This window comes from Mustela erminea, chromosome 20 (assembly GCF_009829155.1).
Source record: "Mustela erminea isolate mMusErm1 chromosome 20, mMusErm1.Pri, whole genome shotgun sequence".
Lineage (NCBI taxonomy): Eukaryota > Metazoa > Chordata > Mammalia > Carnivora > Mustelidae > Mustela > Mustela erminea.
The window spans coordinates 31,767,686-31,904,932 of record NC_045633.1 but is presented as its reverse complement, the minus strand read 5'-3'; the positions used below and the strand labels follow the sequence as shown (position 1 = coordinate 31,904,932).

Here is a 137,247-nt window from a genome sequence, read left to right as displayed (position 1 = left end):
CGATGTGGGGATCAATCCCAGGACCCTGAGATCATGACCTGAGCTGAAGGCAGAGGCTTAACCCACTGAGCCACCCAGGCACCCCCAGAAATATGATTTTAAAACTTACATTGTGCATGCATCAGTGGCCAATAGCCAATTGTTAACAAAAAATAATGCAGACTTGAAGTGCTAGCAAGTGACGAAGCGTAAGAAGTCTTACGGGTACACGCAAAAACAAAAACGCAGACTTGTGGGTGGGATAAAGCCGTTAGGTTTTACAGTAGGAATTTCAAGGTAGCATGGTCAATTTTATATATTTTTAAGTAAGCTCAACACTCAACATGAGTCTTGAATCCAAGACCCTAAGATGGAGAGTCACATGCTCTACGGACTGAGCTAGCCAGGCTCCCACATCAAAGAAAGTACCACGTGCACAGTTTTTTTTTTTTTAAAGATTTTATTTATTTATTTGACAGACAGAGATCACAAGTAGGCAGAGAAGCAGGCTGACAGAGAGGAGGAAGCAGGCTCCCTGCTGAGCAGAGAGCCCGATGCAGGGCTCGATCCCAGGATCCTGGGATCAGGACCTGAGCCGAAGACAGAGGCTTTAACCCACTGCACCACCCAGGCGCCCCCCATGTGCAAAGTATTAAATACGCTCACTCAAACCTTCTTGGCCTCAACCCTCAAGGTTGATCAACCTCAGTGCTAGTGACATTTCAGATCCCTTTATCGTTGGGGGAGGGGACTGTCCTGTGCATTGCGGGATGTCTAGCAGCATCTATGGCCTCTGCCTGCGAGATGCCAGGAGAAAAAAACCAACCCCGGGTTTTGAAAACGAGTAATATGGCCAGATGTTCCCTGGGGGGAGCAAAATCACCAGGTGGAGAGCCATGCTCTAAGTACTGATTAGCATGTCACCTGAGCGGTAGGATTTTCTCTTGGGCTACAATACCACGGCTTGGATGTAAACTCATGTCTACTGGGCCCACCCAGCACCAAGCATCCCTAGGTCACTTTCAAGCCACCTAGGCTCATCCCACTCACCCTTCTGGGAGGGATCACCACTTGCTTCCCCAGCGGGGCGCCTCCATCACTGTGCCCTCTCCACCCTCTCCCTGAGCCTGGTCTGGTGGTTCTGTGCTGTGTCCTCATCTGCACCTCTGGGAGCAATGGCTGGCCTCCAGAGCGGCTGTCCTCTTGGACCCTCCCCACCCCACACTGTCAATCCAGAATGGCCTCTCCCTCCAAGGTATAAAGACAAGTGGTCTGTTGGTGGACAGGGCAATACCCCTCCCCTCCTTTAGAATGGCAAAGGAAGTGAAATCATCTACAATCAACCACCCCAGAAAAGGGGGGCTGGGGGCAAGTCTCTTTCAGAGCAAAGATTGACCTCGACAAGGTTAGGTGGGAACGACATAGATAATCCACGCTCACACCCTAGGAGGGAATTCTAGACACTAACTGTCCCTCGCAGGTCTGTTTTGTTGTCAGGGTACCCTCCCACCATGGGTGTGTGGGTTTGCCTCCGGGAAAAGTTCCTGTTAGGACCATCTTTATTCCCTTATTTTAGGGCCTCCGGGGTGGGAAAGGTAGACCAAAACAGGGTGAGGGAGGGGCAAACTTTTCCCCGTGACTTTCTCACTCACTCAGCCCCAACCTCCAAATGAGGGAAATGTTCTCCATTTTAAGATTTCCGTATCTCTAAGTAGATCAACCATGACAGTTTTATGACCCATATACAGGGATATATTTTATGTTACTAAATGAACAAAATAACTTCAGATGTCCATGGGCAGGGCAATAAATACTACATATAATTAAAAACTTCCCTGTAGTTTCTAATTTTCCAGAAGGTTTCCCCTCATTACTCTGAAATTTCTGGAATGTGTACATCTCACTTTCCCACCCATCCCTGGGCTTTAAGGCAGGAATGTCAAACACAATCAGCATAAGGTCACCACTGGTCAGTGGAAATTTTTTTTTTAGATGGTGGTGACACCATTTCTGGTGCTTCCAGCCTAGGGTTTCTGACTCACAGCCATTTCTGGTGGTGAAAGATTGCCCTGGGGTTGTGGCAGAGGCCAGTGGCTGGCTTGGATGAGTCCCCAGCCACACATGTTCCTCATGCCATCTGGACCCCCAGAATGGGCTGCCACTCTGAGGGCTCAGGCATCAGAGGCACCTGGGTCTGAACAGCAAGTGACAAGAAGCTCCAACTTGCTGGTACCTGTAAACTGTAGAGGTACCTTGAGGAGGCAACCAAGCATAGGTGGAGAGTGTGACATTCCTTAAGACGAACGGCCCAGGCTATTCCACAAGTCAGAGTTCTGGGAGTAAAAGAAGCAAAGACCATGTGCCACATTAGAAGGGACAAGAAACATACCAACCAGAGGCCACTCCTAGTTCCAGATAAAATCTCGGTCGGTAATTCACATTGTTGATGCCTTCACCTCCAAAGTGATAGTATTTGGAAGCCAGACTAGGAGAGGTGATTAGGTATAGGTGAGGTCATGATGGTGGGGTCCTAATGATGGGATTAGTGTTCTTCTAAGAAAAGGAAGACCAGACCCTCCCCCCCCAACCTTCTCTTTCCCTCATTCTAGTACTTTCTCTCTCTGCTAAGTAAGGATTTAATAAAGCAAGAAGGTACCTGTCTGTGAGCCAGGAAGAAGGTTTTAACCAGGAACACACATTGGCCACCATGCTATTTTAAATTTCCCGGTCTCTGGCACTGTGAGAAATTAATGTCTGTTGTTTGAGCCACCTGGTCTGTGGTATTTTGTTATGGCAGCTGAGCTAAGATGCCAGAACACTTTGGGACACAATTAAGGAAATGTATGTATGGCCTGGATATTAGATAAGATGAAAATCTATTGATACGGGGCAGTGGAGCCCATCAATGGAGAAAAGCACCTCTCAAAACAGCATGCGCAGGATGATCTTGTTTTGTTAAAAAACATACGCAAAGAAAAAGTCCTGTGATGTTATACAGTAAGTTTTTAAATGGTAACCTCTAGGTGGTGGAAATACAGTGTTTTATTTTTGCTTTTCAGTATTTGATAGCTTTCTACAATGAATGTATATTGCTTCATAAAAATAAAAGGTTATTTTTAATTGGAGAGAAAGTATGTTCTGGGAGGGGTTTCCTAGAACATTTGCTCCCAACCGTCATTTTTTTTCAAAGGAGGAAATTTTTTGATTCATCACAGTGACTTAAAAAGAAACAACCCACCACTTTTTATTGTGGAAAATTTCAGATAGACCCAAGCTCAGACAGAACATTCATCCAGCCTAACAATGATCAACACATGGCCATTCTTGTTTTTGTCTTTTCTGGCATGTTCTTTCTCCTTCTCTGTTTTATTTTAAAGCAAGTCCCAGACCTCAAGTGATTTATCCCATTAATATTTCAGTATCCTCTCTCTAAGGGCTCTAAAAATATATAACCGCAATACACTATCACACCTTAAAAGTTAATAATAATTCCTCAAATATCCTCAAATATCCAGTCAGTGATTATATTCCCAATTGTCTCATAAACGCAAGAAGCAAGGTTTTTTTGTTTTGTTTTGTTTTGTTTTGTTTTAAGTTTCTTTGATTAGGGGTGTCTGGGTGATTCAGACATCCACCTTTGGCTCAGGTCATGATCCCAGCTCAGAGTCAGACTCCCTGTTCAGTGGGGAGCCTGCTCTCTCTCTCTCCAGCTCCCCGCTATTGTGGTCCCTCTCTTGCTGTCTCTGTCAAATAGATAAATAAAATCTTTTAAAAACAGTCAAGTTTGATTGAGTCAAGATCCAAATATGGTCCATGGATTGCAGTGGGCAATATGTCTTTTTTAATTTCTTTTAATCTATAGCTTGCCTCTCCATCTCTTTGTTTCCCCGGGCAATATTTGCTGAAGAACCCAGGGAGCTTGCCTTGAGGTGTTTGCCAGCGTTTGGATTTTGCTGTCCGCCTTCGCTGGTATTCCGTGCAATCCTGTCTCCTCTATTTCCTGTAACTGGCGGCAGCATCTACAGGCTTGATCCCATTCCTAGGTTCAATGGGGGAGCAGGGGTGAGAACACTTCATAGATGATGGTACATTCTTTCATCAGGCGACCCATAAGATCTGGTTGTCTCTTACCATGTGCTATAGGATGTTGCGCGGTTGTTGGTACTCAGTACTTGGACTCATTACTTCATGGTGATATTCTAAGTCTAAAATTCCATCGTCATTTATTAGCCGGAATGTTTCTTTGTAGAGAAGCTTTATAATTCAAAATAATGAATTGATTCTCTAACATCCTCCAAAGGTGAGAAAATTTTTTTTGTCAATATAAACTAATGAATTGAACTACATTTGCCTTTCAATCCATGATGGTTCTTACCCTTCCTGATGATCAAATTATCCCATCCTTGGGTTATTGGGAATCTCTTGAAGTTTGCTCCCAAGACTTTGACTTGACCCTAGTTACCTTTGATTGAAATCTCTCTTCAGAGGTGAAATATCTCAAAGGTGATATGGGCCATGAGACATAAGGCGGAGCATTATTTCTGAAGTATTTCTTTTCTCTGTAGTTTGAATGCATTACCTCCCCAAGGAGGGTCTCTCTATGAAGCTCCTGTCTCCCTCTTGACTTGAGTGCTCCCAGTCCCTCTTACGTCTAGCTGTACTGTCCTAGAGTCCTCTGCTGTACTGGGGTCTAGAAAGGCAGAAAGTGTTGAAAATGCCCTTGTGACCCTAAGAGGGGACATGTAGTCCCAGGTGAGTCCAGGTGAGTTTTACCTGTGTCAGGCAGGAAGGGCTTGGTCTGGGCTCACCTCCCAGGGGTGCTCATCCTTCCATCCTTTATAAGAGGTTTATCAAGTTTGTAAAGTTGCAGCACATCGTAAGTTCTAGAAACTGCACACTATTCCCAGGACTCCAATCTTAGGTAGCCTGAGGGCTCACATGCACTCCAAGCACCAGCCTAACCTGAGACCTTTCTATCTGAACTCTGTTCATTTCTGACTTTTAACTCCATCGCTGCGGAGGTCCTAGTCTCCATCCCTACCTCCCAAAGGAGTCATTGTGTTATCTGAAAGTGAGAAACTTGGCTTTATGTGCCAATCTAGGATTTGAACCCTCACATGCCAGCAGCTTGGTGCTGACACTTACTTCATGCCTGCCTCTGCCTTTTTTTTTTCCTTAAAAGATTTTATTTATTTATTTGACAAACAGAGATCACAAGTAGGCAGAGAGGCAGGCAGAGACTGGGAGGGGGTGAAGCAGGCTCTGATGCGGGGCTCGATCCCAGGACCCTGAAATCATGACCTGAGCCAAAGGCAGAGGCTTAACCCATTGAGCCACCCAGGTGCCCCTCTGCCTCTGCTTTTTGTCACAGAGCACAACCCCTGTCTTCATCCTTCCTGAATATCGAACTACTGGTTTTTCTTTAAAAAATTTTTTTTTTCTGGGGCACTTGGGTGGCTTAGTTGGTTAGGCACTTGACTTCGGCTCAGGCCATGATCTCAGAATCCTGGGATTGAACCCTGAATGTCTGCTCACCCCCCTCCTCCCACTCCCCTCTAGCCACTCATGCTTCCTAGCACATGCCTTCTCTCTCAAATAAATTTTTTAAAGAAATAAAAAATATGGGGCGCCTGGGTGGCTCAGTGGGTTAAAGCCTCTGCCTTCAGTTCAGGTCATGATCTCAGGGTCCTGGGATCGAGCCCCGCATCAGGCTCTCTGCTTGGTGGGAAGCCTGCTTCCTCCTCCCTCTCTCTCTGCCTGCCTCTCTGCCTACTTGTGATCTCTATCTGTCAAATAAAATAAATAAAAATCTTAAAAAAATATATATATATGGGCATATATATATATATATATATAATTTCTGATGTCCGGGAAAGATCTACACAAAAATTCAAGCAATATACATTTGTAAAAAGATTTTATTTATTTATTTGACAGAGAGAGATCACAAGTAAGCAGAGAGGCAGGCAGAGAGAGAGAGAGGGAGAAGCAGGCTCCCTGTTGAGCAGAGAGCCTGATGTGGGGCTCGATCCTAGGACCCTGAGATCATGACCTGAGCCAAAGGCAGAGCCTCAACCCATTGAACCACCCAGATGCCCGCAATATACATTTAAAAAAAAATCAAATTAAGCCCGCTCTCTTCTGAGACCTCAAGTAATCACCATCAAATATTTGGTGTATTTTCTTCCGGACCTACATAAAAATTTATACATAAATGATTTTCTAAAAATGTGTTTTTTACGAGTTTTTTTTTCTAAAAATGTGCTTTTCCACACATTGCCTTATTCACTTATTGTGAACTTGTGTTTAGAACATCGATATCTTCTGTGTTCAATTTAACAGCTTCAGTGTTCCATTGTTACCATAAATTAGTGCCATACTAATGAAATTGGGGTTGTTTCCAATTTTTCATCATTTCAAACAGCCTAGCAATTAGCACATTTGTGCATCTAGCTTTGTGCACTGTGTAACCACCTCTGTAGGATAAATTCCTGGAAATGGAATTTGAGTCGAAACTATGTACATTTAAATTTTTAACAAAATTGTTAAAGGTTTTATTTATTCATTTTGAAAGAGAGAGACAGAGTAAGAGCATGAGAGGGGAGGTCAGAGGGAGAAGGAGACTCCCCATGTTGCTGGGAGCCTGATGTGGGACTCCATCCCAGGACTCCCAAGACCATAACCTGAGCCGAAGACAGTTGCTTAACCAACTGAGCCACCCAGGTGCCCAAATTTTTAACAAATATTATTAAACTGACTTCCAGAAAAGGTGTATTTACATTTACACAGTGAGTGCCTGTTTTCCATATATACTTGCCAGATTGATGCTATGAGTTTTTTTCAAGTTTGTCAGATAAAAAGTATTTTATTATTGCTGTATTTCATATCACTTGTGGTTGTGGTTGAACATGTTTGTTGGTAATTTCTGTTTCTTTGGTGAATTATCTGCTCATGTCCTTCCTTTGGGTTGTTTTTTCCTTTTCTTATCAACTCAGAAATCTGATACACTGTGTCAATCTTTTTCATGTGTTTGAAATCTTTTTCCATAGGGTGCCTAGCTCCTTCAGTCAGTGGAGTGTGTGCCTCTTAATCTCGGGATCGTGAGTTTGAGCCCCACCTTGGGTGTAGAGATCACTTAGAATCTAAAAAAATATTTTCCTAGTTTAATCTTCATAGTTTGAGTTTGCCATACAGACGTTTTAGTTGAGAACATGATAAAACTTAAAAAGTGTTTCAGTCTGTTTCTGGTTGGCATGCCATTTTAGAAAGACCTTCTCCAACCCAAGGTTAAAAGAATGTTCACCCATTTTTTGCTTTTAATGTTTTGTTTCTACATTTAAATCTTTTGGCATAATGAATGAAATAGAAATCCAGCTTCCCACACTCTCCCTTAAGTAGCTAATCAAGAAACCACCATTGAATAATTGTTTTCCCCTTAAAATAACCACCTTTATCATATCCATGCCAAATTCCCATGTGCATTGGAGCTATTTCTGGACTCTATTCTGATGGATGTGCCAGGCCTGTGCCAATCCCAGCACACTGTGCTTTTATTTCAACTTTTAATATTGGTAGGCTAGGTCCCCCTGTTACTCATCTGTTTCAGAATGTTCTGGTTTTTCTCATTATCATTCTGAATGAACTTTTGCATTATTTCGTCAAGTTTCCTAACTCATCCTTTTAGAATTTAGAGACTGCATCAAATTTATGGATTCAGGGAAAACATTATCTTTTATAGTATGGCCTTCTTATCTACAAACAAGTTATTACTCTGCTTATGGAAATATTCCTGGTTGAACTCAAAGGACTTTAGTTTTATTGATTGACCGAATATAAGTCCTATACATTATTAAAGTTACTTTGAGGTATGTTAGGATTCCTGTTGCTCTTATAAGCAGGATATTTGCTTCCACTAATTTTCTAATTATTAAAAAGGTTTCAGAAATTGTGCTATTTGTGACAACACTGAGGCGTTGTGCTAAGTGAAATAAGTCAGACAGAAAGGCAAATATTCTATGATCTCACTTCTATGCGGAACCTAAAACAACAAAAAACTCACAGACATGGAGAACAGGTTGGTAGTTGTCAGAGATGGGGCTGGGGCATGGGCAAAATTTGTGAAGGTGGTTCAAGGTACAAACTTCCAGTTATCAGATAAGTAAGTCCTAGAGTAGTAATGTATACCATAGTGACTATAGTTAACAATAACATTTGAAAGTTGCTAAGAGGATTGATCTTAAAAGTTCTCATCACAAGGAAAGAAACTGTAGCTATGTGTGGGGATGGATGTTAACTACACTTATTGTGACAATCATTTCACAATATATACATACATCAAATCATGTTGGACACCTGAAACTAATACAATTTTATATGTTGATATATCTCAATTAAAAAAATTAAAATGTAGAAAGCTATTTCTTGTTCATATTCTGTTCTTATAATCTCTTTATCCAATTCTCCTTTATACAATTCAGTCTAGGCCTGGAGTATTAGTTCTAGGTTGATGATTCCTAATGTCCACAGTCTTTTAATCTTTTCCCAACTTCTCATCTCTCCCAAACTCTCATTTCTAACTTGGTGTTTCCCAAATTCTAAAAACTGTCATATTGCTGTCATTATTTTCCATATTCTGTCTATCATACCTGCACCATTATTTAACACTTTTCTTTAAAATAACTAATTAAAAATAAATTTAGCTTTATCTTGTACAATAATATCCAAGGAATAATGAATACTTTGATATGCTGGTTTTAATTTATCTAATAGGAATGAAAATAAATAGAAAACTACTGAAACTTGAAAAAAAAAATTCTTCTTGGGGCACCTGGCTGGCTGGCTCAGTCTGTAGAGCATGCGAGTCTTGACCTCTGGGTTCTAAGTTTGAGCCCCATGTTGGATGTAGATAAAATCTTAAAAAAAACAACAACCCGTAAAATGTTCTTCAGATTGCTAGCAACATCTCTTCTATCCACCACACTTTCTGAAAGTCTGTTCTAGCTGGTAACAAACCTTTCAACCCAGGTATTAACCACTGCTTCCAATTCAGCGTTCTTCCCTCAAAATCCCTCTTACCCCACTAGCTTTGCTCTATCAAAGTGATCATTTCCCCCGTTCCCAGGAGTTCTAAAATTGGGCTTCTCGGATGCCCCATTCAGCTCCTTCATTCCCCGCCTAAGGATGTTCTTCCAGCTCCGTCTTGCCCTCCATTCTCCTAGACACTTTTTTATCCTCCTTGGTGATTCCTTCCTGAGGATCAGAATCTTGCTTTGAACCAGCATCCTTTGTGGTTGACTCATTGCCCTTTGCATTATTTAAACACATTTCCTGCCCTACCCTATCTTCTGTTCTGCAGACAATCATACTGTGTGTGACCTTGGTACTTTTCCTCTTCACCCTGCTCATCCAAACTTTACCTGTCCTTTTAGGCTCACTTTCTAGAAAGCCTTCTTAGATGATTCCTACAACCCCCTCTTACTGCTGTAGCAACATCTGGTGTTGTCCCAGGTGTCTCATCCCCGAGTGGACTACAGGCTGCCTAAGGGCAGGCTTCAGTCTGAATGCTCCTGCATGGGTGTGTTCCCAAGCACAAGGAAGCTCACTCAGTAGGCATTTCCAGACTTCCCTCCACCTCCACCTCTCCCCAGTACCTGCCACAGCCACTCACCCCTCCCTGCCCCCCCACCTCCAACTCCCACCAACCACCCGCCAAGAGGGAAAAGAAACAGGTGTAAGAAAAGCAGAGCACACTGAACTATAAGAAGCCAGTTCTAGGATCATTAGTCTTTTAATATATTATTCTGAAAAGAAAGGAATTAAAAAAAAGTTCCTGACATCTCTTCTGATTTTTTTTTAAAATTTAAATAAATACCCCGCCCACCCCCCACCCGCTAAAATTTCCCTCCTTCCCCATCACCCCGCCCATCCCTGGTGCTACCCCCTCACCCCAGAGCTAAGTAAGATGCCTGTTACACAGCAGGCCACACTCACTACCAAATTCTGGCTGTGGTAAAATACTGTAAATGAGTCTGCGGCCCTCAGCTCGCTGGGGCCCCTCCCTCCTCTTGCTTGGCTCCCCAATCCACACCAATCCCCACGGTCAGGGTGGGTGTGGCTGTGCCAGCTTCAGGCTTGGGGAGAGCGCCAACTTGGTTCCCTTTAATTGCCCCCCACTGCCTACTCCCTGCCCAGGAGTAGGTCAGAAGAGGCCAGAACTGCCCTCCCAACTAAAATAAATAACGAAATAAATACCCCCTCCCCACTCCTGGCTCTATAAAGAGCCCCTCTACCTCACACTCGCTAGCCCCGTCCTTCACCTGACCCGCCCCCCCCTTCCTCCCTTCCCTTTCCTCCTCCCCCATGCTGACCTCCAGGATTGGCCTTTGCCCTCTCAGGAGGAGTCTGCCTCGCCCAGCATGGAGAGCAGCGAAGGGCCTCACCCCCAACCTCAAACCCTCCTCCCCAAATTTCAGGGGATGCGGGTGGGGCGGGCGTGCCCGATGGGCCTGGCAGATACCCCCGTCTGCGGGGTGGGGGTTGTTAGGGTGCAAGGCTGGGGCTTCTCCCTGGCTTTCTCTCACCTGGTCCTTCAAGTGTCCCTCTTTCAAGGCAAGTCTCCCGGAGAGCCGGGCACCCCCGCCCCGCTCCCCAGTCCGGTGCCCGGGCCTCGCGGCCTCCTCAGATGGCAGTGTCCCAGAGGACGGTGTGCTGCCGGCGGCAGGGCGGGGTGCCGGACTTGCGGGGCTCCGGCCCCCGCCGCCAGCTGGGGAGGATGGGCATGCTTTCCTGCTTGCAGAGGCCTCGGTCGGGGCGGTGGCGGGCCTTGATCTCTTTGCACACGCAGCGCTTGCGCTCGATCACCTCCAGCAGCTTGCCGTCGCGCTCGCGGGCGGGCTGAGGCGGCAGGGGCAGCGGCAGCGGCAGCGCGGGCTGGGTCTGTGCCCCTTCCTCCCGCCCGCCGGCCCGCGACGAGGGGAGGAAGGCGAAAGGAGGGGGAGGTCAAGGACCTCAGAGCGACCAGGCCCTGTCCCCCACCGCAAAGACCAATGTCTTCCCCTAGAAGCAAGTCCTCTCTTGCCCCCCAAGGCCTGTGTCCTCTCCCCCTGGCTGGGAGTGTGTGTTCCGGTGTGTGTGTGTGTGGGGGGGGGGGGGAGACAGGGACAGAAACCCACCTCTTGCACCTAGTGGGTGCCCTAATGCCAGGCTGGACCCGTCTCACCCTAAGGAATGGGCACCCCTTTAAAGAACTGTCTTCCCAGGAGAACGCACTTTTCGAATTGGTACCCCCATTTTCTAAATGCACGAAGGCCCATGGCAAGCTAGTGGTAGCAGCTGTCTGGCTGTCCCCATGGAATACAGCCCCTCCCAGGATCAACCCCAGCTCCACCCCAGGGTGCCTACTGGGCTGTGCCAGCCCCCGCCCCAACCCTGCCCCGAGGTGGCCTCCTACTTTTCTTTCCACACCCAGACCTTCTTCCCCACCTGCTCCTTCTCAAATAACAGAAAACCCAACGTGGTCTTCCCCTCACCTGGCTTGGGGCATCCCTAGGCTGGCTGCAGGGTCGGGGGGTGCGGAGCGCGGCCTGCCGGACTCCAGATGTGGAGGCCGAGCGCCCCAGGCGGTAGCCTCCTGTGAAGTCTGAGGGGGACAGATGATAAGTGACAAGGATATAGAGGCCTCCAGGTTCCCCTCCCACAGCCCCCTCCAGGCTACCCCTGACTCAGCAGGGGAAGCAAGGGGATGGCGACGTCGTGTCAGAATGGAGGGCCCAGGACATGGACCCTGGGAGACCTCGCCCCTTCCAGCCCCATCTCTGTAAGGGCCCCGGGTGGGGTGTCACCTCCATTGCGGTGGCAAGCAGGAAACGTCTGGCAGGGTACAGGTAGCGCTGTGCGGCTCCCTCCTCGGTCCCCTCCGTGGTGGATCCTGGCCAGCAGGCCCTCTGCCCCCTGACTCCTCACTGGAATCCCTGACGCCATGGGGCCTCGCTCCTCACGCTCCGCCTTGCCTGGACCCTCACTGCCATTCCAGGCCCGGCCACCATCCTCGACCTCTGCTGGGATAACAAGAAGAGCTTAGTGCCTGCCCACGGGAAGGGTCTTGCTGTCCCCCTAGCTACACCCACTGCGACACGCGTGGACCAGAAGTGACTGCCCTTTCGCAAGTCACAGCAGAGAAGGGAGAGAACCTATTTCACACTCCCCCCCCCACACACACAGGAGGGACCCCAATAGTGCCACTTTCCTTTCCACCCATCGGTGCCATCCCTGGCCTGAGACAAGTATTTGCTACCCCCAAACCCTTCTCTGTGGTCACAGGAGGGTCTCCCCTACCCCAGCTTCAGCTCCACAGCCTCTCCCGCCTGAGAGGGCCGCAGTGACCACCCTCTGAAACACAGAGGGGGGAGATCCCAAATCCTGAGCTGGGAAGAGGGGGGGTGTTGGGGGCAGGGCTGCTAGGGAACTAAGCTCAGCTCCGAGAGGAGGCCTGGCACAGCATTGCGTTGCCAGGCAACGGTAGGGGCCTCCCTCTCCTCTCCCTCCTGTCTGGATGGGTTGCCATGGCAACAGCTGGGAGGCAGCTGTGTTTAGCTCCTAGTGTGCGTGCACTCACACACACACACGCACACACGCACACACAGACCCCTGCAGCCTAGCAAAGGGAAGGGCAGGGAGTAGAGCAGGACGGGGCAGGAGGTGGTTACCCCTGGGGCCAGATTCTAGCCTCTCCCCACTGTAGATCTTCCTGCCCGTCCAGCAGGCACACGGGGACCCTGGCCCCTCAGCCTGCTGCGTGCCCTTATTCTCCAGTCTCCTTGAAAACTTCCCACTTCAGGACAATGGGTTGTAGCTTCCAGACAAGCCCTCCAACGCTTCCTCGAGATCATCACACGCGTCCCCAGTTCCTCCACCCCCAATTCCCGCCCCTCACTCACTGTCCAGCTCTTTTGCTTTCCTCCCTCCGTACAGGACCTTCCTCTGCAGAGCCCAGCCTGCCCCAAATGTCGTGGCGCCCATCTCCTCTTCCTCCTCCTCTGGTGTCCCTGCACTGGCGATGACATGCGCGCAGGAGATGCTGGCAAAGGCACCCCCGTCGGTCCCTTGCTCCTGCAGCTGGATCTTGACCATGGGGGATGGGGCCCCCATTCCACAGCCCTTATTCAGCACCCCCCCGGCCTTGAGGCTCTCATAGGCAGGGGGTCTCTTGAGCCCAGCTGCTGCAGCCGGGTAGGTCCATAGGGGAGTCAGGGGGCCCGCAGTCGGGTCCGGAAGGCTGTGTGGGGAGGCCAGGCAGCCCCGATGGTGGAGGACCCCAGCTGCCGCGCCCATGGCCCCGCTGTGGGGGCTGGACTTCCCAGGCACTGGGGGCCTCGAGCTGGTGCACAGCATTCCATGGAGGACCGAGATCTCCTTCTCCGTCTTTGGTTCCCCAACACCTAGGGGTGGACCAGCTGGCAGGACAGAATGCGTGGTCACCTTGACTGCCGAGTACACCATGGTGTAAGACACAGCCTTGTCCTTGGGGGGGCCAGGGAGCAAGGCGGCCGGGGCAGGAGGGGCTGCCGGCACCCCTGCCGCCTTGGGGCAGATCATGCTGTGGGAGTTGGGGAGCTCCCGCTCCCCCCGGGGCTGGCCAGAGCCCTGGGGTGGCAACGGTGTTGAGTGGCTCCGGGCCCGGCCCGAGGGTCCCAGCAGCAGCAGGTTGGCAGCAGGAGGCGGAGGCGGTGGGGGAGGCGTCTCCCGCTCCCGGGCAGGCACTTGGGGAGCTGGGGTGGAGCCCGTTGGCTCCTTCGAGTGGCAGAGGACCGGTAGCCTCGAGACCCCATCGCCAGGGGTTCGGGAAGCAGCCTTGGCTTGGGGGAAGGCCAGGAGCGGAGGACGGTGCTGGAGGAGGTTGGGGAAGGGCGGGGGGATTTCACAAGGAGTGGCCTTGGTAGGTGTCCCATCCCTCCTGCTTGGGAGGGCTGACGCTGGCCGGCGGTGGGCGTGGGGCTGCAGGGCGGGAGGCTGGTGTGGCAAGGAGCTTGCGGTCAATGGGGGGGCCCCGTTGGGCCGGCCTTCTCCTGCCTCCTCGGGCAGCGGGTACTTCATCTCCTCATATATGGCCTCGCTCTCCTCTGAGTCCGAGTCAGCGCCCGCTGGAGGGGTTGGGCCCCTTCCCCCAAGAGGGGGCCCAGTCAGGCCCCCTCCACTTCGTCCTCCTCCCCTGAAGACATCCCCCACCATCTCAATGTACACGGGCTCCTCTTCCTGGGCACCCACCTCAGGGTCCCCAGCTATGCAGGACCCCCTACTGAGGCGCTGAAGGGGCAGATTCCCCCCACGAGGAGAGGGGGCTGGGGGACAGGACTCATCGAAGGAGACTGAGAGCTGGGTGTTCGGGCTTCTCCGGGGCTTCTGTGGCGGAACCTTCCGGCTGGACTCTCGGCCCTCTGGGGTTGGCTTCTGTGAGCCTGGCCAGAATGGGAAGGAGAAAAATAAACCGGGCTCTTAGTGGGGACAGGAGACGGGCAGACCCCTTCCGATCTCTTAACTCAGCTGCAAGGGCATATCTGTGTCTTTTATTTTCCCCACACCCCTCAACTTAAAGCACGGTGGTGGGTTCCCTCTCTACCAGCCTGCTCTCAGTCCTTCTGATGGAACTCCCCAGAATCCGCAGCTCCCACCGTGAATTCTGTCCCACCCTCGTGTCCCTTCAAGGCCACCCCTTCCCCTGGAATGGACTTTTCGGGGGAGCTTCCCCTGCCCTTGAATGGTTCATCTCAGGCCCTTCCAAAAAGAAACCACCCCCCCACCACTCCCACTGAGAATGGAACCTTCCATTTCCTTAGTTCTTCCCTGAATGAACCCTCCCCAGTAGGCCTCTCTAGGCCTGGAATGGATCATCCCAGCTCCTGGGGAGGGTTGGGGGTGTCTCACCTGCTTTCTTGCTGGGGGGCATCTCTACGCCCGACCCTGCCATGCTGAGCTTGGTGCTGGGATGTCTCCGGGGCTTGGCAGGGGGTCTTCGGGCACTGCTGTCCTCTGTGAGACCCCCGCCTCCCCCCGCAGGTCCACCCCCAACACTGTCCATGCTGCCCACTGAATGGCAGGAGAGTGACCGTGGGGCCATGGCGCTGCGGCAGGGGTGGGGGGTGTGCTCCTGGGAGGCTGGCATCGTCATGAAGCCCATCCTGAGGGAGCGGCGCAGCGAGGCGATGTCCCGCACCCGGACCCCAGGCCCCGGGCCGGCCCCGGACCCTGCGGGGCCTGCAGGAGCCACCTCCTTACTGGAGCTGGGGAGAGAAGGCCAGGATGGAACAGAGGCTGGGCCTTGGGCCTGGGCCTCCCCCTCTTCTACCCTCAGAGGGGTGCACAGCCCTGTGCCTTCCCAGGAGGAGGAGGAGGAGGAGGAGGAGGAAGGGGCCTGGGGTGGGGATGGGAGGCTGCCTGAAGGTCTAGGACAGCGAAGTAGAAACTTCTGGCAGAATCCCCAGGCTTTAGAACAGACAAGGAAATCGGGAAGGCACAGCGAGTAGGGATGAGCGAAGGGGTAAGTATGTGTGCAGGGGAGCGTCCCTGGAGCTGTCTGATCCCAGCCTGAGCATATCTGGCACAGGGCCCTTGTGTGGATGGCTTCATGCATAGGTAGAGAGACACAAACAGGCAGCACAGCCCCGCCGGGCACAGACACCTGCCGCCAGGGCTCTGCTCCTCACGCTCACCAGCCCACACCTGGCCTCTGGCCTCCCAGCATGTCCGGCTGCCGCGGCCTCCGCTCCCACACCGACCCGCGCCTCCCTTCCCCGCCGAGGGCTGTACAGCCGCATCGCCAGAGCGGCCTTCCTCTGGCTCTGCCTCTCCCTTGGTGCCGGTGCCATCCTTTCTCTGTCACCCTCCCAGGCTCACCCCCATTCCCTCTCACTGCCCCTGAGCTTCTGTGCGAGTGAAGGGAGGGGCGGCTGGCAGGGGAGAGGGGAGAGCCACTGCGGGGTGGGCTCTCATTAAGGCCCTGTCTGCTAACCCTTCATTAGGGAGAGATCACTGCAGTCATAGCTCTGATTAATCTAATTAACAACAAGAATTAAACTCCACAGTTTCGAGGAGAGAGAAGGGAGCAGGGAGGTGGCTCTGACTCAGGCTCCAAGAGGCTGTGCTGTCAATGGGAGTGAAGAGAGAGCCGAGCGAGCGGAGGAGGCCAGGATCCAGGTCCCTGGGAGAGCAAGGAGAGGCCAAGCAGGGAGAGGTCCCCGGGCCTGGCTCCTCGGCAGGGCCCAGCCTTCACGACTCCCACCACGACACTCACACGCACACACACACAACCCTGCCCCTTGGCCACTCGCCGCCCCCAGCCGCGGAGCTGGGGAGAGGGCCAGACGGATCTTCTCTGGTACCCCGCGAGTGACCCTGTCCCTGGACCAGGAGGGCAGTGGGGCCTGCCCCTTCCAAGGTCAGGTGACGGGGGAGCCTGGAACCAACCCCATACTGACAGAAAGGAGAAGACTACAGGCCAGAGGTGAGTCAGGAAGGAGTGACTCGGGCTTCCAGGGGTGGGGAAGAGCCAACAGGGTGCTCCTGAGCCGGAAGGCCACCCCCCCCCCCCACCAAGAGGCCAGGACAAGGGCTGGAACCAGGGGCCAGGAGCAGGGTGGGGACAGGGTGTATGCAATCCAGCTATTCTGTACTGAGCACAGACTCTCAGATCAGACTCCTGACCAGGCTGCTGGACCCAGGAAGGGCAGAGGGATGTGGCCCAGCCACCAAGGAAGCGGAGGTGGGACAGCCCACGGGGCAGATCTCTGGGACCACGGCCTTACCTCCTCTTGGCCTCCTCCTCCTTGTGCTGCCTCCACTCCAGCTTGGTTTTTCGGTAGAGGAGGTTCATGTCGTGGGGCAGGAGGTGGGGGCTGGGGGGCCCTGCTCAGCGCCACCAGGCCCGGGGGGCGGCCCTCCCTGGGTCCCGGATCCACTTGGTGGGGGAGAGGGGAAGGAAAAAAAGAAAGATGTGGGGTGGGTGGGGGCCAGGAATGAATGAGAAAGAGAAAGAGAGAGAGAAAGGAGTGGAGATGTGACTTGGGTCCTCAGAGAGTGGCAAACAGATGGAGGCAGAGAAAACCCAGCACCGCCTCTAGGACCCACAGACAGACAGACACAGGATATGTGTACAGAGTCACACACCCTGACAAAGGTGTTCAGAGCCACAAATACACCTCCCGGAGAGATCAGCTCGACACAGATTCCCATCCTGTAAATACACCCAGATCTACCACACAGACAGGCCCCGCAAATACACAGCAGCCTCACAGCCTCACAAATACACGTTCAGATACACAAACCACCAGGCCACAGACCCGTGTCTACACACAGAGGACCAGACACAGATCAGATGGGTAAACACAACCTAGGAACAGGCAGACACACACAGACATAAACACCCCCGACACACCCACAGCACACACAGACCTCCAGACACACACACACACCGGCTACGGGGAGCTGGACATACCTACAGACAAGGAGTTCTGCTACGGCCTACTTGCGTACATTGTACCCCACTGGGGAAGGGGGAGATGGTCAGAATCCCCACCCCCTCTCGGGCCCTGACGCTGGGGATGTCATGAGGGCAGGGTGAGGATTCTGGCAAAGGAGTGGGGGGCACTCGGAGTTGGGCGTCTACAATACTACCCAACCATCCATTTCCATTCCCTGCGGGCAGTTTTCCCTTCCAGTCCTCTGCCTGGGCCCCGGGCCTCCGTCCACCCCTATGCCTGCGTCCCGGCCCCTCAGTGACAGTCTCCACCTCCCTCGATGATGGCCCAGATCCCCTTCTTCCTCCTCCAGGATCTGGGAGGCTCCCGGCTTCCCTCTTCCAGTCTCTGCCCTCAATCCCACCCGGGGGGTCTCCCGTCTGGCCCCATAGCTACCTTCTGAGCAGCGGCCTCCAGACCTGCTCTGGTTTCCCTCCCCCCAAACACACTCTCCTTTCCGCCGTCGGCCTCACCTCTCCTCCTAGGCGCCCCTCCTCACTGCCGTCCTCTCCCTTCCCTGTTTGTTCCAAACCTGGCGGCTTCATCCCCCTCTCCATCCAAGGGCCCCAGGTTCCCGGGCACCCCTCCCCTTCTCCTTGTCCTGCTACCCTGGGTTTCTCCGTCTCTCGCCCCGCCAATCCTCACTACTCCCTGTCCCCCCCACCCCACCTCCCCGCACCAAGGCTCCCCAATTTCCACATCACCGTACCTGGCCTGCCGGGCGCCGGCCCCCCCATGCCGGGCTCCGCCCGGAGCAGGAGGAGGGAGGAGGAGAGACAGAGAGAGACCGGGGGGAGCCGAGCTGGGCCCTGCCGCAGAGACAGCCCCGCCTCCGGGTCCGCCCCCAGACCCGCCCCCGGCCCCAAACCCACCCTTCCACACCCTCCAAGGACGGAGTGGGAGCGGCCGCGCCGCGCTGCGCCGCCGGGTTGGGTTGGGAGGCGCGGGGGCCGCAGAGCCAGCCGAGCCAGCGGGGGTACTCGGAGAAAGGTCGCGGGGCGCGGGGGACCTGCCGCCGGCCCGCCCCCGCTTTGAGGCGGCCGCTCCTCGTCGCCCCTCGGCCTCTGCCCGGCCGGGCGGTGTTCGGTTCGGTGTCCGAGGCCCCGGCGGAGCGAAGCGGGGCGCAGCGCGTAGCGGCGCCCCCCAGTGGCAGCCCGGGACCTGCACCCCCGCGCGTACCCCGTGTGCGCCTGGCGCTCTCCGGGTGCGCACCCCGCGTCCGGCCGGGGCGAGGCTGCGGCTGCGGGGCCCCGAGTGCAGTGAGGCGGCGAGGCCGGCAGGGGGTGCCGCTTTCCGGGCGGAGGGGCTCGGAGAGTCGTGAGCCCTACCTTCCGAGTCTCTGCCCAGCAGGGGGCGTGTTCCCCTGGCTGCACCCCATCTTCCTGCAGCCCCCCAGGTGCGGGGAGGGCGCCAGAGCTGGCTCTTCTGCAGCTGGTCGCGTATCACTGGAGCCTCCCCGGCGCCCGGACCTTGTTTCATGGCATGGGCTCCAAGGCTTAACTCCAGTCCGCCCCAGCGGCTCAAGTCATCCTCTATTAACCTTTCACTCCGCGGCGGCGCCCACCAGGTCCTGGGTGCCCCGGGGATCGGCCTCTGACTGGGACCACCGTGGCAACGGCCCCGGGTGTGGTCGAGGCGGCCGCTAAGGGTCGCGACCTCGCACCTCCCTCCTCAATGCCTCTTCACCTTTGTCTTTAGTTCTGAGAAGTCCTCCCTCGGAAATCCCTTTGCCGAACATCAGCTGCGAGAGGAGCCGGGTTTTACCCTTAAGTGGCTGAAAAATGGATCCCCCACCCCTAATCCCCCGAACGTTACTTTACGTTACTTTACATGGCAAATCTCTGCAGATGTGCTGTGTGGCTTTGGGTAAATCATACCACCTCTCTGAGAGATGCTTCATCTCATACCTACCTCCATGAAGTTGTTGGGGGGCAGCAAAGGAATACAAGGAGATTTGTAAGCTGTAAAATACATTAAAGAGCTATTATTAGCCCCAGGAGAGGGAATACATTAAAATACATAACAGCCCTTTCACATTCACACCTTAGTGTGAATGAATTTTTATTTATTCATTCAATAAACATTTCTGCAGAGACCAGCAACGTCCCAGGGCCTGCAGACACGGAGGAGTCCCAAGTTGAGGCTGAGCGTCTGAGTTGGTGGGAAGGGGAGAGTCCAGAGATAAATTTTGAGTCGTTTGTAGCGAGTCAGCGCTGAAGGAAGGAGGATCTGGGGGCGGAGCAGCGGGGCTGTGTTCTGAGTATTGCCAGAGGGGAGAGAGGTGGGGGGGCTGTGGGGTGTGTGGGAGGCTGCTTCCTGGACCTCAGAACTTGGGAGGCCTTTAGGACCTGGCTGAGGTAGCCTCTGTTACCAGGAAGGGAGAGAGGCAGAGTACAGATGCATCTTAACAAAGAAATTCAGGATATGTAAACGTGGAGACAGGCGGCATCATTTTGTTTTCCCCCCAGCCCTAAAGAGTGGTTAAAAATTTCCGTGAGCTAGGGGTGCCTGGGTGGTTCAGTGGGTTGGGTCTCTGCCTTTATCTCAGGTCAGGATCTCAGGCTCCTGGGATCTGACCCAGCATCGGGCTGTCTGCTCAGCAGGGATCCTACTTCGCCCCCTGCTTCTCTGCCTACTTGTGATCTCTCTCTCGCTCGCTCTGTCAAATAAATAAAATCTTTAAAAATTTTTTTCCATGAGCTCAAGCTGAAGAAGGAGGGATGTGTCAGCCCAGTGCTAGCCTCAGTGCCATCAAACACTAACTGAGGCCTCGGGCAAATAAATAACTGAATGCCATCCAGCGTCTGTTTCCTTGGCAGAAACACGAGTTCAAAACCGACCCCATCCCTGCCCTGGATTGTTTGGAGAATCTGTGAGATCACTATATAAAGCAGACGAATGTGAGGAATTTCCAGTGTCCTCAGGAATAGTTCCATTTGACCAAAATTAATTAGAATCCATTTCCTTCTGAAGCTAGGAGTGAGGGCAGATGTGGCCGTTAGACCCCGCTTTTGCTCAGATGGCAGATTGAGGGTGCCAAAAGAGAGAAAAATGGACGTTGGAGGTTTATTTTTTCATGCCAAGCACACAGTGGGCCCTTCATGTATGTGTGAAGATCCTCCGAGAGCAAAGGGGGGTGGGATGGCAGAGGTGGGGTGCTTGGGGCCAGCCAGGTTTGTCCTGGCGTGCATCTGTGCGGGGGACTATGTGCCCCAGACATCTCTCCGTGTCTGTGACCAGGGCTGGAGAGAAAGTGCAAGTCAGCACGTTTCTGAGCAGCCCTCTTTGTCTCTCTCCATGGGGGCTAGACAAGGGCACACCTGAGTGTGTAGAATATTCCAGCTGTACCACGACAGCCTCTCTGAACCTTTCTGGTCTCGATATCCACATCTAAGAAGGCGGACAAAACGACGCCTGGGACGTGGTTCAAACTCTCCAGCACGACACACCCAAAGGTACTGGGAGGAGAGATGAACCGAGGCTGGTTGTGAGTTGATCGTGGCTGAAACTGCACGATGGGGACCCGGAAGTGCATCGTACTTTCTCTCTCTACTTGGGGGCCTGTTTGCGAACTGTCACCATGATCCACCTTTTCAAAATAAGGACAGGAGAGAGTAACGGTACCTTCCCCACAGAGTTACTGGGGAGACCGCTGGAGATACGACAATAACGGCGGAGCAGCACCGCAACGTGTACCGGGTGCTTACGGGGTGGCGGGGAGCCCAGCGGAGCCCCCCGAGCGGGTAAGTTCCTTCCCGCTCTCCTCCGTCTCGCTAGGCCAATGGCAGCAAGAGCCTGCAAGTAAGGGAATCCCGGGCCTCCGCAAACTCCTCCCCTTTGACTCCGCCCTCCACGGCCCCTCCCTCCGAGGAAGCGCCGGGCTGGGGCCCAGCAGGTGTGGGGTTAAGCCCGTTCGGGGGCCCCGGGAGCGGCGGCGGCAGCAGCAGCGGCAGCCGCAACTGCACCAGCCCCGGTGGCGGCAGCTCTGGCCCCGGGCCAGCTGGCCGGGAGCCCCAGGAGGCAGGGAGGGCGGAGGAAGGGGAGGAAGAGGGGAAGGAGGAGGAGGAGGACAGGAGCAGTCAGCAGGCCCGAGGAGGCAGGACTTCCTGGTGTGGGGGTTGTCAACAGCCCGGAGAGAGAAAGGCGGAGAGACCGGAGCGAGAGGCGCTGAGGAGCGGAGAGAGACCCAGCCGAGCCACGCGGGGGAGATCTGGGAGACCCACTCGCCCCAGCCACCCAGGCGGCTCCACCTGGAGGATCCGGTGGGGGGGGGGGGGGCAGAGCCGCCTCTTCCGCTCCGGTCCGGAGACCCTCGGGGCTTCAGAGGCCGCGCCGGGCTCCGCCGAGGAGCGGGGGTGCCGTCTTTTCCGGAGAGCAAACTTTTTACGGAGATGCCTTCCGGGGCGAAGTGCGGCCCCCGAAGAGAACCGGACAGCCTCTGATCGCCCGCTGCGCCCCCCACGCTGCTGGGGCCAAGAGGCCCCAGGGGAAGGACAGCCCGACGTCTTAGGCGGCCGGGACCCCCGGCCCAGCTCGGTGGCCGAGGCCGAGAGGTAGGGCTCTGGGCTGGGCGGGGCGCCGGGGCAGCGGGGCAGGGCCTGCCCCAGGGATGGGGGAGCTGGGGTACGGGGGCCGGGACACCCAGCAGAGGCCTCGGGGCGGCGGGGCCAGGCTGAGCAGCAGCTTCACCCCTGCTCAGCCGAGGCCCTGGAGCCCCCCTGCCTTTGGGCGACTCGGTCCTGTGAGTGTGAATGCCAGACTAGAAATGCCCAACCTTGGGTCTGGGCCGCCCCTTCCTACTCTCTGGGACCGCTGGGGTCTTCAGGTCTCTTCCGTCTCTGCCTGTCTCTTTGTCTCTGGGTCTCTGGTGGTTTCCCCTTCCTCCCCCATCCTGCTCCCCAGAGAGGAAGCCCCGGAGGTGGCCTGCCCACTGCTTTCTCACACACACACACACACACACACACACACTCTCTCTCTCTCTCTCTTTTTCCAGTTTGCAAACTCAGCTCTGGAGTTGGGCAGCACCAGCGGCAGGAAAAACCTGCCCCTGCCCCCACCTCCCGCCGCCTCCCCTGCCTTGTGCTCCCTTCACCAACCAGGCACCCCCAGTTCCTGCAAGGCCCTCCTGCCATGCCGGACTCGGATGTCCCCAGGGGCCCTGATGCCCCCGCCATGTGGCCCCCCTGTTCCAGGGGTGCCTGAGCCCTTTCGAGGAGCCCCAGCTGCACCCCCCGCCCACCTTGGCCGAATCCTGAGCCCCAGGGACCATGAGTGGGGGCAAGAAGAAGAGTAGTTTCCAAATCACCAGCGTCACCACGGACTATGAGGGCCCAGGGAGCCCAGGGGCTTCTGAACCCCCTGCCCTGCCGGCCCCCACCGGGGCCCCACCCCGTCTGCCTAACGGGGAGCCCAACCCCGAGCCAGGGGGCAAGAGCACCCCCCGGAACGGCTCCCCACCGCCTGGGGCCCCCGCCTCCCGTTTCCGGGTGGTAAAGCTGCCCCACGGCCTGGGAGAGCCTTATCGCCGAGGCCGTTGGACGTGTGTGGATGTTTACGAGAGAGACCTGGAGACCCCCGGCTTCAGCCGGCTCTTGGAGGGAGTTCGAGGGGCCTCGGGAGGCACTGGGGGCAGGTCTTTGGATTCCAGGTTGGAGCTGGCCAGCCTGGGCCTTGGTGCCCCGACCCCGCAGCCTGGCCTGTCCCAGGGCCCCACCTCCTGGCTCCGTCCGCCCCCCTCTTCCCCTGGACCTCAAGCCCGTTCCTTCACCGGGGGGCTGGGCCAGCTGGCCGTGCCTGGCAAGGCCAAGGGGGAGACACCCCCGCTGTCAGCCTCCCCACCCCAGCAGCGCCCCCCAGAGCCCAGGACTGGGGAGAGCGCGGGCACGTCCAGGGCTGCCACGCCCCTGCCCTCCCTGAGGGTGGAAGCGGAGGCGGGGGGCTCGGCGTCGGGGACCCCTCCACTGTCCCGATCAAAGGATGGCGCCCTGCGGCTGAGAATGGAGTTGGCTGCTCCAGAGGAGATGGGGCAGGTAAGAGCTGGGTTCTGGGGTTGGGGGAGACACCTGAGGGCCGGGGTGGGGGTGGGGGTGCTGGACCTGACCTTCAGCCTGGGCCTTCCTGCCTCCACCTCCACACCACCCTGTCCCCACTTGATTGACATCTGTCTGTCAGGTCTGGTAGCCCCTCTTTTCCTGCCCTCTCCCTGGGAAACCCATTCTACCTTTCATACAGCCTACTTCTCTTTCTCAGGCTCCCCCTGCCCCTACATTCTGCCATTTTTTTCTCTCTCTTTGGCCTTTGTTATCTTTGCCCCCCACAATCTCCATTTTCATGTAGCCCAGTGTTGTCCCCCCCATCACAAAGACGTGGCCTCCTCACTTGGGCCCTCACCTTCTGTCTTGGTTTCACAAACCCTTCTGGCTTCTGGCATGGAGGGTGGCGGTCCCAGGTGGGGCTGGGTGCTTGGGTCTCTCGGAGAGGAGCTGCCTAGGTTGGGGGGGGGGGGGCATTCCACTGAGTCTCCTGGCAGCGCCATTCCAAAGATGGGGGGTCTCTCTTCTCATTAGCTGCCCATTCCAGCCCCATCTGCAGCCCTGTCCAAGTCCGATGTCTCCAAGGACCTGAGGAATTGGGTGGGTTGTGGGCTTGGTGGTTTGGGTTTCCACCCCCCCTTGTCTGTCTCTGGTCCCTGCATCTAGGTCTCGCCACCACTGATAACAGGGGGGGGGGTGGTGGCCACCAGGGAGTGGGAGAGAGGCAGGAAGCAATGGAGAAAGAGTTAAATCCTCTGCTCTTTCTGCTTCCTGTCTCCAAAAGAGGAACAAGTCTGGGCTGGGGGGCAGGATGCCTGGGTCCCTGGGGTGGGCGTGGGCAGCCAGGGATGTGGGGGATGGATGTGTCTGTCCTGAAGGAGAAAATAACACCTTGGACTTCAGGAGGAGAGGCAGGGAGTGTGAGGATGAGAACTTTCCCCCCTTCCTGGCCTTGGGCACAAACCACAGTATAAAAATAACCTGGGACTGGATGTCTGGGCCCTGTCAGGACCGGTCAGGACCGGCTCCCCCCACCCCCTCCTGGCCTCAAGCTCACATCTCTCATGCTGCGCCCCCTACTTTTCTGGAGCTTTCATTCCGTTCCTACCCCAGGGGAGAAGATGCTCTTTCCTTTACTGGTCTCTGTCTCCAGGCTATTCCAGCGCAAGCCCCCTTTGCCCCAGTCTCTCTGTGTCCTTAAGCCCTGTCTGAGCTTCCCTTGGGCCTGCAGACCTTCCTCTCTGCTCAGCACCCCAGACCCCTGTCCTTTCCCCACATCCTGATCCCTCCCTGTGTGCACGCATCTGTGCGGCTGTTTCCTGGCCCCCGAGTCTGGCTACCTTCCACACTCCCCTATGTCTCTTCTCTCTCAAGGGAGACGCTGGGAGGAGGTGGGGGGAGGGGGACACCACCTGGGCCCCCTTCCTCTACTCTGTCCTTCTAACCACTCTGGACTCTCTGTTCTTGGCTTTTCCGAGAAGCCCGGACCTCCTGGGGCCTCACAGAGGCGGCTTGTTCCTGTGGCCCCCGCCCTTTGCAGCCACCCCCAGCGCCTGTTGGGCTGTGTGGGTCCATGCCCAGCCTCCGCCTCCCCCGCCCCCATCTCCGCCACCCAACTGCTCTCTCCCTGCCCCAGGGCCCAGCGCAGGAGCAGAACTTCACCTGAGTCGGAGAAGTTTGAGAGAAGAGGCTAGAATGGATAGCGTGGGTTTGCGGGGGGGGGGGGGGGGGGGGAGGACAAGTTTCTGAGGATTCATTCATTCTACAAATAGCTGTTGCACAAACCATAAACTCTGTTCTCTGGAGCTTACCTTCCAGCAGCAGGGAGGCAAAAATACTTTAATTTCAGATACTATTCTGTGCTCTTAAAAAAAAAAAAAAGAACAGTTCAATGGAATTCACTAGTCGAATGATGGGGAAATGGCCCTCTGAGGAAGTGACATTTGAGTCTCTTTATTAAGTCACGTGACAGGAGACAGACACCCTCTGACTAGCCTCTGACTGGGGTGGTCTTGGGTCAGCTGGTGGAAGGGTGCTGGGTGCAGACCAGAGCCCCTCTCTGGTACTCTGATTCCGCATGGGCCGCTTTCTGGAAGCTGCCCACCCAGTCCTCAGGATGGACACTGTTGCCCTTGGCTCTGATACCTGCTTGGTGCCTCCACCAGACCTGGGGGAGAGAAGGCCTTTGGGGCAGGACTCCTGGGTTCTCAGAAGAGAGTGGAGGTATGTGGAGAGAGCTAGGGAGGTGGACTGCTAGGCAGATTGTAAGGTGGCTGGTTTCTTTCTTGCCCTTGACGTGATCGTTCCTGTCTCTCTTGTCTTCAGGTGCCCCCGCTCGACTCCCGCCCTGGCTCCCCAGCCCTCTACTTGTTCTCTGACGCCAGTCTGGTTCGCAAGTCTCCAGACCCCTTTGGAGCAGCGGCAGCCCAGAGTCTCAGCCTGGCCCGTTCCATGCTGGCCATCAGTGGCCACCTGGACAGCGACGATGATAGGTAGGTGGTCTCTGGGTCCCTACCCAGCCTCTGGGTTGGCCGCATGAAACTGCCTGGTGGGTGTCCTTCCCCCGAGTTAAAATTTGGAGAGGACCTCTTCAACAGAGAAACCTGGCCTGGGCACAACCACTGGGCAGAGTTGATCTGGGACCCACTCCCTCTCTGTGGAGAGAGCTGGGTGGGACTCCCTGGCTTAGGATTGTCAAATCATGGGCTTTTTTTTTTTTTTTAAGAGTTTGAAGGGAGTCATTGTTGTCAAATTCCAGAACTCTTGCAGATTTAGCAATCGTTTGGTCAACCCTAAGAATTTACTGGCAGATGCGCTGGAGAGGAGAAGGGAGTGGGTCTCCTTCCGGTTCGAGCCTCCCTCTCCCTACTGTTGAGGGGACCCGAACTTCTGCCTTCGGAGTGACATCCTTAGGGACCACGTGCATTAGTTCAGGATCCTAGGACCTGTAGTACCAAGAAAGCGCGTCCCTGAGGTTCTGTGCCCTGTGCTAGGGAGACCAGGAGGGCCGAGCCCTTCCTGCGGCCAAGCCGAAGCTGGGAGAGGATGGTTGTGGGGCACAGGGGAGCCCCAGCACAGCAGGATCTGCAGGGGTTCGCGCATCAGGGGAGAATGTCCATTCAGGTCCGAGGCACGGTGGGCAGAACTTCCTGTTTCGAGGGCCAGGTTTCAACATAGCAATGTCAGCAAGCTGAAAAGGGAGGAACGAAATTGCGAGTCAGATAGGCGGGCTGCTCCCTTCTGGCTGTGGACTGATAGAAGGACTGGGGAGTCACCGCTTTCATTTTGGAGGGAGGAGTGGGACTTCCTGTTTGAGACTTGGGGGAGGGACTTCCTGTTTGGAAGGAACTAGGGGGTGGGGCTTAGCCCTGAGTTTTGTGGGTGATGGGGGCACCTGTTGCAGAAGGGAGTGTCTCCTGCCTGTCTGCCTGCGCAGGAGGCGTCCCCCCCACCCCCCGCCCCAGCCACCCCCTCTGCCCCGGAATGAGGGACTAAGTCTCGCCCTGGGAAGGGGCTTGTGGCCTTGCGGGGAGGCGGTGGCAGAGAGGAAAGGGGAGGGGTTGGGGGGGGCAGTGGGTTGGAGAGCCAGGGCCTGGTGGTGGCTGGTGGAGAATGAGGGACACAGCGGGGCAGGGCGGTGCTGTTTCTGGGCTCCCAGCTCTCAGGAATGTATGAGGTGTGAGGTTGGCCAGGGCCAGGCAAGTCACCTGCCCCCATTGCTATTCTCAGCGCTTCCCACCCTCACTCCCTCCCACTTGGGAGGTTCCCTGGCACAAGGGCTCCCTATCCCTCTCCACCCCTGTTGATTTCCGAGCCCAGCCTCCCTGCTTCTCCTTAGAGGGCTCGGCCTCCAGGAGCCTTCTCAGTCAGCTCTATTCTTTTGGCTCATCCCCTCTCTCTCTCCCTCCCTCCCTCTGTCCCACCCCCTCCCCACACCCCAGTCTGACCGGTCAGGCACCCAGCCTCAACTTTATCCTGCTCCACTCCGGAGCCTCTGGGGCTCTGGTTTAGCCCAGCCCCTCTCTTGCCCCACCCTGCTGGGCCAGGAGGTAGGACTGGGTTGGGCCACCCCCTTGGTCCCCCTGGAATGAGGCACGTAGCCCCCACCTCCTCTCTCTGGTGTGCCCAGAGCTGGCAGGAGAACAGGGTCTGAGTGGCATGGAATCTCCCTTTCAAGAGGGAAAGTGGGCTGGGCAGTTGAGTGCCTGGATCCCAGATGGGAAATTGGGGATGCCTGCCAATCTCAGAATCGGGGGTTGGGAGGACAGAGGGTGCCTGGTGAATGGTAAATGTTCACGTGCTCCTGGGTGGCAAGAACCTTGGTGTCCCCAGCAGGGCCTGGCAGTTGCAACGTAACTTCAATAAGTGGATGGATACACGAGTGGATGGGGTTGGGGGGTAGATGGCCAGGATGGGGGACCTAGGCATTATGTAGGGAATGAATCCCAAGGACTTGGGAAAGGAAAAGTACATTTATCCACTGCCTCCTTGGGGTCGGCTGCTACATTTTGTGTCACTGAAGCAGCCGCATGATCCCCACTTCCCAGATGAAGCAGCTAAAACTCAGGAAGAAGGTTTTAGAAACTTACCCAAGGTCCCCAAGCTAGTTAAGTGCCAGGACTGCCTTCAGGGCCTGGGTCTGACCCCAAAGCCGGATTCTCCATTCTCCTCCTGGGATGCCTGTGTCCCAAGAGAAGAGGAGGCCGTCATCTCCAGGGTGCCTTTTCTCTCCAGGACAGGGGCAGGGACAGCTCTCCTAAGCTGGGCAAGAAGCCACCCCCCCACACACAACACACACACTCTGGCCTGGCCCCACCCCAAGGCACCAGAGATCCGGGAGAGAGTAGTACAGTGAGGGCAGCCGGATGCCACTAGGTTGGCTTCTGGCCCATCCCCTGCAGGCTCCTTAGAGCATAGCTAGGGAGTGGGGCTGGCCCTTGTCCCCATGATCAGAACCTTTCCACCTCTCCAGATGTTCTGTTCTTCATCTGATCGCATTTTAAGGCTGTTTCATTTGACCTTCAAAAAGGAAGACCAGCCTCTAGGGCTGTCCTTGTCCCAGAACCCAAGAGTCCTCCTGACAGCCAGAGTCCTACGCTGTGCATATCAAGCAGGCCCAACCCCACTCACATTGGAAGTCATTGTCTTGGACCCTTAAAGTCATGATTTTCCCAGAAGGTGGCAACAGGTGTCTTGAAGGAGGGGGTGTTTTGTGCTAATGCAAACAGTCTTCTTTTGGGCTTGTCGTCTTTGGGGCTGATCCCACCCGGCCAGCTCCAAGCTTCAGGGTCCTGACTTTGCCTGGGAATCCCCGCACAGTGCCTCCTGCTTACCTACTGTGAGACGGGAGAGGCTCTGAAAGGGAGGGTTTGGGTTGCCAGCCAGAGTCCTGGTCCCTTGAAGTGTTCACGTTAGAATGTGACAGTGGAAAATGCTGTCAGAAACTCTCCAGCGCTAGACAAACGGGAGATAGTCATCTATCAGCCAACAAATGTTTATTGTTGTACTATTCCTTTATTTCTGGCAAGTACAAACAACTCACTTGGCATCTCTACCTGAGTGTCCGCCAAGCAAGGCCACTGTTCCTGTTCCTGTGAATCTTCCCCTTCTGTGTGTGTGTGTGTGTGTTGGGGGGTGGGTCCTGTGGTCGCCCAGTCTCCACCCAGGTGTCTCAGATGGAAATAGCTTAAAAAACTGCCCTGGCTCTCCAGCTGGCTGGCTCAGCCTCCACTTTTAAATTTGTCCCACTCGCCTCCCCGCCCCCCAGCCCGAGGAGCCCCAGTGTCCTTTCCTCACCCTGCCCTGTCCCACTCTCTCAGGCCTGGTCACCCCCTTGGTCCTCCACCTGTCAGCGCCTTCTGCACCCAGAGCTTGGACAGGAAATGGAAAATTCCCAGCTCCCTCCTGCTCCCCTTCCTGGCTCCAGGGCCGCCTCCAAGGGTCACCTTGAATGGAGCGCTCATTCCCCCCCTCGGGGAAGGGAGCTGGAGCCGACAATCAGGAGAAAGGGCTCCACGAGGGAGCACAAGAGTGGGGGGTGCTGCGTGTTGAGACCACCCACTCTGAGAGGGGCAAAGCTGGGGGCTTCAGGGCAGGATGGATCCTGCAGCACCGGGAGGCCTGGGTGTAGAGCTGGCCCCAGGGCCAAGGGAGAAGCTGGAGAGGGATGTTTCTTGAAGCTTGGGATGAGCCAGGAGCCAGAGACCTGGGTGGTGACAAGAGGGAAACTTGGGTAGGGCAAGCCAGAAAGGCTCCCCGGAGGCCCTTGGCTTCAGAGCATAAGACATGCTTGAGGGATCCCCAGGCTGGCCCTGGGAACCATTCCGCCGGGCCTGAGTCGACCTCTGCTGGCCATTCCACAAACTGCAGCCAGACCTGCTCTCCCCTGTCCTTGCTCCCAAGGATCAGCAGCCCCGGCTCCAGTTCCCACCTCCAGCCTCATCTTCCCACCTCTCCTCAAGCCTCTGTTCCCTCCAAGACCCCAGACTGCAGACCCGAGACCCAGGTTCCACACCCATAGCCTGTGCTCGTCTTTCAGTGCTGTTTTTGTTGCCCTGGTGACCCTTCCATTTCCCTTCTCCCTGACCGTGGGGTTGGAAGGGGGCGAGGAAGACCTTCTCTGGCCAGGCTGCAGGGGTCACCCACGATGTGGGCTTTGCATCTGGGATGGGCGTGTGGGTTGCTGACAGTCCAAGGAAGATGACCAGTATGTCAGAAATGTCCACCATCCCAGCTGAGTGCAGCTGAGAGCTTGAGGGAGGCCAGTATTGGCCCAGAGGGGCGGACGGGGTGAGGTTCAGGTAGGTCTCCCCAGGCCAGACTGTCCCTCACCCTTCACACCCCTCCGTGACCCAGGCCTCTGGCCCCAGAGCCCCTCCCCTGACCCGGCCCACCAGCTGACTTCCCTTTGCCTGCCCCTTTCCCTCTGCTCTGGGATTGGTGCCAGGGTGAGAAGGGGACACTGGCACTGACCGCGTCTGGGAATTCCCGCCCACCGTGGAGTCGGTGGGAGGGGGTCCCCGTGTCCCCGAGGAGCCAATAGCAGCCAGGCTTTGCCCTGGGGGGCGGTGTATATCTTTCAGACAAGCACCCCCTAGGCACTCTCTCCTCTCTGCCTGCCTGGCACCAGCCAGACCCCGCTCTGCCGCGGGGGGCTTTGAGCCCCCCAGGCGGTCCTTCTGATACAGCCCTCTCCTTTTGGGGGGGGAGGCCTAAAGCCCTTTTCCTTGGGGATGGCCCAGCCAGGCATCTCTGTCAAGTCCCTGGTGTCATCTTATGAGACCCGAGTGGTGGGGATGGCTCCAGGGCCTCCCCGGAAAAGGGGCTGTGTCTCCTCTCCTTGTTCCCCTCGGGGAGCATCCCCCATCCGGGGGGCATCTGCACCCCCACCCCACCGGGGCTTGGGGGGGCCTGGGCAGCGGCCCTCACCCCGCCGGGGGATGGACAAAACCCTCCTCTCCCTGATTCTCTACTGTCACAGGTACAGGCAGGGGTGTGGGCGGGAGGCTGCAGCGAGAGGGGTTTGTGCAGGAGGCCGGAGCCTGCTCGGAGAAGCACCTGGAAGGCAGCCGGCTGGGGTGTCCCGACACCTGTCTTGGCCCCCACTCTCCCTCCTCACCTCTCAACTCCCTGTGTCTCTCCAGCGGCTCCGGAAGCCTGGTTGGCATTGACAACAAGATCGAACAAGCCATGGTAAGAGAAGCCATCTTGGTTCCAGGAGGTTCCAGCTCCTGTCCTGCTGCCCCACCCCTGCTGTCCTCGTTAGGGAGGACGAACTCCTAGCTCCTCAGTGTGCTCCCAGCTGGGTTCCCTCCTGTGTCCAGCGCACCTCCTGCTCTCCTGCTCTCCCTTGGCCCCTGGCCCTGCCCCCATCTCTGTCTTCAGGCCCTGACCTTGTCTTTGTCCAGCATCCTTGTACTCCACAAACCTTCGCCACCCCCCGCCCCCGCCTCTTCCCTGCTTTTCTCCTCCTCCAGTGGTCCTTCATCCCTTGGGAACAGGGGCATCGGTCACACCCAGGCCCTTGAGGCATGGGGCAGGGATAGGGTTGGGGTAGCGGGACCCCTGACTGTTTGTCTGTCCCCGGGCCCCCAGGACTTGGTGAAGTCCCACCTCATGTTTGCGGTCCGGGAGGAGGTGGAGGTCCTGAAGGAGCAGATCCGCGACCTGGCCGAGCGGAATGCTGCGCTGGAGCAGGAGAACGGGCTGCTGCGTGCCCTGGCCAGCCCCGAGCAGCTGGCCCAGCTGCCCTCCTCGGGAGTCCCGCGGCTTGGGCCCCCTGCACCCAATGGGCCCTCCGTCTGAGCCTCCCTTCCCTCACAATGTGCCTTTGGGGGCTCCCACAGCTGCCAGGCCTTGGGCCAGCTGCCTGCCTGCCCCCTCTTCCTATGCAGCTTTAATTAATGCCTCCTGATTCCTGGGGATGGGAGTTGAAGGCTCAGAATTGGCCTGCCCCCCACCCCCACTCCTCCTCAATCTCCCCCTGGTGCCCAGGGACTGGGCTGTGGCATCCCCAGGCCTTGGAGGAGGGAGGGCGGCTTCGGGATGGGGTGTTAGATGGAGCCCTCCTCCTTGCTCCCGAGGTGTCCGTGTTCTGGGGCCCCTGGCCGTAGGGGGACTGGGGGAGTCAGGAGTCTCCCTGGCAGACACCCCATCCCCACCTTGTTCCCTCAGAGTACCCCCTTCTCCTCGGCCCAGGGGAGGGAGTGTGGACAGTCTGCAAGTTCTGGGATTCAGGTTGTTATTAAAATAATAATTATAATTAAAAAATCCGAAGAAACTTGAATCTGGAGGTTGGCATCTTGTTGCTTGTGGGGGAAAGACGGAGGCTGGGGGCTCCCTCGGAGAGCTTGTCCAGACTGGGGGGGGTTGAATGTGGCTTAGAGTGGTCAGGGGAGTTGGGGGTGGTGTGCCAAGGGCCCAAAGGGAGTCAGTGGCCTGGGTCCTGGGAAGGGGCAGGCAGGCCGGAGGGGGTGGGGGGGCGTCAGCCCACGTGCTGGTGGGGGGGCAGGGAAACAATGAGGCCTTTGGTGATTGTGAAGGATCCACCTCCAGCTTCCCAGTGTGTCCCCTCTGCGGGTTGGATCCCGGTGGCGGCTTGGGGGCGGGGCTGGGGGCCCTGAATGGGCCCCTTGTCTCAGCGCTGGGTGTGGGCCAGGCTCCCCCGGGCACACAGTGCCCTCGCCAGGCCTGGCCGGCCTCCGTGGCTTCCACCCTCCTCTGGCTGAGGACCGGCCCTGTGGGTGAAGGGGGGCCCCTCCTTGACAGCCTGGGCTGGGCTTCTGCCACAGGCAGCAGAGGCAGGTAGGGAGAAGGACCCCATCTAGCGGGGAAGGGGGGAAAGCAGCCTGTGTCTCAGAGCAGCTTGGCCCCAGACTAAAGGGGACCCGCGTGGACAGTGGGATACCGGAGGCCACCCCAGGTTGGACTTTCCACCCTATAGCTCCCTAGATTGATGCCCTTGGGCAGGTTTCTTGTGTTTTCTGCATCTTCGCTTCCTCTTGGGTAAAATACCTACCGGAGTGCTGCGGGGGTGATCACGTGACATCATATGTGGGGACAGTTCAGTGAGTACCAGGCGCTCGGCAAATGTTAATTTCCCTTGCCTGCACCTTTGGGAAGGAGGGCTGAGGGCACAGGGATTGGCTCCGTGGCTCCTGGAAGGGCCTCGGGGGTTGGGGTCAGGGCCAGGCAGGGTCACACAATGGGCTAGAACTCTGCCTTCCTCTGAGTTCTCATCCACTTTGACTCCTCTCCCTGTCTCAGGGAGGGGAGGTAGGACTCAGGATGAGTTGTCAGTGAAGGCTTTCCCCCTGGATTCTCTATTTCTTTCTTCTCGGCTGTGCCTGAAGGCCCCAAGAGACCCCTCAGGTGGTGGCCACTGGCCCGCAGCCTGTTCCCCTCCACCCTTGGTACCGCATGCTTGTCCTGCCCCCTACTTGGTGCTCTTGTATTGGGGGAAATGGCTGTGGTAATGAGGTTCTTCCGATGGATTTGGCGAAAGATTACTCGCTGGGTGAGTTTCAGAGAGTCTCCCTTCCTCGTGCCATGCTGGGGTGGGAGGCGCTGGACCGTGGCCTCTAGGTCACAGAAACCCATTTGGGGAGGAGGTGGGGACACTCGTGGCCCCTTCTCCCATCTGTGATCGCTTCTCTGCCAACCGTTGTGCCCCGCCCCCCTCCTCTCCCTGTCCTGGGTCTTAGGTTTTCTTCTGGAAACACAAAGCTAAGTCCACCGTCGTGGAACACTCTGACTCCCAGAAAAGTGTAGTGAAGGTGGAGAAGACTCCCAAAGGGACCGACACGTTCAAGTTGGTTGAGCTTTGCGAGGAGGCTAAGGTCTCCAAGACCGAGGAGCCCCCCAAGGCAGCTGATGCCGTCACGCTGGTCAAATCAGTGGATCACGTCGAGGTGGAGCAGAAACGGGGGCGCCGATCCCTGCTGCAGCTTCCCCGGACAGCTGTCAAGTCCGTCTCCACACTCATGGTCTCGGCCCTGCAGAGTGGCTGGCAGATGTGCAGCTGGAAGGTCAGTCGGCACCATATTCCCCTGGTTCCCAGGGGGCCTCCCCCCTCCCTGACCCCCCATGACTCCCTCCCCGCTCCAGCCACTTGGCGGACATTGGTTTTGTGAGCCTGCCAGGCACTGAGGTGGGCAGCCCAGGGTACAGGGTGAACAAGGTTTACCCCGACTAAGGGAGCTCCAGACAAGGTCACGGGCGTTGTTGGTTCAGTGTGTTAGGGGGTGTGACACGGGAGGTCAGGGGTCTGTGGGAGCATCTCATTCAGACTCGGGGCATCAAGGAAGACCGTCCTTAGCAGAAGAAGGGGGTGAAGCTGAGATCTGAAGGTTTTGGCCCCATCTTGGGGCGGAGTGGGGGAGGGAGTGACGGGGTGCATTCCATGAAGACAGACTAGCAGGTGGGCTGGGGTGGGGGTCTGGCCCAGCGGGGGATGGGTTTGGGCAGTCCTGGGGCCAAGGACCAGCTTGTACAAGGCAGAGTGGTTGGCCATCTGTGGAGTTTGGATTTGACCTTGAGAGCGATGGGAGCCCTGTAGACATTTGAGCAGAAGGGTGTATCTCAGCTTCTCAGATCTGAATTTAGAAAGCTTGCATGCTCTCATAGGTTGTGGTGTGGCCGCCCTGGAAACATTTTAATAGTTTCTTTTTTTTTTTTTTAAGATTTTATTTATTTATTTATTTTTAAAAAGATTTTATTTATTTGTCAGAGAGAGGGAGCACGCGTAAAGCAGGCAGAGTGGCAGGCAGAGGCAGAGAGAGAAGCAGGCTCCCCACTGAGCAAGGGGCCTGATGCGGAACTTGGTCCCAGGACCCTGGAATCATGACTTGAGCCGAAGGCAGCGGCTTAACTGACTGAGCCACCCAAGCGCCCCCCTGTTGGTGGTTTGTTTGTTTGTTTGTTTGTTTGTTTTGAAGATTTTAAAAAGCGAGCAAGAGAGAGAGGGAGCACAGAAAGAGAGGGAGAAGCAGATTCCCTGCTGAGCAGAGAGCCCGACACGGGACTTGATCTCAGGACTCTGCTCTTTCCCCTCTATATGTACTGTATGATTGTGTTTATATTCTATACCACTCTTGAAATAACAAAATTATATAAATGGAGACTTGATGAATGATTATGTGGTTGTCAGAGCCTAAGGTAAGGGTTGGGGAGGTTGGCAGGTAGGTTGGTTGTAAAAGGGCAACATGATGAATTCTTTTTAAGAGTTATTTATTTATTTGACAGAGATCATAAGTAGGCAGAGAGGTAGGCAGAGAGAGAGGGGGATGCAGGCTCCCCACTGAGCAGAGAACCCGATGCGGGGCTCGATCCCAGGACACTGAGATCATGACCTGAGCTGAAGGCAGAGGCTTTAACCCACTGAGCCACCCAGGTGCCCCAACATGATGAATTCTTGAGTTGATGAAAATGTTCTGTGGCAGTGGACGACATGAACTTGTGTTTGTGAGATAGAATTGGGTAGAATTTAATACACCCACAACGGAGTACAAGCAAAGGGGGAAATGTGGATAAGATCCGCGGTTGTGTCAATGTCAGTATCCTGACGGTGATCCCGTACTAGAGTTTCGCAAGATTTTACTATTGGGGGAGTTTGGGTGAAGAACATAGGAGGCATCTGGTATTTCACAATTTCATCGGACTACAAGTCTCTCAAAGTCAGAAATGTAATTTTAAAAAGGGAAGTGTCTGGATGACTACCAAGCCAACTTATTTTGGCCTTGAATGAAATATTACAGCACTAATAATAAAGTTCACTTGGCACCCTGTGATGGGTGGGTCAGAAAAGGACAGGAGGAGGGGCGCCTGGGTGGCTCAGTGGGTTAAAGCCTCTGCCTTCAGCTCAGGTCATGATCCTGGGATCGAGCCCCACATTGGGCTCTCTGCTCGGCGGGGAGCCTGCTTCCCCTACCCCCGTCTGCCTCTCTGCCTACTTGTGATCTCTGTCGGATAAATAAATAAAATCTTGAAAAGGTAAAAAAAGAAAAAAGAAAAAAAAAGGACAAGAAGAGAGGCAGGGTATTTAAGAGGTAGAATTGTTGTAGCATCGGGGCACCTGGGTGGCTCAGTGGACTAAGCCGCTGCCTTCGGCTCAGGTCATGATCTCAGGGTCCTGGGATCGAGTCCCGCATCGGGCTCTCTGCTCAGCAGGGAGCCTGCTTCCCTCTCTCTCTCTCTGCCCGCCTCTCCGTCTACTTGTGATTTCTCTCTGTCAAATAAATAAATAAAATCTTTAAAAAAAAAAAAGAATTGTTGTAGCATCTTGTTGGATGACGGTGAAGAGGGAGGGAGAGACAGAAGTCAGAGCAGGCTGGAGGCAGTCACTGGGACGGAGAATGAAGGAGCAAGAGCAGACTTAGGGGAACAAGTGATGAGTTCAGGGCATTGGGGCAAGATGAGCTGAGATGTCGGTGGGACATTTGCATGGAGATATCTAGAAGGCAGCGGGATATACAGGCCTGGAGGTGAGGAGGGGGCTCTGGACTGGAGTTGGAGGTCAGGGGGCCATTCTGTCCTTTTTTTTTTTTTTTTTTTTAAAGATTTATTTATTTGAGAGCACAAGCCGGGGTGCAGGGCAAAGGGGGAGAGACAAACCGACTCCCTGCTGAGCAGGGAGCCCCACACGGAGCTTGATCCCAGAACCATGGGACATGACCCGAGCTGAAGGCTTAACAGACTGAGCCACCCAGGTGCCCAAACCCGCCTTTCATATTAACACAGTCTCCAGCAACCATAGTGAGGACCCAAAGATGGGTGAGACATGGTGCCTGTCTTTCAGGAGCTCGAATCCTAGAGTTCAAAACGAACAGGTCTGCAGAACAAAGAGTGTATGACATGCCAGGTTTTGAGGGAAATCCAAGGGTAGAGACAAAGAACACCTAATGCAGCCTGGGAAGGCTTCCTGGAGGAGGCGGTGCCTGAGCTAGGCCTGATTTGGGGGGCGGGGGTAGCACTAAACAAGCCTTTGCTGTTCGTCACCAGTGATTTCTCCCTAGACCAAGCTATTGACATGTGCACATCTTCTCTCTTTCTCTCATAGTCCTCTGTGAGCTCTACCTCCATTTCCTCCCAGATGAGGTCTGGGTCTACTCTGGAGACGCCAGAGGCTGAGATGCTGCGGGAAGTCTACCTGGTGCTGTGGGCCATCCGGAAACAGCTGCGACAGCTGGCCCGCAGGCAGGAGAGGCGGAGGCGGCGCCACATCCGGGCCCACGGTGGCTCCCAACCTGAGGCAGTTCAGGGCCTGAAACAGGATGCCCGGAGTCCCCTCTAGGGGGGGACCCCACATCCTCCAAAAAGCCCCCACCTCACTGTTAGGTAAGGTTGATAGGAGAGGTTAGGGCAGCAGGCCGGGAGTTGTGGGTGAGGAGAAGTTTTCATACTGTCACCCCTCATCGGGAGCCCAAGTCCAGGCCTGGGGTCCCACTTATTCCCCTTCATTCCGTTTATTCGATTTGTAAAAAAAAAAAAAAAAAAAAAAAAAGTTATCAAAATATTGGGAAATAAATATCAAATATTTCTGAGTAAATGTAGAGTGTGTTTGTGGATGGCGAGAGGCAAAGAGGGGAACTCGGAGGGGCCGGGCGGGGCTCCTCAGGAACTGGCCCAAATATGTGCGGGAGTAACTTGGGGGTTTGAGGGGGGTTGGATCCCCATGTCCAGGCCCTGGGCCCAAACCCACTTCCAGGGGGCTGATTGCCTTTGGCAGCTCTGCCAGGCCAGCAACTCCGGGCACCTGTCACAGTAGCATCCCTTTACTGAAGATACGTGGCGTCCACCAGGTCCTGAGCCCAGGCTCTCCCTGGCAATCCTACCAAGACAGGTGTTTTACACAGGTTGAAGGACCTGCCCAGGATCCTGGAGCAGGCGAGACCTGCTGGAAACTGCCCGCTCGGGCAGCCAGGTCCGGGCCCCGGCCCCTCTGGCGCTCTGGGGTTCCCCCATGGCGAGGTCAGTGGGTCTGAAGACGCGGCAGCAGCTGGACACTCATCCGTACAGAAGGCTCTAAGATTCATCGGTACAGAAGGCTCGAAGGCCCTACTGGCCGCGCCCCCCCCCCAGAGGCCGAAAACTACAACTCCCAGGATTCCGGGAGGCGGCGGGGGCGGGAGCGGGGGCGGGGACGCCGGGGAGGTCGGGGGCGGGGCAGCTGCAGCGCGTCTGCGCCGGAGGGCCTAGCGTCCTGCTGCCGTTGAGGGTGTCAGCCTGGTTCCCGGGGATTGGGGAGGGGGAGGGGAGGTGCTCGGCAGGAGGCCGTGGCCTTTTGGAGGAGGCTAGGGAGCGGGAGGCAACACAGGGTGGAGCCGCAGGTCCCCTCTTGGATACTTAGTCTGCCCTCTTGCATGGCCACACGAAGACGCAGAGGTGGCTCCCCAAGGAAAAGCAGGGATATTTCACAAAGATTGCCAAATTAGGGTGTTCTGGGAGCTTGGGGGGTGCGGAGGGGAAGGTGGAAGGGATGCCGGCAGAGGTCCCGGAGAAGGGGGAGAGGGGGAGGAGGAGGGACGTTGCGGCTGGCTGTGCTGCTGGGTCTTGCTGGCGGAGCTGGTGTGAATAGCAGGCAGGTGGGAGGCGTGAGCAAAGCTGAGGTAGTGAGGAGCAAAGGGGACAGATTGGTGGGAGCACCCAATTCCCTAGAAAAGTCGGCAAGTGCTCTCCTCTCCCCAGGACCCCTCCCCACCCTCCACTGCCCCTTTGCTGGGAATTCGGGTTTGCATTTCCCCAAAGTCTGGAAACCGCACCAGGCTGCCCAGCCCTGGAGCTCTGCTACCCTGAACCTACCGCACCTCAACCTTGCCAGCCACAGGAGTACCAGCCACCACTTACTGAGCTCCTACTGTGACTCCTTTTAGGTCTGGTTTTAAGTAATTCTCACAATAGCTTTCATTTTTGGGGAGGAGAAAACCAAGGGACAGAAAGGTGGTGTTTAATAAGTCATGCGGCTTTCACTGATGTAACTGATGAGTCTAGCTTACTCCGGACTGCAACATACATGTTACACGCACACACACACACACACCTCACAGTGTAGGTCTTCACTACATGAAATGGCCTCTCTGGGAATGTGTCTTGGTTTAGCATGAAGTCAAAGCCTGTGTTCACGCGGGGCCTCAAAACGGGCTGATACACAGTGGCTCATCTCTGGGGCTTTCAGTCAACCAATTATTCCTCCCTTCTCCCTGTGTGCAGGGAACCATCCTGGGGCCCAATGGTGTTGGTGCAGCGTCTGTGTCCCCCCGGGTGCCCAGAGGCTGGAAGGTGCTTCGCTGTGTGAAATTCAGGATCAGCCCCTCCAAGTCCTTAGAGACAGGCTCCTCTACCTGAAGGTTTCAGTGAGAGGATGGTGAGGCAGGGTGAAGGGTGGCCCGGAGGGTCATAGGTAAGGAGCCTTGCAAGTAGCTACAGGCCCAGGAGCCAACCCAGGCTTGAGGCTGTGGGCTTGTGGGAAGGCATACTGCCTTCATTTTTCTTTGGCTTCTTCAGCATCTTGGGAGTGGGAGGGGAGGAAAGGAAGAAGGTTGAGTTCAGCCAGCAGCCAAGGGAGCTGTTAGCACCTCCCACCCCTCTCTCCCTCCCCAGACATGATGGAGTTCTGTCCGGGCTTGGCCAAGCAGGGGAATGGAGACTTGCGGGAGAGAAGGGGCCAGGATGGAAGAGAAGTCTGCAGAACTTGCTTTTCCTAGATGTCTCAGTGTGCGCGGGTGGCCGCCTGCCTCGCCTTCCTAGTAATCCAGCCCAGAACCCTGGGGAAGGCCTGTGGTGGGCCCTGGGGAGGAACTTTCCAACTGGGAGGGAAGCCTAAGGGATCTCCCGGGGTAGTGATGTGTGCAGGGAAGGATGCTTACCCCTGTCATACCCCTGCTGAAACCTTCCCATAGTTTTCCATCCCTCTTGGGAAAAAACCCCATACTGTCCCCTTTGTCTAAAAGGCCCTTCTCTCAGATCCCGACACCTGGGCTTCTTGCCGGTGTGGATTGTGTACAGATGTCACCACGTCTTCCCAAACCCTTTCCCTGATGACCTGACTTAGAGATCAGGAGTGACCCGCTGTCTTGGCCATCCTGTGTCTCTCGTCATGCTTTATCTTCGGTTAGTACTTCACAGGATCGGAAATTTTATCTACGTGTTGGCCAGTATACTTGGGAGGCAGCAGTGCCGTGTAGTAGTGAAGAGCACGGGAAGCGATTTGAACGGACGCTTTCTGGTTGTGTAGCCTTGGGTAAATCGGCTAACTTCTCTGGGCCTTGGTTTTCTCATCTGTAAAATGGGGAAAGTGGGAAGTAGTGCCTGTCTCTCAGGGCTGTCTTGAGGATGAAGGAAATGATGCTTAACACAAGACAAGGAGTCACAAATGTTAGCTGCCATGATGATGGTAATGGTTACGATTTGCAGTGTACGGCTGCTGTCCCCGTGGCCTAAAACAGTACTGAGTAAAAGAAAGCAAATGTGTCTTCAGCTCCCCTCAACTCTGCTTCCTGACAGCCCAGAGCTGCCACGAAGAGAGTCGAACTAGGTAAACATTCTTGGTTTAAGCCTTTGAGCCCAGAAACAAAGTCTCAGCCCTGGACACCGGGTCTTCTCTTGACCCATGTTGCTCCCTCCGCTTTGGCCCCATCTGCTCTGGTATCTGAGCGCTGGGTGGGGTGGGGGAAGCCAGCCCCTCCTGAGCCCCACAGGGGGCTGGCCCCGGGCATGGAGGCTTTGACCTCGGTTATTCTCGGCCGCCCAGACAGGGTGTGCACATGGCTGTGTGTGCACAGACACACTCCTGTATGTCCTGTGGCTGTCTGTGGCTATATTTTGACTTGTTCCCGTGTTCCCCCTCAGGAGTGGCAAGACCAAAAGACTGTGTACGTTGCAGGGCTGGTAATGCTGTCTTCCCCTTTGTGGGAGCTGCCTGTCTGCTCCTTGGGTCATTCTGGGGGTACTGGGCAGACAGCCTATTAAGATCTCCAAGGTGGGGGGCACCTGGGTGGCTCAGTGGGTAAGCCTCTGCCTTTGGCTTGGGTCGCGATCTCGGGGTCCTGGGATGGAGCCTCATATCGGGCTCTCTGCTGCTTCCTTCTGTCTCTCTGCCTGCCTCTCTGCCTACTTGTGATCTCTCTCTGTCAAATAAATTAATAAAATCTTTAAAAAAAAAAAAAAGATCTCCAAGGGGGAAATGGACCAAAGGTAGAGATTGCCTCTTCCCTTCTCCGTCCTCTTTGTTTCGAAAGCTGAGCCCACCCGCCCCGAACCTGTCTTCCCACCTCCCTGGGGGCTGCTCGGGTCTGTGTCCCTGTGATCGCTGAGGCATGGCCTTCTGCCCGTTTCCCTTTCCCTCAGTGCCTCCTGGGGGTGAGTGGCCGTAGACAGGCAGGTTTTGCAAGACAGGCTTGGTGTTTTGTGCTGAAGGAGGAGTGCACAGCTGAGGTGTGGCAGCGGCTGGCTCAGGCTGGGGCGGAGGAGGCCCTGAGAATCCTGGTCCCCAGGATGCAGGGCTGCATAGCACCCTTCGCTCGCTGGCTTTCTCTCTCCCCCTCCGAGTTTAAGACCCAGCTGTTTTTCCTTTATTGTTTATATGCTCTGCCAGTTTTTCAACTAGATTACAGGTCTTTTCTAGAGGCCCGCAGAGTTCAATACAGAGCGTAAGAGCCTGCCCTCCGGAGCCAGACTACCAGGTTTTTGAGTCCTGGCTCTACCACTTACTAGCTCTATGGCCTTGGGCAAGTTGCTTAAACCCTCTGGGCCTCAGTTACCTTAGTTGCAAAACGGAGGTAATGCGGGGATGTTGGGAGGATTGAATGCATTAATGCACAGAAAAATGCACAGAAAAGAACAGGACTTGCCAGGGATTGGGTGCTGTAGACATGCTTATTTTTATTATTATTTCTTAGCGATATCTAGAAGCTCTTTATATAGCAAGAGGGTTAACCCTCTCTGGAATACGAGTTGCAGATTTTTTTTTTTTGAAGATTTTATTTATTTATTTATTTATTTATTTATTAAAAGAGTTTATTTATTTATTTGACAGAGAGATCACATGTAGGCAGATAGAGAGAGGGAAGCGGACTCCCTGCGGGGCAGAGAGACCAATGTGGGGCTCGATCACAGGACCCTGGGATCATGACCTAAGCGGAAGGCAGAGGCTTTAAACCACTGAGCCACCCAGGCACCCTGCAAGTTGCAGATGTTTTAACAGTCCTCTTTTTTTTTTCTTCTAACGTTTTATTCTGGAACAGTGTGGATTCGCATGCAATCATCAGAAATAATATCCGGTTTTCCCATGTAGAAGTGAAATCTTTACAAAAAATATTTGGGTATATATACACTATATTTTTAAAAATTCATTCATTATTGAGGTGAGCTCTTCTGGTAATTGTCTTTCTCTGACCTTTTTTTTTTTTTAAAGATGTTATTTATTTATTTATTTATTTGATAGCGATCACAAGCCGGCAGAGAGAGAATCAGAGAAGGGAGGGAAGCAGGGTTCCTACTGAGCAGAGAGCCCAATGCAGGGGCTCGATCCCAGGACCCTGAGATCAGGACCTGAGCCAAAGGCAGTGGCTTAACCCACTGAGCCACCCAGGTGCCCCCTGAGTTAGTGTTTTTGTTTCCCCGTCCGATACATCCCCAGTAGTGGACTTGCTGGATGGTATGGTGGTTCTATTTTTAATTTTTCGAGAAGCCTCCACACCCATTTTCCACAGTGGCCGCACCAATTTGCATTGCCACCAACAGCGCACAAGGGTTCTCCTTTCTCCACATCCTCGCCAACACTTGTTAATTCTTGTCTTTTTGAAGCCAGACATCCTAACAAGTGTGAGATTATTTACTGTTTTTTTTTTTTTCCATACAGATAGAGTTTTGACTTTTTAAAAAATGTATTTGTTTGTCAGAAAGAGAGAGAGCCCACTAGCAGGGGGAGCGGTAGACAGCGGTAGAGAAGCAAGCTACCTGTTGAGCAGGGAGCCCGATGTGGGACTCGATCCCAGGACCCGGAGATCATGACCTGAGCTGCTTCACTGAATGATCTACCCAGGTGTCCCGAGTTTTGAAATTTTTTTATGGGATCTTTGTGGTGTAACTCAGAGCATGGCATCTCTCCACGTAAGACCTTTCTAGGGTGTCTTGTAGCAGTTAGGATGAAATCCAAGCTTCTTACCTCAGCTCCTGGCTGGGGTCCCTGCCCACCGGCCTGACCTAATCGCTCCAGGTTTGCCTGTGCTGTCATTTCCACAGCGCTTGGCTGGTTTCCATTTATTTCCTCTTCCCACCCTGGGCCTTTGCAAATGCTGATTCTTCAGTTTTGAAAGTTGTTCCCCCACATTCTTCGCCTGGCTTTCTCTCAGCTGCTGCTTCTCCAGCTACCTCGGACAGGCCTTCCGGAGTCCCTGCCCCCTCCCCCCGGTCCCCTGGGCTGTGTCCCAGGGCTTACTTCAGCACAGAGCCTGGAATGCAGAGGGGCTCAGTGGATGTTTGGGGTAGGGAAGGCTGACTCATTGGGATTGCACTGCTTGGTCCTGGCCTGTCTGCTCGATGAGTTCAGCATGGGCTTCGGGGTTCAGACTCACTCCCTTTGGTGTCCCTGACTGGGCTCCCCTTCCCAAGAAGATCTTTAAGACCCACAGGAGAGCAGGACGAAGCACAAAGAGGGGGGGCTGCAAAGGAGAGGCAGGGGAGAATAGGGCTGTCCAGAAGGGCGTGGTGTGAAATAGACAGGAGTAGGAAGTCCCCGGGGAGAGCGCTCCTCATCCCTAACAGCCCACCCAGACTCATTCTTTCCCTCGACACACACACACTGTCCTCTACCTGCTCGCCTCTCCAGCCCATCCTCAGCCTCTGATAACAGGGTGCTTGCTACTCAGGACCTGTTGGGGCAACAGCTCCAGGCAGCACTGACAGGTTCCCTGGGCACCTGTTTGGCACTTTCCCCTCTCGGGACCCAGCAGCCCTGCCTCCATTCTCTGTGCCCCCTCCTCCTGTTCCCTGGTGAATGTCCAGGAAACTGGGGCCAAGCAGGGGGAAGTCAGAGGGTCTTCCACTCCCAATGTGAATGCGAGCAAAGGAGGAGGGGTCAGCACACACCCCAAGTTGGCTTCTCTGTGCCTACTTCATGAGCTGTCTGGGCAGAGAACCTGGCGCCCAGCAAAGTCAGTCCCCTGAACCCAGGGCAGTGTGGGAGGGGGACTTCAAAGCCCTATCCTGTACCTTCTCAGGCTGCAAGGAGTGCCAGGTTGACTTCTAGAGACAGACCAAGCCCCCCCCCCCCCACCCCGAACAGATAATTAGCAGTGCGCAGGAGGCGGAGCCAACTCAGAAAGACCTGGGTTCCAATCCTGCCCTTCCTGGCTGTGTGACCTTGAACAAGTGAGTGAACCTGTCTGAACCTCACTTTCCTTATCCAGAAATTACGGTAAATATTTATTTCACGTGGCTGTAGGAATGTGAATTGCCTGGCACAGGCGTGGTACCTAGTGAATGGCAACAGGTGAACAGGGCTTCTAAATATATTAGAGAAGTGGTTCTCAGGGTGTGGTCCCAGACCAGCAGCACCCCGGAAGCTGGCAGAAATGCGGACTCTCAGACCCTACCCCAGCCCCACTGAATCGGAAGCTTCGAGGGCAGGGCCCAGCAATCTGTTTCAACCAGACAGATGAAGTTGGAGAATCACGTGCAGACCATCAGATTCTGAAGTCTAGGACACATCAAAATCACCTGGGAGCTTGTTAAAAATACAGATTCCTGGGCTCAAAGCCAGGGATTGAGGTGAGACCTGGGAACTATATTTTAACCTGAGATGAATTTGAAGAGGGAGGAGGCGTGTGCCCCAGAGGCCGTCTTGGGAGAACGTCATGGAAGGAATTCAGGTAGTTGAAGGTGGGGGTGGCTGAGGACCCCCTTGAGGTGAGAGGGTATATAAAGCTGGAAACTGAAGGAATTTGCACTTTACCCTGAAGTCACTGAGTAAGGGGGAGGACGGGCACACAATGAGGGCAGTGCGTGCCAGACCTGGCCACCCGCCCAACCCCGTGACGTCAGTCCCAAAGCCCGGGGGCCCTGGCCGCCCTGGGGTCTCTCCGGCCTCCTCCCTCGGTCCGGCGGCTGCAGGTGGGAGAGACCCGGCCCGAAGGCACCACGATCGGGGGTGAGGGGGGAGTGGGGGACGACAGCAGGGCGGTCGCCTAGCTGGGGGACCTGCGCGACCCGTCACTTCACGCTCCTGGGCTCCAGGTGGCGCTGCGGAGCGCGGACGCGGGTTCCGCCCGGGCCCCGCCACCGCCCTCTCGCCGCGCCTCCGTGGGCCGGGGGATTGGAGCTGGCAGCGACCTTAGCGGGGGCGGGGTCGGCGGCGGCGGAGGTGGCCGTGTCCGCGCACAGGGAGGGGACGCTGTGTGAGCCCGCCCCTCCTCCTTGCGGCCCCGACGGCGTTAGCCCACGGAGGAGCCTCTGTCTGGTGTCTGCAGGGTCCGCCCGCCGTGGCGACGTGGGTCGTGGCACACGGGTTCCACGGGACAGTTCATTTCTAGTAAAAACGACTACCCGGCCCCGCCCCGCCCCCCAGCTAGTGAGACCCGTACCCTGTCCGGGGACAGCCGGCCCCTGTCCCCCTCTTTTCCTCCCGAGTGTCAGCAGCTCCTGTCTTGTTGCCATGTCCACCACCACCGGCCCTTTACTTCAGGCCTAGCAGGGCTGTGTGCGTATCCATCATCTCATTTAGTCCTGAAGGCAGACCATCCCTTAGGTCCTAAAGCCATCACCGCCCTTTCCCAAATCAATAAATTGCGCTTTAGTGGGGGTTTAGTAACTCCTCTGAGAGCTCACAGTTAGTGATACAGGATAGGACACAGGTCTGCCGGGCTGGAGCCCATGTTACTCTCTCTCTCTCTCTCTCTCTCTCAGCCCCACTCTATCCTTCAGCGCCACGTGTTACTGTTGTGTAGGTGGTGCACTGCACAACTCTATAATCAAGGTAGATCTCTGGAAACATTAGGGCAATTTTCCATTGCATGTCAGTGAAGGGATTTACCGAGGGGGCACATTTTTCTAATTTGCCCAAAGTTGTCTTCTGGGCTGCCCTAGTGTTCCTGTGGCCGCCTCTCCAAGTTTGTTCCTCCTCTTCCCAGCAGGTACATCTGGCATCCAGATTCCACATCGCACTGGGCTTTCTGCAGGAGCAAGGAGGTCTTCATAGAGCCCAGCCCAAGGGATCTAATGTCAGGTGACAGGGCATGGCACTACTCCTCAGTGGGATCTGTGTGTGTTGGGGGGGGGGGGTGGTCACCTCATCTGCCAGGCCGTAACTACCCCTTAGAGGCGAGAGCGTCTTGTGAGCAAGATGAGATTTTCCTGGTGGGATTCCTGGGGGGTGGGGCCCAGGCCAGGGGGACGAGACCCATGAGCCAGGCCTGTTGAGCCTCTAAGCTGATACTATACGGGCTACAGGGAGGAATCCTCCCCTTCCCAGAGCCACACTGGGCACCCCGCAGATTTGAGGGTGGACACGGAGGAGATCTGAGAGGGGGGACATGGTCTCAGGACCACCGAGCTCATTGTATGGATGGTTCCAGCACCAAGTGGGGCAGAGGTGATGCTGCGAGTGGAGTGACAGAAGCTGGCCTGGGGTCTGGAAAAGAGGAGCAAAGGCTATGGAGGGCCAGTCTCCTGGAAGTGGGAAGGGAGGGATACTGAGGCTGCGTTGGGTGCGGGGGGACACCCTGGACTGGGACCCCTGGCCGGAGGGTGGGGAAGGAAGAGAGAGTTTGATGGGATTAGGGGACTCTGGTCTCCGAGCCCCGTGTGCCAGCTTAGCTTCGGGCTGTGGTGGGGCTCTCCTGGAAAGCTGGCTTCCTCTCTTCCTCCCTTTGAGCCTGCACCTTGTCTTACCTCAGTTCCTTGCTCACTGGATGGCTCCCAAAGCACAGAACCTGTTCCATGCCTCCGGCAATCCCTGCATCCACTTTGTGCTTCTAGGATTTTCTCTACTGCCAAGGAGCAGCCAGGACCTCAGGCTCAACTCTTTCAAGTTGCATCAGAGAACATGCTGCTTCCCGCGGTGCCTGGTGGGCCTGGCTGTTGTGGGCACATCTGTACAGACGTCCTGTGCTGCTGCTCAAGGCTGGGAGTGAGGCTTGGGAGGGCTGGATGGAGAGGCTGCCTTGGCCAGTGGGGCAGGGAGATGCTGGAATCCTGGGGAGAAGGGAGGAGGGTCCCAGGCAGGAGAGAGGAAGGGGCTGGTTGCAGGAGATGCCAAGAGGAGGAGACCAGGACTTGGGTGGAGGCAAAAGATTGAACTTTGTGAGTGTGTGTGTGTGTGTGTGTGTGTGTGTGTGTGTGTGGTTTGGGGGAGGGGATGTCCTGTCTGGAACATAGGCTGCTCAGAGATCAATTTATATAGCTCCCCCCCGCTTTAAAAATGAGAAGACTGAGGCCCAAAAGGAGACAGATGGTGTTGCTGGAGGGGACTCGGGTTGGGAGGCCTGTCCTTTGGCTTCTGGCCCCAGGCCCAGTCCTGTGTGGGATGTGAGTCCCTCCTACTCCTCTCTCTGTCCCCAAGAGCAGACTTTGGACCTGGGGCTGCAAATGTGGTATCTGTGCACACACACACTTCTTCAGCCGCCCCACATGGTGTGGAAGGTGTGGAAGGCCTCTTTCTCTGCCAAGTTCACTTCTTGCTGGGCTACCCAGTTCTTCCTCGCAGCCCGTCCATGCCCCCAGCCCAGCACCAACTCAACTCCGGCTCTCCGCTCAGCCCGCTGGCCCCAGAGCAACAAGCCTTTCTTCAGCCTAGTATGTGGATAGGGAAGGTACTGGGAATCTGGGGGTTTTCTTAGGTTGAGGGACTGACACTGCTGCGCATGGCAGAGACAAACTTGTGGGGGTCCGGTGCTGATTCCTAGGGCTCTGCTCGCACAGCCCAGGGTTTCACTCTCCTAAAACTCAGTGTCTAAGGCCGCGACTTCTCTTTCTTTCTTCCTTTCTTTTTCTTTCTTTCTTTCTTTCTCTTTAAATATTTATTTATTTATTTGACAGAGAGAGAGATCACAAGTAGGCAGAGAGGCAGGCACAGAAAGAGAGAGAGGAGGAAGCAGGCTCCCTACCAAGCAGAGAGCCTGATGTGGGGCTCGATCCCAGGACCCTGGGACCATGACCTGAGCCAAAGACAGAGCCTTAACCCACTGAGCCACCCAGGCGCCCCAAGGCCTCGGTTTCTTGAGCATGCTACCTGGTCACCACGGCTACCTGATACTGTGGATGTGATCAGACACCAGCTGCGTGACCACCCCCCACCCCAACCCCGGATCTTAAGATGTTGGAGACCACTGGACGGGCATGGCTAGACATAGACCCTCCCCATTAACTTCTTCCCATGGAGCTGATAGGGCTCCCTCATCTCTTACGCCACACAGAAGGACCCCCCGCACCCCGGTCAGTCATTCCTCTATCATGTCAACAGCAGGCTCCCCTCCCCAGTGCCTCCAGCACTCTGCCTGTTCTCCTACGTCCCACTCTTCGTCCTTCTGCCTTCAGCTGTTTGCTTTGACAACTCTCTGGAGCCTGGCGAACCCCTCTCAGGACAAAAATGGTCCTTCAAGACCAAATCCTTCCCACTATGGGGACGCTGCCAAGGTAAGAGTGTGGCTGAGATCCTGGGGAGCACGGTGTGGCTGGAGCCTGGGGTGCAACCCAGACCTTTCCCCCAGCTGAATTAGTTTTCTGGGGCTGCTGGAGAAGTTGCCACAAACTTAGTGGCATCAGACGCCAGAAATTCATCCTCCCACAGTGCTGGAGGCCAGAAGTCTGCGATCAGTTTCCCGGAGCTGAAATCAAGGTGTGAGGAGAGCTGGGCTCCCTCCCAAGGCTCCAGAAGAGAACGTGATTTTTGTTTCATCCAGCCTCTAGTGGCCACATCACCCGGATCTCTGTCCCACTGTCTCCTCCTCTTCTGTGTCACGTCTCCGGTTGCCTTCCTCTTTTAAGGGATGGGGCCTCATATCTCTGGGGGGTCATTATTCAGCCTCCTATACCAGCAAAGTCTGGAGGGGAACGACCACATTTCTCCCCAAGTTGTGCATCGCAAATGGTATTTGCCGAGAGCCCCCTTTCATGCCCCGCTGCCCCACCTGCAGGTTGGGAACCACTAGGGGTTGTGGCTAAGAACCCGGGTAGTCAGACAGACCCCTGGGGATGGGCTGGGGCATCTCAAAGTATCTTTTGAGCAGCTACCCGAAGATTTAGGGTATGTCCTTCTCAAAGTATGGGCCACGGCCAGCAGGATGACTCTGGGAGTTTATTAGAAATGTAATTTCTGGGGCACCTGGCTGGCTCAATGGGTTAAAGCCTCTGCCTTCGGCTCAGGTCATGATCCCAGGGTCCTGGGATCGAGCCCCACATTGGGCTCTCTGCACCGCAGGGAGCCTGCTCCCCACCCCCCCCGCCCTCTGCCCGCCTCTCTGCCTACTTGTGATCTCTGTCTGTCAAATAAATAAATAAATAAAACCTTAAAAAAATCAAAAAAAGAAATGTAATTTCTTAGGGGCGCCTGGGTGGCACAGTCAGTTAAGCCTCCGACTTTTGGTTTCAGCTCAGGTCATGATCTCAGGGTTGTGAGTTCGAGCCCTGTGTCCGGCTCCGTGCTTGGTGCAAAGTCTGCCTGTCCCTCTCCCTCCCCCTGCTTCCTCTTGGGCACGGGCTTGCTCTCTCTCTTAAATAAATAAAATCATTTTTAAAAATTAAAAAAAAATGTGAATAAGACCTCCAACAAACACACAGTGATTGGTAGAATGAAAAGAAGGCAGGCCGTACCGCGTGCCTAAATCTTCGGGTAGCTGCTCAAAAGATATTTGTAGCATAAATGAAGGAGCCATTCAATGAGTAATAATGGAATACGGATGGTGTGTTTTTCACTTACTTGACAAACACTTACTGAGTCCGTTTGGGGTCTGCCCGGTGCGAAAGGGAATTCCCCAGAGTCCCTGACATTGCTAGGTGGCAGCAGAGAGGGGGGTAAACGGATGTTTGCAATGCGGGGTGAGAAGGGCCCCAGCCAGGGGGTGTTTGGATGGGCTGTCCAGGAGCCCGCAGATGGAAAGGAGGAAATAGTTGTGGATTTTCGTGCTTTCATATGTGGGTTATCTTTTGCAACTCTGAAAAGAGCACGAGTGTATATGGTCTCTTACCTATGCTCACTTGCCGGATGCCCGGGAGCAGACAACTTGGCCTCTGTGCTGGAAGATCTATTTCCTCACCTGCAAAATGGGAATCAGGACACCCCCCGGGGTCTTGCTTTAAGCAGCATGCCTAGCTTAAAGGAGGTTCTGAAAGCTGTTCAATCGCTCCTTGTAGTTTCCCCAGCAATCCTGTGATGTAGGTATTAACATTCATTTGAAGTCTAGAAGGGAGAGAAATATGTTAGAGACCTAGGCCAAGCTTAGTTACTGCAATCCAGCCCAAAATGAGGCATTGAGCTCCCTGGCAGCAGGGGGGCAGAGGATGAAAGGGATGGTTACTATCTTGAGAGTTCCTTAATTTACATAACAAAAGGAGGCCACCGAGTTCCTACCGGGAACCCTTAGCACAGCTTTCCCCAGGCCGGCCCTCTCCTGCTCCAGCTCTCAGCTAGAGGCTTGGCGGCAGCACAGTTTCCACAGGGAAGCTGCAACTGAGTCACAAGCCTGCTTTGATTCAAGGGGAAGGGACCCAGACCCCACCTCTCAAGCGACGGAGCGGCAAAGAAATTTTGGTCATTTAAAAAAAAAATTAAATAAATCCCAAATTGTTGGAATCAGGGCTAGTGTTTACAACCTGAAAAGAGTACTTTACTCTTATTTGACAAACATTTATTTTCTCTCTGTGTGGCAGACCCTGTCCTGGGCTCTGGGGAACACGGGCCCCCACTGCCTTGTCTGAGCCTAAGTGGCAGACAGGTGCCCTGGGCCCTGGCCCTCTGGCCCTACCAGATGGAGACCAGGGGTCTTCTAAGCTCTGATGTCTCCTCTGCTTTGAGCCCCCAGGTTCTGAGAGAGAGCCCGTCTGTGCCTGGGCAACCCATGGGGGCAGCGTGGGGGAGGTGGGGACAGTGTGGGGGTGGAGACACAGGCCCGGAAGGGGAAGGCTTTGGAGGCTGGCTTCAGCTTTGAATGAGAGAGAATGGAGGTCTGTGGGGGCTGGGCCCGTTGTCCCAGTAGTTCTGGGGAGAAAAGTCCCTTTGCTCCCCAAGACTCCCCCAGGCTCAGCAGTGACGGACACCAGCGGGCTCTGGGCCCAGTTTCCTTCTCTGCCAGCCTGGACCCCTGCTGGAACCTCTGCCCCCAGACTTTGGGTCCCCTCAGCCTCCTCCTTTCCTCCCACCGCATCCCTCCTTAAGTTTCTGCATAGCTGTCCAAGCTGAGGTTACTACTGGGGACCACTTGATCCCTTTGTAGTGTCCCAAGCCCCCAGTACCTCACCTCTGCCCCCGTGACCTCCATCTCTCCTCTCTGCCTACAGCACCTCTGCCGCCCCCCTGTCATGTCCTGTTTGGTTGGCATGGGGCAGATGGTCCTGGAGCTACTACAGAGCGTGGGGTGGAGGGAATCTGATCCTTCTCTTGTACCAGCTGCCCTCGGGCTATGGGAGGGCCTCACACCAGCACCCTCCTTGTCTGATCTAGAGGTTTCTCTGAAATCACCCTTCGCCCTTGAGAACCCCCAACATCGCCTCAGTGTCCAGTCACGTTGAGTAACACACTGCCTCCAGCTCATTGTTTTGAGGTCCTGACTCCCTGCTAAGCAGAGATCTGTGTCCCAAGGTAAGGCCAGCAGCTTCCTGCATGTCCTTTTGCAAAAATTCCCCCTGACACGTGGTCCCATCTTCCCGGACTGTGGCTGCATCTTTCGTGGCTCTAACCCCATCTGCCCTGTTCATGGCCTCCATCCCTTTCTTGTAACTCCAGCCTCTCCCCGGGCTCTCTTAGGCCCTAAGTAGCCGGCATCCACTTTTTTTTTTTAATTAAAGATTTTGTTTATTTGACAGATCACAAGCAGACAAAGAGGCAGGCAGAGAGAGAGAGAGCGCGGGAGAAGCAGGCTCCCCGCTGAGCAGAGAGCCCTATGTGGGGCTCGATCCCAGGACCCTGAGATCATGACCTGAGCTGAAGGCAGAGGCTTTAACCCACTGAGCCACCCAGGTGCCCCTGGGTGGGGGCATTTTTTATTCCCTATGTTGACATTAAGGATATTTCCCTTCCCAGCCATCCCAGTCCCTCACTCCCAGTAGGCTCCGCCATGCTGAGCCCAGCTCCACTCAGTTCTGCACGCCCCAACCTTGCACATCTGCTTCTACTTTCCCAGCTTCCTCCAGTTTCCCCTTCTTCATTCTCCTTGACGCCGCCCAGCCTGTAGACAACTTCTGTTGCATGAGACCCTATTCCCCACCCTCAACTGCCCAACCCAGAAGCTGGCCTCACCTGCCTATCCCTGGAGACTCACATGTAAGGGGTCTCATCTTGGCTCCCTTGTTTCTTTCCCTGTTGCTGGGGGAGGGGAGGGGGCAGGTCAGAAGCTTGGGGTCAGTTCGCTGGCCTGCAGCTTGACCTTGCTCTCCTCCCTGGATCAGGAGAAAGCGGTGCGCTCAGGCCACGGTGTCTCAGACTTGACCTTCTTTTGGGAGTGGGAGGGTCTACCCTGTCAGCCCCGAGATGAGGCAGGATGGGAAAGGGGGCTCGGAATGGTGTGTGTGTGTGTGTGTGTGTGTGTGTGTGTGTGTGTGTGTATGTGTGTGTGTGTGGACGTGGATCACAGCCATTGGAAGTGCCAAGTCAGAGACTCACTCTTTACTACTCCTTGTGTGACAGGGGCACAGTGTGGACATGTCTCTGGGCTGACCCCCACCTGTAGGCAGCTCCCAGTTTGGGAGGTGGGAAGTGAGGGTCCTTGCGGGTGGGGTTTGCAGAAGGTGGGGGTGGAGGGCTGTTGCCTCATTTCTTTGACTTGGCTTGGCTGTACTAGAGAGTAGCTTCCTATGGGGACTTTGCCCTTCCCCTGCCCCCTCCTCCCTGGCAGGGCTCCTCAGCTGCCCTCTGCAACGGTCCCAGCCACTCTGTGGGTCACTGCATTAGAGACATCCCACTGCCCCTCAGCAGCCTGGTCCCTTGAAGGACCTCTGACTACTCCATCCTGTCTCCAGTCCTACCTACCCTCCCCCCCACCCCGCCATAGCACCTGGCCCAGCAGAAGCTCAGAATGACCTTGAATGACCCCTGCCAGCACTCAGACTCACTTTCCCCAAACGAGGATCCAGGTCTGGGATCACCCCTCCCAGATGACCAAAGGGAACCCCAATACCTGGCGGGGTCTAATCCATGAAGACAGAACCTAAGGGCCTCAAGCATGACCTCTTCCTGGGGCCCTTTCCTCTTCCTTCCGCATTCCCTCTTCCCTCCTCTCCTCACCCTTCCCTGGATGGGAGATGATGCAGAGGTGGGACCTTCGCAGCGTGGGTTTGCGGGAGGGCAGTAGAGGGAGGGGCCGGGCAATCTCAGGAGGTGGGTCAGGGAAGCTTCTCTCCTTCTCCCCTCTTTTGCTTGGAGTGTGGGGGGTGGGCAGTTCCTGGACCATATTTTAAATTTCTCTCCTAACTCCTTCCTCCGGGGTTCCCCCTTCCCACCTTCTGCCGTCCCCAGCAGGGCTTGGTTTGGTGTGACACGGCATCGAAATCCCTCTTTGCAGAAGAGGGTCTAGAACATGCCACCTTGAACAGCTCTAGAACATGCCACCTTGAGGACACTCTAGAGTTAAGAGTAGAGAAGGAGTCTCTCGTCAGAACCTTCTCAAAGGGGAGTGTTGTTGTTTTAAAGATTTTATTTATTTATTTGACAGAGAGAGATCACAAGTAGGCAGAGAGGCAGGCGGTGGGGGGGCGGCGGGGAAGTAGGCTCCCCGCTGAGCAGAGAGCCTGATGCAGGGCTTGATCCCAGGACCTTGGGATCATGACCTGAGCTGAAGGCAGACGCTTAACCCACTGAGCCACCCAGGCACCCCTGTTTTGTTTTGTTTTGTTTTTAAGATTTTACTTATTTGACAGAGATCACAAGTAGGCAAAGAGGTAGGCAGAGAGAGAGAGGGGGGAAGCAGGCTCCCCGCTGAGCAGAGAGCCCTATGCGGGGCCCGATCCCAGGACCCAGGGAGCATGACCTGAGCTGAAGGCAGAGGCTTTAACCCACTGAACCACCCAGGCGCCTGTTGTTGTTGTTTTTTTTTTTAAGAGGAAAAGCAATTCTAAGCCCCTCAGCTGGTCCAGCCAACAAAGTCTTAGGAAGAGTGGGGCAGGACTGGGACCCCTCGTTCGCTTCTCTCCCCCAACCCATTCTCACACTTGTATTGCTTCTTTAATGTCAGTTGCCGAGGAACTTTCTACTTCCTGGAGGCCTCCCATAGGCCGGCAGATCCAATGGCTTGTTCTTTTTTTTTTTTTTTTTTAAAGATTTTATTTATTTATTTGACAGAGAGAGATCACACGTAGGCAGAGAGGCAGGCAGAGAGAGAGAGAGGGAGAAGCAGGCTCCCTGTTGAGCAGAGAGCCTGATGCGGGACTCGATCCCAGGACCCTGAGATCATGACCTGAGCTGAAGGCAGCGGCTTAACCCACTGAGCTGCCCAGGCGCCCCCGAATGGCTTGTTCTTATTTCTGTGTCTGGGCCTAGGACGAGGTAGTGGCTACATTTTAAGGCTGAAATGGAGCACCCGGACATACCGAGTTCATGGCTAGGGCTCCTGTAGGGCCTCTACATCCCTCAGCTTGGCCCAGGCGTGCGGAGTACCTTCAAGTTTCAGCTCTGACACTTCCCATGTGCCAAAGCGACCTCAGCTTCCTTTAAACAAGCAAATGAAACTTTTTATCATCACAATGCTCAAATATATACAAAAGTAAGGGAAATATTATAGTAACTCCCCACATACCCATTACCCATCTTCAGCAATCATCCGCATTTGGCCAGTCCTGTTTCCCTACACAACTGCCCTCACACACTGCTCCTCTTCCCCAAACCAACATCGCCCTTAATTCACATTTTTATTGAGATCCTTGTAGATTCACATGCAGTTGTGAGAAATAACACAGAAGGATCCCTAGTACACTTTCCCCAGTTCTCCCCCACGGTAACTGCCGGAGACTGAAGATTTGTGTCTCCTCCCCCGCCCCCAAATCCATTTATTGAAACCTAATCCCCAGTGTGTTGGTCTTTGGAAGTGGGGACTTTGGGAGGTGATCAGGCGATTATTACTCTTATGAAAGAGACTCCAGAGAACTCCCTTCCCTTTCCGCCATGTGAGGACACAGTGAGCAAACCAGCCATAGACCAGGAAATGGTTCCTTCCTAGACATTGAATCTGCCAGCACCTTGATCTTGGACTTCCCAGCCTATAGGACTATGAAAAATAAATTTCTGGGGGTGCCTGGGTGGCTCAGTGGGTTAAGCATCTGCCTTCAGCTCAGGTCCTGATCCCAGTATCCTGGGATCAAGCCCCAAACTGGGCTCTCTGCTCAGCAGGGAGCCTGCTTCCCTTCCTCTCTCTCTCTGCCTGCCTCTCTGCCTACTTGTGATCTCTCTCTCTCTGTCAAATAAATAAATAAATCTTTAAAAAAAGAAAAGAAAAATAAATTTCTGTCGTTTATAGCCACCCAGTGTATAGTATTCTGTTAGGGAAGCCCGAGCAGACAAAGACAGTAACATTTTGCAAAACTATACTCTACCATCTCAAGGATACTGACATTCGTATAATCTACCAATCTTATTTGGATTTCCTACTTTTGTACTCTGTGTATATATTAATTCTATACAATTTTATCACCCATGTAGGTTTCTGAAGCTACCAGCACAGTAAAGAAAACGAACAGTTCCAACACCAAAGGATCTCTGGTATTACCCTTTTATGACCATGCCCACTTCCCTCCCTCCGCCTCCTCCACTTTATCCCTAACACTTGGCAATCACTAAATCTGTCTTCCGTTTCTGTATTTTGGTGACATAAGTGGAACCATGTGGCATGTGATATTTTGGGATTGGCATTGATAATAATAATAATTATTATTAATATAATAATACTATATTATAATATAATATCACATATCATTATATATAATAATGTAATAAATATTATTATTTTGCTCATCATAACCTACCCAATTCATCCAAGTTGTCATAAATCAATAGTTTGTTCCTTTTGATTGCTGCGTAGTATTCTGTGGAATGGATATACCATAATTTAACTCTTTACCTGGTGAAGGACATTTGGGTTGTTTCCAATTTTTGGCTATTATGAATAAAGCTGCTATAAAGATGTGTAAAGGGTTTGAAGTGCCAAGGGATATGAAATTAGCTACCACATTCTGGAGACCGCAGGTGCTTACTGGGTCCATCATTGTTTCTAATGGCTTTTCAGTGGACAGAATTAGAATATACTTTTTGGGACACCTGGGTGGCTCAGTTGGTTAAGTGTCTGTCCTCGGCTGGGGTCATGATCAGGGTCCTGGGACTCCTGAGCAGGGAGCCTGCTTCTCCTTTTCCCTCTGCCTGCTACTCCCCTTGCTTGTGCTCTGTCAAATAAATAAAATCCTTTAAAAAAAGAATTAGGATACTTTTCTTCCTTCCTTCCTTTTTTAAAGATCCCATTCATTACGTGTCAGATCACAAACAGGGGGAGCAGCAGACAGAGGGAGAAGCAGGCTCCCCACTGAGCAAGGAGCCTGATGTGAGACTTGGTCCTAGGACCCCGGGATCACAACCCCAAAGCCGAAGGCAGACGCCTAACCTACTGAGTCACCCCAGGCGTCCCTAGAATATACTTTTCAATTAAAAATACAACAGGAGTTCCTAAGCTACTTCCTAAATTCAAGACGAAAGGGAACTTGCATAACACCACTGATTTTGTCTGTGTATTTCCTTTTAACTATGCCATAATTCCATTTCTGATATATCAACATAATTATGCTCTACCCTACAAATTTTCACCAGTTCCTAATATGACTACTGAATACAATTTAAGATTTCGAAACAGGTTTGTTGTTGTTGTTAAGATTTTATTTATTTATTTGTCAGAGAGCGAGCGAGCAAGAGAGCACACGCATGCAGGCATACAAACACGGAGAGCGGCAGGCAGAGGGAGAAGCAGACTCCCCCCGGAGCAGGAACCCTGAAGTGGGACTCAATCCCCTGACCTTGGGTTCATGACCTGAGCAGAAGGCAGAGGCTTAACCCATGGGATCATGACCTGAGCAGAAGGCAGAGGTTTAACCCAGTGAGCCACCGAGGCACCCCCGTTCTCTCCTTCTCAATGTCAGCAACCATTAAAAGTAGTTGTCATACTTCCACTTCTAAACCGCCCCCCAAAAGTATTTACATTTGTGTCTCCCTACTCTCACAAATGAACAGTAGAGGGAATTTACATACTTTCTTATTCCTCTCTTCAGCAGGCAAGCCTGCAGTGCGTCACCCCAGAGATCCTCCGAAACATTCTGTGTGTGTAAAATGAGGGCAGCTGTGCTTTCCACCTGATTTTCCACAGCAGTTTCTAGTAAGATAAAACTTGTGAAAAACTGCAAAGTGGTACACAGAACGTGCCTGTTGACTGACTATTAACCCCTTTTGGGGAGAGCCTCAAGAGGCATGCGCCCGAGTTAGCACATTTTGCACAAGAGGAAACAGGCGCACAGAACTGAGAGGACCTGCCCCAAGGAACCCAGGAAGCGGACAAGCAGTTCAGTCTCCTGCCCTGTCTAGGAGTCCAGAATAAATCCACCGCAACTTTCTTTTTAAAAACTGTACTCCATCTACAGATGCCTATTTTAAAAAAAGATTTTATTTATTTATTTGACAGAGATCACGACAGAGATCACAAGTAGGCAGAGAGGCAGGCAGAGAGCAAGGAGGAAGCAGGCTCCCCGCCGAGCAGGGAGCCCGATGCGGGGCTTGATCCCAGGACTCTGGGATCATGACCTGAGCTGAAGGCAGAGGCTTTAACCCGCTGAGCCACCCAAGCGTCCCCAGATACCCATTTTTATAAAGACGAATATTTTAGGGAGCCCTCCACGGGGACAAAATCACAAAAGGCCCTAAGGCGCAATGAGGCAGTCCTCGCCCGGGCAACCACGAACGCCCAGAGTTCCTGTAAGGAGCCCGGGACTGGGCTTTGCGAGCCCCGCGCTCACTCATCCTGGGAAGCTCTACTGGTCCCACTTCGGTCCCAGTCCCGGAACGCCGGGAGACGCTGCGGAGGCACTGACGAGGGAGGGCCAACGCGGGGCCCCTTGACCTAAAGCTGTCCTGTCTGGCGCCTCGACAGAAGCGACTGACAGACACACTCTGGACTCGAGCAGGCAGAACTCAGGTAAACACCCCGCAGGATAAAGACGCCGCGTCCAGGTTTCAAAGGCGAAGTGGCCCTCGTGAGGACCCGTAGGGCCTCCACCCGTGGCTGTTCCGAAACTCTGGTTTAGGGGCGGGGCTGAGGTTTTGCGGGCGGAAGCTCGCGGGAGAAAGGGAGCCGAGCAACGGAAATGACGCTTAGTAGCGCCAATGGGGTGGCGCGGGGGCTGGTCTTCCCGCCCCATTGGGTAGGGGCAAGCGGTTTCCGGTAGCGGCGTTCGGGAGGGGTGGCGGAGGTGGGCTGGTGGTGGCGATTTCGTGTCCCGTGACCCCCGGCCTCCCGAGACCTTGCATCCCGGCAGCCACACCAAGATGATGGGCTGTGGGGAGGCACAGCAGGAGCTGGTCGAAGGGGAGGAGGCCGTAGCGGCTCCTGGGCCCCCCCCAGAACCCCGCGTCCCGGAGCCCAGAGCCCCAGTGCCCGAACCTGGCCTGGACTTGAGCCTGAGCTCGCGGTCCGAGACCCCCGAGCAGCCGAGCGGCTGCCCCGGCCGGCGGAAGGGGCGGGCGGACCGGCGGGGCGGGGCCCGCAAGGGGCGGCAGGTGAGCTGGGGGAAGGTCTGGCCGCCAGCCGGCAGACAAGCCCGCGCCCATCTCTTCACCGTCCCGCTCTCCGCTCCCAGGTCCGCTTTCGCTTGGCGCCGCTCTCCCCCGTGCGGTCCGACCCCACGCCGGCCGCCGCAGCACCTAGCGAGAAGCCCGCGGCACCGCAGGACCTGGGGGCGCCCGCGCAGCAGAGCAGCCTGGCATTGAGCCTCGAGTTGCAGGCCGCGCGGGCTGCAGCCGAGGGCCAGTTCGATGCGGCGAAGGCCGTGGAGGAACAGCTGAGAAAGTCGTTCCAGACCCGCTGCGGCCTGGAGGAGAGCGTGGCCGAGGGTGAGAGAGAGAGAGACGCCCGGCGGGGCGCGGGAAGTGGGGCTGAGAGGCGCCGCTCACCTCCGCTCTCCCTGCGGTCTCAGGGCTGAACGTGCCGCGCTCCAAGCGGCTCTTCCGAGACCTGGTGAGCCTGCAGGTGCCCGAGGAACAGGTTCTAAACGCTGCGCTGAGGGAGAAACTGGCGCTGCTGCCACCGCAGGCCCGAGCCCCGCCCCCAAAGGTGAGGGACCTGGGCTTGTTTCCGTGTGGTGCCCCTATCCCCTTCCCGAGTGTAACCTTGCTTTGGGCTCCACTTCCCAACAGGAGCCACCTGGGTCAGGGCCAGACATGACCATCCTTTGTGACCCAGAAACATTGTTTTATGAGTCTCCACACCTGACCCTGGATGGTCTGCCTCCTCTCCGTCTTCAACTCCGGCCCCGCCCTTCAGAGGATACCTTCCTCATGCACCGGACACTGAGGCGCTGGGAAGCGTAGACGTGGAGGCTCCCTGGATTGCTAGTTAATATTTTTGTGTTAAAACTATTTTTCAGAATAAAAAGGTTTTGCTAACAAATGGGACTCTTCTTGGGAGCCTTAAGATGGGGTCAGGCCTCAGGGTGGGAAGCTGTCCCGGAGTCAAGTTTTTGGCCTTTTCGGAACTTGGTAGTGACGGCAGGTTGAGCACACTGTCCCACCTCTTCTTCCCCTGACTTCTGTCTTAGAACCACGTTTGTTCCTTTGCAGTATTTTTTTTTTCTTTTTAAGGTAGTGAAAGCATGCCTGAGAGGGGTTGGGGGAGGAAAGTGGGGGGTAGGAGTGCATTGCAAGTGGGTTCCACACTCTGCTCAGCTGGGTCTGAATCTCAACCCACCGAGCCACTCAGGTGCCCCGCACTACTTAGTTCTGATCACTGGGACATGTGGGTGGGTCTCCTCTGTTGTATACTTCAGGGAGTCCTTCCCTAATTACCTGGCTCAAGGAGCCTGCAAGACAGCTAGCTATTTGCACCCAGTTATTGAAATTCCTTCCTTCCTTTTACCTCTAGGGGCTTTGCTTATTTCGTTTACACCAGATCCAAGAGGGCTCAGTATTTGGTGAATATTCACGGTTCCAGGAACACTTGAGCTGCTTTAGAGTTTCATGTTAATTGCCTATTCATCCAGTTGCACAGCACAAAAAAGGTGGGTGGGTGGTCCCATCAGTAGTGACTTTCTCTAGGTCCACTTCAGCGCCACTGTTAATTCTTCTAAAGGTAGCCTTCTGTCCAAAGCTCCCACCAAAAAATTGTCAGTGGTTTTTTGGGGGGAGGGGAGATGGACTCTTTGCTTCAAGTTTCACATAAAAATTCACTTTACACTTTTTCCTGATTAGAGCTCTCTTTGGTTGCGTGTAGATGTGAGTAGCATTCAACACTCAGTCTTTCCAACCACCGAAAAATCTGTCTTCTTGAGACTCCAGTTTGGGCAGAGGAAGCACAGTTTCTAACAGGAGGCACCATCCCTTCCCCACTAGATAGAAAGTGCCAGACACAAGTGTGGGGGCCGCTGCCCTAAACATCAAATTTATTGTGCTGTTCTTACATTCCAAACCCAACCCCCCCTCCCGGTGGGGGTCAGCAGAGGGAAGGATTTTTCACAGTACCTGCATGCCTCCCTGCCAGACTTCCCCCTCTTAACCCTCAGTCCATCTATCTGTGGTCCGCTGAAATGCAGCTAGGGACAAGGGCTGAGGAGAAACGGAAATCTCCTTTGGAGAACAGGAGGAAGAGGCCAGAGAACTTGATACCCTCCCACCTCCCATACCCTTAGGAGAACAGAGGTCAGCAAACAGTCCCTGCCATCCAGCCCGGTGAGCTGGGGGAGAGAGGAAGATGTTGGTGACTCCAGCACAGCTGGGCTTGCTGCTTAGGGTGCCAGACGTGTAGGGAGGAGGCTGGGGCAGCAACATAGGAAAAGCTTTCTTTGCAGATCCATGAAAAGGAAACTCTTTTTTTGGAGCCAAAAAGGAAAGACCCTGGGATACTTTCCCTTTCCCCCAGATCCTTAAGAACAGTGGGCAGCTTCTTCACACTTTCTGTTCAGGGGGCCACTTAGTGGCTGGGGGAACGGGCCTTGTGGAACAGGTACACAGAGCGCTGGAAGCCTAAGGAGAGAGTGTGCAATCAGTAGGGCTGGCGGGACTTCCGCACTCCACAGCATCTGCACCCTCTCTGCCGGGACCCACCACCTCACCGACCCTGGCCTCCCACCCTCCCCCAAGTCAGCCAGCCTTACCTCTGGAGGTGTTGTGGGGTGTAGCCACAAGCTCATAGCTGGAGAAGCCCACCTCTGGGGATGTCAGGTACGAACTGAACTGCTCCGGCCTCAGCTGGATTCGATAGTAGTTCTTATAGATTGTTTCCTGGGGAAGAAAGGCAGGGGACCGCTTCAGCTTGCTGGCTTCTCCCCTGGTGTAGAATGATACCCACCCAGGGGACCTTGTTCAGCAAGTACTTCTCTTTCTGCTTCCTCGAGGCCTTTCTTGCCCCAGCTAAAGGAAGGGTATCCCAATATCCACGCGAATCCCAACTCACCGTGAGCGTCTTTCTCTTGCCATAGGACGACCAAGGTTGGGGCTCTAAGACCAGGATGCCCCCCGGATGTAGATGCCGGTAGATGCGGCGGAACATGCGCTTCAGCCCCTCATCTCCCCAGTTCAGATGCACCCATTTGGTGAGGCTGAGGCAGAGCACCACGTCGTACTCGGGGGCTTGGGCCTCCACCAGCTCATCGCGATCCAGCACGTAGTTACCCTAAGGGCAAGAATGGGGGGCAAGGTCAAGAGAGGCAATGAAAGAACCACTGCCCACCCCCGCCCACCCGCCATCAACCTGCTCTGCAGCCTCTAAGACAGAAAGTCCTAACAGCCTTACCTCAGCCCTTGGCCACAACCTTCTCTGACACTTGTCAGACTAACTCCCAAACGGTGCCCTCTTGGGTCTCATTTTCTTGTTTACACCCTCTTGCCCCTGCTTTCTGTTGGTGGTAAGCCAAACGAAAAGGGAGCGTGGAGAATTTTAAATTGAGCAAACTACCCACGAGGTCTCCAAAACTGGGGTGAAACTTTTAGAAAAAGAACAGGGGTTCTCCGGAGACGCTGTCCCACCCCACAAACATTAAGCTGAGTGACTCAATGTTATGCAAAGGGACCTAACCCAGGTTTTGAAAGGGAACCAACCTGTGGTTCCTTCCCTGGAGTTGTGGCTGGCAGAGTTCCAGGCCCATTTCCTTTCTCAGGGAGAAGTAAAGAACCCCAGCCCTCAGGAAACCTTTTCTAGGTGATATGCTCTCAAAGTTCATTCTTGCAGGCTTAACCCAACCCGCCAGCACCAACCGTTCCGGCAGATGGCCGAACTAGAGTGTTCTATGGAGAGCTCTGTGTAGTCAGGGGACAGACACTCTGTGAAGACAGTACCCTCCCCTCCTGCAGAGCACTCTGACTCTTCCCTATCCCACCATCTAGGGTCAACATGAGATGGTCTCCGGCTAGGTCACTTGAGGTCCTGATCACCAAAACTCTTCAACCAACTCCGGATCTAAGTCCCTATCAAAATTAGTCAGCCACTACCCTATCCCTCCACCCACCCCAAGACATGCCACGTCTGACACCTGTCCCTTCATGCACCTTCATTCAGTGCATGGGAGGGCAGTTTTCCATCTGGATCAAATCTAGCAAGCAGCAGCAGCCAGCAAGGGAAGGTGGACTGGTCTGGGTTACAGTCCAGGCCGGGAGCAGAGCAAAAGGAGTCAAACCCCATCTTGGGGCCAGTAGTCATGACAAAGGGGCCCAAGTGAGAGGCCCCACCTTTCCAGGTTATAGAAATGGAGAACCTCAGCAGACAGACTCAGACCCTTAAGGATCCAGTTCTCCTAGCAGAGTGCATGCATAAATCCCTCTGGGTCTTAACTTTCCTCTGTCTTGTTCCCATTTAATCTCATCTTCACACCTGGCCCCTATCCCAAGAGCCTTTGGACCCTCTTACCGTGACGAAGACAACATTGTTGGGGAAAACTGATGTGTCCGCTCCATCCAAGGGCACTTGGGGTGCAGCAATGGGACCCCGGCTGGCTGTCAGTGAGGCTGGGAAGCAGCTTCTCTTTCGGACGGTTACGGTCCCTTCCTCACTCTCTGCCCCGGGGTCCCCCTCAGAAGTCTGGGATGGCAGACGCAGCTCCTCAGACAGGTAGTGTCGGATGTTTTGGCGGGCCGAGTGGATGAGGCGGGAATCAATATCCAGGCCCACCATGCGGGATGGACCCCACTTACAGGCAATGCTCAGGGTCAGATGGCCCACATTGCAGCCCAGATCTAGGACGTCCCGACCCCGAAACCACTCAGGCTTCAACACTCGAAGGCGCCCGTCCTCACAGGAAGGATTGCGGTAACCATAGTACTTGCAATAATTCCCATACTGGAACTTGAGCTGCTGCTTTTTGAAGCCCGCTGCAGGTAGTGGGTGGAGGTGGTGATGGTGGTGGTGGTGGTGGTGGCGGCCTCCCCCACTCCCTCGGCCCTTTTCCTTGGGACCCTGGCCTCCACCCCTAGCCCCTGCCTCTGACTTGCTGGAAGTCCTGCGACGTTTGCGATGTCGTGAGGAGGAAGACGGGGGTGCAGAGGTAACTGAGGCAGCTGGAGGGGCTGAAAGGGAGCCTGTGGGACCCTGTAGGGCAGATGGAAGGGGAGACACGACCTCATCCCTGCAGTTGATGGCGGTGTTGAGTTCATAGGGCTGGGGGGCATCCCGGTTCTGGCCCCTATGCCGCTGCTGCTGTGTGGTGCCCTCCCCATGGAGTGAGGGAGTGAGGGGGGCTGTGGGGAGCACAGAGTGGCTATCATTCCCTCCAGTTGCCTGCTGCTGCTGGTGGTGCTGTCCCCGGTGTCTATGCCGCTTCCGACCAGTCTTGAGTGGCGATGCCAGAACTACCTGAGCCTCATCAGTGCAAGTATTGAGACTGAGCGGGTCAGTAATATCTTTGGGGATGAGGATTTCCACTGGATCTCGCCCCTTGGCCGGAAGTGGAGATGACTTAGGGGTCTCTGCATTGAGTGCGCGGCTCACTTCCTCATCCAGGAGACTATTCAGGTTCAGTGGATCAAAGATATTACCCCCCAGGAGAAAGTTGGAGGGTAACACAGAATCACAGTCCGAATTAACCCGCCTGCGCCTCTTGAAGGCCGGATGTTTGAAGCCTCCACCACCCCCACCTACGTTACAACTATTTCTCCTCTTGCCCCCGCCTCCCCCAGGGGGCCGGTGGGGCTGATAGCCATTACGGGGTCGAGGAGGGGCAGGGGGGCCCAGTTCTGTTCCGCCCCCTCCCCGTCGCTCCTCCCCCACGTCAGGGAGAGCTGCTCGCCCGTGGGGATCCGACAAGCGGGCCTCCCCATGCGACTGTGCCTGGGGGCCGCCCCCTCGTTGCTGCTGCGACTGGCCTCCCCGAGTGGATGTAGCCCCAGGGTTCTCCTTGCCGGCCCCAGAAGCTGGGGCTCCCGCCGAGTGTGCGCGCGGGCCCGGCCCACGCTGCGTCCCGCCGCAGAGCTCCCCGGAGGCGGCCTCTCGGTGCGGTTGCACCGTGGGGCCGCCCCCTCCGCCCGACTCATCTTTGAGCGGCGGCGGCGGGGCCGGCACCAGAAACGGCTCCTTCTCCGCCGCCATCTCGATCATTTCCTCCCCTTATTCCGTCCCAGAAGAGGGCAACGGGGGGGGGGGAACTGGGGGCTTAACCCCCCCTCCCTAGAGCCCGCTCCCTTCCCCCCTTCCCTGGGTGCGCGCGCAGCCCTGCTCTTCTCGCCTAGTCTCGCGCCCAAGCACCTCCCCCGAAGCGCGCCCCACTCGCCCGCGAGACCAAAACAAGATGCCCGCGAGAACCGAACAACTCGAGGTAGCAACCGCGCGTGCGCCGACCCCTTTCTCCTCTACCACTACCGCTTCGCCGCGAGCGCGCACTGCTAGAGCGCGTTCCTTTCGCCCCTGAATCACGCATGCGCACTCCGCCACCACCCTGGTTGCGCGCGCATGAGTACGAACCAACTTAACGGCTCCGGGAGTTTAAATATAGCCCACCTCAGCCCCCCCAAAAGCCCACCACCCCAAACTGACACCCTACTTCCCTTCGCAGCTATGTCCGTCCCTACTGATATCCTTTGTCTCTGCCGCGCGATCCCACCCACCGTAGGCGGGGGACGGGGAGCTGGTGTGAAAAGGTCTCCTTGACACCCGACCCTTGTTCCTGAGGAATGAGTCTCAGCGGTCTCCGCCCGGCTCTAAACCCAGCAACCTCCCTACCCCGCCTCCTTCCTCCCCCTAGCGGGCAGCGCCTGCGCACACCCTTTTGGGCTTGCGCGGGTAGATGCAGCACGTGCTGGAGATGATGCCCCGCCCTCCACCTTAGGGGCGGGGACTGTTACGTCTCTTCCTCAGATTTGGTACACGCAACGTGCGTCAGCACGATCTGGAGGGGGCGTGGCCAAAGGATGGGGGTGGGCCTCATGAATTATTCATAATTCGATCGCCCCCCCCCCCCTTAGAAAGGCTTCCGAGGGAACGGAGGGGTGAACCTAAAAGTAGAGGAAGGGAAAGAGAGGAGCGTACAGATAGTTTTCCTACGAACTGTCCTCAGTAAAATACCATAAGTCATTGTAACTCACCCCCCTGGGAAATATTCTCTGCTGAACTGAAAAAAAAAAAAGGCACTAAAACAGCCGATGTTGTCCAACTTCCTCTTCCCCCGAAATGGCCGAGTCGTTTTCTTGCTCCTCCGCGTTACCCCAATCGCGATCACCTGGGGACACCACGCCCTCCTCTCCGCATCCACACCCACAGCCCTGGCACCAGCACCTCCTCCCACCGCCCGACGCCTGCGCGCGAGCCCCGAGCCCGCCGACTGCGACCAGACGCCCACCACGGCCACCAGCAGCGCTACATTCACTACCACCACCGCCACCTCGCACGCAGGCCCTCCCAAACACACGCTCCCTTCACGCAGCCTTATATAAAAAGGCGTGTGGGCGGGGAAGAGGGTTCGGCCTGCTTTGGGCCCCCTACTTCGGCCAATGGGGAAGAAGCTATTCGGCGCCCTTTCCACAGGGTGCTAAGGTGCCGCGTTCTCCCTGCCAACAGCGCCTGGGGAGTGGGTCCTGTGGCAGAGAAGAAGGCGGGAGAAGCGAGAGTGGGGTTGCGGATCGTCTCAACTAAAATATCAAGATAGGGCGCGAAGGATCTAAAAGGAAGAACAGGAATCAGGAAACGAAAAGAGGAAGGAAAAGGCCGTCTGGGGTAGAGAGAAAAGTTAGTAAAAGAAAGACGCGCTTCATGAGCGATCAGGCGCTGCTTCTGCCGCCTAAAAAAGTGAGGCCACTGAGGATTATGGGATTTGTAGTTTTACGGGGCATTCGGTTGGAAGATGGCGGAAGTAGCAGCTGCGCAAACGCAGAAGCAGCTTTAACTGCGCATGAGCCCCAGTCCTGGAAGCCTGCCGCCGGGGTGGCAACGCCGCTAGTGCGTGTCTTCACGCCTTTCCTTGGTGGTGGGGGTACTGGGTCGGGGTTGGAGGGTTTTGCAGAATTGCTGCAGTGGCTCATTCTGCTCCTTGCCTTTAGGTCCTCCTTGTTCCAGAAGGTAGCTGGCTCTTCTCCGGCGCTGCCAGTCCTCGCGCCAGTCGCCTGAGGAGTTTTCTCTTCAGGACGACAACGAGCTCTTACCCCTCGTTAGAATCCCTACCGCAAACCTGCCCTCAGCAAACAGACAAAAGTGACCCAATATTGTGGCGGGCGACGACGGGCTGAGCGGGAATGAGGATGCTGTTGGCTCCCCACAGGGTGTGGGGGTGCGGGCGGGCAGCTGAGGGGAAATGATCTCGTGGCGGGGGGTTCTTGAGGTGGAAGAGGGGCCAGCAAGCCACTGTTCTATCCACTGAGGGGAGTGAAGGACTTTTTTGACTCTGTGGCACCTTCGCTCGTTATTGCCGTCCTAGGAGCGAGTTGGTGAGAGAAAAGAGCGAGGAAAATGCGGATCCCCAGAAATTTTTCCCTCTGGGTTCAAAGGCGGAATTAGGGCTTTTACTGTTCCAGACCTCGGCCCCTTGTTGTGAGGGGAGATGGGACAGGGATCTGGCGGGGTTGGTGGCAATGTGCTCTTTTAAGTGAAAACAACCCAGAAAAGCGACTGAGAGGTCGGGAACGGGCACCTTGTGAAAGTGTTGCAGCCGGCAGGTAGCAAGAGCCCGCGTGAAATCAGCGCTCACGAAGGAAAACCAGTATTTTGGTGCTGAGTGGCCGTATCTTTGCCCTCTGAACGAATAAGCTTCAGTGCATCATTAATTTATCTTATTTATTTATTTTTAGGGAGAGAGAACTTTTTTTTAAGATTATTTATTTATTTGACAGAGATGAGGAGTAGGCAGAGAGGCAGGCAGAGAGCGAGAGAGCGCGCGCGCGAGAGAGAAGGAAGCAGGCTCCCCGCTGAGCAGAGAGCCCGATGTGGGGCTCGATCCCAGGACCTGAGATCATGACCTGAGCTGAAGGCAGAGGCTTTAACGTACTGAGCCACCCAGGCGCCCCTCATCCTTAATTTATTGAGAAGATTCTGTACAGGGTTTAGTTCAGGTAGTTACCACAGTAGGTGTCTTGTTACGTATGGGCAGTAAAGGTAGCCGGAATCTTGTTTTTATCTTCTTTCTTGAGAAATTATGCTTGCTGAGGGGGGGCGTGGGGAGGAGGAAAGAGTTAACTCCACTATGGTTGTTAATGGGAACATGAAAATAAGCAGGAGTCCAAATGCCATTAAACATTGATGCTAAACGACAACCAGACTCTAGCTTAAAGGAGATTTTAACGTTTTCCAGGCTCAGTGGAGCCTGTGCAGACTGTGCGTCTAAGGACCATTCTGCAGGGTTTACATGTATTCTCTTAGACCAAAGATTCCAGGAATGATAGAAAGAGGGAATAATTGATAGCTAGGAGAGAGGAATTTGTGAGTACTTTCTAAAAGGGGGGAAGAGGGTTAAGGGTTTCTGAAAAATACATGACTGAATTGTTACTTAGCTAGATCAGTTCTGAAGCTTATTGGTCTCAGAACCTTCCTATACTTTAGAAGTTATGAAGGATTCCAAAGATTGGTTTATAGCTACATGTATGTCTTTTACATATATTGGTATAAATATATTAGAACTTGAACTGAGAACATTTAAATTATTTAACTTTAAAATAACAGTATGTTATAATTAATAATCATGTGTTTACATAAATGACATTTTATAAAAAGATTTTATTTATTTGTTTGACACAGAGATCGCAAGTAGGCAGGGAGGCAGGCAGAGAGAGAGGAGGAAGCAGGCTCCCCGACGAGTAGGGAGCCTGATGCGGGGCTTGACCCCAGGACCCTGGGATCATGACCTGAGCTGAAGGCAGAGGCTTTAACCCACTAAGCCACCCAGGCGCCCCATAAATGACACTTTTATGAAAAACATATTTTCCCGAATGAAATTTAGTGTGAAGAAGGGTGGTGGTTTACATTTTTGCAAGTCTCTTTCATGTCTGGCTTAGTAGTAGACAGCTAGGTTTTTATTTGTTTCTGAATTCAATCTGTTATGATATCTTGTTTTGGTTGAAGTGTATGAGAAAATCCATCCTAACATGGATTAGTAGTTGGAAAGGGGAGGGGACCCCCAGGGGTCTTTGGATCACACTTTGAGAACTGCTGAAGGAGATGATTTCATCTTAAAATCACCATCATGATGTTTAGTGTTTTTTTAAAAAAAGATTTTATTTATGTATTTGACACACACACAGATCACAAGTAGGCAGACAGGCAGGCAGAGAGGTGTGGGGAAAGCTGGCTCCCCGCCAAGCAGAGAGCCTGAGGTGGGGCTCGATCCTAGGAGCCTGAGATCATGACCCGAGCCAAAGGCAGAGGCTCAACCCACTGAGCCACCCAGGCACCCCATGATGTTTAGTGTTTTAAGTGAAAGAAAACTTACTATTTTTGGGAACACTTCATTCACCATCTTTTGGTTCCCTTCATTTTTTATTTCCAAGTTCTATTCCACATTTTCACCCTTTTTTTTTTTTTTTTTTTTAAAGATTTTATTTATTTATTTGACAGAGAGAAATCACAAGTAGATGGAGAGGCAGGCAGAGAGAGAGAGAGAGGGAAGCAGGCTCCCTGCTGAGCAGAGAGCCCGATGCGGGCCTCGATCCCAGGACCCTGAGATCATGACCTGAGCCGAAGGCAGCGGCTTAACCCACTGAGCCACCCAGGCGCCCCATTTTCACCCTTCTTATGTTGAGTGGATAGTATCTGATTAGTGGAATTTTATTTTACTTCCATACTTAAAGCTCTATTGGATCCCTGCCCCCCAATCTGAGGTGAAAACAGAAACGAAACAAAACCCAAAAAGCCTTCAGATGTTATTCCTGGCTCCAGAGACCCTGGTCATTTAGTAGCTGGTCAGATGAAAGTTGGTGGTATTTTGTGTATTTTTTAACTATCTGGTTTTTTAAAAAATTTTCTCTCTCTCTGCACTACATTTTAATATTTCTTATTGTGGAAGAAGAAAATTCATCTGAAACAGAGGAACAGAGACTTGAGTTGTCTGAGAGGGACTTCTTGGCTTTCCCCTCTCTGTTGATCAGATTAGATATTTTCTTTAAAAGTAATGTTTTTTCATCAACCACACTCTAGATTAAGGGGAATTAACAACCCCAGGGCAGCAGCTCTTTCTGCCCATGGGTTCTGTCCCTGTGCTTTAATAAACCACCATTCTGCACCAAAAAAAAAAAAAAGATTAGGGAGAATTATTATATAATACTGCTTTTAAATTTACTGTATCTTATTAACAGTGATCCATGATTTTAGACAGTTGGTTGGGGCGCCAGTAACACACTTTGGCCTAGAGAGGGCAGTATAGGTTTAGGTAATGATTTGAACCTAAGTGCTGGAAAATTTTGCATTTTTAGGTGGATCAAAACACTCTATTTAAAGAATTTGGAAGTTAAAAAATTACTTTTGATGTGGTAACATCGGCATATAATAAAATGCTAGAAATACGCAAGGGGTACAGTAAAAATCTCTCTTCTACCCCCAGCCACTGAGTTCTGTTTCATAGAGACATTTTTGTCAGCTGCTTGTGTATTCTTCCAGACAGTTTATGCATATTATGTAAATGCACATTTTAAAAAATCAAATGTTGTCATCTCAAATACACTAATTTTCATTTTGCTTTCCCCATTTAGTATAGCTCACCTTGTAATTTATATTACCTTCATAGGGACTTTTCATGATCTTTTTTGGAATTCTGGAATCTGGGAGAAGTGTTTGTCATTTGTGGTCAAATTAATATTCATTTTACAGCCTATCAGTTTCTAGCTTCTATGTAGAATTATCAAGAAAGAAGACCAATTTTCTGTAGTACTTCTCCCCCGATTTCCCGCTTGCCTTTTTTTCCTAGAGTAAATAGACTTAGGGGCTGGTGGTGATGAGTTAAGATGGAAATAGTGAGGAAATGTGCTCCTTGATACAAAAGAAAAGTAGTTGCTACAGAACTGCACACCTGAATTATTCACATTTACGAAGTAAGACAAGGAACAAAAAAATAACCAAAGATAATTTGAAAATACACTTAGCCATGTTGTACACATACTAAGTCAGGCCCCTAATATCTTTTTTTTTTTAAGTTTTTACTTATTTATTTGATGGAGAGATCACAGGTAGGCAGAGAGGCAGACAGAGAGAGAGGGGGAAGCAGGCTCCCCGCTGAGCAAAGAGCCTGATGTGGGGCTCTATCCCAGGACCCAGGGACCATGACCAGAGCCTAAGGCAGAGGCTTAACCCATTGAGCCACCCAGGTGCCCCTACCCAATATCTTTTGAATTTATCTTGGGATCTAGGAGGAGGAACTCCATACCCTGATCAACTGATTGTTCACTATAATTTGGTCATTTGATGGTCTTAAAACAGTCAAATCCTTTAAAGGGTTGTGTATATATCTTTTATAGAAGATCCATTTAATGCTGCTTTTGGGTCTCTATATTGGGAGATGACATAGTTGGAAGATTGAGTTTTAGGTCCAGGGCCTTCAAGTTACTTAAAACCAACAGTGAGAAATGAGATCATTGAGCAGAATAGATGTGTTATTAGTAGAATTTAGAGGAAAAGGCCTGGGTTCATCTTGGCTCTACCATGTATTAACACTGAGGCTTTGGGCAAATCACTTAATTGCATTTTTCTTATTTCTTCCATCTGTAAAAAAGGGGAGCTGGCACTTTGTGACCTCTGTAAACCCTCCCAGAGCTACAATGCTTGTTATAAAAATAAGAATGGCTTACATGTGTTAAGCCTAAAGAAAACTGGGTGGAAGGGTTATAAGAAGTTTAGGCTGATAAAACTAAGGACATTTTTCTTCTAATTGCTGAGTAGAAATAGTCTCAATAGTGAAAAGCAAATTGGAAAATAATGTACAAATTACTGCAATGTTACAAGATGAGTCTTGGCACTCTGCTAGACAGCAAATGGCTTATGGCTGTGTGCAGATACTGATCTCTTTAGCCTTTGATATGGCTGGAGGTCCCCCTACTCCCAACCCTCAGTTGTCTACGGCTGTGAAAAGCCTGATCCTTTTACTCCAGAATATCTGAGATACAATTTTTGGGTTATTTCAGTGTGTATTTTTAATAGATGCTTTCTATGTGTGCTGTGATATTAAAATGGGTTTGAAGCACTGAATTAGACTGTTGGGATATAGCATGCTGTAGATAATAGTGCAAACTTTAACATCAGGTGGGTTCAAATCAATTATCACCTATCGATTACATATTATGTCTAAATCCCCCTAAGCCTCAATTTCTCAAGGGTAAAAAAGTACAGATTTCATAAATTTAAATTTATAAAATTTATATATGTCATCTCATTTAAGTAAGATTAAATCTTATTTATTAAATAAGATTAAATATTATTTAATTAAATAAATTAAATAAGACTAAATCTTATTTAAATAAGATGACATATGTTAAGGGTAAAGAATATAGCTGGTGCTCAGTAAGTGTCATCTATTATTATTAGTCACAATTTTGGTAGTGATAACGAAGCATACTGATGTAGTATAGAACACCTGAGAAGATGGCTGTAGGATATAGATTGAAGGTGTTAGATTCCTATTACTAGCTTCCCTGGGGACCTCTGCTGGTTGCCAAATATTTTTGAGCCATGAATCGAGAGAGATTGCTAGAATTCAGCACGATGGAAAACTTATTGGACTAGGAGATCTAAGTAAAGGGCATATAAAGAGTATAGTGATGTTAAAAAGGGGGGTTTCCTATGCATAGGGACCTCTGAATTAGGTCAGAGAATTGCCAGATTATTTGTGTGTTAAGTATTTAGGAGAACCTTGTGAGATGAGTTTATGCTTCTGAAGAAAACTCTAGCTAATTTTTTTTTCCCTTGGTGTCTAGTGTAACTTCCTTGTTCCTGCTTCTCCTGCCAGTACAAGTCTTTCATTTCGTACAGCTTCTTTGAGCTACTTTGTATCTTTTAGATCAGATGCTGCCTAATTCACGAAGTTGAATAAAGCCAATAAGATCTTCAAAATTTCCTCAGTAAATTTTTTTTAAAGATTTTATTTATTTATTTGACAGAGAGAGAGAGATCTATCACAAGTAGGCAGAGAGGCAGGCAGAGGGGGAGGGGGAAGCGGGCTCACTGCTGAGCAGAGAGCCTCATGCGGGGCTCGATCCCAGGAGTCTGAGATCATGACCTGAGCCGAAGGCAGAAGCTTAACCCACTGAGCCACCCAGGCACCCCTGAATTTTTTTTTTCTTTTTTTAATGCATCGCTACCATTATCATTTCCACTGTTGACTAGTGCCTGCCTTATGTTGGACATGACTCTAGGCACTTAAAACACTAGGGATCGTTGTTTATCTTTAAAACAGTAACTCTCATTATCCTCTGGCATGTGATTGGCACTGAAAAGGCAGAAGTATAGTCAAGAGGGCAGAAAATGTAGTTCAGGAGTCCCAGGCACAGAGCCTGAGCCCAAGAAGACAGAGAGAAGAACGTTGAAAATCATGTTCAATTGGAATTCTAGCAGTTGCTTTCCTTTTTCTAACAGAGGCACAAACAAAGCGTAGCTTCTGAGCTGAATAATGACATCATTGCAAAGCAAAGAAGGTGAGTCAAGAGTAGAGGAGGTTCACATTTAGTAGGTTTCTCTCAGTTTTCCCTTTATCCTCTGTCTTTGGTCGTCTCGAGGCCCTTCCCACCAAAGGGAAGCTCAGTCCATATATAGTTTGCATGCACTTTGTTAAAGTGCATGCAAACTATATATATATATATATATATATATATATATATATATATATATATATATATATATGACTTTTCTAGAAACTTTGAGTGAAATGTATGTGACTTAGAAGCAGTCCAGCTCAGGAAATGTAGGAGCTCATAGGAAAACAAAAGACATTTTAATATCTAGAACACAAATTTGAATGTGGTAAATGCCACCAGAGAGGCACGAAGTGTTGTGGAAACTCAGAAGATAAAGATATTACTTATACCTGGGAGGGTCAGTGTAATTTTCGCTGTAGTAGTTTGTTTTCTTTTTCTCCCAATCTTTCTAATCTCCCATAAAATTCTGTTTTAAGTTAAAATGAGCAAATTTTTAAAAATTCCTTTTGAATAACTCATCTTCTTGCATGTGGATATTTGTCGCCTTTGAACTACTCAGTAGTTCCTAAACTTGGCATCAGAATAATCTAGACGGTCTTGTAAAACAACAGATTCTGATGCCTCATTCCCAACTATTTCATCTGAATCTCGGGGTGGGGGCGGTGGTGGGGTGGGGTGGGAGAAGAGGGGCCTGGTAATCTGATTATGTTAAAAGCTCTCCTGATAATTAGGACAAGCCCAGTCAATGGGCAGTGCAAACACTTTCTGTGTTAGACTCTATATTTCATAAATCCCATTGGATAATCAAATTTCTTTCAGCATGTGGGAAGGGGCCAAAGAAAACCTTTGCCCCACCTGCGCCCAAATTGCATAGCCTGATGTGCTATAGCCCTAAACCACCCAAAGAGGACACTGTGGGGATCAGTTCCCCAAATGCCAGGTTAGAGAAGAAGGAAGAGAAAGCAACCACAGAAAATGGTCCAAGCAGTGGCCAGGAGAATAAAGGAAAACCTCAAGACAAGCAAGTAGAGAAGAAAGAAAAGGTATCAGTCTCATTGATGGGCTCTAGTAGGACAGTTTTGCCTAGATATGTAGGGGAACTTGCAGTTTCTTATTCCTTTCTTGGGGCTTCTATTTTCTTCTCAAAGAGGTAGAATAAGAAATCTTGATGAAAGCCTTTAGCTTGAAATAATGGTAGGGGTTGAGATGGGTTGGAGGTAAGAGTAGAAGTGGTCAGAGACTTTACAAACTTTTCCTTTTCTTTGACTCCTTTATTCTCAGGAAATCTGGGGTAGAGTTTATAGAATCCTTAGGGACATTGACTTCATGCTTGCAACCTTGCAAACTTACTGCCTCTTATAAAGGAGTCTTCCCTGACTTGCTGTCAGAGAGGAAGCCTGGGAAAGATGAGTGGGTTTCCTCCTCTGCCCTTGTCTCTGCAGGAAAGATCAAGTCTCACCAGTGCAGAATTTGAGGAGATTGTCCAGATTGTGCTACGGAAGTCCCTCCAGGAGTGCTTGGGTATGGCTTATAGTAAGAGAAGAATTTCAGTTAGACAGACTGTTATCTGAGGGGTAGAGTAAGTTGACAGCTTTTTGCCTTCCCTCCAGTTTCCTAAGTAAGGAAATACTAGATGAGCGTTGAAATATTTTTAAATAGTTCATCTCCTATCAACAGGACTATAGCTAAACCACCTTAGACAGGAGGTGTAGGCTCTTAGAAAAGTGAGCTACCTTGACTTGAATATAAATACAGTCTCAGATTTTTTAAAAAAATGTAACTTAAATTCCTTTTTACATGTTTACAATCTACTTAGAAAAGATAATTTGTATTTCTCAGATTGGAAGAATTTAGTTTCCATCTACTCTTGTATATTTCTGTTTCCAATACTGTTTTAACATATGCTCAGGGATTTGACTTTTGGAATAAAGAACTCTGTAGTAGGCCCTGAGCACTTCACCATATGACCTGAGGAGAAGGGGAAGGGGAATAGTCTGACATTTTTAGCTATTCCTAGATGTACTTCTTCTTCTTCTTCTTTTTTAAAGATTTTATTTATTTATATGACACAAAGAGAGATCACAAGTAGGCAGAGAGGCAGGCGGTGGGGGGGTGGGGTGGGTGGGGTGTGGGGTGGAGCAGGCTCCCTGCTGAGCAGAGAGCCTGATGCAGGGCTCTATCCCAGGAGCCTGAGATCATGACCCGAGCTGAAGGCAGAGGCTTAACCCATTGAGCCAACCAGATGCCCCAGATGTACTTCTATTCTTAGACAAAGTTTCAGGAACAAATTATATAAAACACAATATGTAAAATTTCTGGTCTGTACACAAAATAAAATTGACATTACCTGGCTATCCCTGGAAAGGCTTGCTGAAAGATACAGATTTGTAGTTTTTTCCCGAGAATTTAAAGGCTTAAAGTTCGTGATATGACAAAACCCCAGAGGTGGAGTCTTCCAGATATCAGTGGAAGACATTTTAGTGGAAGGCTGCTGTTTGGAAATAACGGAGTCAGTATTTTCTTAATTGCTTCTCTGCTTATAGAATTTTGTTTTGGGAGAGATGGGATCTAGCCTTGATTTTACAGAGACTTCCTGTGCCCAGCCCATAAGATGCACCCAGTTAGACAAGGAACCAGGAGTTGCTTCTTCTACTGAAAATGATAATGCTGATGGGTAAGTTTATCCCAGTGAGGCAAGTTGCTCACAGGGTGCACTTAGCATTGGTACATGGTTATCTGGCTGTCTAGTCATTCTCGTATCTCTATGGATTTCTCTCAGCTCAGAGGAGATACCTGTTTGAATTGGGAAAAATAGGCAAGTAGATGGGTAACATGACCTCAGGAGGCCTTAGAGAGCCTGGGATTCTTCTATCATCCTTTTACCCTTGGGTTCTTTTCAAAAGGAGGGTATGACAAATTCCTCCTTTTTTGCCTTTTCACTAAAGAAAAAAAATATTATTTTCAGAGAGAGGGTAATGGTACCTCATATTCTAGAGATTTCAGCCACTAAGGAAGCTGGAGTAAGCTCTGTGATAAAGACATCTAAGCCAGGCCAGCCAGATCCTGTCCCCTCTGAGAAGAAATTCAACAGAACTTCCCTAAGCAAAGGAAAGAAGGGAGCCCGTAAGTATAGTCAGATGTACTTTGACATCTGGCTCAAGAACCTATGGCATGGAATCAGGGAGTGGGATGGTGGGCAGGCAGAGAATCTTCAGCCCAGGACTTGAAACTATCAGGCTATGATTCCTTTTCCATTATTTCACCGGCCCTTACTATCTACAGAGATTGTCCTCATCTCCCTCCCCTACAATGTTTTGTTTTGTCTTCCCAGAAGATGACAAAATGGAAAAGGCCCAAAATACACACGAGCAGAGACAGAAGGACCAACTGAAAAAACCAGTTCAAGATGATTCTCAGACCAGGAACCAACAAAAGGGAGAAGGCAGTGGTTTTGGTGAGCTCAGCATGATTTGGAAAACGTACCTGGGCTTGAAAATCGAAGATAGAGATGGAGAGAGGCAAGGATTAGGTTGCTGCAGGAACTTCTGCAAAGACTGTAATTTATCTCTCCCAGCTACTTGTCAGGGATATCCACTGTGGAAGAGAAAGATTTCATTAATTCAGTTATTCATCCATATAATCTGTAGTTGTTGGGTGCTTACTGTATACCAGGAATTTGAGGAGGTGCTGAATGAACTCAGAAGAAATTGTTCTACGCCTGTCAGAAGGCAAACAAGAAAGCTGCAAGTCGGGAGTAGATCTGGAAAAGTTTCCATGAAAAGATACTGTTTGAGCCATATGTCAGAATTATAATTTAGTCAGGTGAACTGAGGTGGGGTTGGGAGTCAGAGTGATATTTATTGGCAGAGTTATGGAGGAGAGCTAATTGTTGTAGCTTTTGGGTGTGTGTGGGGGGGTAGGAAGTTGTAGGGGGAGATAAGGCTAGAGGCATGTAAGGGCCAGATCATAAAGGGTTTTACATATCAGGCTAAGGAATCTGAATTTTATTTTAAAAGTAAAGAGGAACCACTGGCATTAAATAGGGGAAACTTGGTAAGATTTAGTATTTTAGAAAGCTCACCCTGCCACACAACTAGACCCGTAGAAATAGTGATCCAAGTGAGGAAGATAGACAGTAGCAGTGAAGAAGAAGAGACAAAGTTGGGATTTTTAGGAGGAAAGATCAGTAGGATATGGTTACCAATTAGATCTGGGAGGTGAGGAAGAGTGAACTCTTCAGGATGGTCCTGTTTTCTGACCTGAGTGGCTGAAAGAACCATCATTTGAAATGGAGGCTATAGAAGAAAGAGCACATTTCAGATGGTGAATTCAGCTTTGGACAAGTTAGGGGGGTCTGTGATGAGCTTTAACATCCGAGAAAGAGGTCTGGGCCAGGAATACAGGTTTGGGAATCTGGATGAATTCTAAGATGAAGACATGGAGTGCAAAGAGAAAAGTGACGGGTAGAAACACCATAATTTTTAGGTGGAACATAACGTTTGGGCTTGAGCAGAGAATGAGCTGCATGGGGAGAAAACGAAGAACTAAGAGAAAACTTTTGGAGGTGGAAGGAAGTCTAGGAGAGTATGACATCACAGAAGCCAGGGGAGGAGAGAATTTCAAGAAAGAAGGAGTGTTTATCCTTGTCCAGTGCTGCTACAGAGACATCAAAGAAGATAAAGATTTGAAAATGCTCAGTGATATTATAATTAGGACGTTACTAGGGTCTTGACTAGACCACCCATATGGGTTGGTAAGGGTGAATTGCCAGTTTAGTTAGTTGAAGAATAAGTACTTTTTCAATTAGTTGAGATGTGAAAACCAGGATAAAGAAAATGGTAAATAGAGGGGAGTGGATAGAGTTGAGGGAAGGTTTTTCTTTTTCTTTTTCTTTTTTAAAAAACTTTCTTTTAAAAGCAAGAGACTTGACCTGTGTGTCCTTAGCGTATGTATATGCCAAAGGAAAATTGTTTATGAAGAAGGAGAGGTTGGGGTGACTGGGTGGCTCAGTGGATTAAGCATCCAACTCTTGATTTTAGCTCAGGTCTCGATCTCAGGGTTGTGAGTTGAAGCCCTGTGTTTGGCTCCACTCTGGGCATGGAGCCTACTTTAAAAAAAAAAAAAAAAAAAGGAAAGAAAAAGGAGAAATTGAAGGGAATGAGAAGAGCGCCACAGGCCTTACTCTTAGAAAGGACACTTTAGCCTTTGAGATAAGAAGGAAGGAAGATAAAGCATGGATATACATTTATTTATTCTTTTAACCATAGTTATTAATGCCTTATGTTCTATTCCAGGCAGCGTGCTAGGTATTAGAAATACAGTGGTGAACAAATTAGATAATCCTTTCTTTCATAGAACTCATGGTTTTAGTGTATTAGGTAATAAAGAACTATAAGTTATAACCATGGTAATTTGGGGAAGTTTTATTTTATTACTATTATTTTTTAAAAAATTTATTTATTTATTTATTTGACAGAGAGATAGAGAGCACAAGTAGGCAGAGCAGCAGGCAGAGGGAGAGGGAGAAGCAGGCTCTCCACTGAGCAGGGAGCCCGATGTGGAGCTCGATCCCATGACCCTGGGATCACGACCTGAGCTGAAGGCAGCCATTTAACCGACTGAGCCACCCAGGCGCCCCTATTAATTTATTTTTAAAAGATTTTATTTATTTGACAGACAGAGAAAGACAGAGAGAGAGGGAACACAAGCAGGAGGAGTGGGAGAGGGAGAAGCAGACTTCCTGCTGAGCAGGGAGCCCGATGCGGGGCTCGATCCCAGGACCCTGGGATCATGACCTGAGCCGAAGACAGATAACAACTGAACCACTCAGGAACCCCAATTTTGGGAAATTTTAGAATAAGAAATAAAAGAGATCAAATGATATGTTAGTATGTTTAAATTTTTGAAAATAAATACAGTTAACAATTGGAGAAAACAGGCTTGCATCAAAAACGGACTTGTACATACTTGAAAGAAAACTCTGAAAAAGAAAAAAGAAAGAAAACTGTAGGTATCACACAGGATAGCCCAAAGCAATAAACTGCTCTTGTTATAATGACATGGTAACATAAGGAGCTGGAGATGTAAGTCTCCTTTGGGCAGTTGGGTGGTCTGGGTGGTGGTGGTCCATCTCCCTCACCTCTTGGTATCAGGGAAGGATTGGATTTTCCCTGGGAAATGGAAAATCCACTCCTTTTAGGCAGTTGAGTTGAATTGTGATTGTCATGAATGTATAAGCCTCTGGCTATAAACGACTGGTCTTCCTGTTTCTGCCAGTTGCCAGGGACAGGCGAGTCCTCCTGAAGTAGGAAAGAGAAAGGGCAGTATCTAATAAATACAGTTCGTTTGTGTGAAGTGAGGGAAACGGATAGAGTGTCATCGCAGGAAATAAGGGAGACCTAATCGAGACTGGGCCAGTCAGGGAATGCAGCTGTAGGTAGATGGCCGTTGAGCTAAAATCTGAAGGAGGAGCAGGAGTAGGAGAAAGAGTTTAGGGAGAGTACAGTTTGGTATAATCCAGGCATTAAAAGGATCGTGATCGGAGTTCAGAGAGCGAGGGGAAGCAAGGCAGGAAAGTGGATCTGGATAAATGTACAAAGTGAAGATTTTATCCTCCGTGCAGTGGGAAGCCACAGACAAGTCCTCCCCAGGGGAGTGATGTCATCAAATTAATGTTTTAAAAGACTCCCTTTGGTGATTCATTGGAGAATGAAGTATGTAGGGACAAGAGTAGACGAGTGAGTCCTCGGATTAGTACTTCGGTGGCTCGGATGAGGATGATGAAACTGGAAACAAAAGCGGATGGTTTTACGATATGTTTTAGAGGTGAACTTGTCAGAACTTGGTAATGAATTGGATATCGTGTGAGAGAGAGGCGAGAGTATGTTAAAGATGATTGGTTTCTGGCTTGAGCAGTTACGTGAGAGAAGGTGGGGAAAAGTGGAGGAAGACCACATTTATGGGATAAGATCAAGCATTTGGGTTTGGGCCTGTTAGGTTTGAGATCTTTGGGAGACGTCCAAATGGTGATGTCGAAGAGCGAGGTGGCTGTGGGAATCTGGAGCTCAGAACAAAAGTCGGAAGTATTATACATCTGTGTATGGTCGGGTGTGGAGATGGGTCTCAAACCTGTAGGAATGGGTGAGCTTGTCTTAGGAGAAAGTGTAGCATAGGAGTGAAGGCCCATGACTGGGCTTTGGAACCCCAACATTTGGAGACTGAGTGGAGAAGGTGGAGGAAGCTGCCAGAAAGAGGGGCTGAGGGAGAAATGGAAGGAGGGAGAATCATAGAACCCAAGGAAACGGGTGTCCACTGAAATGCTCTTAGGGTATCTGTGAGTCTGCATTATCATAGAGCTGTGTCGTGAGCCTCAGCCTTCTGGAGCACATCATCCTCTCTTCTAAGTTGTTTGAAAGGAAACTCGAAAGAACTATGTGTTGCTGTCATTGGAAATTTTATCCCAAGCCACATAAACACCTAATTCTACATCATTAGGATGACTTTTCCCCCAATTCATTTGCTCATGAGTATTCATTATTTTCACACCAACCATTTATTTTATTGATCTGTGTTTATTTTTATGGTCCCCGGCCTCTTCTCCCCTTCTTTTTTGTAGTCTTGCTTGGTCTCCTCTGTAAACATAAAAAAACTATTATTGGCAGCTCTTTTTGTTTTGTTTTGGTTTGTTCTGGCTTTTTTGGATGGTATTGTTCTGTTTTTATGTATACAAAGTTTCCAGATTGTATATTATCATATCAAGGACACATGATGCCCAGTACATAGTGACCAGAAGAAAACCCTGGTAAGAAGCCAGTACAGGGTGCCTGGGTGGCTCAGTGGAATAGGCTGCTGCCTTCAGCTCAGGTCATGATCTCAGGGTCCTGGGATCAAGTCCCACATCGGGCTCTCTGCTCAGCAGGGAGCCTGCTTCCCTCTCTCTCTCTCTCTGCCTGCCTCTCTGCCTACTTGTGATCTCTCTCTCTGTCAAATAAATAAATAAAATCTTAAAAAAAAGAAGAAAAAAAAAAAGAAGCCAGTACAGAAGGTTCTAGCATACCTGGGCCCGCTGGGCCAGTGCAGAGTCCTGACACCATGTCCATCAGCCCAGAGGCAGGGCTGGCCTGGTGGGTACCTTCACAGGAGGTCTATGCCTGAGCCAGGTCCGCAGGGCCTCTCTGTGAATTGCCCAGCAGTATTCACCTCTAACTCCAAATCATAGTCTTTCTCTCTCGGTCCTTGTTCAACTCTCTCTGGTTGCTGAGGCAGAAGATAAATATCTGGGCTGGGTGTTCTCACCATCGTGGGTTGGGGGTGGTGGCAGCCATGGGCTGCCCAGGAGTTCAGCATGGAAGAAGGGAGGCCCCAGGTGACCTGCCTGCCTGTCACTCACTGCAGGCCTCACCTACCAGCAGCAGTGGAGGCATGGGTCTCAGAGGCCCACGGTGGCTGCTGTGGTGCCACACACACATGCGTGTTCCGGGCTCTACAGCTGTCTTTTCAGACTAATGTATCATTCCCAACCAGTACTTTTTTCTTCAAAATAAAATAATTCAGAATGTGATACATAGTATGAGCTACTTTGAAAGGACCCAAAGGTAAGTCAGCTGCTTCTCTGAGGGCTGATGGAAGGCATCCCTTATGCTTAGGCATGGAAGGTAAAACTTGACAGAGGGCAAGCGAACTTACTGGAGAGACTTATTGGTTGATATTATTAATTGTGATGGTATGGTGTAGACCCATGTGCCTGGTAATGTGACATTTCTCTAGCAATGCTCAGTTGAATGAATGTAGGCACAGGAAAGGTAGAATGTGTTCACTCAGGGTTGTGTTTGGCCAGCTGGGTGGGAAGAAGGACAGAGGACAAGGGAGTTGAACCTCAGGAGTCAGACCTGAGTAAGTATGGTGAAGAAAGGAGGTCACTACTAGACTGGGTAGAAATTAGGGGCCAGTGGACTAGTGATCTAGATAAAATGAAAGTTCCTTAGCAGAAGTGAGGCGGAAGGATGGGGCATTTTTATCAGGGAGGGATGCTTGGATAAGTGGTTCTGGGGTGTGTGAGGTCACCACAGATGACTGAGTGGGGCGTGCAGGAGGGGAGTGCATCATGGAAGTGAAATGCATTGCTGAGGTGGCCTGGAGGAAAAGGTCAAGGAACTCAGAGAATGGGGTGCTTCTTTGAGGTACCCCTGTGAGAACAGTAGTCATCTGGAATGGGGGCAGGAGGTGGAGAGGAGGAGAAGGCTAAACCAGATGCCAGCATCTTTTCAAGGGGGATGAGAGGGCAGTGTAATCCCATGACATGGATCTCAAGGAAGGAAGGTTTGTTTTTTTTTTTTTTTTTTTTAAATAGGAAGGAGGATCGTAATGGTCTGGAAGTGGTGATGAGTAAGGATGATGCTGACCCCACTTTCTGGCCTGGGGTGTGAGAGAGAGAACAGACTCCACGTTGAGGGCTGTGGGTGGGTGGGGTTGGGTAGGGGCATTGTCATTAGTGCGTCACCAGGATTTGAAAAGGAGATGGATGTTCAGAGAAGAAGTTGAAGATATGTGGACTTTTTGTTGCTCTTGTCTAGAATTCCACAGAACATAGTGGAGGAATTTAGGACAGAGAGAGGAGAGCCTTTGAGGGACATTTGAGTCAATTTAGTAGATGTCGGGATAAAGAAAGCTGGGGATAAGGGTTTGGAAGTTAACGGATGAAAGGAATGCTTGGCCTCTGAGCAAGGCCTGAAGTGAATAGTTGGTTGAGTTGGTAGGCTTTTCTCTGTGTTTTGGAAGGGGTTAAACTCATGGCTTTTGGTCCCAAAGACTACAACTTGGTGATTTGGTGACGGATAAATCAGCTGGGATTCAGATTGGAACTCTGGATGTTGTACACAAAAGAGATGCTGGTTAGCCCTTCAAAAGAACTTTTCAGTAGTGACAGGCCAGCAGAGCATGAGGCACTAGTCAGAAAGATGTTGGCCAGACTTTTTAAGAACTGTCAATACAGAAAACGCTCCTTTTCTCCTTGGGGGAAGGAGAGATTAATAGTTTGGCACAGGAGAAGAATAAATGAAACAAGATGGGATTGGGAGGGAGACAAACCATAAGTGACTCTTAATCTCACAAAACAAACTGAGGGTTGCTGGGGGGAGGGGGTTTGGGAGAAGGGGGTGGGATTATGGACATTGGGGAGGGTATGTGCTTTGGTGAGTGCTGTGAAGTGTGTAAACCTGGTGATTCACAGACTTGTACCCCTGGGGATAAAAATATATGTTTATAAAAAATAAAAAATTAATTAAAAAAAAAAAGTTTGGCACAGGAGAAAGATAGATGTGTGAGACCAGGGGCCCGAATTTCGCTCTGCCACCAATTTAGACTGATCTTCGGCAAGTCGATTATCTTCTCTGAGCTTAGTTTTCCCACTTACAAATCTAGGACTAGACTAGTTGATTCCCAAGGCCACGTGATTTTGAAGATACATTGATTTTAGTTGGACTGAAGAAGGAAGGGCATATCTTTGTTTCATTTCAGTTTTTTTTTTTTTTCCTCCTCGCAGGTCAATGTCTTGTCTGGGTCCAGTGTTCTTCCCCAAACTGTGAGAAGTGGAGGCGGCTTTGTGGGAACGTTGACCCCTCAGTGCTTCCAGATAATTGGTCCTGTGACCAGAATACAGGTAGAAAGGACTGGAGATTTTTTTCTTCTTTTTAGTTTTTAATGGTTCTTCCCCTTTCTCTGTATGTATCCCTTAGATTAAAGATGTCATAGATGTAGTTATAATTCCAGGGGTCTCTGTAGTGTTTGGGAGAGAGAAAGCGATCATCCTGTTGTATCAAGATGAATATGGCATAATGGGCTAGAAGCAGACACCCTGTAGAGTTATGTTGTAGGAATGGACTGGGATCTAAATGTAGATTCCGAGTGAATTCCCCATTCTTCGGTACTAGTCTGACCCGGTTGGTCTTGATTAGATTGTTGGTATTGGGTGGGTGGATAAGAAGGAATATGGGGCATATGGGGGGAAAGCAAGTGAGAGAGAATGTTTGAAACCACTAGAATGTTTGAAACTACTTGGAAGAGATTATGATGATCTAGCCCAGCCCAATTATTCTTACAGATGAGATTACAGAGTCTCAGAGAAAGGACCGTCATGATGTTATGTAGATGGAAGCAGGGTGAGGTAATATGGGATATAGGCAGAAGTTTGGGATCTCTGTAAAGTACAAGGAGGCAGCACTCCTCCTCTAGCTCTAGTTGCCTTTCCTCCAGGGGTCTTTGTTTTTCCTCCATGCCTGTCTCCCACCAGGCCCGTCTCCCAGATGCCCTTTTGATCCCCACCCGCTGCACATTCTTGTCCTCTCTCCTGCCCATCCAGATTTTTCCCCGATGGGGTTCTTTTTCCTTCCCTTCATTCCTTCTCTCTTTTGCCAGACTCGAGGTATAATCGCTGTGACATCCCGGAGGAGTCCTGGACAGGGCGTGAGACCGATGTCGCCTATGCCTCCTACATCCCAGGATCCATCATCTGGGCCAAGCAATATGGTTACCCCTGGTAGGGCACAATGGCACAGTCAGAGAACCCTTCATGAACTGGGAAGTGGTAGATTCAAGCAGAGAGGGAAGGAAATGGAGAGCGCTTTTAACGCAGATGAGACCTGCCTTAGAAAGAACATGGGATGAAGGAAGAGAGAAAGTACCAAGCCCTGGTGGGTTTGAAAGAATGCATTTTCTAGAGGTTTCACAGTGGAGGTGGTATCTCCCTAGAAAAAAAGGCTACCAATTCTACTCTGAGTAGGTAGAAAAAGGAAGGTGGCTTTAAGTCGTTGTTTAAACATTGAGATATGACAGGTATATAAAGTAGAGAGAATGACGAAGTGTAGGAGAGTTTCTTCTTTAGAGATGTCCCTAATCAGAAGATTTTTTTCCTCAGGGTTGATGGAAGGCCTATTCTTACTAGGAAGACTTTGAGCTTCTTTGTACATGATAGAGGTCACTTTAGTCATTTGGTAGACTATTCAGGGAGATCCACAAGGGGGTGATGTCCATCTTTGAGATTCCTTTTTTTTTTTTTTTTTTTTTGCAAAATCTATTTCCCCTTTCTATACATATGTATTGTTGAGTTTGTGCTGTGTTCTTCTAAACCCTTCCTCTTCTGTCCCTAAACCTGAGTGTCTTCTCCAGGTGGCCAGGCATGGTAGAATCTGATCCTGACCTGGGGGAATATTTTCTTTTTGCTTCTCATCTTGATTCCCTGCCGGTGAGTTTTCCTGGCTCAGGCCAGAGTAATGAGCAAATCCGTCCTATCAGGTATACAGAGTTAGACATAGCCAGCAGACATCAGCAGAAATAGACACTTACCTAGAGTGACAAAAACAGAAATAACTACCCACATATAGAAATAAACTTGTATCTAATTAAATATTTAACCATTAGGGTGCCTGGTGGGCTCAGTTGTTAAGCGTCTGCCTTATGGCTCAGGTCATGATCCCAGGGTCCTGGGATCGAGCCCGGCATCAGGCTCCCTGCTCAGCGGGGAGCCTGCTTCTCCCTCACCTACTCACCCTGCTTGGGTTCCCTCTCTCGCTGTGTCTCTCTCTGTCAAATAAATAAAAATCTTTATAAAAAATAAATATTTAACCATCACTAGGACATTTGTGGTTCTGATAAATGTGCTTTGGTTAGGGTTTCTGAGGTCAGGCTGGAAGCAGCAGACTGAGGTGGACTAGTTGGGTCAGGTTCATGGCATCAGATGAGGGCCAGCACCTCCTTCCTTTTATGAATCCTCAGTTCTTCCACCACCTTTTCTGGCTAGAGGCCCAAAGCAAGGAGAAGGACTAGAGGCCATAAGAAAATCAATTTTTTTTTTTTTTTTAAATTTTAGTCTAAATACCACGTGACATTTTTTGGAGAAACAGTCTCTCGTGCCTGGATCCCAGTCAACATGCTGAAGAACTTCCAGGAGCTGTCCCTGGAGCTAGCCAGAATGGTAAGCAACCCTTGGTGGTAATACAGGGAACCTGAAAACTGGATCTGTCCTTTATTTAACCTGATTTTCTCCCAGGGGAAGCTATGTTGGGAGAAAGTCCCATGTCTGATCAAGTGTGCAAGGGTGAAGTTATTCACGAGGGACTCTATTTTCTACCATTGTTGCAACAGGATAAAGATTTTTCTTAGTCTCCTTCCTTGCCTGCAGGCAGGGAGTCTTCCTGAAGAGGGCCATTTTCTACAGTTTAGTCCAGTCGGGTGTGGCGGAAATGAGAGCACATTCCAACTCAGGGTTTCTCAGTCTTGGTACCATTGACATCTGGGGCCTGATAATTCTTTGTTGTGGAGGCCTGTCTTATATATTTTAGCATGTTCAACAGCATCCCTGGGTTCTTCTGGCATCTAGCCAAGGATGCTCCTGCCCCTGGCCTCAGTTGTGACCACCATAAAAAATTGTTTCTAGACATCACCAAATATCTTCTGGGAGGCAAAAACTTCCCCTGGTTGAGAACCAATGAATGAACTAAATAATGTTTCCTGCCTATAAGCTCTTCGGTTTCAACCAGCCTTAAAAATGAGCATAGGTCCAGCCCCTCTGGGGGCCTTAAAAAATCAGGCAGTATTAAACCAAGCATCTGGATTTGAAGAAGTTTGTGAGAAGCTTAACAGTGGAATCACTTGAGCTCCTTTAATCTTGCCTCTCCAAATGTATATGGGATTTACTGTGGAGAGGACACCAAAATATTGGTTGACTGTATTGCTAGCAATTGATAACAGGTTTGTTATGGAGAAATAAAGGGAGATTATGCCTCTAAGCGCAAAATATTAAGAATAGGAGTATCGTATCAATACCAGGAACTGGAAATAAACATGTTTAAGGATCCTGTCTGGTGAGTGGCAGTATGTTGGAGTCACTTCTTTAATATTCATCATTGACTTTAATCTTCTTCTATTTCAGAAAAAGTGCAGGAACAAGGACTGCAACCAGAAACTGGGAGCAGCCCTGACGATGGCTCAAGAGGCAGAACAGATCAGTATTCAGGTGGGAGATCGTTCAGACCACACACCTGCTCACAAAGCAAACCATATACTCTGTACTACAGAAAAGTGGCTTGTCTTTCCCCATCATTCAGTCTTAGAATTAGTCTTTGCTTCCCAGGTCAGATTCCCTTGACTCCTTAAATCACTTATTCTTTCCCCTACCCTTGGACAAATAGGATCCTCTCTCATCCCACAGAGAGACGTTTTCTAGTAGGAGGCATCCTACCTCCCTATTTAACTTTAGATCTCAGATGAACGTGTCTTAACCTCTCTTTTATGCAGGGTCAGTGTTTATCCTCAAATTCTGCCTTTGGGGGTGTGGTGGAGAATGACAGACTGAATTCTTTAAAAAAGTGGAAAAAAGAGATTATAATAATATAGCATATAATTATATAACATAATATAAAAATAATGTAAAGATAATATTAAAATATATTATATAGTTGATCTTCACAGAAATTGAGATAAACAGAACACAAACTTCAGATAAAAATGGTATAGAATATGAATATAAAGTCCATAACTAAAGTCTTAAAGGCAGAGGGCAAAAATCGTCCCCGGGAGATAGTGGTTGATGCTTTTATTTCTTGGTTCCCTTAGGAACGGGTTAATTTGTTTGGTTTCCGGAGCCGATATAATGGATCTGACAGAAGTGGGGAAGGAAAAGGTAGGATCAGTAGGAGGATGAGGACTAGAGAGGGAGGTCCTTCATGAGGGCAGCAACTGAACCTTTATTTTGTATCCAATGTCATCCACCTAGTTCTGGATTCTCTAATAGGAGGCTGTCCATGAATGCCATTGACCGAGTGTCCAGGGGGGGTGGATGGAGAGAGGGATGGGGGAAGAGGAATGGAGGGAAAAAGAGGGTGGGGAGGGAGGGTGCATGTTGAGGAGTGATGGGACTTTGGAAAAGGTGGAGCCGTGATACTCTAGGGCCATGTTTTATGGAAAAAAGACCACTGGGACGTGAAAGGCAGAGTTAGAAGACTGCTTCTCCGGGATTAGCACTTTTATCTCATCATCTAATTTATTGGATCCGTTCTTTAGCTTTTCCTTCCTATTCCTGTTCTAGACTTAAGGCTCTCTGGGGCTAGCAGCCCAGATTCCTGCTTGGGGAAAGAAGAGGAAGATTCAGAGTTGGAGGCGGAGGAGTTGGAGGAGGAGGAAGAGAAAAAAGTAAGATTGATCAAGATTTGATCTTGAGATGGGCTTTTAGGAGATTCCTGTAGGACATCTGGTTGGCACGGGTTTCTATTTAGTAGGGAACCATCCTGTGCCTACCTTAGGGTGGCGCTCACTAGCTGGTCTTATCTCTCAGGGGTCTTCAGGGAAGGCGACTCTCTTCTTTCCTCAGTTACTCTCTCTAATATCTCACATTTCCAGGAACTTATTTCTTGATGATCATCTCAGATCTTAATGTAGTAGTTTGCTTCTTCTTGGAGCCATTTCAGAGAATAGCAGTCTGCCTCTCTTCACTGTCTTGTCTTCCCTTGTGTGGACCCTTAATCTTAAGTGGCTTAATATTCATTCACTTGCCTCCTTATGCTTTTTTTTTTTAAACATATGAAATATAGATTTAAAAATTTTTTTAAAAAAAGATTTCTTTATTTGAGAGAAAGAGAGACTGTGTGTGGGGGGGGACAGAGGGGCAGAAAGAGAGGGAGAGAGAATCCCAAGCAGACCCCCTGCTGAGTGCGAGCCCAATGCAGGGCTTGATCTCATGACCCTGAGATCGTGACCTGAGCCAGAACCAAGAGTTGGATGCTTTAACCCACTGAGCCACCCAGGCGCCCGAGCCTGAAATACAGATTTTTAAAAAGTACTTAAAAAGACTTTTTTAAAGGGTGGTTTTAGGTTCCCAGCAAAATTGAGAGAAAAGTACAGGGAGTTCCTATGCTTCCTGCCTGCACCCATGCATAGCCTTTCCCATTATCAACACTCGTGCAGAGTGGTGTGTCTGTTTGTTGATGAACCTACACTGGCACATTGTAATCACCCGAAGTCCTTTGTTTACATTAGAGTTCAGTCTTGGAGTTGTTATATTCTGTGGATTTGGACAAATATAGACAATATGTGTACATCACTGTAGCATCATACAGAATATTTTCACAGCCCTAAAAATCCTGTGTGCTCTACCTATTCACCCCTCTCCCTGCCACCCCTGACAACACCTGATCTTTTTATTGTTTCAGTAGTTTTGTCCTCTCAAGAACGTCATACAGTTGGAATCATGCATGTATATCCTTTTCAGACTGGTTTCTGAGAAATATACATTTAAGTTTCCTTTGTGACTTTTCATGGTTGGATAGCTTGTATCTTTTTTTTTTCCTCTGAATTTTTCCATTTTCTGGATGTACCATATTTATTTATCCATTCACTTACTGAAAGACATCTTCGTTACTTCCAAATTTGGACAATTATGAATAAAGCTGCTATGAACAGCTGCATACAGGTTTTTGTGAGAACATAAGCTTTCAACTCCTTTGGGTAAATACCAAGGAGCTTGATTGCTTGGATTGTATGGTAAGAGGATGCTTAGTTTTGTAAGAGAACAGACTGTCTTCCAAAGTGACTATACCATTTTGCGTTCCTATCGGCACTGAATGAGATTTTTTTTTTTTTTTTACTGAGAGAGAGATCAGACGTAGGCAGAGAGGCAGGCAGAGGAGGTGGGGGGATGCAGGCTCCCTGCTGAGCAGAGAGCCCGATGTGGGGCTCGATACCAGGACCCTGAGATCATGACCTGAGTGGAAGGCAGAGGCTCAACCTACTGAGCCACCCAGGCGTCCCTGAATGAGATTTTTTTGTTGTTTTACATCCTTGCTAGTATTTGGTGTTATCAATGTTCCAGATGTTAGCCATTCTAATAGGTATGCAGTGGTATTTCATTGTTGTTTTAATTAATTTATTTATTTTTAAAGATTTTATTTATTTATTTGACAGAGAGAAAGATCACAAGTAGGCAGAGAGGCAGACAGAGAGAGAGAGGAGGAAACAGGCTCCTTACCTAGCAAAGAGCCTGATGTGGGGCTCGATCCCAGGACCCTGGGATCATGACCTGAGCTGGAGGCAGAGGCTTTAACCCACTGAGCCACCCAGGTGCCCCTCATTGTTGTTTTAATTTGCATTTCCCTGATGACATATGATCTGGAGCATCTTTTCATAATCCCATTGGCCATATCTATATCTTCTTTGGTGACGTGCCCACTAAAGTGTTTGGTCCATTTATTTAATTGGGTTATTTTCTTTATTGTTGAGTTTTATGAGTTGTTTGTGTTTAGATAACAGTCCTCAATCAAATGTGTCTTTCACCAATATTTTCTCCCAGTCGGTGGCTGGTTTACTCATTCTCTTCCCATTGTCTTTTGCAGAACGGACGTTTTTAATTTTAATGAAGTTAGTCTATTCATTGTTTCTTTCTTGGATCATGCCTTTGGTGTTGTATATAAAAAGTCATTGCCATACCCAAGGTTATCTACCTTTTCTTCTATGTTATTTTCCAGGAGTTTTATAGTTTTACATTTTTTACATTAGATCTATAATACATTTTGAGTAAATTTTTGTGAAGGGTATAAGGCCTATGTCTAGGTTCATTTTTTTGCATGTGGATGTATGGTTTTTCAAGCATATTTGTTGAAAAGACTGTCATTGCCTTTGCTCTCTTGTCAAAGATCAGCTGACTGTTTTTATGTGGGTCTATTTTGGGGCACTCTATTCTGTCTCATTGACCCTTTTTTTTTTTTTTTTGCCAATTCTACATTGTCTTGATTACTGTTGCTTTATAATAAGTCTTAAAGTTGGCTAGGGTCAGTCCTCCGGCTTTGTCCTTCTTCAATATTGTGTTGGCTATTCTGGGTCTTTTGCCTTTCCATATAACTGTAGAATCAGTTTGTTGATACCTACAAAATAACTTGCTAGGATTTTGTTTGGAATTGCATTGACTCTATCAGGCTGGGAGACATTAACTGTTGATAATAATGAACTTTTCCTATCCACAAACATGGAATATCTGTTTAATTCTTCGATTTTATTAATGAGAATTTTTGTAATTTTACTCATATAGATCTTGCACATATTTTGTTAAAATTATACCTAAGTATTTAAATTTTTTGGTGCTACTATAAGTGGTATTGTGTTTTTAATGTCAAATTCCACTTGTTCATTGCTGGTATATAAGAAAGTGACAGACTTTTATATATGAACATGCAGCCTACTATTAATGTTTGTTAGTTCTGGAGTTTTTGATGATTCTCTTGGATTTTTCTATTTGGTGATTATGTTATCTGCAAACAAAGACAGTTTTACAGTTGATCCTTGAACAGGTTTGAACTATGTGGTTCCACTTATAGGTGGATTTTCCCCCCATAAATATAGTGCAGTATTGTAAATACATTTTCTCTTCCTTATGATTTGAATATTTTCTTTTATCCACCTTTATTGTAAGAATATGGCATATAATACATATAATGTACCAAATACATGTGAATCATCTGTGTTATTGGTAAGGCTTCCAGTCAAGAGTAGGCTATTAATAGTTAAGTTTTGGGGGAGTCAAAAGTTATATACAAATTTTCCACTGTGTGAGGGGTCAGTATCCCTAACCCCTGCATTGTTTAAGGGTCAACCGTATTTCTTCCCAATATCTATATCTTTTATTTCTTTTTGTCTAACTACATTACTTAGAACTTCCAATATGGTGTTGAAAAGGATTGATGAGAGGGAATGTCCTTCCTTTTTTCCTGATCATAGGGGGAAGTCTTCTCGTTTCTCAGCATTAAGTATGATATTAGTTTTTTTTTTTAAGATTTTATTTATTTATTTGACAGAGAGAGAGAGAGAGAGAGAGATCACAAGTAGGCAGAGAGGCAGGCAGAGAGAAAGGGAGGAGCAGGCTCCCCGCTAAGCAGAGAGCCCTATACAGGGCTTGATCCCAGGACCCCGAGATCATGACCTGAGCCGAAGGCAGAGGCTAAACCCACTGAGCCACCGAGGCACCCCCAATTTTAGTTTTTTTTGTAGATGTTCTTTGTCAAGTTGAGGAAGTTACCCTCTCTTCCTTGTTTACTGAAAGTTTCGACCATGAATGGGTATTGGATTTTGTCAAACACTTTTTCTGTATCTATTGTTATAATCATGTGATTTTTCTTTTTAGCCCACTAATGTGATGGATTACATTCATTGATTTTCAAATGTCAGAGAAGTCTTGCATGCATTGAATAAATCCCATTTGTTCACGGTATACACTTCTGTTTGTACATTGTTGGATTTAATTTAGTAATATTTTATTGAGGATTTTTGTATCTCTTTTCATGAGATACATTGGTCTGTGGTTTTCTTGTAATGTCTTTGTCTGGTTTTGTAATGGTGGCCTCATAGAATTAGGAAATATTGTCTGCTTCTTTTCTCTGAAAGAGGTTATGGAGAATAGGCATAATATCTTCCCTAAATGTTTGGTGGAATTCACCAGTGAACCCATAAGTCTGGTGCTTTCTGTCTTGGAAGGTTGACTACTAGTTACTGATTCAATTTTGTTAATAGATATAGACCTATTCAGATTGTCCGTTTCTTCTTGTGTGAATTTAGACAGATTATATCTTTTAAGGAATTGGTCCATTTCCTTTTGGTTATCAAATTTGTTTGCATAGAATTATTTGTAGTATTCCTTTATTATCCTTTTAATGTTCATGGACTCTAGTATATTTTCCAATATTACTAATTTGTTTCCTCTCTCTCTTTTTTCTTAGTTTGACTAGAGGCTTATCAGTTATATTGATCAGCTTTTTTGTTTCATTGATTTTCTCTACGAATTTCCTGTTCTCATAATCTCATCAATTTCTGCTCCAATTCTTATTATTTCTTTTCTTCAGCTCACTTTGTATTTAACTTACTCTTCTTTTTCTAGTTTCCCAAGACTGAAACTTAGACTGCTGATTTTAGGTCTTTCTTCTTTTATTTTTTTTAAAGGTATTTATTTATTTGACAGAGATCACAAGTAGGCAGAGAGGCAGGCAGAAAGAGAGGGAGAGGGAAGCAGGCTCCCTGCTGAGCCGAGAGCCTGATGCAGGACTCGATCCCAGGACCCTGAGATCATGACCTGAGTCGAAGGCAGCGGCTCAACCCACTGAGCAACCCCGGCGCCCCTAGGTCTTTCTTCTTTTCTAATGTATGTGTTCAGTGCTTAATTTTCCTCTAAGTACTGCTTTTGTTGTGTCCCACAAATTTTAATAAATTGTTTTCTTTTTCATTTAGTTTATATTTTACATTTCTTTTAGTTCAGTATTTTGTGATTTTGTTCAGTATCTTGTGATTTCTTCTTTGACCCATATGTTACTTAGAAGTGTGTTTTTTAATCTTTATTATTTGGGGACTTTTTAGTTATCTTTCTGTTACTGATTTCTTGTTTAACTCTGTTGTGGTTTGGGAGCAGACACTATGATTTCTATTCTTTTAAGTATGTTAAATTTTGTTTAAGTTTTGTTTTATGGCTCAGAATGCGATCAGTCTTGGTGAATGCTCCATGCGAGCGTGAGAAGAATATGTATTCTGCTGTTGTTGAATATAACAAAGTAATTTGTAGATGTTTCTTATATCCAGTTGATTGGTACTGTTGTTGAATTCAACTATGTCCTTCCTGATATTCTAACTGTGTCCGTTTTTGTTTTTCATTCTTTTCCAGCCAAGTGTATGGGTCTTTAAAAAAGATTTTATTTTTTAACTAATCTCTACACACAGTGTGGGTCTTGAACTTACAACCCCCAAGATCAGGAGTCTCATGCATTACCAGCTGAGCCAGGCAGGCACCCCTCAAATGGTTTTTTTGTCTTGTTTTGTTTTGTTTTGTTTTTAGAGAGAGAGAGAGAGACAGTGTGTGTGCAAGTGGTGGGGAAGGGCAGAGGGAGAGGGAGAGAGAGAATCTTAAGCAGGGTACATGCTCAGGGTGGCCTCCGACTCGGGGCTTGATCTCATGACCTTGAGATCATGACCTGAGCCAAAACATAAGAGTTGGATGCTTAACCGACTGGGCCACGCAGGTGCCCCTCCCCACCCCACAAGTGGCTTCAACTGAGCATTTCATATGATTCCATTTTCTCCCCTTCCTTAGCATATCAGGTAAGGTATTCTTTTTCTTTGGCTTCTTCCAAGGCTTTTTCTTTTTCTTTTTTTTTTTCCTTTTTTTAAAAGTTATTAAATTCCAGGTAGTTAACATACAGTGTAATATTAGTTTCAGGTGTACTATCTAGTGATTCAGCACTTCATACATCATCAGTGCTCAGCACAACAAATATACTCCTTAATCCGCAGGGCTTTTTCCTTATCTTTGATCTTCTGTAGTTTGAAAATAACACACCTGCATGGGGCTGTTTGGCATTTATCCTCTGGGTGTTCCCCAAGATTCCCGAATCTGTAGTTCGGTGTCTGACATTAATTTGAGAAACTTCTCAGTCATTATTGCCTTTCTTGGGTTTCTTTCTTTTTTCCTTCTCCTTCTGGTATCCCCATTGTGCCTACATTACACGTTTTACAGCTGTCCCACAATTCTTGGATATGATGTTCTTTTTTTTCTTTTCAGTCTTTTTTTTTTTTCCCCTTTGCTTTTCAGCTTTGAAGGTTTCTGTTGAGATAACCTCAAGCTCAGAGATTCAGTCCACTAGTAAGCCCACCAAAGGCGTTTTCTTCATTTCTCTTACAGTGTTTTTGATCTCTAGCATTTCCTTTCTATTCTTTCTTAGGATTTTTATCTTTCTGCTTACACGCCCATCTGTTCTTGCATGCTACTTTATCCATTAGAGCCCTTTACATTTTAATCATCTTTGATTTCATTCCAATCTGATAATTCCATGCCATGTCCTGTTTTGATATTTGTTCTGTCTGTTCAAATTGTGGGTTTTTAAAAAAAGATTTTATTTATTTATTTGACAGAGAGAGAGATCACAAGTAGGCAGAGAGGCAGGCAGAGAATGAGGGAGAAGCAGGCTTCCCGCTGAGCTGAGAGCCTGATGCGGGGCTCAATCCCAGGACCCTGAGATTACGACCTGAGCCGAAGGCAGAGGCTTTAACCCACTGAGCCACCCAGGCAGGCCCCCACCCTTTTTTTTTTTTTTTTTTTTGCTTTTTGGTGCATCTTGTAGTTTTTTATTGATTGCCAGACACAATATACCAGGCAAAAGAAATGGTTAAATATGCCTTTATTTATTTATTTTTAGATTTCTTTATTTATTTTGGCGGGGGAGGAGGAGAAGATCACCAGTGGGGGAAGGGGCAGGGGGAGAGAGAATCTTAAGCAGACTCTCTGCTGAATGTGAAGCTTGAGTCAGGCTTGATCCCACAACCCTGAGATCATGACCCAAGCTGAAATCAAGGGTCAGACGCCCAACAAACTGAGCTATCCAGGTATCCCTAAATATGCCTTTAGTAGTGTGATGGTAAGGTCAGGGGAGGGGATGTGTTCTGTGGTCCTACTACTATGTCTCGTGTCTTTTTTCTTTTTAAAAACATTTTACTTATTTAAGTAATCTCTACATTCAGTGTGGGGCTTGAACTCATAACCCTGAGATCAAGAGTTGTATCCACTTCTAACTGAACCAGCCAGGCAAGCCTAGATCTCATGTCTTTAAATGAACCCATGCTCTGGACTGTGAACTTCGTGGTGTTTCTTAGTGTTTTCCCCCCATTAGGTGGGACAGGATGGCTAGAGTGGCAGGGGTTAAATATTTCTCTTCCCCCTGGACAGTCAGTCTCTGATAATATCTTGGTAGATTAGGCTGTGGTTAACTAGTTTTTCCTGAGAAAAGGCCTTTTTCAGAAGAATAGAGTGCTCGCCTATATTTCGAAATGTTGCCTTTGCTCTTCCTTCTGCCAGAAGCATGACGGGACTTTTCTCTGATATTTTCTGTGACAGCATGGTCAGACTCCTGGAGGTCAAACCCACAAAGGTCTGGAAGCCACTGTAAGACTGGGCAACTCTGGTGTTTTTAACTCCCATACTTGTCTGCACTGAACAATTTATTTAGTACTGTTGAGGTTTTTCTGCCCTGGAACTGGTTCTTGTGAGAAGTGCTGGTTCTTCTGCTTCTGAATCTGTGCCCTGGTAAGATATGACTTCGTGCATTTGCTTCTCTGTCTCTTCAGGACAGCGGTTTGGTGGCCCTGTGTCCTTCCCTCTTTTTTTTTTTTTAAGATTTTATTTCTTTATTTGACAGAGAGAGCACAATCAGGCAGAGAGAGGTGGGGAAGCAGGCTCCCTGCTGAGCAAAGAGCCTGATGTGGGGCTCGAGCCAGGACTCTGAACCAAAGACAGAGGCTTAACCCAGGCACTCCGTTCTCTCTTTGATCAAAATAAAAAGAGTTGTTGATTTTTCAATCTGTTCAGTTTTTTTTACTTGTTGTTAGAGTGATGACCTCTAAACCTCTTTACATGTAGAACTGGAAACTAGAAGTCCTGAAAGAGGGTTTTCCTTTTAATTATTTTTTTGTTGAGGCAAAATTGGCCTATAACACTGTATAGGTTTCAGGGGTACAACATTATTATTTGAAATCTATATGTACTATGAAGTGATTAACACTTAAAGAGTCTAGTCATTGATTTGATTTTTAATAGTTTTTTTAATCATGTTCATGGCCTAACTTTATTTCTTTCTCTATAAAGCTTTGTACTGACCGATACCAAACAGAATGGGAAGGAGAACAGTTTTGTCTTTGTTGTCATTGATTTAAACAGGATCAAGCTACAGGACTCAATTTGACTCCCCTAACCACTCATCATTTCCATAGCATCTCACTCTATTAAAAACACTAATTATATGACTTCATTTATCTTTTCTTATTTTTCTCTCCCATTCTTAGGACCCAACTTTGCCCAGTCCCAAGCCAGCCAAAATTCAGACCAAAAAACCCAAGGCAAGAGGTAAGCAAGCCAGCTGGGAACAGATACATGGTACCATTGAGGCAGAGCAGAAGCAGACAGTGGGAGGGAGGGGCCTGCAGGTCACTGGATCTTACTGGCTGTCTCAGCTCTAAAATCTGCAAAAATGGTCAAGATTCCTACTAGTGTCATCAGGGAAGCTGTAGCCTCCTTGCTTCTCTGTTCTGATTATAAAATCTTAGGTTAAAGGTGGAACGAATGTCTTAAATTCTTAGCCAGGCGGGATGACTTCCTGGAGGAAGGAGGCTGTGAGGAAAAACACAAGGTGAAGAAGGTCCAGGACCAAAAAAGAAGGGGGGCAGTTGGAGAGAGTGAGTGAGTGAGAGAGAGAGAGAGAGAGAGAGAGAAATATTTGGGGAAAAGGAGGGAACCAAGAGAACGCCCTTGATTGAGAATGAGCAGAGGATGCAGGCGGAGACTGAGGGGAGTCTATGGACCCTTGCTGAGCTGTCATTTGGAGGGAAATAAACAAATATCCTTCATGGTTGGGGTGGGGTGACGCAGGCCTAGCAAATGGACGAGATGGGACCCTGCAAAAGAAGACGATGAAGAGATCTCTGGGAAATGAATCTGCAGCTCCTCCTGTATCCATAATAGGAAGGAAAGAAGGGCATGGGAAATCGGAGCCTGACCAGCCAGGTAAGGCTCAGAGCCTGGGCAGAACTATGGGGGATGAGGTGCAAATCTGTGTCTCCCCTTCCTGGATCATTTTTAACCCCTTAACTGGAACTTTTAACTTCCTGGATCATAGTTTCTCACTACTTTTAAAAAGAACAAAAATTAGGGGCGCCTGGGTGACTCAGAAGTTAAGCATCTGCCTTCAGCTCAGGTCATGATCTGCAGGTCCTGGGCGGGGGTAGTGGTGGTGGTGGTGATCTTCAGCTCAGCCGGGTGTCTGCTTCTCCCTCTCCCTGCTTGTGCTCTGTCTGTCTGTCTCTCTCTCAAAGGAATAAAATCTTAAAAAAAAAAAATTAGGCATCTTAGATTGGAGAGTGTAGCACACCCTGTAGAAACATAATGGTTATTGATGGATTTGATCTAAGGACAGGACAGTGGTGAGGAGGGGGGACCTGACATTTGTTGAGTATTGCTGTGAGCTGGCTAGGTAGATACTCCTTGCTGGTTCCCTTTAATTCTTTCAATATCTCTATGGCTGGACAGTTGCCATTTTAGAGATAAGGGTTTAAAATTTGCTCAAGACTCATGACTAGCATATGTCTGGATCCATGGCTTGAATCCAGGTCGTTCTAACACCAAAGCCCATTTTCTTTCTATTGAGAACTTTCCCAGAAACCTTTATGGAAATAGGAATTTAGGAGTTTGACTTGTAAAATCTCACAATGGCCTAATAGGACTCTCAGTTTCATCACTTTTTCATCCAGGCCTTAAGAAAAAATTTAAAGCTCCTCAAAGCAAAGCCTCAGGAACCAGCTTGTCTGAGGACCAAGAAGCTAGAATGGTACCAAAGGACCTGACCCCACCAGCTCATCGTGGGGCCTGTCCCGTGGTGGGGAAGGAAGGCTGGAAGTGTCCTCAGGAGGCTGGAAGTGTCACCCCTAATGATGACGCCTCCAGTGACCTGGACCTGGAGCAGTTCCTGGAAGATGTTGGGACAGAGCCAGAGCAGCTGGAGGAGCCGTGGTGTGGAGATGCCACCGGGGACTTCACCTTGGCCTTCTTCGAGGAATAGCTGTGTGCACCTGGCTCCCTGCTGCTCTCTCGCCCCCTTCCCTGCCGGCAGCAGGGGGCGCCCCTCAGAGGGTCCCTGAGTTAAGTGTGGGGCTTGGTCACCGGCTACAGGTCAACTGGCCGAAGTCCTAGCTGTGCAGTTCCCATGTTAATAAAACAGGTTCCCGCTCTCCGCAGCTGGTCTCTAACCCCGTGCTTCCCTTCGGCTTCCCTCCCTCCCCTCCGCTCCCAGGGCACGTCCCTGTGTCTGTGGGAGGCTGGCACAGTCTGAGGGATGTGGGAAGGCCGGGACACCTGAGTCCTGGGAGAAGGCCGTCGTCGGGGAGGGCAGGTCTGGGTTCAGACCCTGGCTCAGCCACTTACTAGGCGCGTGGCCTGGAGAAAAGCGCTAACCCCTGTGGTCCTGTTCACGGTTCGGGTGAGTGCATCCAGTCCGGGCACAGCTTGTTGGAGGCGCCTAAACGAGGTGGTGCACTTGGCAAGTGCGTGCTCGTTCTGATCGGAGGGGAAGGGGAATGGGCAGAGGAGGGGCAGCCCCTGGCTTCTGGGCTGGCTACCAGCGTCTGGGTTTATTGTGTCCCACCCCGAGGCAGTCGCCCAACTCCAGTACTGGGGGAGGGATCTCGGGTGTGACCTTTTATTATAATTCATTCGTGGTGAGAAGGAGAAGACAGAAATGGAAGGTGCCATCAGTTTTCTCCTTAGATGCCTTCGGGCAAATTCCACCAGCCCTGTGACTCTCTGGGCAAGGGCTGGGAAGGTGGAGAGGGGGTTGGAGCAGATGGCTCTGTCTCTCTGTGGTCCTTGGAGGCCTTCCACACCCACTGGCTTCTGAGTCTTCCCGTCTGGCCAGGGTCATTATCAGAGGCTGTGACCCGCTGGGCAGCTCAGTCTAAGGCAGTCATCCTCCAGTCCCGCTCGTCAGGCCTTTACGAGAGAATATAGGGTCTCCTCCTGCGGGGCCTCCTTGGGAGGGAGGTGGGGAGGTGCTGCCCGTGATGAGGAGCTGGAGAGGGTGAGGGAGGCATAGAGGATGGGGTTGTCGCCCTGGGCTTCATCCTGGCGAGAACGAAGGAGAAGGGGGTGAGACCGTGGACGGGGAGCTGTCCCCGCCGGAGAGCAGGAATCCGGCACCTGAGTGTTCACCAACACTGCGCGCAGTCCCTCTGCTCCCTTCACCCCACCTTCTCCAAACTTGTCTTTCTTTCTTTCTTTCTTTTTTTTTTTTTTAAAGATTTATTTATTTGACAGAGAGAGAGAGAGAGAGATCACAAGTAGGCAGAGAGGCAGAGAGAGAAGGGGAAGCAGGCTCCCCGCTGAACAGAGCGCCCGATGCGGGGCTCCATCCCAGGACCCTGAGATCATGACCTGAGCTGCAGGCAGAGGCTTAACCCAGTGAGCCACCCAGGCGCCCCCAAACTTTTCTTTAATTCCTTCAGGCCATAATCTGAGATGCTTACCTTGGGCTCCAGCTTGGGCTCCAGCCGGGGCTCTGTTTGTTGTCCTAGAAAAAAATCAAGGTGTGCTGGGGTCAGGTGCATATGGCCAGGGTAGAGAAATGGGCCGGAGCCTCCAGCAGTGAGGTCCTCTGCCGTGTTGGGAGCAGTGAGGTCCTCTGCCGCGTTGGGACCAGGGGCAGGACTAGGAATGGGTGGGGCCCGGGCGTGAGCAGGGGGTGTGTAGGGAAGGGTAGGAGTGGCGGCCGTCGGAACTCACTTTTAATCCCGATGTTCTCATACTTCTCCTCCGTGTTTTGGACGGATCCCCTGTATAAGCAGAGGGCAGAATGTGGGTTAGAGGCCGGGCAGAAGAGAGTTCAAACCCGTGTGGGGCTTGTGCTCTGTGCGTGCGTGTGTGTATGGGCAGGGAGGGGCCCTGGGACGGCCTGACGCTGGAGGTGAGCTCCGTTTGGAGGCTCTCAGGTGTCCTGGATCGTCCGAGAGGCAGTTTGCAGTGTAGCCAGTAGAGGTCCCACAGGCCTTTTGAAGGCGGATGGTCCTGGAGAAGCAGCTTTGTTGGAAGAGCCTTGGGAAGGGTGAAGTCTTATCTGCCCTGTGGTTGTTGGTACAAACTAGAGAATGATCACCAGCTCCACCTCAGGTCTTCTGGCCAGAGGGGAGAGAGGGGAGGAAAGGGGCTGGAGAGAAGGAGAGAAGTCCAGAAGATGGGCTGGAGGGACGGGCAGGTGGGAAGGCGAAGAGGAAGAGGGCTACAGAGGGAGGCAGGGAGGCGAGGTTCAGAGCTGAGGAGGGGGAGTGGCTCCGAGAAAAGACACAGCCCCTGGGAAAGCACCAGGAGAGTGGAGTGCAGAGGCCCTGTGCCCTTCCCATAAGGAACTTCCCTATTTCCCAAGAGGGACAAGCACTCACTCGGGTACCGCTCTGGCGTTAGTCTTCAGACCTGTGGGGGAACAGCGGCACGTTAGGGTACCATCTAGAGAAGGCGCCTCTCTTCCCTGCCTTCCTGCTCTGTGTGCTCTGAGACCAACCTCCAGAGAGACCAGGGCAGTCGAGCTGCTCTGTTGGACCAACCTGGGACACCTGCTGGACACAACCAGAGTGACACCTGCTGTCATCCTGAGGCTGCCCAACCCTGTCCCGGGGTTGTCAACACCACATCAGGAGAGCAGCTCTTGCCTGCATCGTCTTTCTCTCCCAACCTCAATTTTTCCGTTTCTTTCCTTCCCCCTTGCTTGAATTCCCCAAGCATCCCTCAGCCTTGCTCCTTCTACTGCCGAGGCCCTGCCCACCCGTCCCTTTCCTTCCACCTTGTCTCAGACCCCCCTGCTTCCTCCTATCCCGAAACACTGGCTTTTTGTGCTTTCCTGAGTGGTGGTTTTTTCCTCTCCTGCCTTGTGAGCCTCATGGCTGGGACCCGGGTCTGAGCTGCAGCCCGTTCCTCTCCACCCTCCGCCCCTGAAACCTGCCAGTCTCCCCACCCCCACTCTTCCTTTCTCACCCCCCCGAGTCTCTTTGTGGCATTTCCCAAGCTTTGGCCCCTGCATCACAGACATGCCCTCCACCGCCCAACACCATCCTGGGAGGTCCCACCCTCCACGGAGACAATCCTCTGGACACACGGGACTCCTACGTCCTCCAAACTCCAGAACCCTCTCTTCTGCCATACCCTGGACTTTTAAATTTTTTTTTTTTTTTAAATCCCTGGGACTGAGAACTCTGCAATATTAAACGCCAGCATCATTTTTCTGCTACAACTTTCTTTCCTTCCAGCTTTCTCCTGTTATCATCCTGCTGGCAATGCCTGCGCTTTGACCCCATGAACCAATGTCCCTTAATAATCCACTTTCTTTCCGGCTGTCAAGCTCCCTGCTGACCCTCTCCTCTGCATTCCCCCTCTCACGAGCACCTTGACCTCTCCTGTTCCCCTGTCCTTAGGCCACACTTAGCTGACACATCTCTAATTCCGGATGAGGCCTATGACAGCGGACGCTCTTTGCTTACCCAATTTCCATTTATTTCTTTCTACTCAGTTACAGAACCTTGGTTTTATTTGGGGTGGCAGCGTGCTCCCCTACTGACAGATGTGGGGAATATGACTGCATTCTTGCCAATATGATTCAAGGGGAAGTTGTGGATACGATTTTCAGGAAGACTGAGTAAAGGACAAACAGCCGCAGCATGGTCTTTTTGTCCTTTCTTCCTTCCTCCTGTTTCCTGCCTGGATTCAGAAATGATGGCTGGACTCCAAGCAGCCATCTTGGATCACGAGGCAACCTTCAGGACAGAAGCCAGTAGCTAGGACAGTGAGCAGGAAGCTAGAAGCCTGAGTGCCCGAGGACAGCAGCCTCTGCCATCCGCCTTCTCATCCTTTTTTGTGAGGGGAAACAAGGAACTCTGTCTTAGGTAAGCCCTGTTACTTTTCTTCTGTGGTGCCAGCAGGGGAACATAACTTCTAACCAACACGTTCTAGAAGTTTCTACACCTGCATGGGGGAGACATGATCATGCACAGTGATGCTTTTACAGAGCTCTGGCTTCTCATCTGGGTGGAATCCTGAAATACCATCTTCTGTTCCCTCAGTGACTGTCACAGCTCTTCCTCTCTGACCCTCAGCCTCACTCTAGAGACAACTGCTGTGACTTTTCCTCTGCAGAATGAAAAGCAATTTGTATATGTTGAGTTTGTCAACATTTTTCTTCATGGCTTTTAGGTTTTACGTCATACTTAGGGAGGCCGTCTCCGCTGCATGGACATGAGATGGTCTCACGTGCTCTCCTCGAGTACTGGGGTTATTTTCCCCCTCATTTAACTCTTTGGTTGATCTCTGTGGAATTTATTTTGGTGTGAGTTATGAGATAATATTATATTCCCCAGACGGCCGCTCACTCGTTCCAGCACCGTGTACTGAATGACTCTCATCCTTCCCCATTGATTAGAAATGCTGCTGATTAACTTACTAAATTCTGAATATATTTTGATCTGTTTCATCCTGCCTATTTTGGGGCTTTTCTCTTCTCGGATACTGGTTTATCTGTGTTTCCATAGGACTGGATCGAATCAGTTCAATCACTACAGCTTAAAATTGCAGGCGCTAATGCTCATGTGGTCCTTATTCTGTGCGGGGATCTAGTCGCGATGCGTTACGTGTGATTGTCATGACAGCCCCGGGGGGAGTGTAATTACTCTTCTCATTTCACCGACGGGCGAGCTGGGGCAGAGAGTCATGGTACCGTTGCACCGGCGTTTCCGCAGCCAGGACCTGACTGCAGCCGTCCGGGCTCTGTGCTCCTCACTCTGTGCTTCAGTATCTCCCGCAGCTCACCTGCTCTCGCTGGAAGTTTTCTTCAGAGGAATTTCAGATCAATACTGGAGGCTGGTGGGGTGTAAATGCTGAACGCCTCTAGCCCTGTCCTCTTGAGCTATAGATGCAGACACCCACACTGCCGAGGGACATCTCTCTGCGGAGGCCACACAGGCACATCTCCAACATACCCCAGACTAAGGAACCATCGTCCGCCCCCAAACGTGGTCTTGACCTCCGTGTTCTCTAATTTGCTTGGTGGTTTCCCCGAGGACGCTTTCCCCCGAGTGCTTCCCACTCCCTCACCTCTACGCCAGCCCAGTCCCTAAGTCTTACTGGTTTTCCTTCTTAAACTTTCCCAGGATCTGGCTCTCTCCCTCCACCCACTGCCACCGCATTAGACTGGCCCTGCCTGGCCCACCTCTGGCCCCACCTCCGGCCCCAGCAGCTCAGACTGATGGATCCGGAAGGCGGAGCTGAGGTGGCCACTTCCCTGCTTCGCGTTGCCTCTGGGCTCAGAGGCTCTTGCCAGTCATTTACAAGGTTCTCTCTCCCATCACCAGCCTCCTCCACAGCACTGAGCTACCTACGGTTCCCTCCCTGATCTCCTGCCCCTGCGTGGATAGTGACCTCTTCACTAGCCTCACTGTTTGCCTGGCTAATTCTCATATTCTTTGAGACTTTTTGCAGGGTCACTTCCTATGGGAATTCCTCACTGGTTCCCCTCCTTTCTCCCAACCTACCACAGCTCTTTCTAAATGAGGCAATCACTCCCTCTCCCCCGCTTCCAGCACTGAGTTCCTTGAAAGCAGGACCTAGGCTTTATTGACATTTGTTACCTCCAATCACCCTGCTCCAGGGTCTGCTGCACTGGTTCTCAAACTTGGTCACACACACGAAAACAAAAACTTTATGGAATCAACACCACTGTGCTCTGTGGGAAAAAAGAAAAACCTTCTGCTCCCTTAGCTCTGCTGGAAGCGGGAGGGGGCTAGGCCCCTGTGTAGTAGTGCATAGAATTCGAGCTTTTTCCCTCCTTTCTCTGTATATTGGGCTCAGAGTACACTGTGTCTCTATGTGAATATGGACAGTTAGCATTTACCAACATGTACCTGTCTACTTTCTCTTGTTTAAAAAAAAGAAAAAAAAACTAAAAGAAATAGGGTTATAGAAGGTCAACAAAGGGTGGGTTTGAGATGTTTGGGTGGGTTAAGTGGGCATTTTGACATCATGGCTTCTCCTTTGGCATGTTTAACAGACATCCTTGCAGTTTAAGATGACACTTTTAAAATAAAACTCTCTCCTAATGATGACTTGAGCCCTGCCACTCGATAGGAGAATCAGCAGAACTTGTAGGATCTTATTTGGCATTGACATTCTCTATTGTAATTTTGTTCCTGTTTATTTTTAAATTTTCTTTTTGTTTCACTGGAAAGGAAAATGATGCTCAGTTTTAAACCTTGAAAGTGTACAAGTTGCTTTGTTACAATAAAACTAAATGTGTACACACACACACACACAGAGCACTTGATGAGACCTTTAAAAATTTAGATTCCCAAACCCGGACCTCAAGCCCAGCAGGGAGCTGCATTTTTTTTTTTTTTTTTAAGATTTTATATATTTATTTGACAGAGATCACAAGTAGGCAGAGGCAGGCAGAGGGGGAGGGGGAAGCAGGCCCCCTGCTGAGCAGAGAACCCTATGCTGGGCTGGATCCCAGGACTCTGGCCTCATGACCTGAAGGGCAGAGGCTTAACCCACTGGGCCACCCAGGTGCCCCTGGAGCTGCATTTTTTAATGCAGAAGGACCCGGGGTCATTGTGATGCAGGTTGTTCTGAGAAACACTCAGTAGGGAAGCTTGGTCGGGGGCATGGCCCAGAACCACTTACCTTTGCTTCTCTTCCGCCTGAGGTAGAGTATCAGTCCCAAAATTGCAATTATGAGCACAGCAACAGCCAGCGCCACCCCTACTGCAGCTTCCACACTCAGGACTGAAGACGTTGAACTCTTAGTGTCTTCCAAGTCACCAACGTCAGTGGTGGTGGGGCCAGTGGTGGTGGGGGCAGTGGTGGTGGGAGCAGTGGTGGTCGTCTTGAAAGCTGAGAAGACATGAGAATTAAGCAGATTTTCCCCTGGAGGACTGGAGGTTTCTGGGTGAAACTGTCACATCTTGTTCCCTACTTTGGGAAACACTGGGGGTGGGGACCACTCTCTAAAGCTCTCACACAGGGAGCGGGTAATGAATCCACATCATCCAGCTTAGATGCTGACTCTATCTACCTCCCATCCGTGGTGTGACCTCAGAACCTCATTTCATCGCTGACAAATAGGGATCCCTAAATTATCGGAAAGAAAAAATTTTTTCATTGTGGTAAAGTATAGGTAACATAAAATTTACTGTTTTAACCATATTTGAGTATATAGTTCAGTGGCATTAAGTACATTCACACTGTTGTACAACCATCACCACTATCCTTTTCCGGAACTTTTTCGTTTTCTCAGATCGAAACTCTGTCCCCATGAAGCACTCACTACACACTCCCTTCCGTAGCCCCAGGCACCCACTGATCTGTTCTCTGTCTCTATGAATTTGACTGCTCTAGGAACTTGTTATAAGTAGAACCAAACAGTATTTATCCTTTTTGGATTGTTGTAGTAAGTGATAAAACATCTGTAAAGCGCCTAACATATATTAGAAATATATTTTTTTAAGATTTTATTTATTTATTTGACAGAGAGAGATCACAAGTAGGCAGAGAGGCCAGCGGAGAGAGAGGGACGCAGGCTCCTTGCTGAGCAGAGAGCCCTGAGACCATGACCTGAGCCGAAGGCAGAGGCTTTAACCTACTGAGCCACCCAGGTGCCCCAGAAATATGTTTTTAAGATTAAATTAATATATACTGAACTTCTACAAATAGATTGTACCTTTGTAGATGTTTAACGCACTGTGTAAAAACTGACAGAATGCTAAGCTACTGGAAAAAATTCAATGCCAATAAAATCTTCAGGTTAGTATGGACCAAATTTTCTGTTGACCCTCATTGGAATGGAATAATAAAAGCATCTTTTAATTGAGATAAAAATTTTAAACTCCTCAACAAATGTATATAACATGCTATCTAGAAAAATAAAATCCAAGGAATACATATTTTAAAAAAATACCTCCTAAAATGTGACTAAAGCCATACTCTAAGCCAAATTCATAGTATTAAGTGCTTTTATTATTTAAAACCAAATGAAATTTGGAAAATGAACAGAAGAAGTACCAAAACCAGAAAGAAGCCAGCCCTAAGAAAACTCAGAGGGAAACAAGTAATGAAAGCTATGTAGGAATAAATTTATTAGGAATCAGGACAATAGAAATAAATGCAGGAAGTCGTTATTTAGGGGAAAAACAAACAAACAAACAAGAAACAAAGAAGAAAACAGACAAGACTCTCGCAAACCTAATAAGAGTCTGTTGAAATCATTTGTGATTGCATATGCTCAATTATAGGTTGATAAATTTTTAAAACTCTGAATTGGATGATTTCCTGAAATAAAAACTTTGGGAAATGGAGCTAAGTAGTACAATTTCAGAGAAATTTAGGGGTGCGTGGCTGGCTCGATCAAAAGAGCATGAGACTCTTGGTTTGGGGATCATGAGTTTGAGCCCCACAGCCAGGGTAGATTTTACTAAAGAAAAAAAAAAAACCAAGCTTGAAAAAAAAAAAAAGGGAATTCTATTAAAGAACTACCCATCATAAGGATTCCAAGCTCAGGAGGTTTTATGGGTAAATTCTTGTGAAAAATTTTTTTTTTTAAAGATTTTTATTTATTTATTTGACAGACAGAGATGACAAGTAGGCAGAGAGAGAGAGGAGGAAGCAGGCTCCCTGCTGAGCAGAGAGCCCGATGCGGGACTTGATCCCGGGACCCCGAGATCATGACCTGAGCCGAAGGCAGCGGCTTAACCCACTGAGCCACCCAGGCGCCCTCTTGTGAAAATTTAAGGAAAAAATAATTCCCCAATAGATTCTAGAACATAGAGAAATACGAAAATGAGGCAATTCTAATTCATTTCATAAAACGATAACCCTGACACTACTATCCATTCATAATTTCTTTTTTTTTTAAAATGCAGGTTAAGGAGGGGCACCTGGGTGGCTCAGTGCCTTCGGCTTGGGTCATAATCCTGGGGTCCTGGGATCGAGCCCCGCACTGGGCTCTCTGCTCAGCGGGGAGCCTGCTTCCCCCCACCCCTCTGAGAGCCTGCTTCCCCCTCTCTCTCTTCCCCCTGCCTCTCTGCTTACTTGTGATCTCTGTCTGTGAAATAAATAAATAAAATATTAAAAAAAAAAAAGGCAGAGCTGTGTATCTGCTGAAATGGAAAAATACTTTGTTGTACGGGGACATGAAAACAAGTCATAGAGCAGAATAGCATACAGTTTGATTCTATCTGGGTTTTGTATCTATATCTATATCTGTAAGAGAGAACATTTCTCAGAAAGAAGTAGTGGTTGGGAAATAAAGTGCAGAGGAAGGAATGTACTTGTCATTGGACTCAGTTCGGTATTGTTTGACCTTTTTTTTTTAATGATGTGCAAGTATTACCAGTGCCTTTATTATTTTCAAAATTTAACATTTATCCAACTTCTATAGGCACATAATTTATTTTTAAAGATTTTTAAAAAAGATTTTATTTATTTGACAGAGAGATCACAAGTAGGCAGAGAGGCAGGCAGAGAGAGGAGGAAGCAGTCTCCCCGCTGAGCAGAGAGCCGGATGCGGGGCTCAATCCCAGGACCGTGGGATTACGACCTGAGGCCGAAGGCAGAGGCTTTAACCCACTGAGCCACCCAGGCGCCCCGGCACATAATTTATTTTTTAAAAGATTTATTTATTTGAGAAGGTGAGTACAGGGGCAGGTGGGGCGGAGGAGGAGGGAGAGAGAGAATCCCAAGCAGACTCCCTTCTGAGTGCCGAGCAGGACAGGAGCTCAGTCTCAGGACCCTGAGATCAGGGCCCGAGCCAAAACCAAGAGTCAGTTGCTTAACCAGTTGCACCCCCAGGTGCCCCAAAAGGCACATAATTTAAAGAGTTCACAAATTCCATACAGTGTATAAAAACAGTAGCCCCTGCATAAGCCCACCGTTAGCTATTTCTTCTGACATTAGGCTTGTTTTTCTAAATCACATGCACATACTGCTGTTTCTTGACTCAAGTTGTGTTTATTTACTTCCTACCATTGAAACTGAGGATTTAGATCCCTCACACCCCCCCTTTCACCACCTTACTCGACCCTCCAGCATTCAATGTTCTTTTCATGACATGGGTTCTTCACCTGGCTTCTGGGACACTGTTCTCTCTTTGTTCTTTTCCCGCGTCCCTAGTAGCTCCTTCTGTCTTCTTATTGATTCCTCCTATTCCCAGCCTGAAACAGTCATGGGACCTCCTTAGTTCAGTCCTAGGACCCCCTCTCTATCTACACTTACTTCCCAGATAATTTATCCAGTCCCATGGCATTAACCTGCAGCAACATGCTAATCCCGCCCAAAGTTACATACCCAGCCACCTCTCTCCCCACACCACCAACTCCTAAATCTCACGCCTACTCACACCTCCATTTGTTTGTCTTGTAATGTCTCAAATTTCAGTTGTCCTTAACTCTTGATCTCCTCCAAGCCTGCTCCTCCCCCAGGTCCCCATCTTGGCCAATAGCAGGTCCATCCCTTAAGATGCTAGAGTCACTCTTGCTTCTTCTCTTTCTTACCCGCACATCCCATCATCTGCACATTCTGCCTGCTCAGTCTTCCAAATATAGACAGCATCTCCCCTGCCCTCTTTGTCACCCTTTTCAAGGCATATTACCTCTCACTGGTGTTCCTGCCGGTGACCTTGCTCGTCTTTACAGTCTGATTCTCCACACAACAGCTGGAGGGACCCTCAGAACACATCAGTGCACATCAGGACATAGCAGGAAACCCTCACTAGATTCATTGTGAGAGTGAAAGTTCTTTTCTTGGTTTTCAGAGCCACACGGGATCTGCCCCCACTGCCTGTTCTGATCTCACCTCCTGTACCATCGGCTTCTTCATCTGTTTCAGCTGTACACGTCCCACCTCATGGCCTCTGCCCTGCCGATCCCTCTTGACTGGAACATTCCTTCGCTTCCTACAGATCTGTGCCTGGGATGGATTTTTCTGCTGGCTTCTCTTAGATCCACTCCCCGACTCTTCTCCACCTGCTTTGTGCCCTTGGAGGCTGGTTTTGGTGGACTCCATCCATGGGCTCTCTCACGCACTGGTTCCTATTCAGTGGCCATTGGAAGTCATCATCCGAGGATAGAGGGAGAGGGGTTCCTGGGTGGCTCAGTCGGTTAAGCGTCTGCCTTCAGCTCAGGTCATGATTCTGGAGTCCTGGGACAGAGCCTCACATCGGGCTCTCCGTTCAGCATGGGAGCCTGCTTTCCCCTCTCCCTCTGCCCCTCCCTGCACCACCTCCCACCTCCACCCATGCTCTCGATCTTGCTCTCTCTCTCAAATAAGTAAATAAATAAAATCTTAAAAAAAAAAGAGAGAGAGATGGAGAGAGGAGGGTAAGTCGTGGCAAAACTGTTGGCCCCCTCCTCACTGGATCTTATATTAATCTGCGGTCTCAGAGACATAAAACCAGTGGGGTTAGAAAGAGATGTAGAGTTTTGAGGAACGGGTTCGTGTGATTTTGACAGCTGAGAAGCCATTGTGTCCGCAAACGGGAGTCCCAGAAAAGCTGGGGGTGTGGTTCCAGGCCAGACCTATAGGTTTGAGAACCAAGGAAACCATTTATATAATTCCCAGTGTGATTCCAAAATCCCAAGAACCAGGAGCTGTGCCTGAGGACAGAAGAAGCGGCGGTCCCTGCCCATTCTCTACTTTTTTGTTCTTTTGAGGCCCTCAAGGGTTTGGATGATGCCCACCCACTGCTAAACTCTCCTGGAAATGCCATCATAGACATATCCAGAAAGACTGTCTTACCATCTCTCTCGGCATCCCTCAGCCTAGTCAAGTTGACGCCTAAAACTAACCATCCCAGACATGTTGACTCTCCCCAAAAGCTACAGCCCCTCTCTGGTCCCAGTACCTTCTCTCTACCTGGCTCCTCAACCCTGGAGATGGTTGCAGGTGTGTCCCATCCCTGACTGGCTTCCCTACCCTGTGCTCTACTCAAACCTCTTCTCAGTCACCCTGTTACAATGGCTGCTTTCTCCTGGCTCTAATGTCCCTCGGGCCTTTCCTGTTCCAGCTGAATAGGGTAACACCCCTAGCAACCTTTTTCCCCCAGATTCTGCTCCATTTCCCTGCCTTTCTCTTTTCACCACCATTCAACACACAGAATTAATGTGTTGGATTGCTCTTCAGCCTTCTTTCCATACTGATGTGCAAGAGGCATTGTTGTGGACATGTTTAGCCTTTTTTTTTCTTTCTTTCCTGCTGTTTCCCTAATGTCTGTATTAGCACCTTACACAGGTAGGCATTCAATAAATATTTGTTGAATGAATGAATGAATGAATGTAAGAATATTCTCTTAGAATTTCAAAGCATTCAACTATTGTCTTCCAGCTTCCTCTGTTGCTATGGAGACCACCAGAGCCTTGGCGATTCCCAAATTTCCCGTGGCCTGTTTTTTCCTCCTTGGAAGTTTTTTGCATCATCTTTTGGTCCCTGACATTCTGAAATTTCATGTTGCAGTGTCTCCAGGTAGGTCTTTTTATTTTTACCCATTACTCTGGGCTCCTTTGTTCTGGAAAATTTCAAGAGTTATTTGGTCGATATTTTCTTCCAACTACCTTCTCTCTTCTCTGTCTCTGGAACTCCCATAATTCAGAGGCTGGCGCTCTTGGACCAATCCTCAATTTTTCTCTATGTGACTTTCCTATGGCTGTTGTAAGAAATGACCACAAACTGGGTGACTTAAAACAACAGAAGTTTAGCTTCTCTCAGTCCTGGAGGCCAGAAGTCAAGAGACCAAGGTGTGACTAGGGCCTCACAACCTCGGGAGGCTCTAGGGGAGACTCTGTTCCCTACGTCTGCCAGCTTCCAGACTGCACCACTGAGTCTCCGCTCTGTGGCCACACTGCCTTCTCTTCTGTGACAACTGAGTCACATCTGTTACCATGTAAGGTAATAGTCCCAGGTTCTGGGGGCTGGGGTGTGGAAACGTCTTTGTGGGGGCTGCTATCCAACCCGCCACAGTTTCCAGATCTGTGAATCTTTGTCAGCCTTCTGAGGTGAATCTGTCAAGTTGATCTCACAATCCTTTTACTGGTTTTTCCATTTTTGCCATCATAGCTTAAGTTCCTAAGAGCTCCTCGTCTGTTTGGAAAGCTCCCTCTGTTGCTCCATGCTTGTGTCCTCAACTTTCTGGAAATGGTGGTTATCTGAGTTTTATTCTCCCTCCATTGTTCTGGTGCCTTCCAGCTACTCCCCTTTGCTCCCCACCACCCCATTTGTTTTGCTGCGTGTTTCACCGGGAAGGATTCCTTAAGTGTCTAATGTAGTCATAGTTTTAAATGGTGTGTCTCTAGGCGCAGCCGAGGTGAGAGGTCAATCCTCAGGACTAGAGGATTCCCGGAGAGGCCAAGACCCCATGTCCTGGTTCCCTTGGAGGCTGATATGCAGAAGTCACGCTGACTGGAAGCGGTGTGTGTGGTCTGGAAGAAAGTGCTTGTCAGCTACTGGGCTGTCCCCTTGGAGGTCAATGTGCAGAAGCCACGCTGACTGGAGGCGTGTGTGTGGTCTGGGAGAAAGTGCTTGTCCGCTACTGGGCTGTAGGATCTGTTAGGATTTCTGGATCCTTTGGGGTTTCCATCAGAGAGATTTCCCAGAGAAGAATCTCCTGATTTCTTGCCCTTAGCGGGATGGGGGATACCAGCTGGGTTGCCTGAGAACTGGAAGGCATCAAGGGGGCTGGGCATTTAGGGTCTTATCAGGTCACCAAATCTCCAGTTTTAAGGACTGATCCCTTGCCCCCAGTATGCCTGCGGTGGTGCCCCCAAACTCCCTCTGGTCCATCCTTTCTGGAAAACAAATCTCCAGTCTGCTGGATGGGGAGGAGGCCCAGAGGTTTCCCTGCTTCTTAAATAGATTCTGGCCCAATCCTCCAGCTTTCTGACGCCCTTGCACTCCCACTGTCAGGCGTTCTGGGGTTGCCCTTGCTGAACCGTCAAGGAGTTTTTGTAGTTAAAAAACTGCTTTTCTTCCTGGTCTCCCCACTGCTGGTTTAGGGCTAAGCTCCCCTGGTCTCTTAGGCCAGGTATATTAGTCTACATGTTTCCAGCTTCCCAAATACTGTTTTTGACCACATGACTCACATACTTTTTTGTCCTTGTAGATTTTGTCTTAAACATTTCCCTTTGCTGTCATTTTAGTAGAGTTTGGTAGGGAGGAGAGAAAAACGTGCCTATAACCCAGCGTTTGGCCAAAATTTATGCAACATTTTCTAGTGAAAATTATAGAAAATGAACATTCAAAAAATAATGTTGCATATTAGTAAAAAAAAAAATAGAGGATTTAGAGGAAAGCGTCTTGTGAGATATTTACATGGTCTGTGGACGAACACTGTGGGGGTTCCTGAGGGATATAAAATAGCGGCCATTCTGGTGGGAAGATTGGACTCACACTGATTTCCGTTTCTATCAATTGCCTTATAGGTTTAATGCAATTCTGGTTTTAAAAATACCTGTAAGTGTTTTCTTCAGAACTTGGCGAGCTTATTCTAATATTCATGTGACACAATAGACCAAAACAATAGTAAGGTTTTTAGGGAAGTAACGTGGTTCTGATGGACATACACTTAGCAGCCACTGAACTGTGACAAGTTACAATCCCTAGAACAGTGTTGGTAGCGACAAGAGAAAAGACAGGGAAATGGGGCTGACAGACCAGAAGTGGGTGCTATCCTACAAAAAGGCCAGGCCTATGAGTCAATGGAGAAGAGAAAAAAAGATTCCATAAATCTAGCTGGGACGATTGATTTGTTTCTCGCTATGAAGATCAATTTAGGTCTTTACCTCACACCATATACCAAAAGAAATCATCACTAGATCAGTGAGTTTTACTGTCAAAAGAAAGCATACAAAAATCAGAAGAAATTAAAATATTTTCAGCCCCTAGTGGAATACAGGATTCTGGGCTAAGACATAAAAAGAGGAATTTACAGTGGAGAATACAGTGAGACTTGGATACAAAAAGAAAACATCTGTATGTAAAAAGCATGATTAAGCCAACCACAGACTTCTCAGTTCTACTTGCTGCAAATTTCCCTTAGGGGGATGTTTTTGTGCGGTCATACTTCACTTAGGTAAAAACTTCTTTTTATTACTTCTCTGTATTTTAAAAATTATGAGCATGAATATCCAATTAATTGTACTAAATGAAAAAATTAACTTACTGCTGAAGGACTCATAGCGAATGTGACTGAAACCGAGAAATGAGAAAAGTTAGGAGAATTAAGGAAGGAAGAGGAGGAGGGGTCTGAGAAGAGCCAAAATCTCCCCAAAATGACCACTTAAGGGAAGATGCAGGAGGTGCCCGAAATATAAACCCAAGCCTGTCTGGCCTAATTCAGTCGTGAGCCATTTTCTATTTGCTCTAAAAGCAACCCGGTGGTCCTACGGGGCAGTGGTTACCAGGGCTGGGGACACAGACAGTGTGACCTTCCCGCCAGGAGCAGTGATGTATAGTTTGGAACAGCCAGCGCGAGTAGCTGTAAAAAGCACACCTACGGTTTTTCGTTTTTAAGGAAGTCTACAGACAGCGCACCCCCCAGTGCCTGCTCCTGGGAGAGATGCCCTCCCCACCCTGCTGTGGGGACAAACCCAGGTTCAAGTTCCCATGGGCTGCCGAGTTACACGGAGGACCTAGTAATGTAGCAGATCGCATTATTCATGAACAATAGGTCAAGACAATGATAGCCTCAGGTCAGCTGGTGAGGCTGAGCAGTTACTGTTCAAGTGGAGGCTCCGGGGTTAGGCTGGGTTCAAGTCCCACCTGCACTACGATGGTGGCTTTGGGCGGGTCCTTAGCTGTTCGAGCCTCAGTGTCCCTATCTGCGGCAGGAAGACGACGGCAGTACCTGCTGTTACTGTAGGGCCGTGGGGCAGGTTAACTACGGTGACACTTACCAACCTGTTCACCCCACAGGGCACAGTGAGCGGGAGCAGCTGTACTTGTGCCTCTCAACGGCCAGCACGGAGGGGCGAGATCGGAGTGGACAACGGGGACAGGACGGGCAGAGGCGGGGACTAGGGATGGGGGAGCAAGGAGGGTAGGGAGGATGGAGGCAGGGGAAGAGGGAGATGGGAAAGGAGAGGTCGGATGGGCTGGGCGGGGAGCACTGCGCTCTGGGTTCCGAGGAGCAGAGCAGGAGGAAGTGGGGGGATCGGGAAAACAGGGCATGGGGCGTTGCCAGGGGACCGGGCTCTCGGGTGGGTCATCTCTGGGTACCTGCTGGGTGCGCTGGGCTGAGCCCATGGCTCTGGGGAGACCAAGACTGGGGCTGGCTGGGGCTGCGCACGTGGACGCATGACAAAGGGAAGGCGGCCCACATGCTGGATGGATGGGGGCAGGGCAGGGAGGAGGCTGGAGCCCCCGCTTAGGGCAGGAAGGGAGGATCACTGGGCAGCCCAGAAGGTGCTGAGGCTGGGGCGTGGGGCTGGGTCTGGGGGGAGCCGTGAGGGGGTGGCAGGGAGGGCAGCCCGGGCCTGGGGACATGGCGGAGAAAGAGTCAAGTCGTCAGAGCGCTGGGGAGGAGGTGGTGTGGGAGAGGAGTTTGAGAGAAGGGCGCCCAGGAAGAGTGGGGCCTGGGCCGGGCCTGGGGGATGCGGGCGCCATGGCCTTTAGGAGCCTCAGGGCGAGCGTGGTGGCTGCCGGGGCAGCTGGACTCACCGGGGGTGATGGTGAGTTTGGTCCCGTTGAGGGCCTGCCACACCTTCCTGCCGCATCTTAATGTTTCCACTTGGATCCGGCAAAAGTACAAATTCCCATCCTTCTCCTGCAGGTTCGATATCTGCAGGGAGCCAGACTTCTGACCCAGTGATAATTCAAGGGAGATCCGCTTCTTGTAGTCCTTATGGATGGAAGGCTGAGTACTGTTGTAGATGACCTGCCCATGGAAGTGTGTCCATCTCAAGGCTACACTCACTCTGGGATCCGGGGCTAAGTCCCAGTCGTGATAGAAGGAGAAAGGGATGCGGACGGAGCCACCCTTGGGGGCCGAGAGGCGGTCTGGTTGCTTGATTCCGTAGTTACTTGTATCACACTCTGCCCATCTACCTGTAGGAGCCGGGAGAGGAGGGACTTGAAGCCACGGGGAGAGATGGAGACGATCAGCCCAGCCCTTCTGACACCCTCCCCGACGGGCAGTAGTGGGACAGATGGTAGGACCGGCTCCCTGGCCTGGGTGTTCCCCTCGCCCGGCATGGGGTAGGGAGGAGGGTGAAGGCTTGGGCTGACCAGCACTATGGGACCAGCCCGTCGCTTGCTGGGGCTGGGAGGCCTGGCCAGCTCCCCCGGCAGACCCCCTGTCCAGCTGCCCAGCCACAGCCCTTGCTGGGGACTCGCTGGGCCTCGGGACAGAGCGAGGGTGTCCCGGACACTCACCGGCCTGCAGACGTGGCGGCAGCAGCAGCAGAGACAGTAGCAGGAACAGACCCATTGTCTCACTCTCCTCCCCGGGGAGGAAGCGACAGCAGCCCCGTCAAGGCCAGAGGGAGGCCCTAGGCTGTGCCTCCTTGGGGAGTCAGGAGACACCCGGAGAGCGAGGATCAGGCCCCTTCAGAAGAGCAAGGGAGGGTGAGAGCCTTCCCCAAACTCACCCGTCCCCAGAGTGACCAGCACTTCCTTTATCAATCTGGTTTCTTCTTTTCCTATATTGCAAAAGTGCTTCCTTGTGGTCAGAGCACAGAGAGCCATGAGGCCCCAGCCTCTATCTTCCTGCAGAGGGCCATGGTTCTGACCTTGGCCATGTGTGGCCTCTCCCCTTCTGCCTCTGCTCCTGGCCCCTGCCAACACCTCTACCTCTCCTTAGGAGTCAGTCTCTGTCTCTCTAGCTCTCCTTTTCATTGGCTAAGTGTCTCTCGGCCTTTTTCTGTCCTCCCAGGGGAAGGGGTGCCAGCAGGACCAGCTCTAGTCCTGCCACTGAGAAGACAGGCAGCGAGGAGTCTCTGAGAAGAGAGAAGGAGGAGGGAACCACTGGTGTTGAGATGCCCTCGACCTCCAGCCCCAGCACCAGGAACACCCAGCTTGTTCTTTGTCCCTGTCCTTCCTGGCAGGGCCTCCCCTTCAGCCCCTCCCCTGCTGTCCTGTGCAGGATCCAAGTCTACCAGGCCCCTTCCCTGCCCTGATCAGGTCCTTTTGTGCAGTCTTATACCCTCCCTATGGTTAAGAGGAAAGGGTGGACCTTCTGGAGGCCATTCCTTGACCCACCCAGGATGCGAGACCATATCTGTAGGTCCTTCTGTTCTCTACTCTAGGTGAGGAGACCAAGGCTCAGAGGAGACCTGCCCTAGGTTGTATGACTCTCAGATAGGAGGCCAAGACTCAAGCTCTAGTCTTGCTGAATCCACAGGGCATACTGCTCCTTCTAGATGCTTCTGTCTGGTTGTCCCACACAGACAGACTTGCTCCTGAGTGCAGAGTTCTGGAGGGTGACTCTCCGGAGGCTATATTTTTATAATGCTCCTCAGGTGATTCCCTCCACAGCTGGGAGAGTCCTGACTCATCCATAGCCTCCTTGACTAAGAGGGATATAAGGTCTAGAGCAACAGAGTCACCCTGGTGACAGTCTCTGGACCACCTCCAAAGGAGCGCACTGCCAGCTTGTGACTGGTGGTGGGTGGGGGTGAGAGACTGGGGCTGGGACCTCTGGTGACTCACTGGGCAGGTTCTAGGAGGCTCTGCTCCCTCCCTCCCCCGGATGAGGTTGGCATTGGCTGACTGCGTAGCTGGTGATGGTGGGAGAGCATGATTTCATCACAGGAAGTGGTCTTGTCTTCTGGAGGTGGAAGCAAGCAGACCGACTTCCTTTCTCCTTTTCTGTTTCTTCCCCAGATCTCACAGTTTTTTTCCACTCTTCTCCCAGGCCAGCCGGTCAGCCCCCGCCCTTTCCCCGTGTCTGCAATTCTTATATTTCCTGCCAGGCCGGAGAAGAGAAATTCTGCATTTTCATGGAATGGCTTTATCTGACCAGGCCTTAAACACCCATTGCCTCATTTTCAGCTTTAAAATATTGTGTGGTGAATGTATTTTCATCAATAGTAAATTGAGGCACCATCAAGAATCCGAATCTTAATGTCATGGAGTCCTCTGGGCTGTGGAAGGTGGTTGGGCAAATGGTAACAGTTGGAAAAGTGGACAAAAGAGAGGACAAGGGACTGACTGCCTTTTTAGCATCTCTTCTAGAAGGTGGCCTGGTCTGTTTGAGGGGTGACACCTGAGTTCCATTTCCACCCTGTCTCACTAGCTGTGGACCTGGCTGGACAGTCTCCTTTTTGCCTGGCCACCCAAGAAGGGGGCTGGACCCCATTAGTGGGTACCCCGGCCCATTCTGTTGGGCAACATGGCATGTTTACTAAATATGCATGTTTACTAGCTACACTTTGGTAGAGTATCTGCTATCCAGGTGCCTCGGGTCCCACTGTTCCCATATATGGTATCCCTATATGCAAACTGCACATTTCATGTCCTGTTCAGGCCCCTGGGCCCAGCTGGATCCCCATGATGCCTGGAACTGTGAGGCACGACTTCTGCTCACAGACACTGTGTGGTTTCTGGGTTTGTTCATCCTCCCTTCTCTCAACAGCAATGAGAGTGTCCAGTAATCAGTCCTGATCTGTGGCTCTCACAGAGGGGGTTTCTGGTGGGAGGAGGGCCTGGAATTTTGTGATTCATAGATGGGCAGAGTCTAAATGCAGCTCTTTAGCTCAGATGGTGGCCATAGGGGAGGGGTCAGAAGCCATGTGATGAGGAGAGAGAGAGAGAAAGAGAGTGAGCTATGAGCTGTGGACCACATTTTGAGAATTCTACCTTAGATATTCCCCCAAGTTCTCCTAAGTTTTTGTTCTCAGGTTCTCATTGGCCACATCCATCACTGCCCCTTCCCCCTCTACAGTACCTAACCCTGCTCCTGCTTTCCCCCCAAGGCCAGGAGTAAGGCAAGAGGTAAGCTCTCACTACCTCCACTAATTGTGATGGAGTTTCTAGCCCATGCAATAAGGCAAGACAAAGAAATAAAAAAATGCTCCGTGTTTTCCTAGATTCTGTGTTTATGTAATTTGGCATTTATTCATCACAGGGCAATTGTATTAACTATTTTTAAAAAATTTTCTGCATCCTTGGTGCTCTGGTTCCTGTGGCCTTGCTGACTGGGGAAAGATGGTCCCTCCCAAAACTTGCCTATCTTAGAGCAAAGGGCATTCCTAGGAACATGCCTTTCGTGTGCAAACTAATGAATCCAGGACCCGTCCTCCAAACCACCTCCTTTATCTAACTCTCATCCACCAAGCCAATATTTCCTCTGCCCTGAGTCAGTCCTGTGTCAGGTGCCAGAGAACTAGAGATAGTTGTAACCTGTAACCCAAAGCCCACTGGAATTAATTAAACTAGCCAATCCTAAACTGTTTCCCCTTCCTTGCTTATCTTGCCAGGGGAAAACTCACAAAAGATTCTGGTCATTTCCTTCCCCTTGGTCTTGCCTCTGCCTTTTCTAGTGCTTCCCCAGGTGGCCCTCTATGGCATGGCGTTTTCATTCTCTGCAGGAAATGTAAGTTCTAAAAACTTTCTTTCAGTATCACTACCCTCTCTGTGTCATCACTCAGTCACCTGTACAAAATAAAATCCTGTGAGTATAAGAATTGAGCCAAAAGACATCCAGATTGGAAGGAAAGAAGGAAAAACTTTATTAACAGGTGACTTGATGGTTTATGTAGACGATCCAATGGAATTGACCAAAAAAGCCACTACAGCTGTAAGTGATTTAAACTAGGTCACAGGGGGCACCTGAGTGGCTCAGTGGGTTAAAGCCTCTGCCTTTGGCTCAGGTCATGATCCCAGGGTCCTGGGATCGAGCCCCACATCGGGCTCTCTGCTCAGCAGGGAGCCTGCTTCCTCCTCTCTCTCTCTGCCTGCCTCTCTGCCTACTTGTGATCTCTGCCTGTCAAATAAATAAATAAAATCTTTTAAAAAAATAAATAAACTAGGTCACAGGATACAAAAGCAATACACAAAAATCAATTGTTTTTCTTTTTTTCTTTCTTTCTTTATTTATTTTTGTTTTGTTTTTCTTTTTTTAAAAACATTTTATTTATTTATTAGAGAGAGAGACACACACGGAGCACACAAGTGGGTTTGGGACAGAGGGAGAGGAAGAAGGAGAAGCAGACTTCCTACAGAGCAAGGAACCCAATGTGGGGCTTGATGCCAAGACCCTAAGATCATGACCTGCGTTGAAGGCAGATGCTTAACTGAGACACCCAGGCATCCCTCAAGTGTTTTTCTATATACTAATCACAAAAAATGGAAGTCAAATGAAAATAATACCACTTATGATAGCTTCAAAATATGAAATACTTAGAAATAAGTACCACAGAAGATGTGTAAGATCTGAACACAAAACTATAAGACATTACTGAGAGAAATTAAAGGTTAATGAATGGAGATTTCATACCTAAGTATGAACAGTATTCAATGCAGTTCAGATGTCAATTCTCCCCCCATTCATATGTACCTAGAACACAATCCCAGCCAAATCTCAACAGGCTCTTTTGTGGAAATTGAATAGCCAATTCTAAAATTCATAGAGAGGGGCGCCTGGGTGGCTCAGTGGGTTAAAGCCTCTGCTTTTGGCTTGGGTCATGATCCCAGGGTCCTGGGATCGAGCCCCACATCGGGCTCTCTGCTCCCCGGGGACCCTGCTTCCCCCTCTCTCTGCCTGCCTCTCTGCCCACTTGTGATCTCTCTGCCAAATAAATAAATAAAATCTTTAAAAAAAATGAAATTCCTATAGAAATTCAAAGTACTTAGAATGGCTAAAAACTGACAATGAAGAACAAAGAATACACTATCTGACTTGAAGACTTACTATAAAGCTACTGTCATCAAAGGTATTGGTGTCAAGACAGAGAAATAGATCAACGGAACAGAGCAGAGTAAAGAAAGAGATCCACAATTCTGGGGTCAGTTTATTTCTAACGAAGATGCAAATGCAATTCAATGGAGAAATTACAGTCTTTTGAACAACTGGAAATTTATATTTAAAAATGAACTTCAGGGGTGCCTGGGTGGCTCAGTGGGTTAAAGCCTCTGTCTTCGGCTCAGGTCATGATCTCAGGGTCGTGGGATTGAGCCCCGCATCGGGCTTTCTGCTCCGCGGGGAGCCTGCTTCCCTTTCTCTCCTCTGCCTGCCTCTCTGCCTACTTGTGATCTCTGTCAAATAAATAAGCAAAATCTTTTAAAAAAATGAACATCAATTCATATTTTGCTCTATCTACAAAAATTAACTCAAAAAGAATTATCAGCCTAAATGTAAGTCCTAAAATTATTTAAGTCAAGAAAAAAAAAAACAGAAGAAAATCTTGTGACTTTGGGTTAGGTGCAGATTTCTTAGATTCAACACCAAAAGTATTAAAATACTGACAAATTGGAGCCCCTCAAAATGAAATCTGTTCTTCAAAAGATGCTGTCAAGAAAATGTAAGGAGACACTACAGACTGGGAGACAATATTGGCAAATCACATAACTCACAAAGGATCTGTATCCCAAATATACAAAGAACCCTCAAAATTTGTGAAAAAAAAATCCCAATTGAAAACATGAGCTAAAGATTTGAAGAGATACTTTGTCAAAGGAGACATACAGCTCACGACCACATGAAAAGATGTGTAACAGCATTAGTCATTAGGGAAATGTGAAAGAAAACCACAGTGAGATCACATCACATATCTGCTAAATGGCTCAAACTGAAAGACCAGCCAATAATAAGTGTTGGCAAGGAAATGGAGCAATTGAGGATGTCTTACACTGCTGGTGGGAATGCACAGAGGTGCAAATATTAAACCATTCCTTAAAAAGTTAGATATACACCTACCTCACGTACACACACACACGTACCTCCCACTCCATCCTGTTCAAGTTTGAGAACCACTGCCCTGAAGTTTGAGTCCAAGGACATGGAATTTAAGGACCTCTCTTGCCTGTTCCCTTTCCTTTTCAGGGAAATCCTGTGAGGTAAAGGAGTTTAATTCCTACCCAACAAAGGAAGAAACGAAGGCCCAGACAGGTCACCTCACTTGCTCCAGTTCCCTCCACTGGGAAGGTCTGGAGTCTGGACCATGCTCAGGTCTGTGTGTCTTTTTTTTTTTTTTGACCCTCTCCACCCCGGCCCACCACCCACAGGTCTGTGTGCCTTGTGAGCTTGGTGCTTTCCCAAATGACGGTCCTTCTTCCTAGCTCCCGCAACAGCTTAACTTCCCCAACCTCCTGTCTCCTCCCACAGCCCTTCCTACAAAAGCCCTCCAGTGCTGCTTTCATCCAGCCGCTGGTCAATTTCTGGAGAAACAAAGGCAGCAGGGATGTGGGTGTGAGGGAGAGGCAGGCCATGGAGTGATGAAAGACAACAGCGGGTCTCTGAGAACAGGGAAGAAAGAGAAACTGAGAGCCAGATCTTGATCTCTACCCTTCTGCACAGTGTGCTCCTGTGCCAAGGCTGACATCAGCACTCTGTTTACTTCCTCTTGTTTTCCATCAGAGGGAGGAGGCCAGGCTCAGAGAGGGTTTGTCCTGCCCTGGCTGGGGGCAGGCACGCAGTGAGCCCTCCAGAAATGAGAGCCCAGCCGGGAAGGGAAGACTCACCCATGTAAAGCAAGTAGAGGGAGGCCCCAGAGTTAATGTTGGGACAGGTGGGCTTCCACCTCCCACTTCCTGGGTGCTGGGTGTTTTGCTCATTTGCTATATTCTTGATGCTTTGACATCTGGGGCCTCACTGACGCGGGGAGACAGCCCTTTGCAGTGCTAGCCAGTTCCTAGAGATAGCAAAGAATTGCCCAGGAGCACACCTTTCTTTTTATTTTATTTTAATTTTTTAAGATTTTACCTAAGAGAGAATGAGAAAGAGCATGAGTGGGGAGATGGGGAGAGGGAGAAGCAGGCCCCCCTCTCAGCAGGGATCCTGATGGGGCACTCGATCCCAGAACCCGGGGACCATGACCTGAGCTGAAGGCAGATGTCCGACCCACTGGGCCAACCCGGTGCCCCAGGAGCACGCCTTTCATGTGCACACCAACCAGTCTGGAACCCACAAACCACCTCTTCTATGTGACGCTCCAGGAGGCCACTGTTCCTCTGCCCCATTCCCCCCAGACAGACTTTCATCCGCAGAACCTGCTGAAATTATTCCCACTGGTCAGTCCTCCAGTCTGCTTATCCTGCTTTGTCTTGTCTTTTCTACAGAAGGATAAAGGCTCCTGTCCCTGTTTGCCCTTGACTTCCTCGGCCTCTTGACCGACCTTGGTGCCTCCCAGCATGGCCCCACCCGGAGTTCTGTGCCTCCTGTTTCTAGGGAATCTGTGAGGATACATTCTCATTGCCGTGTGTTTGTGTCTTACCACACTTGATCCAAACAGATCCAAATCCAGTTTATTCTAAACCAGTAGTAAAGTCTCCTCAGACCCCAAGAGGTAGGCAGGGTCTGTTAGATCCTCATTTTACAAGAGGAAACTGAGGTCCCATGGGAGGTTATGAACGTCACTTATGGTCCCACTGCCAGTAAATATCTGCTGGGCTGTGGGGTCTGGGCCTCTGCACGGTGCCACTTCCCCATGCAGAGACAGCAGTCGACAGGCCTCTGACCCATGTTACAGCCCGGGTTCCCTTTACTGGATCTTCCTGCTGCACAGGGAGGAGATAAGGACAGACCGGCTTGTGGAGATTTGGGTCCCTGTTACCCGACTTGGTGCAGGAGGCAGTCAGGGCTGACTGGTGTGGATGGAGAGAAGGCAGAGAAGCCTTTGTCTTTACAGGGCGGGGATCTGGCAGTAAGGATCCATGTGACTTTCCTGTCATTATGCGTTGTTTTCTGTGTTGCCTCATTCTGTCCCCACTCAGACCCTTTAAGGCAAGTGGCTGTTTTCCCCATTTTGCCAATGAGAAAACAGGCCGGGGGAAGGGAGGGCATTTGCCACACAGCCTGCCTTCTGTGGAGCCTCTGTCACAGTCCCAGGTTTCGTGTGTTCTGTGACCGAGGCTTCCTTACCCGTCAGCCGCCTCCTCACGGCCCCTTACTGCATTCCAACTCCTGATCAACCCGACACACATGCCAACTGAGCTTCTAGAAGAGTGAGAGCAGACAGCAAAGACCTGGGGGGCAGGGGCTGACCCCCACCCCCGGCCTTGCTGCGCTCCGAGGCTGGGAGCAGAGAGGGATGCTCACAGAGGAGACCGTTGTCACCCTTCCCCTCAGAGCAGTGGAGGGCGGCACATGTTGAACAAACAGCCGTCCAGAGAAGCAGCCCGGATTCGTAGCATTTGCCAATTTCATGGTGTCAGAACTCCCACAGCACCGAGTTAACTACTACCATGTGGACGGAAGGTTTGTATCCCCCAAATGTATGTGTTGAAGCCCTAGCCCCACAGTGTGGCTGCATTCAGAGAGGGCGCCCCTGAGGACATAATGAAGGTTAAAGGAATCATGGCGATGGGCTCAGGGTCCTCATAGAAGGTGACAGCGGAGTGCTCCTTTCTCTTTCTCTCTCCAAGTGCACAGTCTGCGGGAAGGCCTCGTGAACACAGAGCAAGATGGCACCGCCTACACGCCACAGGCCATGACCTCAGAATGCAGCCTATCTTGCCAGCATCTTGATCTTGGACTTCCTGGACTCCAGAATCGAGAGAAATTCCTGATGCGTAAGCTGCCAGGTGGGTAGCATCTCATTTTGGCAGCCGGAGCGGACGACTCCCCCTCCCCCTTCAGTGAAGTCACTGAATTTGAGGCCAGAAGAAACGCACAACAGCAGGTGTTTCTACCTCATTCCTGCTGTACAGACACAAGAGCATGAATGACCTCAAGAGCGTAGACCATAGTAGTATGTGGTAGAACAAGCAGGGAGGAAAGACATTAGCAGGGAGGGATGAGCTTCCTTCTTTTTAAACATAATTTATTTGTGAGTTTGTATTTAATTTTTTTTATTATCATTTTTGTGGTGATAATACATACCTAGCAAAAAAATTTACCATTTGAGCCATTTTTAAGTAGACCGCTCAGTGGCATTAAGCTCATTTACAGTGTTGTGCACCCACTTAACTTTTAGGAATGCCTGTGTTCCATCAGGGCCGCAGAACATTCCCCAGAATGTCCCAGTCAGCTCCAGGACCCTTCTCTCTGTGGGCTTCCGGGTGGTCATCAGGGAATTTGGGAGAAAAAGCCATGACATGATTCTGTTTCTGTGCATTTCATAGAATTCTAACTGAACATGAATTACGGTGGCCACGTGGGTCCTCTTCGTCTTTTTTCCCTGCCTTTATCTGTAAAAGGGTTTTAGGAATCCGAGCTGAGCGTGGGCTGGCAAGGGAACTGGCCGATGCATCTGAGCTGAGGTGGGGGCTGCAGTCCCCGTCAGCCCCTGAACTTCGTGTCGCTGTGGTCCCCGCTGGCCGTGTTTATGCAGTTTGGGTTTGCAACAGCAGACGGGCGTTCCCTCACCATTCTGGAGGCCAGACGTCCAAACTCAAGGTGTCAGCGGGGTCGTGGCCCCTCTGAAGGCTCTGGGGAGAGTCCTTCCCGCCTCTGCCAGCTTCTGGAGCTCACAGGGTCTCCGGGGTCCTTGGCGGTTGGCCCCGGGCAGTCCCTGCCTCCCGCGTCTGCCTTTCAGCGGCGAGACGGGTGACCCCGTACTCCCAGGTCAGATGCGGAGTGTGTCAGGGCTGGGGGTGGTCGCCCGATGGTGAGCTCCTGTGAGGAAGTGGTTTACAAACGTTTACACAACACAAGCGTGTGCTGCGGGTGAGACCAGGAAGACCGAGAAAGGGGGAGCTCGCATCTGAGAGGGGTGCATGGGGGCGGCGACCGCCGCCAGGACCCCAGGGGGAAGGGGCTTCTACAGAGTCCGGCGGCAGCTGAAATCACCCCGCCCGCACTGTCCCCAGGACACAGTCCGTCACCGGACTCGATGAACTTGCGGTCTCTGGAGAAAAGGAATTATTCGGTCCGAGCCAAAGGCAGTGTGTCTCGGTACAAACCGGAGAAAGTCGTTTCTGAAGGCGGAGAGGGGGAGCATCTCCGCTGGCGGGATGGGGCACTGCCTGATGCAGGACCGGCTGTGGTCAGGTTCCCTGTGCGCCGGGTCACCTTCCTTCTGGATGGTGGGTTTGCGCCTATCAGCTGTGTGAGACCCGGGTCAGAGCACAACCACACTCCCATGCCTTAGGGCGACTATTTAAGTTATCATAATCTGCCAAATAAAATCCCTCTGCCCTGAGGAGTCTACCTTCCTAATAACACAAAGTTGAGAAATGTGTTTTTACACAAATAAAAATTAGCAAAACAAAGACAACTTTAGTGATTATTATTACATGAGCCTGGATGCTCTGTTTCGGGTTGGCGATATTTGCAGAACGTTTAAAGATGTGGCATTTCAAGTATTACATATTTATGTTGTAAAATGGTTTTTAACTTCTCCCCATAAAATCACTAAATATGTTATAACCATTCTCGTATCATTTGTTTTGTATGGATAATAATGCCAAGTTAGACAACCTTTCCTGAATCATCGAAGTTCTGAGGTAGTTTTGTTTTATAATCCCACCTGATGTGGGATTAATGTCCGTTGAGACAGCAATCAGTACATTTCTGAAAGCAATACTTAGATCTGGAAATGTCATGCGTTTTACCCAAAAGAGGCACCTGCTGTCTGGGTTGGGGTCACATATCACAGGTTATCCTTGTTACAGAAAATATTACAAAATGTTTTAATTTTATGATCTAAATTGTGACCACTTCCATCCTGATTTTAACCATGTTTTAAAGAAAGTCTGGTAGCTTGCTTCATGCCTGAAATGCCAAATTCACATATATATTACATATACGTGCATATATTTAACATGTATGCATGCACATATACGTATATGCAGATAAAGCAAGGTAATAAGAATTGTTTAAGGTTCCGCAGTTGACTTTTGCAATGGTTAGAGCAGGCTACCCTGTATGTCTAGAACGAGGAAATGGAACATGAAGAGAGAGTGGGTGTTTGACACAACCAGGAGACAGGTGTTACCCAAAAATCTATTACCTGCAAGTTACCTGAGGGAAAAATGTAGCAAGTTCCTTCCCCTTTTTATTACTTACTTGTCTGCTCCTTTCCTTCATACAGGCCCAAGGAAAGAGAGTCTTCTGCCTCAACAAGGCCACAACACCCTGTCCCCTCTGGCCTGGACTCAGTCCCCGCTGTGTGAGGGGGCAGGGCAATCCGGGGGCCAGAAGGGTGATAATCTAGGGATCCCCCTTTACAGGCTCCAGGTTGCACTGGGCCCGTCCTAGGTGATGGAGTCCAGGTGTTTGTGTTATAAGTTATAAGTTCACTTGTGTGTTGAGGTTCAAGAGGTTCTAGAGCCTGAGGCCAGGTTGGGATCCCTAACTCTGGGCATGGTGTTGGTCACAGCCCCTTTCCGCACAGATATCTCCCCTCCTCTCTCTGAATTCTGGTGACTTAGCTGCTCTCTCGGGCCTGGAGATACCGCTGCTGACTTGCTGGCGTGGCCTTGGGCCCGCAGTCGGTCTCAGTAGTGTGTTCCTACACTCGGCCTGCTCTGTCCTCTGTCAGGATTCCTTTCCTAAGCTCTCTTCCACTGCCTTCACCTGAGAGAGTCATCTGTTTCCTGCCAGGGCCGCTGGCTTCGTGAGGGGACAGAGGCACGCGGAGTGTGAATTCACCGGGAAATATGCGGCAGACACAAGGGGTGAGATGCTCAGCGGGCACTGCTGAGTAGGTTGGAAAATGTAGACTGGAAGAACTTTTTTTCATTCCTGGACCTGAGATCCACCAGACAAATTAAATCCCACTAGTGCCAAGACACAAGCAAGCCTCGGACACTCGTGGGTTAAGACAATGAACATCAGTCCTGGATTGTGCAACATCCCAGTGGGCCGGTCCTGGCCCAGGGCCCTCAGGGGGCAGCTCCTCCGTCTCTCCTGTACCTGCAGTTTCACTTGCTCTAGTGCCGCGGGGTCCTCTCCACTCACCTGGCAAATGGGGAAACAGCATGAAAAATTGCACGACCGAGTTTTGCATCACTTCCTCTGGGGGTAATATACATCCTTTTTCCCACGTTGCACAGGCCAGAGATTGGTTGTCTGATCCCCACATGTCTGGGAGAGAGGCTAGGAAATGTGTTTAGGTGTGGGACCAGGATCAGGGTAAGGCAGGTGAGGCTTTCGCCTCAGATCAGAGCCTGAACAGGACTCCCAAGAAGCCCAGTAGAGTTTGGAAGTTATTATTGGTGAGTTTGCTTCCACTAAACTGAGGAAGGTAAAATTATAACTAATTCTGTTTGGGGTATGAATGAAATATTTAAACTTAAAATAGTTTTCAGAGTTTGAATGACCTACTTTTTAATGTTTCAATTTTTTTTCAACTCTTTAGTGTTCTGTTAAGAATTAACCATTAAGGGGCGCCTGGATGGTTCAGTGGGTTCAGCCACTGCCTTCGGCTTGGGTCATGATCTTGGGGTCCTGGGATCGAGCCCTGCATCGGGCTCTCTGCTTGGTGGGGAGCCTGCTTCCCCCCCGCCCCCTGCCTGCCTCTCTGCCTACTTGTGATCTCTGTCTGCCAAATAAATAAATGAAATCTTAAAAAAAAAAAAAAAAAGAATTAACCATTAAGGGGCACCTGAGTAGCTCAGTGGGTTAAGTGTCTGCCTTTGGTTCAGATCATGATCTCAGGGTCCGGGGATCAAGCCCTGAGTCAGGCTCCCTGCTCAGTGGGGAGTCTGCTTCTCCCTCTGCCCCTCCCCCTGCTCATGATCTCTCTCTCTTTCAAATAAATAAAGTATTTTTTTAAAAAAGGAATTAACCATTAAAAACACATGAAACATGCATAGAGGCCCACTTTCTGTGTGTCCCGTAGGAAAAGGATCTAAGTTTTAAGGAACATACAACAATCTCAATCCTCAAATTTTATTTTTCATTCTTTGTTCCATTTTTTTTTCATGTTTCTTCTTTAATACCAAATGCCTTTAAGAATGGACACTTCTCTGCATACAACTTTTCTTGTGTCCGAAGGTGTTGGTGTCAATATTGGTGACAGTGTTTTCCTTCTTGTTGCCTAGTCATCTGTTACTTCCCTTTTAATTAATTAATTTTTTTTTATTCCAAGAGTTACTTAAGAGTGTGTGCCTTCCTTTCCAAGGACATATAACTAAGACTTTTTGTCCCATTAAAAAAAGGAAAGTTCTAGAAGCCATGATTCACACACCATACAATTCACTCATTTAAAGCATACAATTTGGGGTGCCTGGTCGCGGGTGGCTCAGTCCTCAGTCGGTCAAGCATCCAACTTTTGATCTCAGCTCAGGTCCTGGTATCAGGGTTGTGAGTTCAACCCTGGGCTCCACACTGCGCATAGAGCCTCCTTAAACAAACCAAACCAAACAAAACAAAGTGTACAGTTCAATGGTTCTTGGTGTATGACATTATTTCTAAAAATAAGGGCAACATATCCAAAATATAAAACACTTTTTAGAGTGGAAAGCAATGGCGCTACTTACCCACACAACGTTGTATGATCATCACCACGATCTATGTGTAAAACGCTGTCATTCCTCCAGATAAAAACTTTCTGTTGCATGTAGATATCCAGTTGTCCCAGCAATTTCTTTCTTTCTTTCTTTTTTTTAAAGATTTTGTTTATTTATTGGACAGAGAGACACAGCGAGAGAGGGAACACAAGCATGGGGAGTGGCAGAGGGAGAAGCAGGCTTCCCTCCAAACATGAGCACGGAGCCTGATGTGGGGCTCAATCCCAAGACCCATGGGGTCATGACCTGAGCCGAAGGCAGCCGCTTAATGAATGAGCCACCCAGGTGCCCCTGACAACATTTCTTGAAGAGAACTTGTGTACTTTTTGGTAATTACTATAGGGATTACAACTATATACTTAACTTTTCACAGTCTAGTTAAAATTAATATATTTTTTAAAATATTTATTTATTTATTTATTTGATAGACAGAGAGAGATCACAAGTAGGCAGAGAGGCAGGCAGAGAGAGAGGGGGGAAGCAGGCTCCCCGCTGAGCAGAGAGCCCGATGTGGGGCTCGATCCCAGGACCCTGAGATCATGACCTGAGCTGAAGGCAGAGGCTTAAACCACTGAGCCACCCAGGCGGCCCTAAAATTAATATTTTTAACCACTCACATGAAATGAAGAAAGCTTATAACCACAGAGGTCCCTTTTTACAATTGTGGAAAATCCTGCCACTAGATACTGTTATAATTTTTGCTTTTGATAGTCATGTTTATTTTAAAGCATGTAAGAGGAGAAACATAATCCCTCCCGTTCTCTTGGAAAATCACCATTTCTGTCGCTCATTCGGTTTTCCAGAAGTTCCAAGCTTCCCTGTGGTGCCATTTCTCTTCCCTAGGAAACTTCCTTGGGGATTTCTTTCACCGCAGATGTGCTGGCCAGAAGTTTTCCTTCATCAGAGAATATCTTTCTTTGGCCTTCGCTTCTAGCAGATGTTTGTGCTGGATAGAGAATTCTGGGTTGATGGTTCTTTCTCTGAACACTTGAAACACAGTTCTGGTATCTTCTGGCCTCCGTGATTTCTGATGAGGAATCTGCAATTGTTTGAATGATCGTTCTCCTGAATACAATGCTTTGTTATTCTCTAGCTGCTGAAAGGTTTATTTCTTTGAAAGAGATTTCAAATTTCTTTCTCTGAAAGGTTTATTTCTTTATTTTTGGTTTTCAATAGTTCGGTTATGATGTGTCTGGACACAGTTGTCTTTGAATTGATCCTGTCAGACATACATGGGTCGTCTTTTTTTTTTTTAATATTTTATTTATTTGATAGGGAGAGATCACAAGTAGGCAGAGAGGCAGGCAGAGACAGGAGGAAGCAGGCTCCCCACTGAGCAGAGAGCCCGATGCGGGGCTCGATCCCAGGACCCTGGGATCATGACCTGAGCCGAAGGCAGAGGCTTAACCCACTGAGTCACCCAGATGCCCCATTCTTAAATCTTTAAATTTATGTTTTTCACTGCATTTGAGAAGTTTTCAGCCATTGTTTGTTCAAAGGTTCCTTTCTGCATTGATTTCTCTCGTCTTCCTTGAGAATTCCAATGACATATATATTCAATCTTTTTTAGAGTCCCACGGGATTCTAAGACTCTCTTCATTTTTTTTCTTTCAATGTTATTTTCCATGGCTGTTCTGGTTGGATTATTTCTTTTGATCTGTTTTTTTTGTTTTGTTTTGTTTTTAGATTATTTATTTATTTGTCAGAGAGAGCGAGAGAGAACACAAGCAGGCAGAGGCAGAGAGAGAAGCAGGCTCCCGGCCAAGCAAGGAGCCCGATGCGGGACTTTATCCCAGGACCCTGGGATCGTGACCTGAACTGAAGGCATCGGCTTAACCTACTGAGCCACCCAGGCGTCTTTTGATCTGTTTTTAAGTTTCCTGATCCTTTCCTCTCTCACCTCTATTCTGTTATTGGCAGACTTCCAATTAACTTTTTGTTTCAGTTTATTATATTCATCAGCTTTAAAATTTCCCTTCGACTTTTTTCATGGCTTTTATTTTCTGCTGAGAATGTCTGTCTTTCCATTCATTTCAAGACTGTTTGCCTTATTTCATGGGGCATGCTGATAAAATAGCTAACTACATGAAATTCTTTGTCTAATAATCCCACCATCTTGGGTTAGGGTCTTTCATATATGGACTATTGAGATTTTCCTGTTTCCCTGTATGTCCACTAATTTTGGATTATATCCTGAACTTTTAAAGTATTATTAGTATTATAATATTAAATATTATCATTATAATTGTAATTTTAAGTATTAAGTATTATAAGTACTATTATTCTGTGCAGTGTTGGGTCCTATTAAAATTCTATGGAGAATGTTGATTTCTCTGTTTTGGTAGACAAGGGTGTGGAAGCCAAGAAAAATAAGACTGTACGCACCTCGAGTCCAGCCCTGACATAAGTACAGCCATCTTGGCAAAGCGGAGGCTGGCACCTTGCACCCCCCTCCACCCACTCCCCTCCCCTCAGTAGTATGTGTGACTTTCCTCAGCTACCCCTGGCGGCCCTAAAAGAAAAACAAATAGTTAACTTGCAGAGATCACAATCCTGCAAGACAGGAGTCTCCCTTGATTTACACATGTCCTAGAGATTTACAACAAAGAAGCTATCTTATCAATAGCACAATTTCCAGAGGCAAATAACTCAGTTCCTCAAGCCCTAACGTCACCCTCCCCTCCATAAAACTGAAGGAGGCGGAGGTAGAAGGAAATGTAAATAAAGTTACATTTCTTCGAAACCCAAATCTCACTAACAAGGACCCATGATAGAGGTGTGAAACTTTATCTCTAAACTTCCAAGATAGTGTCATTGGAATGTCATTCCCAAGCATATGTCATTCCTAAGCATATGACCCACTGATACACATCTAAAGGGTCTCACAGGAAGATTTTTATTATTGGTAATGAATAACCATTTCCCCAGACAATAGCTAGCCCCTCAAGGTCCTGGAGACCTCGCTTCCAAAATTCCTTAGAGATTTACATCATCCATAATCCCCTTTGTCCTCAGCCACTGCGGAGTCCACCCCTACTCTGCCTTTAAAAACTCTGACTGTAATCTGGCTCCGGGTCCAAGTCCCTATTCCGCTGTGTCGCATATACTTGGGCCCAAGCTTAAGCTTGTCAAAGAAACCCTCCTGTGATTGCATCAGTGCTTGGCTCCTTGGTGGTCTCAACAAAGGCAAGTCCCAAGGCACCTTCTGTGGGCCGTGGTTCCCATGCCATTGTCTTGGACATGGGCTTGGGGCTTCTACCCAGCAGCTTTTTCAAACTTCCTCCTCTTAAAAACAGAAGGCCAAGGTTTTAGTTTCCTCTTGAACGACTAGTCATACACTTCCTGTGACTGCTTCTGCCCTCAGGGAAAGCAGTGAGAGAAAAGGAAGAGAAAAAAAACAAGGGGATTCCCCCCACATTTCCCTTTGCCAGTTTCTGTCAGGCAGAGGGCTTTTTGCTCTGTCTCCTGGTTTCTTTCCTTTTTTTAAGATTTTATTTATTTGACGGAGAGACAGAGATCACAAGTAGGCAGAGAGGCAGGCAGAGAGAGTGGGGGAAGCAGGTTCCCCGCTGAGCAGATGTGGGACTCGATCCCAGGACCCCGAGATCATAATCTGAGCCGAAGGCAGAGGCTTAACCCACTGAGCCACCCAGGCGCCCCCTTAGTGCCTTTTTTTATGTTTGATTTTTTTCTTCACATTTTTCATCTCTGTGTTTCCATTCTGCATTCTAATCATATCTCTGGATCTGTCTTAGGCCCATCCAGTAATTTTATCTCTTGCTGTATCTAATTTGCTATTTAATTTATCTACTTCTTTTTTTTCCTAATTTTTATATTTTGTATTTCTAGAGTCTCTGTCTGTGGTTTCTCCCTCCCAAGCCCCTCACCCACTTCCCCAAACTGCCTGGTTCCTTTTATATTCCCTTGTTTTGTCATACTTTCAATATCTTCTTTTCTTTCTTTAGCTATATTATCTTATGATGTGTCAAATAATTCCAGTATCAGCAGTCTTTGACATCTGATTCCAGAGCTAATTGTGCACACCTCTTGCTTATGATCACTTATTTTGTTGTGCCTTTTTTTTTTAAGATTTTATTTATTTATTTGACAGACAGAGATCACAAGTAGGCAGAGGGGTGGGGAAGCAGGCTCCCTGCTGAGCAGAGACACCCCCCCCCCCATGTGGGACTCAATCCCAGGACCCTGAGATCATGACCTGAGCTGAAGGCAGCGGCTTAACCCACTGACCCACCCAGGTGGCGTCCAATGATTATTATTATTTTTTTATTGCTACTTCATCTTACTTGGGACTTCATCAGTAGGAAGCTTTGAAGCCCAAGTGTAAGTGCCTTCCTCCAGAGGGGGCGGGTTGACATTGACCAGGTACAGGTGTGTTACCCATCGGGGGTCAAAATGCAGTGGGATCTTGGGGCACTTAGGTGGCTTGGTCAATTAAGTGTCCAACTCTTCATCTCTGCTCAGGTCTTGATCTCAGGGTCATGAGTTCAAGCCCCATGTTGGGCTCCACAGTGGGAGTGGAGGTTAAAAAGAAGAAAAAGGAAGTGGTATCTTGAAGTGACATCTTGTTATTCGTAGCAAGCCCCTCTTTGCCACAACTGGCTTTACGTCAGGTAGATACGTCAGAATCAAGTTGAGTTGTAGGACACTCAGACGCATTCAGAGCGTTGCTTGGTAGTGTTGGGAGAAATCCGGACACACACTAGAATTGGGATCAGAACTCTTTTTAACTCTGCATGTGACTTTGAGATGCTTATCTATTTTGATAGGTGAATTTTAGATCATTTATTTTAAATACTGGTCAAGGGGCACCTGGATGGCTCAGTGGGTTAAATGCCTGTGTTCGGCTCAGGTCATGATCCCAGGGTCCTGGCATCAAGACCGGAATCGGGCTCCCTGCTCAGAAGAGAGCCTGCTTCTCCCTCTCCCTCTGCCTGCCACTCCCCTTGCTTGTGCTCTCTCTCTCTCTCTGTCAAATAAATGAAATACAAAGAAATACTGATCAGTATTTCATTATAAATATTTGCCACAATTTACCTATTCTCTATTGATGGACATTTAAGTTATTCTAAATTTTTGACTATTGTAAATAATGCTACAATAAATATTTTTTACATGTTTCTTTGGGTACATGTGGATACACTAGAGTTTCTCCAGTGCATATACCTAAAAGTAGCGTTTATGGATCTTGGGGTATGCACATTTGAATTTTTTGAGATTATACCTAATTGCTCTCCAAGGAAAACCAAGACACACTCCCACCACTGTTCATATAACCTCCAGGATTACGTGAGTCCGCTGTTTTAATTTTTACCAATGTGATGGGTCTAAAATGGTTATTTTTATCAGCATGTCCTTGACTGCTAGGGAGAAGAGCATTTCTTTTTTTTTTTTTTTCTCTTTTTTCTTTTAAGTGGGCTCTACACCCAACATGGGGCTTGAACTTACCACCTTCAGATCAAGAGTCGCGCACTCTGCTGACTGAGCCAGCCAGGTGCCACCGGAAACATTTCTTAGGCTTTGGGCTGTTTTGATTTTCTCTTCTGTGAATTGCCTCTTTGTATTTATTATTTTTCTACATGTATCGATTTTTTAAAAGATTTTTATTCATTTATTTGACAGAAATCACAAGTAGGCAGAGCAGCAGGCAGAGAGAGAGGGGGAAGCAGGCTCCCCGCTGAGCAGAGAGCCCGATGTGGGACTCAATCCCAGGACCCCGAGATCATAACCTGAGCCAAAATCAAGAGTCAGATGCTTAACTGACTGAGCCACCGAGGTGCCCCCAAACTATGGAATTTTAAATAGGATTTTCTCAGATTCATCAATCTTTTCTTTGCCTTATTTAAGAAATCCTGTTCTACTCCTAAGGTCATAAAGATAGCTTCCTGTATTTTCTGCTGAACACTACAAATTTGCTTTTCATTTTGGTTTTTCATCCAGTTGGAACTGGCTTTTGTATAAGGCATGAAATTAGAAGTTATGGTTTCCAGCCAATTGTGCTACTCATCCTTCCCCAGAGAACTGTAAGGCTACCTCTGTAATATTTAAAAGTTCCACATGGGGGCGCCTGGGTGGCTCAGTCGGTTAAGCAGCTGCCTTCAATTCAGGTCATAATCCCAGGGTCTTGGGATCCAGCCCTACATCAGGCTCCCTGCTTCTCTCTCTCCCTCTCCTGCCTCTCTGCCTACTTGTGCTCTCTTATCTCCATGTCAAATAAATAAAACCTTTAAAATAAAATAAAAGTTCCACATGTGCAAGCATTGATTTCCAGGCTTTCTGTTATTATTGCTCTATTTGTGCCAAAGCCATATTGTCTGAATTTCAGTACCTTTGTAATTAGTACCCATGTCTGGTATGTGAGACCCTCATCTCATTTTGGATCTTCAAAATCTTATTCTAGGCGTTTTGCCCTTCCATTTGCATTTTAGTATTGCTTGCACATTTCCGCGAGGAAACCTGTTGGGATTTTTACTGGAATGGTATGAATTTATGGACTAATTTGAGGAGAGTTGACGTATTTATGATACTGAGTCTCTTATCCATGGCCATGATCTATAACTAAGTGAATTTCAATAGACAGATTGATTGATTGACTGATTTTTAGAGCACTTGTGCGTGGTGCGGGTAGAGGCAGAAGAAGAGAGAGAGAGAGAGAATCCCAAACAGGGTCCACCTGGAGCCCAATGTAGGGCTTGGTCTCACGACCCTGAGATCATGACCTCAGCTGAAATCAAGAGTCCGTCGCTTAACTGACTGAGCCACCCAGGCATCCCTTGATAGTTTTATATTCTTTTTCCAAAAAGCTCTTATGTATGTTTTGTTCAATTTACTTATTTTTTTTATTACCTTATTGTTTGTTGTTTTAGATAATTGTGTCTTTTTAAAAACTCAGTCTGGTCTAAGAGTGAGGTCTAGTTTACGTACAGTGTCCTTTTCGGGTACTGTAGTGCAACGGGTTTTTAAAAGGTAAAGCGGGGGCCGGGGTGTCCCAGTCAGTTAAGCGCCGCACTCCCGATTTTGGCTCAGGTCTTGATCTCAGTGTTGTGAGTTCAAGCCCCACACCGGGCTCTACACTGGGCTTGCAGCCTACCTAAAAGGAAGGAAGGAAAGGAGGAAAGGAAGAGATATAAGGTTGTATGGCTGGGACACAATCCTGATACAGACTTTCCGCGACCTCCAGAGCCACTTAACACCCCTTTGGAGTCAGTCCCCTTCCCCAGCTCCACACCCTGGCAGTCCACGCTCTGAGTTCTGTCTCTATCATTTTCCCTTTTCTAGAATGTTGTGTTAACCTTCCAAAGAAAACTGCCAGTTATTTCACCAGCAAAATGGGTTTGTTCGGGAACAGCAGAGGATTATAAACTGTGACAAATCAGCCGTAGCTAAATTAGTGTTAAGTTCACCAAACAAAAGGAGAGGAGCACTTTTTTCTTCTTCTTCTTCTTTTTTTAATAGAGGACAGGGAGCAGCGGGGAGGGCTGTTGCGAACAAGTCTATCGGAGTCACCTGGGGGTTCCGGCAGCAGTGGTCTCTCTCTCTCTCTCTCACTGGCTGGGTTGTCCTGAGGGGAGGCGA

At 50.0% G+C, this 137,247-nt stretch overlaps 7 protein-coding genes and 2 long non-coding RNA genes across 24 annotated transcripts; 5 read left to right on the top strand and 4 right to left on the bottom strand.

Annotated features, from left to right (window-relative positions):
- Positions 1-9,871: 9,871 nt before the first annotated feature.
- On the bottom strand, positions 9,872-18,710 carry NYAP1 (neuronal tyrosine phosphorylated phosphoinositide-3-kinase adaptor 1). 5 transcript variants are annotated; one of them, XM_032328320.1, is made up of 7 exons: positions 18,196-18,710; positions 16,776-16,927; positions 14,899-15,254; positions 12,915-14,432; positions 11,820-12,035; positions 11,508-11,617; positions 9,872-10,929 (listed from the first exon to the last, which is right to left on the bottom strand). In XM_032328320.1, exons 2-7 carry the CDS (start codon positions 16,841-16,843, stop codon positions 10,657-10,659), a joined length of 2,541 nt encoding a protein of 846 aa, XP_032184211.1. In that variant the 5' UTR covers positions 16,844-16,927; positions 18,196-18,710; the 3' UTR covers positions 9,872-10,656. The 5 variants fall into 5 exon arrangements, with proteins under 5 accessions (XP_032184211.1, XP_032184214.1, XP_032184213.1 ...); XM_032328323.1 differs by having other exon boundaries at positions 9,872-10,914; XM_032328322.1 differs by having other exon boundaries at positions 11,820-12,032; positions 18,196-18,709.
- A 2,620-nt stretch (positions 18,711-21,330) lies between these two features.
- Positions 21,331-32,303, top strand: TSC22D4 (TSC22 domain family member 4). Its single transcript, XM_032328532.1, has 5 exons — positions 21,331-22,039; positions 22,480-23,515; positions 25,844-26,010; positions 31,162-31,210; positions 31,613-32,303. The coding sequence occupies exons 2-5, from the start codon at positions 22,754-22,756 to the stop codon at positions 31,820-31,822; spliced, it is 1,188 nt and encodes a 395-aa protein (XP_032184423.1). The 5' UTR covers positions 21,331-22,039; positions 22,480-22,753; the 3' UTR covers positions 31,823-32,303.
- On the bottom strand, positions 26,005-33,118 carry LOC116581374. 2 transcript variants are annotated; one of them, XR_004282036.1, is made up of 4 exons: positions 33,036-33,118; positions 28,852-28,972; positions 28,108-28,198; positions 26,005-26,708 (listed from the first exon to the last, which is right to left on the bottom strand). It is a non-coding gene; the product is annotated as an uncharacterized LOC116581374 (long non-coding RNA). The 2 variants fall into 2 exon arrangements; XR_004282035.1 differs by lacking the exon at positions 33,036-33,118 and having other exon boundaries at positions 28,852-29,051.
- Positions 33,119-33,177: 59 nt separating this feature from the next.
- C20H7orf61 (chromosome 20 C7orf61 homolog) lies at positions 33,178-37,517 on the top strand. Its single transcript, XM_032328537.1, has 3 exons — positions 33,178-33,533; positions 33,721-34,044; positions 37,074-37,517. Exons 1-3 carry the CDS (start codon positions 33,480-33,482, stop codon positions 37,305-37,307), a joined length of 612 nt encoding a protein of 203 aa, XP_032184428.1. The 5' UTR covers positions 33,178-33,479; the 3' UTR covers positions 37,308-37,517.
- Positions 37,518-58,609: 21,092 nt separating this feature from the next.
- On the top strand, positions 58,610-59,847 carry PPP1R35 (protein phosphatase 1 regulatory subunit 35). Its single transcript, XM_032328536.1, has 4 exons — positions 58,610-58,958; positions 59,039-59,291; positions 59,375-59,511; positions 59,595-59,847. Exons 1-4 carry the CDS (start codon positions 58,728-58,730, stop codon positions 59,766-59,768), a joined length of 795 nt encoding a protein of 264 aa, XP_032184427.1. The 5' UTR covers positions 58,610-58,727; the 3' UTR covers positions 59,769-59,847.
- A 959-nt stretch (positions 59,848-60,806) lies between these two features.
- On the bottom strand, positions 60,807-65,909 carry MEPCE (methylphosphate capping enzyme). Its single transcript, XM_032328522.1, has 4 exons — positions 63,295-65,909; positions 61,846-62,064; positions 61,547-61,673; positions 60,807-61,415 (listed from the first exon to the last, which is right to left on the bottom strand). Exons 1-4 carry the CDS (start codon positions 64,975-64,977, stop codon positions 61,363-61,365), a joined length of 2,082 nt encoding a protein of 693 aa, XP_032184413.1. The 5' UTR covers positions 64,978-65,909; the 3' UTR covers positions 60,807-61,362.
- Positions 65,910-65,953: 44 nt separating this feature from the next.
- Positions 65,954-99,627, top strand: ZCWPW1 (zinc finger CW-type and PWWP domain containing 1). 8 transcript variants are annotated; one of them, XM_032328526.1, is made up of 18 exons: positions 65,954-66,660; positions 69,866-69,944; positions 73,417-73,475; positions 74,295-74,518; positions 74,918-74,996; positions 76,062-76,149; positions 76,441-76,598; positions 76,807-76,929; positions 84,016-84,132; positions 84,888-85,008; positions 85,638-85,713; positions 86,338-86,442; positions 87,400-87,483; positions 88,083-88,149; positions 88,555-88,658; positions 97,326-97,386; positions 97,909-98,043; positions 98,787-99,627. In XM_032328526.1, exons 3-18 carry the CDS (start codon positions 73,451-73,453, stop codon positions 99,092-99,094), a joined length of 1,875 nt encoding a protein of 624 aa, XP_032184417.1. In that variant the 5' UTR covers positions 65,954-66,660; positions 69,866-69,944; positions 73,417-73,450; the 3' UTR covers positions 99,095-99,627. The 8 variants fall into 8 exon arrangements, with proteins under 8 accessions (XP_032184417.1, XP_032184416.1, XP_032184420.1 ...); XM_032328525.1 differs by having other exon boundaries at positions 69,863-69,944; XM_032328528.1 differs by lacking the exon at positions 65,954-66,660 and adding an exon at positions 66,796-66,810.
- Positions 99,628-99,714: 87 nt separating this feature from the next.
- Positions 99,715-116,802, bottom strand: PILRA (paired immunoglobin like type 2 receptor alpha). Its single transcript, XM_032328533.1, has 7 exons — positions 116,476-116,802; positions 115,762-116,148; positions 105,745-105,954; positions 101,463-101,493; positions 100,810-100,859; positions 100,554-100,597; positions 99,715-100,152 (listed from the first exon to the last, which is right to left on the bottom strand). Exons 1-7 carry the CDS (start codon positions 116,528-116,530, stop codon positions 100,015-100,017), a joined length of 915 nt encoding a protein of 304 aa, XP_032184424.1. The 5' UTR covers positions 116,531-116,802; the 3' UTR covers positions 99,715-100,014.
- LOC116581373 lies at positions 116,141-128,577 on the top strand. 4 transcript variants are annotated; one of them, XR_004282032.1, is made up of 4 exons: positions 116,141-116,252; positions 122,084-122,209; positions 123,319-124,782; positions 127,233-128,577. It is a non-coding gene; the product is annotated as an uncharacterized LOC116581373 (long non-coding RNA). The 4 variants fall into 4 exon arrangements; XR_004282034.1 differs by lacking the exon at positions 127,233-128,577 and having other exon boundaries at positions 123,319-123,434; positions 124,128-125,083; XR_004282033.1 differs by lacking the exon at positions 127,233-128,577 and having other exon boundaries at positions 123,319-124,456; positions 124,624-125,083.
- The last annotated feature ends 8,670 nt before the right edge of the window (positions 128,578-137,247 follow it).

Excerpts from the sequence above, each read along its gene's own strand:
- NYAP1 (XM_032328320.1), bottom strand. The coding sequence starts at position 16,843 with ATGAACCTCCTCTACCGAAAAACCAAGCTGGAGTGGAGGCAGCACAAG. Across the intron at positions 12,036-12,914 it reads GAAAGCAAAAGAGCTGGACA|CAGAGGTCGAGGATGGTGGC; the intron begins GTGAGTGAGGGG and ends TTGTTATCCCAG. Across the intron at positions 10,930-11,507 it reads CTAGGGATGCCCCAAGCCAG|GAGGAAGGGGCACAGACCCA; the intron begins GTGAGGGGAAGA and ends GCCGGCGGGCGG.
- TSC22D4 (XM_032328532.1), top strand. The coding sequence starts at position 22,754 with ATGAGTGGGGGCAAGAAGAAGAGTAGTTTCCAAATCACCAGCGTCACC. Across the intron at positions 26,011-31,161 it reads CTGGACAGCGACGATGATAG|CGGCTCCGGAAGCCTGGTTG; the intron begins GTAGGTGGTCTC and ends GTGTCTCTCCAG. Across the intron at positions 31,211-31,612 it reads ACAAGATCGAACAAGCCATG|GACTTGGTGAAGTCCCACCT; the intron begins GTAAGAGAAGCC and ends CCGGGCCCCCAG.
- C20H7orf61 (XM_032328537.1), top strand. The coding sequence starts at position 33,480 with ATGGCTGTGGTAATGAGGTTCTTCCGATGGATTTGGCGAAAGATTACT. Across the intron at positions 33,534-33,720 it reads GGCGAAAGATTACTCGCTGG|GTTTTCTTCTGGAAACACAA; the intron begins GTGAGTTTCAGA and ends CCTGGGTCTTAG. Across the intron at positions 34,045-37,073 it reads GGCAGATGTGCAGCTGGAAG|TCCTCTGTGAGCTCTACCTC; the intron begins GTCAGTCGGCAC and ends TTTCTCTCATAG.
- PPP1R35 (XM_032328536.1), top strand. The coding sequence starts at position 58,728 with ATGATGGGCTGTGGGGAGGCACAGCAGGAGCTGGTCGAAGGGGAGGAG. Across the intron at positions 58,959-59,038 it reads GGGCCCGCAAGGGGCGGCAG|GTCCGCTTTCGCTTGGCGCC; the intron begins GTGAGCTGGGGG and ends CTCCGCTCCCAG. Across the intron at positions 59,512-59,594 it reads CCCGAGCCCCGCCCCCAAAG|GAGCCACCTGGGTCAGGGCC; the intron begins GTGAGGGACCTG and ends ACTTCCCAACAG.
- MEPCE (XM_032328522.1), bottom strand. The coding sequence starts at position 64,977 with ATGATCGAGATGGCGGCGGAGAAGGAGCCGTTTCTGGTGCCGGCCCCG. Across the intron at positions 62,065-63,294 it reads ACAATGTTGTCTTCGTCACG|GGTAACTACGTGCTGGATCG; the intron begins GTAAGAGGGTCC and ends TCTTGCCCTTAG. Across the intron at positions 61,674-61,845 it reads GCAAGAGAAAGACGCTCACG|GAAACAATCTATAAGAACTA; the intron begins GTGAGTTGGGAT and ends TTTCTTCCCCAG.
- ZCWPW1 (XM_032328526.1), top strand. The coding sequence starts at position 73,451 with ATGACATCATTGCAAAGCAAAGAAG. Across the intron at positions 74,997-76,061 it reads GTCCCTCCAGGAGTGCTTGG|AGACTTCCTGTGCCCAGCCC; the intron begins GTATGGCTTATA and ends TTGATTTTACAG. Across the intron at positions 85,714-86,337 it reads CTCATCTTGATTCCCTGCCG|TCTAAATACCACGTGACATT; the intron begins GTGAGTTTTCCT and ends TTTAAATTTTAG.
- PILRA (XM_032328533.1), bottom strand. The coding sequence starts at position 116,530 with ATGGGTCTGTTCCTGCTACTGTCTCTGCTGCTGCTGCCGCCACGTCTG. Across the intron at positions 105,955-115,761 it reads CAAACTCACCATCACCCCCG|CTTTCAAGACGACCACCACT; the intron begins GTGAGTCCAGCT and ends ATGTCTTCTCAG. Across the intron at positions 100,860-101,462 it reads AACGCCAGAGCGGTACCCGA|GGGATCCGTCCAAAACACGG; the intron begins GTGAGTGCTTGT and ends CTGCTTATACAG.